The following is a 144,179-nucleotide window of genomic DNA, read 5'->3' on the forward strand; positions in this document are numbered from 1 at the left end:
ATAGGCTTCTCAACAGGCCACAGGCCAGGCTAGGTCTAATTATAGGCTAGGCTCAAGCCGAACTTAAGGCCTTTCACGGGCTGCAGGCCAAGCTCAGGCCAACAAGCTTCACCACAGGCCTGGCCTATTAAGGGTGAAGCCTGACCTGACCTGGCTTGTTTCTACCCCTATTAGTGGTCCTCGCATGAGATGTGAGAGAAATCACCGAGAACAATGTTGAGAATGCTACAGATGCCATAAGTTTGGACATATAACTCGTAATTGTCCAGAGACGCAGCAGCAAACTCTTAGTTTCAAATCTACAGTTCTAGGTAGAGTTTTTATTTTGACTAGAGAGAAGGTCGATACGTCTCCTAATCTGATTAGAGGTATTGTTTCTCTTCAAGGACATGATATACCTATGTTGTTCGATTCTAGTACCACTCATTCTTTTATTGTTATGGATTGTGCTTAGAAGTTTAAATTTCCAATACATGATTTGTCTTACTTGTTGAAAGTGTTAACTCCAGTAGGAGCTATTATGTTAACCACACAAGCTTGTTTAAGTCTCGTGCTTAAATTTTAGAATCGTGAGTCTATGATTGATTTGATTTGCCAACCTCTCAAGGGTATTGACGTGATTATTGGTATGGATTGGTTATCAGCAAATAATGCCATTTTGGATTGCAAAAGGAAGATGGTAACTCTTTCTTTGTGCACTACGACAGTTGAGGCTATTAATGGTCTTTTGTGGTTGTCTGCTGCTCAATCAACTAAGTGTATTCAGAAGGGTTTTCAAGCCTACGCTTTTTTCTTTTACATTAGTAAGGATAAAGAAGTTGGTATAGAGCAAATCGAGGTCGTAAAGGAGTTTCTTGAAGTATTTCCTATAGAAGTGTTCGGTTTACCCCCTAAGAGAGAAGTTGAGTTCTCCATTGAGTTAATGCCAGGGACAACTCCAATTTCGAAAGCACGGTACAGAATGTCACCTTCTGAATTAGTAGAGTTGAAAAAGCAAATGGAAGAGTTACTTCAAAAAGGATTTATTAGACCAAGTGTCTCACCATGGGGATCACCAGTACTATTTGTGAGAAAGAAGGATGGGAGCCTGAGATTGTATATAGATTATAGGAAGTTGAACAAAGTGACTATCAAGAACAAATATCCTTTGCCTAAGATTGATGACTTGCTAGATCAGCTAATGGGATCAACGATGTTTTCCAAAATTGACTTAAGGTTGGGATATCATCAACTAAGAGTCAAAGCGAAAGACGTCCCAAAGACGACATTTTGTACCAGATATGGGCACTACGAGTTTCTAGTGATACCTTTCAGTTTGACAAATGCTCCTACGGTGTTTATGGACTATATGAACAGGAGCTCAAAGCTGTACTTGGACAATATATGGGTTTTGAAAGAACAGTTGTCACATAAGGTGCCCACGCATGGCATACTCCACAGCAAGATATTCACTATTAATACTTTATAGTTTACCTAAATAAAAATATAGAAGTATTAGCATAAACAAATAAAACATATGTAAAACTATATAGCATACAAGAACATGGAAATTAAGTCATGGAGTTACATTGTCCTAGCTACACGAGTGCTTATATGCATCTTTTCATCATCATATAATTTGGCCAAACGAAAATCAGATATTTTAGGGACAAGCTCATGATCAAGTAGGATCTTACTAGCCTTTACATCGCAATGCACAATATGGAACCAATACTCTTCATGAAGATAATATGCCCATACAGATATCATAGCGTGTGGGCTAGTTGAGAGTTAAACAATTTCCTACAACACCCAAGTGACATACATGATGAGTTTAATCAACAGAAATAAAAGCAAAGGTAGAAAAGCTTTGCCATATACACAGGCTTCCAAAAATTCACATAGGAAGTAGAGAATGATCATGCCAAATAATGCTTGATCAAGACTCTTATTTTCTAGATACTCATAAACAAGAAGCTTTTTATTTCCTTCAATGCAACATCCACATAATTTAACAAGATTATGATATTGCACAGTAGATACAGTAACAATCTCAGCTATGAACTCGCTTTTCCTTGATGAGATCCTACAAATAATTGTTTCACAGCAGTTAATCTTTCATCATTCAATATTCCCTATAATTCAAAAGAGAAAGTGGTTATTCTCTTAAATAAATTCTAGGGCTTTGGTTTTAAGACTTCTATAAGCAAAAACTTTGTTCTTTAACAAAATAGAGCCCAAAAATTTTTTAGTTATATATCTATAACAGGTCTCCTCTGTAACGTTGCTAATGATGAGGTAGTGGCATGCGATGCAATTATCATTCCAAATCTTTTTACAGAATATTCACCTTATAAATAAGACCAAAACCTCCCTTGCCCAGCTTGTTGCCAGGATTGAAGTCATCTGTGGCATTTTTTAACTCAGAATAGCTAAAAGTGTATGGCTTAGTATCAATACCTAAGAGCTCTATAAATTAAACGTCAACAAGGTTATGGGTTGAAAATGAAACTGATAGAGTGTAATATGTTACTTTGAAGATGAACAATTACAGTTTAAAGAGTTCTGTGTATGTAAATAAAAGTGTTTTCTTTTTTTTTTTTGGTACCTTCATTGCCTTCTCCATGATGCTTTCTTCTCTGAATGATACAAAAAACCACAAGAAAAGATAGAAAGCTTACTACTCCAATACTAATAACAATTCCAACAACTAAACCAGTTCTATCCTTTTTATTGGTTAGAGGTCTGTTGCTAACCATGGGAAGGAAATCTATACAACACACAAGAATACTAAATCATAGTCACACATCAAAATTTTTTCTTTTAGAAAGTCAGTAACTAAACTTCTGGACTGCTGACTACAGTAAATTTTTGCCTGGTCTAGCTCCAATTACTGAAATCATAGGGCCATAACTACCTTGGGCTAGTATGCAACAAGTCCCTTTTCCAGCCTAAAAGAGATGGATCTCTAGATAGTTTTCTAACACACAAGCACAAAAATCCTTTCACACAGCTCTAAAAGAGGCCCCCCAGCTTTCCTTTTTATGTTAAAATCCTTGAAAATACGGTTTCCTTGGAATCAAACGAGAAAAATGAGAAAGAAGCAAATGGAGGCAAAAACAAAAGGGAACAGGAAAGAGTGGACATTTCAAATAGGAATCATGACAAAAATATTTAATGTCCAATATTCATATATCTTCTTATAAGAAGCTTAGCAATATTCCTTTAGAATTAAAAGATGCAATGCACTAATCAATAAGCCAAAAGTATAGGATTAGAATGTCCTGCAATAATTCAAGTATGTTGTGGCTTTGGAAAGGAAACTTCATGCATCATGCTTAGTACAATTTTTATTTAAAAAAATTAAAACTGTTTTCTAAAAGCCCTTGATATTACTCACACATTTTATTCATTATATTTACAATGTGTTGCTTAATGCAAATTTTAGATGAACCATCATTTTTGTAATTTTTTGAATGAACATTACAGATATCAATAGACAAAAGGAATAAGAATGGATTTCTAATCTTCTTATTATAGATTTCCTCAACCTCCTCCTAATGTTATTCAATAACATGTATTTCTTTACAAAATGTTCCATTGTCGCATATACCAAAATTTCAAGGCAAAACAAAATCTGTTCAATTATATGTATTCAATTGATGATTTGCAGGCAGGACTTTTCCCACACATATGAATCTTCTACTTGACCTAACCTATGGACAGATGGACAAGGAGATTCATTAAGAAATTTAGTGACTTCTATTTGGGCTATTACAGTCTAGTAATGCCTTTAAATAACATCATATATATCTAGATATAAATATCAAAAAATCATCTTCCTAGACTTTTCCATGTGGTAGTATCTACAATAAACATTTCTACAAAATAGAGAGAGATGTTGTAATCCCCATTTTTCAGGCCCAAGCCATAATATCTTAATGAAGAAGGAGAGATACTGGTAGTCTGAAAGAGCTCTGGGTCCAAAGTATTAGTGAACTAAGCACAGATCTGTTGTATAGAGGATTGTGTGAAGCAGTAAATAACCCAACATTGCTAGCTATCCATCTTTTAGTGTCAGTAACAAAATAAGTAGTAGTACCAATTGTCTCTTTGTCACTTTCAAATTTATTTCCATCTGATGTTGTAATTTGAGGACCGACACAATTAATCGCAAAGTCATAATCTGCATCAAAACATTTAAGATGGCTATTTTGATCAGTGAAAAAGAAAAGATATTAGTTAATTTAATTCCTAAGTGACATTATGGGAAAACTAAGCATATATAAAGCTCTAGTTTTCCACAATATGATAAAGGAAAATGAATTCTAAGGAAAATATGAAAAGAAATGACCAAACAAAGTCAAACACTCAGATAGTGTTGTGTGAGAATAGTCTTCCTTTGTAGTTTTAATTCCTACCATGGCAAACCAATCCTTAGAGTTACTTACATCTTCTAGGACCTTGAAAACAGGGAAAATCAAGATGTAAATATTCAAGTCCAGAAGGAAGGCCACTGCAAGAGAAAAGAGTCTATATCAAACCAGAAAACTGCATGTAAGTTCTAATTATCCATTGTTAGTTGTTACTTAAGTATGAACAAATTAAGGAATTGATTTTAAGTTTGTTTGATGAAAAAGAGCCATCTAGCCTTGTTTGGATGATTAGGAAGTATTAAACGTGAAAGTAAGACCTTTTTATAGTGTTTTATCCTTGTTATTATCGCTTAACAATGTGAAATGTCCATATTTTACCATTACATCTTAAGTAGGGGCATGAGAATCATTTTTATCTATAACATCCCTATTTTGTTCTCTTCCCCTTCCCTTCCCTTTTTGCCCCCCTCCTCATTTCTATACGCAATAATCCCCAGGTGAAAAGGCTTTAGTGGTACCACAAGTAAATTTATAAACTTCCCAAGCAGCATAAGAAATTGCGAGTCATAAAGAATATTTGATTTTTGATGCTTTTACTTGCCACCAAACCTAAAAATATATAACTAATCTCTTAAACTAACTCTTTTGATCTAAAGCCATATAGAGATACCCACGATTTTTTTCCTAAATTTATCATACCCCCTTAGATGAAAGATCCTTTAGCAAACAGGACATGTGTGTGTGTGTGTGTGTAAATATATATCATCATTGTCATTATTAAATAAAATGCATAATGATCACATGCTATATATATATATATATATGTAGATGTATATTGTCATTGTTATCATTAAATAAAAAGCATAACAATCACCTGCTATCTGAATAATTTATTGTCAAGTTGTTTGCAACCAAATTGCTGCATATGGTACCCCATAAAAATCACTATGTCAGTTTTACGGAACACACATATATACATGCATTGAGCAAACAAACATTAAAAATATCTGTGAGCTTAATCTTAGGAAGGGCATTATAGAATTTTTCTAAAAGCATGAAATCAACTTTAATTTTCTTTAGGAGTGATAAAAAGACATGAATGATTTTTATTGTATAAAAAAAATCATTGAGAGAGAATGCTATAGCCATAAAATTAGTCAGTATAAATACTAAAAAGATTATACGTTATAGAGCTTTGTAATTCTAAAGCCCCTCAGAGGGGCTGCTAGTTATAGAAAAGCAAGGAACTTTTGAAACCAACAAAAAAGGGAAAATAAGTGTTGGAAAGAGGAGGGTGAAATGATGATGATGGTAACAAACTACTTACACTTGTAAATTTGGTCGGTCTATCCAAGAAGGGAGAGCCCTGATAGACTGTTATAGGACAAGTCTCTGCAAGCATTCGTTCAAGTTAGTAAAGTAAGTACCTTATGAATGACATGTTATGCTTTGATCTTTTCGGCACCGTGACACCGAAGAGTTTAAATGTCAAGCATACTAACATATTGAGAAGAGATGAGCTTATCTGTATAGGGATAGTGCCACTAAGTTTGTTGTTCCTAAGAAATCTGAAATTGGAGAAGAAGTAAATGATGCTTAATTTAATCCAATCATGAAAGCATAAGAATAAATCCATAATTTAATACTTAGGCATGGCATATATATTACAAGTAAGCTAGTGAACGCAGATTGAAAAGTGATCCTGGAATCTGTCCCGTGATATTGTTGAAGCTCAAATCCCTAAAAGAACCAACATGCATATATAATTATCTGGGTTTGAAGCACAAATACAATTCAAGACCATTGATTATTAGTTGTAGACTTGTAATAGTAGTAGATATTATAATGATAACTGTATGAAGCATAAGATGGATAGCTACCTCAAACATTGTTCCACCATCTAAATTAGTGAACACAATGAACTAGCAAGTTTACCATGAGCTAGTGGAAAATATATCAAGTTCTAATCCCAAATCACTCAGCTTGATGAACATTTCATTTTGATGGAACTAGCACCAAAAATTTAGGGCTGTCCTTAATGTAATATCCTTTGATTATATTGTTTTCTGGTTGACAAATTGAAGAAAAATGGTAGCTATGCTTCTGCAATTTTGATTAAATAATTCAAAAATGCTATAGGCTGTTAATAGGGTACAGACCAGCTGTTAGAATTTCATAAACAAGAGCAATTAAAGAAATAAGCAGATAAAGAGACTCAGAGAGGGAATAATGGAAATAATATGTTGACTTGATTAAAACCATAAAGTTTAATCCCCTAATTTCTAGGACAGCAATGATAACAGCTAGCAGTAACCAGTCTATATCTCCAATGGAGATTTAAGTTATATGTATCTGTAAAGCCACATAAATAGGTAATACTCACAGTTGTATCAAACTCTAAAATTCACCAATGTCTGATGGAATTGAGTCAGAAATATTGTTATTTCTCAATACTCTACAAGATTTGTAACCAAATTGTTATGATACATTCTATAAGGGGGAAAAATACAATCATATCTATATAGTAGGCAGATCATAGATTACTGGGGGGCCATTGCCTTGAAACTTACAAGACATTCAAAGACTTTAGATTCCTTATAAATGCCAGTGAAGAGCTCCCATTAGATATTTCACTTATTCTCCTACATTTGAGTATCATATAATTAGTTCTTCTTACTCCACAAAAGGAATAGAAGAAAATAGTGATGGCACTCACAACTCTGTAAGAGAAGTCAAATTTCCAAATGATGATGGTATTGGTCCTTCGAAGGAGTTACCCTGAAGCCTCCTATCAAAATATATAGCAATTGAATTTAGTGAGTGCATACTTTTGGAACATAATATATAAGAATCAAAACAAGCATTCAGATTTCACATCACAAAGAATTTTGTGCATAAATTATTTCAAGTACTTTGATAGAATTTCATGATAAAAAGAAAAACAATTGATTGAACCCAATTGTTCTATTTTATTTCATATCATTTAAAGGGTTTTTATCATAGATTTTGGCTCCTTTTGATGATAATTGTGCTTAATTTAGATTAAGAGTTCTTGCTTTGAGTTAGTATCTTTTTTAGGGTGTAAAATTATCATAATTAGTTATTAATTGTATTCAATTGATTTCTAAGACATTTGATGCTTCAAATTGTTGCTTTTCATTGTAGGACACTTAAGAATTAGAGCCAAGATCAAGGACCAAAGGATGAAACAACACAAGATCAGAATATCAACACTGGAACACTTCGCTGCGGCAAAGAGAATTCTTCACCACGGTGCAACATGAAATTCTCATCAGTGATCTCTTGGGCAAAGTTCGCCATGGCCAACTTACAATTTTGCCACAGCGAAATCACAAAATTAGGCGAAGCTCCTCTTGGACATGCTTCGCTGCAGCAAAGGCAAGCCTTTGCCACGACAAAAGCTTCGTATCAACAATGCCAGATCGAATCAGAATGTAAAAATGGAGCCTCTAATCATATGATCCGACCCATTCCACCCCTTTACATGCTTTGAAACCCTATTTTTAAAAGATCACTCCATTCACCTCTAACACTCCATTCTCTTATCTTCTTGCCTCTCCACGTCCATCTTCTTCCCTATCCATTTCCTTTACCTTTTCTTCATTCCATCTCATTTTCTTCCACTCCCAACTGCCATGGCTAACGGATTCACTTTGGTTGGAGCTATTCTTGAAGCTATGGATGGCTAAGGTTTATCAACTCTTGAAGATGGTGAAGTGGCATGATTTTCTAGATTTCAAAAGGGAGTTTAGTTTTAGTCTTCAATTTTCTAGCTCTGAATTTATGATTTCCTACGTCTAGGACTTGTAAATTCTTAGTTAGACTCTTGAATTGATACTGTAATTATTGGTTAATGATTACATTTGTAGTTGGATTGATTAATGTAGAATTTTATGCTTAAATATATATGGTTACATATGTGCTTCTTTGTAACTCTCTTGATTCTCTCTCATCTTGCATGGTTGTGTTTTGATATTGAGTTGCTTGTGGGTTACATTGAACCAATTGCATTAATCATTCTTAAATTACACATCGGGGAAGCTTAACAATGTTTTTATTAATGAAGTTCATTGGTTTGAACATTGGACTCAATGAGTTATTGAGGTTGTTATTAAAAAAACCTAATGGATTTGTTAAAGTCCCAATATCTTAACTGAACTATGATTGCCATCAAAACCATTTTCAAGAGGTTTCCTATCATCTATTTTCATTCCATCATCATCTTATCAAAAATACCAAAAATACAGTAGCTTAGGTTTATTTTCATTGCATATAGTTTAGTTACATTTAATTTAATCTTAAAAACCCAAAAACCCCTTTTCATTGCATTACATGGCATTTAATCTAGCTTAGGTAATCAATAAAGGCTCCTAAAAGTGAACACGATCCGAGTTGCATCATTGTGCTACAATTCTTACAATTTGGTAAATTTCTTGCATTTGACCCTAAGGCATAACAACACGGTCAAATCAATAATACAATCACACATGTAGTCATCCCAAAGCCATATTTTAATACTAAAAACTCATAAGCTTAGAAGAGCTTCCAACCCCGTTGTAAATCCATCGGGGAAAACCCTGAAACTCACAAGGAGAAGAAACTTCTCATTGAAAACTTAAAGCTAGTAAACTTGCAGGTTAGCAATACATACTCAATACTCGTTGAAAATGTCGAATCAGAATGCATAGAAGATTCAACTTCTTAATTATTTTGAAACAAAAGGAAACTGATGATGTAGTCTTACAAGTCTATGAGCTTAGACCAACTTCCTATGAAGTCAGGTATCCTGCTAGTGAGTTCTATGTCTAAAGCTCAACTGGACAAACAGGAAAAATTTTTTCATCACCATGATTCAAGATATCCAAGAAAGAAAAGGAAAGATAAAAGAAAGAAAAATGTGATCTCTTACAATGTCTTTAGCTTTTTGAGATTGGCAAATGTAGGAGGAATCTAACCACTAGGTCCCGAACTAATTAAGTAGTTGCGAAGAAACGTTCAATTGAAATTTATATCATCTTTTTCTTTATAAAGAAATTTATGACATCTTTGATCTAATAAAAAATTGACAAATTGGTAATATAACGCATTTGTAAATAAAAGGACTTAATAATCGTTGACATAATCTGGCACCAACTCAAGAATTATAACTTTTAGACATATAAGAAGCGTCACTACACTGTTTAAACAAGATAATTGTCAACTCATGACTTTATCTAAGCATGACAGGCGATGTTGTCACTAAGGTAATTAACAATTGACAATCAACCAAAGGATTAAAATTTTTGGATATGAAACAACTTATTCTTCTATGCTCATTGAGGGGCTTATGCAATTTGGTCATAACAAAGAAAGTATATGCACATACTACAGTGGAACTTACAGTTGTTGCAATTTCACCATATTCCCTAGTTCATATGGGATAGAACCTAAGAAGCTGTTTGATGCAAGACTCCTGAATAGATAAAAATAATTAATTGGCTCCTGAATAATATTATCAGGATATATTTTTCACAAAAATCATAAATCTTGTAGAATAGAATGGCTGTTAAATTAAGCCGCATAGTTATTGCTTAATGTCATTCTTTATCAATTCTAGATGTTAACAAAACCCATTTGAAGGGAAAAGCAAAGAAAACAATATTACATCAAAGCAATATGACACAATGAGAATCTGCTGGAAAAACAAGCTGACATTTAAATTACTTGTAACAAAAAAAATATACAAGGGGGAGGAAATAGTTGCATGCGAGGGAAAGCAGAAAACGTACAATGATATTAACTCAATAAGATTTCCCAGTTCCTTCGGAATCTCCCTTGATAAAGAATTGATGCCAAAAGACCTAAATGATATTAAAGTGAGAGTTCCTAAGTATGTTCATCCAAGTATAACATGAAAGTCCAGAACTCTCCCTATTTGAGACACAGAAATGAGTCGTTTTGAATAAATTCATACCATTATATCAATATGAATGGTTTGAATTTGTTTCCCATTTAAATTTAAATTATTGTTTTTTCAAAATACTCCATCCAATCCTATATATAAGTAACAAAGTAACTACATAAATCAAAATATTGGTTAAAATTAGTTAAAACCATAGATGTGTGAGAGATGTATTTTTTTTAAAAAAAATATGCCCTCATTTATGAAGATGATGATTGAAAGAGATAATAAGTGGAAAAAGAGATGAGAAAAAGTGAGCAGAAGAAAGAGATGAAAAAAAGTATAATTTATTAAAAATAGAAATAGAAAATATGCAATAGATTTTTAGACAAACACAAATTGTTTATTTATATATTATTATATTATATAGGAGCAATAATGGCACATGAGAGAAATCTTACCTATATATATAGGGCCAAGGGAAGTATTAGTAACATATGAGTATAAACTATCCAAACCAACTCGAATTGATCGCCACGAGAAACATTTATATTAGCTAATAGGCCTCACAAGTACTGCATACGAGTCAGATTTCCAATGGCTAGAGGTAGAGAACCCGCCAAGAAATTCTGTTGGATGTCCCTGCTTGCAATTTGATGGAGGAAACTTTAGCATACTAAGAAATTAATACAGGAAAATCAACAAGAAAAATAACCCATTGATTTTTTTAACGAAAAGAAAAATCAAAACTCTTCCTCGGAATTTTTTTTTTTTTGCAAGAAAAACCCAGCTTGGAAAATTGAGGAGTTAAAAAGCATACAAATTGGTGAGGTGAGTCAGAGTCCATAGCTCTTCTGGGATTTCCTCAATGGTATCCAATGCATAGACCCCCCTGATACCATAAAAATGAAATAAACAAGCCATATATCAATAAATCAAGTTAAGAAAATTAAAACAGACATTGAACTTGGAAGTAAACTATCCACTATGAGCATTTAGAAGTTCTTTTAACTTGAAAATGTTTTTTTAAAAAAAAACAAGAGCAATATTCCTCTTTCTATGCCATTGGTTTTTTTGGAAAAAAAATAAACAACGATATTGCTCATCTCTTAAGACTTTTTCAAAGCGACATTGCTGAGCCCAAAAAAATTCTGAATACCCATCATTGCTTTGTGAATACTACCTTTAATTTAAATGAGACAAAAACCCTTAATTAATACTACTCTAATCCTTAATATAAAAGTTACTTTACTAATCAAGAATAATTTAAAAAATCAATTATAAATTTAGGAGACAAAATGAATTAAAATTTTATATTTTAAATAAAATATAATTCTCAACTAGCTCTTATATTAAGAATAAAAGATGTAGTAACAAAGAAAATAGTGAAGGCAGAGAGCATACAGTGCAGTAATGTGGCAGGTGGTGCTGCTAGAGCAGTTGAATTTGATGAATGGATTTAAGGCGCCAATGGTGGTGGTGTTGTTGACGACTCTTCCACTACATAGCTCACCTTCCACATATTTGCTAATGACAATATCCGCCATTTCTCGAATATTCTATTCACACTTCTCACTGCATAGATAACAGAACGTTCCAATTTTGAATATGCCACAAAAAAATTTTCTATTTACACTACTGCAAAAAAGAGCTTTCACAACGTTAATTTACAGCGGTCATCAGAAAAAGCGCTATAACAAATGACAGTAGTATTTTTATAATCATAAGGAAGTGAATTTTACTTTTCATAACGGTTATCCATAAAAACACTGTGAAAAGTTCTTTTTCAAATGGTTTTTTAAAAATTACCGTAAAAAAGACTTTTTACGATAGTTTTTTAAAAAACCGCCTTAAAAAATTTATTAAAATTTTAAAACCCTATCCATCATGTGATAGTTTTCACTTTTCACAGTCAGAGCCTATGGTTCTACATTACCATCCAACTTGATTTTCTCCCTCCTCCTACCTTTGCCAGCATTTATCCTTTGCTTCTATTGCCTCCACCATATTTTTCCATCACCGAAGCTATTGATGTCACCGTTACTGTCGCCATCGCGTCATCCTCTTCATTCAAATTTGTGAGTTTTTAGCTCTTTCTCCTCCATTCTTTCTGTAGGTTTCTTAGTTTTTATGGTTTTGATGTTTTCGTTGATTAAAAATATGATATTTTTCTGAATTTAAATAAATCTGATTTTTGTGCCTTTTCTTGTTTAAACATACGTTGATACTTGAATGGTTAAATGGATCTGATTTCTCTCTCCCTCATTTTGTATATCAGAGTTTGATAGCCTGACATTCATGAATTTTGTCAGATATGAGTCTTTGATTTTACCTTTATTAAATCTTAGTGGCTTCGATCTGATGGTTAAAGGCGAAGCTAAGTGGTGCCATTACGATAGGGAAAACATCTACATTTACTCCATCAGAATGCTTTTGACTGGTAACAGGTTATTAGTTAATTGATTTTCAAACCCCTTCCTTTGGGGCTTTGTTCTCCCGTTCCATCCTAATCAATAGGATGAAAGATAAACTTCAAAGGAAAAAAATTTTCACGGCGGTTATTTATATAACAACTGTGAAAAGTCACATACCACGCCAATTCTTAAACGACAGTGAAATCCTCTACATTTTACGTTGATAGCAAAGACGTTGCTTTTAAAACCGCCATGAAAAGCTCATTTTAACCGCTCTCAAATGTCTTTTTTGTAGTAATGTAAGCTTTGCATTCTTCTGAGCTCCAAGGAGCACGGTGATGAAAAGGTAAAGAGAATATATCGTTTAAATTAAATGCTAATTAACTTCAACTATAAATATTAAGGATTTTTAATTTTGTGGTTATTGGATAAAAAACATAATTATCATGAAATAATAAAAATAATGCAATCGATACTATATATCAATAATCTGCTTCTGTCTATCTATATATAGTAGCATAAGATAGACTAAACTGATCTTATAATTGGCACACTACTCATGGACTACATCACTTGGACGAGGGAGCTCAAACCCACACCATTAATTGTTAATAATTAATAATAATATCTTTACTAATAACACGTTAGACTTTTCATTGATGATGAGAAGGGTTAGATATTACTCATCCGATCTTTAATATAAGACTCATTTAACTAATTTAATTAGATTAAGGAAGTTAGGTAAGCTAGTTAATTATAAGAAAAGTGACACATTTTTCCTAACACGCCATAATCATCTTTTTTAATACCCTATCTCCCTCTTCTACTTGATTATAGTTGATGGAGCATCCATATGGGTAATTTAGAGAAAACTGATAAATATGAAAAATGAGTCTTATATTTAGAACCAAAATTAATTCAAGAATTGGGTCCTATATTAAAGACTGGAAGAGTATCATATTATTGGAAAGGGTTGTTGAGAGTTATGCAAATTCTTACAGTTTAGCATTTTTTTCCCAAAAAATAAAAATAAAAGTACTCATGAAATTTTTTTAAAAAAATTATAGTAATTTAAATCATCTTATCATCCAAACAGGTCACATAATAAGGTGGGGAAACTCCTGTTTAAAAAGCAGATTTTTCTGACAAATAAAAAACATATTCTAGGTATTGTCAAGACACAAAAACATATTATTTGATTTTTTTTTCCTTAACTGAAAAAGTTCAGCAGCAATCTGCAGCATCCTTCATCAGTATCTATCTCTAACAGTTATTCCTATATGAATGAATACTCACTTTGGAAGGATATCAGATCCAAAAACAGACGAGAGAGAGAGCGAGAGAGAGAGAGAGAGAGAGAGGCATAAATAATATATAATACCTTCAGAGGGATCGGTAGTAAGGTTTTGATCCTGTGAGGATGCAGCAACGAAGCAGCTGAAGAACACACAAACAGCAGAAGCAATTGCAAAGGCCATCACTGGCCAAGAAGAAGAAGAAGAAAGCATACGAAGCTGATCGATGATGCAAACGAAACTAAAAATGAATATGTGTACTGTGTGTGGCTTATTTCATGTAGGATTTTTGCAACATGCGGAGCCATACATGCATGTATGCAAGATATAAATATAATATATGCTATGCACATGCCATACTTAATATAGGATTTAATTATTGAGTTGATTTTGATCCTAAATACAAAATATATTTCTCATATTTAGAAACTCATTATTTGCAAAAGTTTATTTATTTTTCATTTCCTCCTCTCTCTTTTTGGCGTTAGGTACCGAACCTTACACTGGACTGATGCAAGGAGGGGCTGTTGACAGATTTGCATTGATGAGCATCCAATGCTCATCACATCTGGACGATCCAAATTTAATTTTAATTTTAATTTTATTTTTTAAAATAATTATTTTAATAGGTATAGAATAAAAAATAAAGATAATCTCTTAACTATCAGTTTTTTAAAATATAATTTTTTCTATTTTTAAATAATTATTTAAAAATATTAAATCTGAATTGTTTAGATTAGACATGGAAGGTCTAGATTGCTCATCAGGTGATGAGCACCGAGTACTCATCACCTGATGGGTACTGAATGCGGACGCAGCTGTTGACTTGAGACCGGAGACAATGCATTAGGGAAAGGTCGCGGTCGCCTGCCTCAGTGGGACTCACAAAAAAGTTGATGGCGAAGGCTTTAATTTGCCTTGCGGTGCTTTGACAATTTAAATGGCTTCTCTTCCACTTTACGTTGAATATCTCACTCAACTGTCATGCATACGTGTGTTTGGTCGTCATGGCTTTAAAAAATGTTTTGTATTTCCTAAAATTATTTCTAAATTTCCTTTTAAAATATAGAAATAAATTTCTTAAACTCTAAAATTATTTCTAAATTCTTAACTCAAACAAGGTGCTTTTGCAACCTAAGCACTGATTCATATTCACTCTCTTTTGCAGAAACATTCACAGGCTTTACATTAATCACACTTCCAGCGCACGCTTTCCTCTGGCCCTGGCCCTCGATCGATCTCTGTTTCTATTTGTAGCATCATCCTACCCTTTTAATTAGTACTTGGAAAGTTAGTTGTGAACTAAGATATTCCCGCCGTTTATTATTATATGAATTAATTTTTTGAACGGTTCTGTCCATTTTTATAAAATCCTTTTTCAATTTGTCTAAACATTTAATACATTATTACCTATTTTATCCTAAATTTAATATATTTGATATATTCTCTTTCTTCATTTATCTCACTATTACACTCTTATATTTATCTATTTATATATAGGGGTATATTTGAAAAAAAATTTACATTTACTACATATTAATTGCTTTTAACTAATTTTAACTATTTTTTTAAATTACGTAATTTAGTTAAAAAGATCTTAAAATAAGAGATGGAGAGGGTACATGTATATTTAGATGGTATATAAAGATTTGTGAGAAAGTCACTGTGTTTAAAGTTAATATACACATTAATTAAATACTTTTAAAAAAACAATTGTTAACAAATATTAAATTAGACATCTCTCTTAAATAATTGTTTTCGATGTATATACATATGTGCATAAACATATTTATATAAAATCTAGGAGAGGATTTAGTATAGGATACAAATAACAATTAGAAAACTTTTATAATTTTAGGGACTTATTTAAATTAGATATATTGAACATCTTATTTTAAAATATTTTTCTACATGCATTCAATATCTTAAAGTATTTTGTAGTGTGATTTTGCCTTGAAAGTATTTCTTAGGCATAATTTTATCTTTACTGTTAACTCCCCAAGAGTCCTCTAAGTGAAGGTACATCCAGCATAAGTATCTTTTTCAGTAGCACTCAAGGGTCAACAACCTAGAATACTTTTTAATGCAATTTTGTGCCTAAACTAATTTTTGAGTTAATTTTTTATCATTCACCTTTCATATTTTTATCATTTATCTTTGAGGTTCTCAATGATGAGGTTTTAATTTTTTTTAGTAATCGTCTTGGATATGTTCTAGATTTAGTTTTCAACCATTCTATTTAATTATTTTTAGTACTAAGTAAAAGCGAAGCTCAGGAAATTTTTTTTCCAGTTTTCTAAGAGTCATCTTAAATGTTTTTTATATTTATTTTCTTTTTTTCATGTTTTCAGCACTGAAAATAATTAAAAATTAGGATTAAAAACATGAAAAAGAACCAGATAATGTGTAAGATGATTAATGAGAAAAACTTAAAGCTGGTAATCGAAAGACGAAAATCTTAAAGATGAGTGCTAAAAATAGTAAAAATATGGAATATGAGTGATTTAAAAAAGCAAGATTAATTTAAATAAATGTAAAATACTTAATATTTGATTTTATGGGTATTAATTAAATATAAGAAAGGATCTTAAAAACCATTCGCAAACATATCAGTTTTAAGGTTCTTAATTATCAAAACCCGGGGGGGGGGGACTTGATGGGCAGATGACATGGCTTTTACTCGAGGGAAAATTTCATGAAAAACTTTTAAAATGCATAGGAGACATATCAGTATGGCTGGACCAATTTGGAATATTAAAATATTGGTTAAAAAACGCTATTGCTCTTAAAATATGAAAGTAAATGATAATAATTTTTCAGATATTACCTAAAATAAATAAGCTATCAACAAAAATTAATTCATCAATAATAAGTTTTCACTGACAATTCACACTCGGATAAAATTAAAGTTTTAAAACTTGAAAGTTGATGATAATAGTTTTTCAGATATTACTGAAAATAAATAAGCTATTTAACAAAAATTAATTCTTTAATAACAACTTTTATTAGTGGTTCACACTTTATTCACAGTTTATCTTCAAAAATTTGTGTTTGAAAATCTTGTCATTTTGCAAATCGGAGAAGCTTATCTATGGGGTCTTCCAATAACGTATGTCATTTTCCAATCACCAATGCCACATAGGGACGGCAGAATGGGCCACCGCATTGGCAAACCGTGGCTCCCAAAAGGGGACAGCTATAAATTCCATGACAAATAATTAAATACCTAGAAAGATAAGGAGACCAAGACCTTTGTTTTTCATTTTTGGATTTTTGATCCGAAATAAGTATTATCTCTTATCCTTAACAAAAAACTAATTGATTAATTTGAGTAAATTAAAAAAACTATTTAAGTTAGTTATTTGTAATAAATAGATATTATATTTTCTAAAATATTAGTTATTCGTAATAAATAGATATTATATTTTCTAAAATATTCTTACTAATCAAATGTATTGAGTAGAATTACTATTATTACAAGGACTACCTTAGAAAAATATATAAATGTGAGAAACAAAGTGAATTTGGGTCTTATATTTAAAATCAAAATAAATATTAAACGAACTCTTATATTAAAAATAGAAGGTAGTATAACAAAAGTCGTATGAGAACACTGTGCATCATTTACTCTAAAAATAATACTCTCATAATCCTTAATGGAAGTTCTAAGTAATTAATTTGAGTAGATTAAAAATATTAGTTAAATTAGTTAATGCATATGTTTTTTCCTAATTCTCTCCCTCCCTCCCTCCCTCTCTCCTATCTAATTATTATTGGAAGAATATTAATAGAGTTAATTTAGGAAAAAAAATTGATAAACACATGAAATGAGTTTTACATATAAAAGAAATATCAACTCCCCAGTATGATCCTACGTTAAAGAAATAATAACAACGATAAAATTAATTTTTCTTCCTGAAAAAACAAAAGAAGTAGACGGTAAACAGCATAAAAATACTGAGCTTTTGGATTCCTCATTTAGCAACCAGTGGAGGGTGGAATATTATAGAGTTATGATGAGATGCTAACTCCATACTAAGTAACTGAATAGACAACGTCCTTTTTCTTTCAATTGTTTTAACTAGGAGTGAATAAACACTTAATATTTATTAAAAAAAATCATATATATATAATACATATAACATTAAAAATAAATTAATGAATTTATCTATTGAAATGCACATAACTAATTGATAATTGCAAAGCAGGTCCATCAGTCTCAATCTTTCATTTCATTTTTTTTTAATAATAATTGTCTATTAACTAATTGATCCCAAAATGTTGAAGGTAAGAAAAGAAAATGGCAAAGACTTTATTCCCGTAGTCAAAGTATATATTATCATTAAAAAAGAATTGCAATGAAATATCAAAAAAAATTATTAATAAGTCTTAATAACAGTGAGTAATTATTATTTACTATCATACAACTTGTCATTATAAACTGTTTTGTTGTTATTAAAACTTTTTAATAATTATACTTCTTACTTAGGACCTCATAACAAATTTTTCCTATCATTGATCCATTACCAAAGCAAGAAACCAGAAGCAGAATCCACAAATCTACGGCAGCCAAACAAATAACCAACAAGAACAATACACAAACTGAACATCAACCAAAACCTAACTAAGAACAAAAGTTGTATTCCCTCGAACGTCTGAGCAGGGCAAAGCGAGGGACAAAAATAACGCTCAATCTCAGCCTAACTTCTAAAACCCTCCCGAGGAAGAAGAGGAAGCATGTTCTACGGTTATTTCCTGAATGCACCCTTTTTATTTATTTATTTATTATTTGTTTTTTTTTTTTGCCGCCATTTTACTTTTCTTTTCCTTTGGTGTTCCTCGATTTTATTTTCACAGCCCAAATCTAACAAATATCTGGGTTAGGTCTAGATGATTTGAGGCCCAAAACAAAATAAAATGGTTTATGATATTGGGTCAACAAATGGGTTTTAATCTATTCAATAAATGACTGGGCTTTGGTTTATCCTCACACAATTCGGCCTCTCTACTCCTTGAAGCTCTAAGAAGAACAAAAGCCCACTAACTTTTAGTAGTTCTTGTGTGTGGAAATATCTTTTTTTGGTTAATATATTCCAGGAGGGAACGAGATGAATATCAGATAATAAAAAAAAAGCCCCACAAATTTCAATATCGAAAGTAGTACAAAATTAAAAGCCAAATCATTCCAAGTATAGTTCAAAATGTGTTTGTGATTATTATGACTGCATGATAAATTGACGAGGTCTGTTATTTTTGGGGTGCCGAATGAGATATTTTCAGGCAAAGACATAGAAAAGTTTGTATCACGACCTTTTCTCCACAGTTTAATTAATTTACATGACGCAATTTATATATTTTAGTGGGAAACAACTTTCAACTCTTTTATATTCACAAGTCATAGTCAATTTAATTTAGGATTAAAGTTTGCCCAGCACTCTGAACTATTTTTTCATGTGCGCCTAATGTCCTAAAGTAATTTTCGGTGCATCCAGTGTCTCAAACTAATTAAAATGATGCATTCATATCCTGAACTAATAGAAAAATTAAGTTTGACATTTACCTTATTGACTCAACCGAAAGTTGACCGAAAAATCCTACGTGGCGGACACACAAGCCTCTGATGTGTATTATTTTGACAAGTTACGGTGCGCCTAGCATCCCGAACTATTTTCCTAAGTGTGCCTAATGTCTTAAAGTAATTTTTGGTACATCCAGTGTCCCAAACTAATTAAAATAGTGCGTCCACATCCCAAGCTAATAGAAAAGTCTCATTTGACCGTTACCTTGCGTATTCAGCTGAAGGTTGACTGAAAAATCCTACATGACAAACACGCAGGTGTCTGATGTATATTATTTTGACTGAAAATTCAATTTATTTTCTCTTCTTCTAACAGTTATCTTATGCCGGCTTTTAAACTTAAAAAAAAAAAAAAAGACTACCAATCCACCCTCTTAAATCCTAGTACATATACCACCCATTCAATCCCATCCTCATCTTTAACATTTTATCCTATTTCTTCCACCACTCCGAATTGAAACCGCAACTGCCGTCATAGCATACTTCCATCTCCGTCTCTATCAACTCTTCATCTGACTCGCATTTGCTTTCTTCCTCATAGAACACGATAAACTTCCCCTGGTCACTCCGTCGACATCACCGTCACCTCCAGAGAAAACACCCGTCGCTGCCAGGCTTATCTTGGGAGCTTTAGTCAAAATAATACACATCAGACGCCTGTGTGTCCGTCATATAGGATTTTTCAGTCAACCTTCAGCTGAGTCAGCAAGGTAATAGTCAAATAAGACTTTTCTATTAGTTTGAGATATGAACGCATCATTTTAATTAATTTAACGCTCGATGCACCAAAAATTACTTTAGAACACTAGGCGCACTTAGAAAATAGTTCAGATACTGAGCGTACCTTAACTCGTCAAAATAATACACATCAGACACCTGTGTGTCCTCCACATAGAATTTTTCAGTCAACATTCAACTGAGTTAGCAAGCTAACAGTCAAACTTAACTTTTCTTTTAGCCCAGGATATGGATGCACCGTTTTAATTAGTTTGAGATACTAGATGCAATAAAAATTACTTTAAGACACTGGGCGCACCCGGAAAAATAGTTCAGAGTGTTAGGCGCACCTTAACCCTTTAATTTATTCTAATTTTATAAAATGAATATCAAACTTATACTATCTTGGTCGACAGTGACAATGTGACATGACGTTTATATATGCAAGAATACATTTCAAGGTGCAAGGAAGATGATAATTGCTTTTTTTTCAATGAAACAACATTCTCAGTTTTCTTTTAGCATGTGTTCTTAGAGTTACATAATATTCAACCTTCTTCTTCCCTCTTAACCTCCATTACCTGCATTTCTCCTTCTTTTGCAATATTCTAATTGGATCAATGGCCGCAAAAGAGGAAAAAGTAACTTTCAAGAGCATATTGGTAAAGAATATCTCAAAAATATCATATCATTGATTAGTGCTATATTTTCAATCATCAGCAAAAATTTCAAATTAACAACCAAACTAATTATTGGATGGGTTTGACAAGAGGAGAAAGCACTTTTAGCTATTATACTAACGTGGAAGAAGCTTGAAGCTGAGAAGTGTGTAACGGAATTTTCTCCAGTAAGTAAAACAGTAGAGAGTGAACCTAAGCTACCCAGCTGGATGGACACGTCCATATGCACTCCTCATGAGAGGTATTAAAAGAGGTCATATATAAGTAATTATAAATAATAATATAGAGGTTCTAACACAAACAGCACATATCTAACTGCCAGTTATCATAATGTCAACGCCACTACCCACCTACCATGCTTGGACGAGGACTCAGGTTCAAGCCAACATTGACATGTTTGTATATTTGCATGTGTTTAATTGTGTTAAATTTTAAAAAAAAAAGATACAGATTTTGAAATCAAAATATCAGAAAGGATAATATTGTTCCCTTGTGTATACCATCTACATGGGCTACCAAGAAATACCATAGTTCTTATCTATCTTCACTAAGAATGTGACGAAGCATGGGTTTAGAAGCATGTATAGGTGATCAGTTTGCAGTTGAAGCAGTGACAATGGTCATAGTTGTGGATGAGTTATACTGACTCGTCTCTGATCCCTTTGTGGCCAAGCCAGTCATGAAGCTATACTCATCATCAAATTTCCAGTCCGCCAAGTAACCAGGCCTTGAACTTACAGTGCTCACTTCCATATCCCCAGAAAGCATTGCCACAACTCGGGACATTGCGGGTCGTGCTAGTGGTGAAGTTTGAGTGCACAGAAGAGATATCCCTACAACTCTTTTAACTTCTTCCTCATTGAAATCTGATGATAGTTTAGGATCTACCAGTTCAACTATACAGTTATTTTCATGCAGCTGCCAAGCCTGTCGACTCAAACATCATTAAAATTAGTTCAGAAATATTGGATGAAGCAGAGAAATCATAATTAAGAATGATGACACATCATAACTCTTCAGATAAAATGAGATATTCACAACCTGAATATATTCAATGGTTTCTTCAAAACATGGAAAATCTAATAAACTACAAAACTCTTGTGCTATTTATAATCATTAACATCATAATAATCTAAGTAAGTTAAACCTAAAATATATGCTTCTATAAGATGATAATATTCAAACTAACTTAAAACTAAATACAATAAGATAAAATAACTAAATTCTAGGCTTTCCCATGCCCAGGACAAACCTTTCATTCTCCGTTAGTATACCCAACGCTATAACACTCATCAATAGAGGGGAAAATTCTTTTTTTTTTTAAGAGATTTTCAGCATTTTTGCTAAATGACTGGTGCCATTTGTAAGCAAGTGTTACGGTCATTTCTGCCAAAGGTTTTTATTGTTAGAAAGCAAAAAAAAAACTTGCTGAAAGCTTTTTTACGGTCACTTATGTCAATTTACAGTCAATTTTTTAACTAAACAGAACAACATATTTTTTATGTAAAGAATACTTGCAGGTTGAAATAGGGAGTGGAAATAAAAAAAAATTTATAAACCAAATGCATCTTACTCTTAGGAAGCAAAGAGGTAGCACATACCCATTCTAGTAGATAGATCTTCTCCCCTTCCAAGTTTGAATCAGAATTCGGCCTTCCACTAACTATCTCAAGGGCCAAAACACCAAAGGAAAACAAATCTGCTTTCTCTGTAAGGTGCCCACGCATGGCATACTCCGGAGCAAGATATCCACTAATAATAGTTTATAGTTTATCAAAATAAAAATATGAAAGTATTAGCATAAACAAATAAAACATATGTAAAATTGTATAGCATAAAAGAACATGGAAATTAAGTCATGGAGTTACATTGTCCCAGCTACACGAGTGCTTATATGCGTCTTTTTATCGTCGTATAATTTGGCCAAACCAAAATCAGATATTTTAGGGACAAGCTCGTGATCAAGCAAGATATTACTAGCCTTTACATCGCGATGCACAATGCGGAGCCGAGACTCTTCATGAAGATAAGCCAAACCTCTTGCTATGCCCATGCAGATATCATAGCGTGTGGGCCAGTTGAGAGTTAAACAATTTTCTGCAGCATGCAGGTGACATACATGCTGAGTTTAATTGACATGAATAAAAGCAAAGGCCAAAAACCTTTGCTATATATACAGGCTTCCAAAATCATGTAGTAAGTAGAGAATGATCATACCAAATAATGCTTGATCAAGACTCTTATTTTCTAGATACTCATAAACAAGAAGTCTTTTATTTCCTTCAATGCAACATCCATATAATTTAACAAGATTACGATGTTGCACAGCAGATATAGTAGCGATCTCAGCTATGAACTGGCTTTTTCCTTGATGAGATCCTATAGATAATTGTTTCACGGCAGTTATTCTTCCATCATTGAGTGTTCCCTGGAATTCAAAAGGGAAAATGATTATTCTCTTAAATAAATTCTATGGCTTTGGTTTTAGGACTTCTCTAAGTAAAGACTTTATTCTTCAACTAAGTAGAGCCTTAAACTTTTTTATTTATACATCTGTCACAAGTCTCATCAGTAATGTTGATAATGATGAGACAGTAGCATGCGATGTAGTTGTCATTCCAAATCGTTTTACAGAATATTCACCTTATAAACAGTACCAAAACCTCCCTCGCCTAACTTGTTGCCAAGATTGAAGTCATCTGTAGCATTCTTTAACTCAGAATAGCTGAAAGTGTATGGCTTCGTATCAATACCTAAAAGCTCTGCAAATTAAGCATGAAAAAGGTTATGGGTTGAAAAAAAAACCAATAGAGTGTAATCTGTTACTTTGAATATGAACAGTTACAGTTTAACGAGTTATGTGTGTGTAAACAAAAGTGTTTTTTTCCCTTTTTCTTTTTATACCTTCATTGCCATCTCCATGATACTTTCTTCTCTGAATGATATAGAAAACCACGAGAAAAGACAGAAAGCTTACTACTCCAATACCAACAACAATTCCCACAATCAAACCAGTTCTGTCCTTTTTATTGGTTGGAGGTCTATTGCTGACCGTGGGAATGAAATCTGTACAACACACAAGCAAACCAAATCATAGTCACACATCAAAAACTTTTGTCTTAGAAAGTTAGTAACTAAACTCCTGGACTACTGACTATAGTAAATTTTTACCTGGGCTAGCTCTGATAGCTGAAATCATAGGGCCATAAGTACCTTGGTCTGGTATACAGCACGTCCCTTTTCCAGCCCAAAAGAGATGGATCTCTAGATAGTTTTCTAACACACGAGCACGAAAATCCTTTCGGACAGCTCTAAAAGAGGCCCCCCCAGCTTCCTTTTTTATGTTAAAATCCTTCCAAACATGATTCCCCTGGAATCAAATGAGAAAAATGAGAAAGAAGCAAATGGAGGCAAAAACAAAGGGGAATAAGAAAGAGTGGACATTTCAAACAGGAATCATGACAAAAAGTTTGAATGTCAAATATTCGTATATCTTCCTATAAAAAGTTTAGCAATATTCCTCTAGAATTAAAAGATGCAATGCATTAATTAGTAAGCCAAAAGTATAGGATTAGAATGTGCTCAATAATTCAAGTAATGTGCTGCAATAATTCAAGTATGCAATGGCTTTGGAAAGGAAACGTCATGCATCACACTTAGTACAATTTTGATTGAAAAAACATAAAATGTTATCTAAAACCCCTTGATACTACTCACGCATTTTGTTCATTATATTTACGATGTATTACTTAATGCAAATTTTAGATGAAATGTCACTTTTGTAATTTTTTGAATGAACATCATAGATGTCAACAGACAAAAGGAATAGCATTGGATTTCTAATCTTCTTATTGTAGGTTTCCTCAACCTCCTCCGAATGTTATTCAAAAACATGTATTTCTTTACACGATGTTGCATTGTTGCATATACCAGAATTTCAAGGCAAAACAAAATCTACCCAATTATGTGTATTTAATTGATGATTTCTGGGCAGGACCTTTCCTACACATACTAATCTTCTGCTTGACCTAACCTATAGATAGATTATAATCTAATAATGCCTTTAAATAACATTATATATACCTGGATATAAATATCAAAAAATCGTCTTCCTAAACTTTTCCACGTAGTAGTATCTAGAATAGACATTTCTGCAAAGTAGATGGAGATGTTGTAATCCCCATTTTCGAGGCCCAGGCCATAATATCTTAATGAAGAAGGAGAGATCCTAGCAGTCTGGAAGAGCTCTGGGTCTAAAGTATTAGTGAACTGACTAAGTACAGATCTGTTGTATAGAGGATTGTGTGAACCAGTAAATAACCCAACATTGCTAACTGCCCATCTTCTTGTATCAGTGACAAAATAAGTAGCAGCACCAAGTGTCTCCTTCTCACTTTCAAATTTAGTTCCATCTAATGTTGTAATTTGAGGACCAGCACACTTGATAGCAAAGTCATAATCTGCATTGAAACATTTAAAATGGCTATTCCGATCAGTTAAAAAAAAAAGAAATTAGTTAATTTAATTCCTGAGTGACATAATAGGAAAACTGTGCATCTCTAGAGCTTTAGTTTTCCACAAAATGATAAAGGAAAATGAATGTTGAGAAAAATATGAGAAGAAACGACCAAACAAAGTCAAAGATTCACAGATGGTGTTGTGTGAAAATGCTCTTCCTCTACAACTTTAATTCCTACCATGGCAAACCAATCCTTAGAGTTACTTACATCTTCCTGGACCGCGAAAACAGGGAAAATTACGCTGCAAACATTCAAGCCCAGAGGGAAGGCCACTGCAAGAGAAAAGAGTCTATATCAAACAAGAAAATTGCATGTAATCTCCAATTATCTATGGCTAGTTGTTATTTAACTATGATCAAGTTAAGGAATTGATTTTAAGTTTGTTTAATGAAAAAGAACTCTCTAAGCCCTGTTTGGATGATTAGGAAATGTTAAATGTGAAAGTAATGCCTTTTTATAGTGTTTATTATAGGAAAAATCATAAGAAAAAGACCGTCAAAATAGAAAAATTGCAAATAGGGACCAGTTACAACATTAGCATGTGTTTTCACAATAATAGTATGGATTTTAACAATTTTTGTAAATGGGTCCTTGTGTGTAATTTTTCAAATCCAGCAGTCTTTTTTTGTAATTTTTCCTATATTATATCCTTGTTATTATCACTTAACAATGTGAAATGTCCATATTTTACTATTACATCTTAAGTAGAGGCTCGAGAATCATTTCTATCTATAAGATCCCTATTTCGTTCTCTTTCCCTTTCATTTTCTTTTTCCCCCTCATTTTCTATACACAATAATCCCCAAGTAAAAAGACAGTGGTGGTACCACAAGTGAATTTATGAACTTCCCAAGTAGCATAAGAAATTGGGAGTCATAAAGAATATTTGATTCCTGATGCTTTTACTCACCACCAAACCTGAAAATATATGATAAACCTCTAAAATTACCTATTTTGATATGAAGCCTTATGGAGATACCCAGGATTTTTTTTTTAATTTATCATACCCCCTTACTTGAAAGACCCTTCAGCAAACAGGACATGTGTGTGTGGATATATATTGTCACTGCCATCATTAAATAAAAAGCATAACGATCACCTACTATATATATATTTGTAGATATATATATATCATCATTGTCATCATTAAATAAAAAGTATAATGATCACCTGCTATCTGAGTAATTTATTGCCAAGTTGTTTGCAACCAAATTACTGCATACCATACCCCATAAAAATCACTATGTCAGTTTCACTAGACATACATACATACGTGCGTTGAGCAAACAAACCTTGAAAATATATGAGAGCTTAACCTTACTAAAGATATTATAGAATTTTTCATGAAAGCATGAACTCAACTTTAATTTGCTTTAGCAATGATAAAAAGACATGACTGATTTTTATTGTATCATAAAAAATCACTAAGAGAGAATACTATGGCCATAAAATTAGTAAGTGTAGATACCGAAGAGATTATATGTTATCAAGCTTTGTAATTCTAGCCCCCCGCCTTGGCTTGTGTGGGGGAGCCTTTCCAATTATAGTAGAGCAGGAAAATTTTGAAACCAATAGAAAATGGAAAATAAGTGATGAAAAAAGGGTGGGGTTGGGAAGGAAATGATCATGGTGGTACCAAACAACTTACACTTGTAAATTTGGTTGGTTCGCCCAAAAAGGAAGGCCCCCTGATAGACTGTTATAGGACAAGTCTCTGTAAGCATTCATGCAAGTTAGTTAAGTAAGTACATTGTGAATGACATATTATGCTCTGATCTTTTTTGCACTATGATGCTGGAGAATTCAAATGTCAAGCATACTAACATATTGAGAAGAGACAAGCTTATCTGTGGAGGGATAGTGCCATTAAGTTTGTTGTTTCCAAGAAATCTGAATTTGGAGAAGAAGCAAATGTAATGTAATCCAATCATGAAAGCATGAGAAGAAATCTCTAATTTAATTACTTAGGCATGGCATATATATTACAAGTAAGCTAGTGAATGCAGATTGAAAAGTGATCCTAGAATCTGTCCCATGATATTGTTGAAGCTCAAATCCCTGAAAGAACCAACATGCATAATATAATTATCTAGGTTGAAACACAAATACAATTCAAGACCATTGATTATCAGTTGTAGACTTGTAGTAGTAGTGGATATTATAATGACAACTGTATGAAGCATAAGATGGATAGCTGCCTAAAACCATGTACCACCATCTAAATTAGTGAAGAACACTGGTGAACTAGCAAGTTTACCCTAAGCTTGTAGCAAAGATTTCAAGTTCTAATCCTAAATCACTCAACTTGATGAACATTTCATTTTGACAGAATTTGCACTAAAAATTGAGGGTTGTCCTTAGTTGAATATCCTCTGATTATATTGTTTTCTAGCTAACAAATTAAAGAAAAACAGTAGCTATGCTTCTGCAATTTTGAGTACATAATTCACAAATGCTATAAGCCATTAATAGGGACGATGGCTACAGACCAGATGCTAAATTTCATAAAATGAGCAATTACAGAAATAAGTAGATCAAGACAGCAACAATAATGGCTAGTAGTAACCAGCCTGTATCTCCAATAGAGATTTAAGTTTATGGATAGTTTATACATATCTATAGAGCCACAAAAACGAGTGATACTCACAGCTGTGTCAAATTCTGAAATTCACTAATGTATGATGGAATTGAATCAGAAATATTGTTATTTCTCAATACTCTGCAAGATTTGTAACCAAATTGTTATGATACATTCTAGAAGGGAAAAAATATAGGAGACAGATTCTAGATTACTGGGGGAGCCATTGCCTTGAAACTTACAAGATATTCAAAGACTTCAGATTCCTTATAAATGACAGTGAGGAGCTCCCATTAGATATTTCACTTATTCTCCTACATTTGAGTATCATATAATTAGCTCTTGTTAATCCACAGAAGGAATATAAGAAAATAGTGATGGCACTCACAACTCTGTAAGAGAAGTCAGATTTCCCAATGATGATGGTATTGGTCCTTTAAAGGAATTACCCTGAAGCCTCCTATTAAAATATACAGTAACTGAATTTAGTGAGTGCAAAATTCTAGAATAGAATGCATCAACTATTTCAAGTACTTTCATAGAATTCCATGATAAAAAGGAAAACAATACAATTACACAAGTAGTCACCCCAAAGCCATATTTTAATACTAAAAACTTGTTAGCTTAGAAGAGCTTCCAACTCCTTTGTAAATCCCCTGAAACTCTGAAACTTTTGATTGAAACCTTAAAGCTAGTAAACTTGCAGGTTAGTAATACATACTCAATGCTTGACGAAAATGTTGCTTCACAATGCATAAAAAATTCAACTTCTTAATTATTTTGAAACAAAAGCAAACTGATGATGTAGTCTTACAAGCCTCTGAGCTTAGACCAACTTCCTATGAAGTCAGGTATGTTGCCAGTGAGTTCCATATCTGAAGCCCAGCTGGACAAACAGGAAACATTTTTTCATCACCATGATTCATGATATCCAAGAAAGAAAAGGAAAGATAAAAGAAAGCAAAAATGTGATCTCTTACAATGTCTGTAGATTTTTGAGATTAGCAAATGTAGGAGGAATCTGACCACTAAGTCCCGAACTAATTAAAAAGCTGCAAAAAAATGTTCAATTTAAATTGATATCATCTTTTCTTTATAAAGAAATTTATAACATCTCCTAATCTAACAAAAAATTGAAAAATGGGTAATATAATGCATTTATAAATAAAAGGACTTAATGGTTGACATAATCTGGTACCAACTCAAGAATTGTAACTTTTAGGCAAATAAGAAGCATCACTACACTATTTAAACAAGATAGTTGTGAATAGCAGGTGATGTTGTCACTGGGGTAATTAGCTGTTGATAGTCAAATAAAGGATTAAAATTCATGGATATGAAACAACTTATTCCTTTATGCTCATTGAGGGGCTTATGCAATTTGGTTATAACTAAAAAGGAGATGCACATACTGCAGTGGAACTTACAGTTGTTCCAATTTCACCAGATTCCCTAGCTCGGAAGGAATAGAACCTGAGAAGCTGTTTGATGCAAGACTCCTGGATAGTTAGCAATAATTAATTGGCTCCTGAACAGTATTAGTAGGATATATTTTTCACAAAAATCATAAATCTTTGAGAAGAGAATGGCTGTTAAATTAAGCTGCATAATTAATGATTAATATTCTTCTCTATCAATTCCAAATGTTAACAAAACCCAATTGAAAGGAAAAGCAAAGAAGAAAACAAGATTAGATCAGAGCAATATGACACAATGAGAATCTGTTGGGGAAAAAAAGCTGACATTTAAATTGCTTGTAACAAAAAAAAATATACGGGGGGGAGGAAATAGCTGCATGCAAGGGAAAGCGGAATACGTACAATGATATTAACTCGGTAAGATTTCCCAATTCCTTTGGAATCTCCCCTGATAAAGAATTGATGCCAAAAGACCTAAATGATATTAAAGTGAGAGTTCCTGAGTCTGTTCATTCAAGTATAACAAGCAAGTTCAGAATTCTCCCTATTTGAGAAACAGAAATGAGTCAAATAAATGCATATCATTATATCAATATGAGTGGTTTGATTTTTTTTCCCATTTAAATTTAAATTATTGTTTTTTTAAATACTCTCTCCAATCCTATATATAAGTAACAAAGTAACTACATAAATCAAAACCAATAGATGTGCAAGAGATGTGATTTTTTCAAATACGCCTTTATTCATGAAGATGATGATTGAAAGAGACAATAAGTGGAAAAAGAGATGATAAATAGTTAATAGAGAAAAGAGATGAAAAAAATATAATTTATTGGAAATAAAAATAGAAAATATGCATTAGATTTTTATACAAACACAAATTGTTTATTTATATATTATTATAATATATAGGAGCTATAATAGTACATGAGAGAAGCCAGGGGAATTATTAGTAACATATGAGTATAAACTATTCAAAACAACTGAACAACATAAATTTGTTCGAATTGATCATTACAAGAAGCATTTATATTAACTAATAGGCCTTACATGTACTGCATACTAGTTAGATTTCCAATGGCTGGAGGTAGAGAACCCGTCAAGTAATTCTGCCGGATGTCCCTGCGTGCAATTTAATGGAGGAAACTTTAGCATTCTAAGAAATTAATACAGGAAAATTAATCCATTGATTTAAAAAAAAACAAAAAGAAGAATCAAAACCCTTTTCTAGGATTTTTTTTTTGAGGAAAAACCCAGCTTGGAAAATTGAGTAGTAAACAAGCATAGCATACAAATTGGTGAGGTGAGTCAGAGTCCATAGCTCTTCTGGGATTTCCCCAACAACATCCAATGCATAAACCCTCCTGATGCCAAAAAAAATGAAAGAACCAAGCTCTTTATCAATAAATCAAGTTAAAAAAGTTAAAACAGAGATTAAACTTGGAAGTAAAGTATCCGCTAGTATTTAGAAGTTCTTTTAACTTGAAAATGTTAAAAAAAAAAAAAAAGAGTAATATCTCTCTGTTTGGACCATTAGTTTTTTAAAAAAAAGTTAAATAATGATATTACTCATTTCTTAACACTTTTTCAAAGCAATATTGCCGAGCCGGAAACAATATTCTGAATACCCATCATTGCTTTGTGAATACTACCTTTAACTGAGACAAAAACTTCATTAGATCGTTAATATAAAAACCAGATTTAAAAAGTTTGTTAAGTTAGTTATTTGTAACAAATATGAGTTGAATTCTATTCTTTTAATCCTGAATACTCATGGATCGAAGCCCTTTTAATATGTATAATCGATAAGGATATTATAGAGAATAAATTATAAATTGAGAAGACAATAAATTAAGATTTAATATCCAGAACCAAATACAATTTCCAACTAGCTTTTTATATTAAGAGTACGAAAGGGGGAGTAATAAAGAAAACAATGAAGGTAGAGAGTTTACAGTGCAGTAATGTGGCAGGTGGTGCCGCCGGAGCAGTCGCATTTGATGAATGGATTTAAGGAGTCAATGGTGGTGGTGCTGTCGACGGCTCTTCCGCTGCACAGCTCACCGCTGATATTCCACACATTTGCTAATGCCGATATGCCCCATTTCTCAAATATTCTATTCACACTTCTCGCTGCATATATTATAATAATAATAATAATAATAATAATAATAATAATAGAATGTTCCAATTTTGAATATGCCACACAAAAATTTCCTATTAAGTTTCGCATTCTTCCGAGCTCCAAAGAGCACAGTGATGAAAAGGTAAAGAGAATCTACCGTTTTAATTTAGTGCTAATTAACTTCAACTATAAATATTAATGATTTTTAGTTATGTGCTTATGGGATAAAAAACATAATTATCATGAAATAATAAAAATAATACAATCGATACTATATATCAATGATCTGCTTCTATCTGTACATAGTAGTATAAGATAGATAAAACTGATCTTACAATTGGCACACTACTCATGCTCATGCATCACTTGGACGAGGGTGTTCAAATCCACACCATTAATTGTTAATGATTAGACTTTTCATTGATGATGAGAAGGCCTAGATATTATCATATCGTTGGAAAGGTTTGTTGAGAGTTATGCAAATTCTTACAGTTTAATATTTTTCCCAAAAAAAAATAAAAATAAAAGTACTTATATGAAATTTTTTAAGAAAAATTATAGTAATTTAAATCATCTGATCATGCAAACAAGTAACATAATAGAGGAAAAAATCCTTTTTAAAAATCAAATTTTTCTGACAAATAAAAAAAATCATTCTGGGTATTGTTAGACAAAAACATATTACTTGATTTTTTTTTTTTTCCTTAACTGAAAAAGTTCAGCGGCAATCTGCAGCATCCTTCATCAGCATCTATCTCTAACAGTTATTCCTATATCAATGAATACTCACTTTGTGGGGATATCAGATCCACAGATATGTGAGAGAGAGAGAGGCATAAATATATATAGTACCTTCCAAAGGATCGGTGGTAAGGTTTTGATCTTGTGATAATACAGCAACGAAGCAGAACACACAAACGGCAGAAGCAATTGCAAAGGCCATCACTGGCCAAGAAGAAGAAGAAGCCATATGAAGCCGAAGGGAAATCGGTGATAGTGAAGCAGAAGAAATTAACTAAAAATGTGTGTGTGTGTGTGTGTGGTTGAGGATTTTGCAGTGTGCAGAGCCATACATGGATGTATAAAAGTACAAAACGCTACATCATGTAAGATACATTTATTATATGATATTGGGTTGGTTGATTTCATTTGATTTTTATTTTGCTCTTAAATATAACACCCCAATTCACTTTGTTTCTTATATTTATGTATTTTTTTCAAGTTAATCCTTCTAATAATGTTAGTTCTAGCCAATATAATTTATTAGTAAGGATATTTTAAGAAAAACAACACATACTTATTACAAATAACCAACTTAACTTAGTTTCTTAATATCCTTAAATTAGTCAACTAACTATTATAATTAAGACTAGAGCTAGTATTTAATTAGATGGTTCAAAGAGTTTATGAGAAGTCGCAGCTATACATATTTCGCAGAAATTTTGTATTTGATTACAATTAAAAAAGGTGATTATTATTTTATTATTTTTAAATTTTATTACATCTTTCTTATGTCGGTAATTTTATATTTTTCATTTACAGCATCTGATTGTTTTTTGAAGCCACTTAAAGTGACTTCTCAAATAATCAGGCATACGCCTCCTATTTTTCAAATTCTAATTATTTTCAAAAATTTGGACATACTTTTTATTTCCTTATCTTTGGCAAAAATAATTAAATATTGACATCTATTTAAAATTTAAAACTATAGTAAATAAAATTTCTCTCCACGCATCCGGTTTTGTATAAATTGAAATTAAAAGGAATATAACTTTTTGATGATATATGATGAGAAGTGAAAGGGACATAGCTCAATAAATGCTTGACGAGTTTTTTAATAATTGTTTTGACAATTTTCAAATGTGAATGATGTATTGAGCCAGAAGAAAAAAGCGATGCTACATGTTTTAAATTTGAAGGCGATTATATTTAAGAAAAGACAAAATGGAAAATTAATCATTTAATTCACTTCAGTCGCTACACTTTAAAATCTTATTATTATCTCCTTTGTGGGGTCAGCATCCAGAAATTAAAAGTCAATGAGAGGTTTCGGTCCAGAGATCGTCATCTGCCTGCCCAAAGTTGAGACTCTCAAATAAAAATTTAAAAGTTCGACAATTGAAATGGCTTTTGTTTTGACTTTCTCAATGATAACTTTAAATTTAGTTGACTAATCAAAATAAATTAAAAAAATTAGTCAAGTTAATTATTTATAATAAATAGTTGTTGTCTTCGCTAAAATATCCTTGTTAATTATATATATTAGCTAGAATTATCATTTAATAAAGCATATAAGATACGCAACTACTAAAAAGACTACCTTAAAAAATAGATAAATATGACAAACAAAATAGATTATGATCTTATATTTAGGATCAAATTAAATATTAAATTAACTCTTATATTAAAAATAGAAGATAGTGTGTACATATATATCATAGTCCAATGTCCTATTCATGCATTATGCATACGTGATGTTTACGTAGTCATTGCTTAATAAACAAGAATCAGGATAAACTACAAATTAATAAAAACAGTTTCAATATTTCACCCTCCCTGTGTGTGTGTGTAGACAAGCGTACACACGCACGTACGTACGTGAGTTGTTTCCTTGATAATTTAGTATTCGTCTTCAAAAATTTACAAGCCCGCCAAACTAACCTTCATCATAGTTTCAAAGCATAGCTTCCACAGCCGTACAGGCTGAATCTTTTCTATTATTTTCTTCTTTATTTTCAATTTTGGGGTTTTTTTTATCTCAGATAAAATAAGTGTAAGAAAAGTCATATGAGAACAGTGTGTATTTTTTACTTTAAAAATAATTATAATTGTGAAATTAATCTCATCTTCCTGAAAAAACAAAGGAAAGAAAAGGTAGACACTAAACAAGATAAAACTACGGTAGAGTTCTTCTGAGATACTAATTCCATAATATATATATATATATATATGTTTATAAATTATAATTGAATAGACCAAGCCCTTTTTTACTTTCATCTTTTAATAATTAAAATATATGTTTATAAGAGTGAATGAACATTTACTATTTAAAAAAAATTAATATACCAAAATAAATACAGTCTATACATAACATTAAAAATAAATTAATCTAGCGATTCAATCATTTATTATGGAATTAATATATGAACTGTTTTGAGAGCTATGGCTCTGCTAATCTGGTGGACATAACTAATTGGTAATTGCAAAGTAGGTACATCATAGTCTAATTACAAGGATCTGATAAATTTTTGTACATAAAAGGCATTAGTACTTTGTAAATTTTGTAATCAGACTTTAATTTATGTTCTTCTCACTAGTAATATTTTCAATGGAAGACTTTTGTCAATTTTGTAGCTTTAATTTTGGGTTTTTGATCCCTAAGGTCTTTGGGTCAAAAAGCAAGCCAAGATTAGAATAGTTAACAAGCATTATCACTGGATGGATGATGGATTGACAAATAAACATCCTGCTAACTTGATTTCCAAGCACTTTAGAATACTCAGCCCCCTACACATTGAATTATGTTGGAGGAATTTAAAAATACTGTCAAAGTTCAGGATAGCTACGATCAAATTTTAAAAGAATGTAATATATTTTTTAATTCAATGATTATCTTTTAACATTTTTTTTTACAAATTTGAATAGTAATTTAAACATTATGAAATTTATCTCTCCATTTCAATTCTAATCCCTGCAATTTTTATTATAAGATACAAATATTACAATCAATTTTAAAGGTAGTATACATGTAAAAATATAATTTATTTTTCAAAAATGGGTTTTTTATGGAGGGGGGAGCCCAAGAGAGAAAAGAAATAAAATAGTTAGTTAATGCAGTGAGACTGACCAATAATTAATGGGAACAAAAATTAAAAATTGGCGTTAAAAATTTTAGCCCTACTTAGTTTAATTAGAATGTTATCTCCGAAAAAAAAAAATCCTATATATAAGACTTGAGGCAGTATTATTTTATATTTCTGGTCTTGTTTAAAAGTTGTTGTTTTAGGGTTTCAATGATCAATTTATTTTTTTTCCAACTATTTCTTAAATTAAAAATATCTTTTCATTTTTTTCGTGTAATGAAATAGAAATGTCTTTATCAAGATTTAATTGCCAAGGAGTGTGAAAAGATTGAAATTCTACCAACATGACTTTTAAACATGGGGGATATTCACTCTCCCTTTGTGTTTTAATTAAAGACAAAATTATGTTCGAGAATTCATATATATAACACATGATTTTAAAAGTCGTAATTATCTTTAAGAATCATTTACTATTAAATATTAAAATATTTAAGATTAGAACTTAAGAAAACCAGTATTAAATTTTAAAAAAGTTATAGTTATAAATAGCTAACTTAAAAAATTAGTAAAATGTGGGGAAATGGAAACCAATTCCCATGAATATATCGTACAAATTATAATAACATGATAAATAAATAATTGAATTAATGAGGTCTTTTCATGTAATGAAATAGAAATGTTTTTATCAAGACTAGTTTAATTGACAAGAAGGGTGAAAAGACTGACTATGAAAGCCTCCTAGCTTGATTTACAAGCCCTTGGCCACATACCATATTTAATTTTTAATATAAGAACTAGTTGATTCATTTAGGTAGATTAAAAAAATTAGTTATATTAGTTATTTGTAATAAATAAGTATTTTTTAAAAAATATTATTGCTAATCAAATATATTGATTAGAACTATTTTTTTTGTGAATAAAAGTTTAGATAGTTGTGTCCAAGATGCTTACTAGGGCCACCAACAAAATCTTCATATTAGCAACAAGATTCAAACTCATAACTTTGTGGATTATGAACTGACTCGTTACTAACCAGACCAACTCTTATTAGTGACTAGAACTATTATTATTACAAGGACTAACTTAAATAAAAAAACTAGATAAATATAAAAGATAAAATGAATTAGGATCTTATATTTAGAATTAAAATAAAAATTAAATGAATTCTTATTTTAAAAATCAAAAGAATGTTAGTGAAAGGATTCTAGCTTTAGCATTCTTGATTCCGTCAAACGTTGGAGGGAATAGTTGGGGATTCTTGAAAGTACGATGAAATATCAAATATCTAAAGTGCTTTTTGGATTTTGGTCAAAGCATATAAATATTATGTTATAATCTAAAAACATTGTAAATATACTGTATTGTTAGAATAAACTATTCTTATAAATTAAGAAAGTTCAAATTGAAAATATTTGACTTTAACAACAATTTATACTAATGTAATGAATTTACATGATGAGATGGTATTTTAAAGAGGGAAGAAACCTAAAAAAATTTCATCTTTGTTTAGTCAACGTCAATTTGATTTATTCTTATGTTAAAAAATCGTTAATTTCTCCGTCAACAGTGATATTTATGTAGAATTTTAAGGTGTAAGAAGAAACATAATTGCTTTGCGAAATGAATCTTGTTTTTCTTTGGCATGTGATCTGAATTATAATTTTCAACTTATCATCCGCACCTCCAGCCTCTTGTTTTGTTTTCTCTGGAAGAATGATGGCCATTGGTCATGTTTTTCAACAAAAGGCATGTAATTTATTGATTAATATACTACCTCTAATCCTAATTATAAGACATCATTTGTAATTTATAAATAAAGTCTTATAATTAGAACCGAAAATAGTAATAATTACATCTATACTTTAAATACAGTAATAACTAAAATACATATACAATAATATATAGATACAGCATGGGAGGGAGAGGATGATATGCAAACATTGATGAAGCAAATAGCAAGATGAACTAATGAGATGAGACATATAAATAGGATTCGCCAATAGCCTTGTAATTTAATACCATGAAAGATCAATTGTAAATTGAAGGTTACAAGTTCAATTTCACTTCTAATCATCTATCCTTTTAATTTTTTGGTTTTTTTTGGGGGGGGGGGGGGTAGGTTTGCAAATTCTTTTAGATATAAGAATATTGTAGTCAAGACAGGACAAAAATATACTCTACCATCCAATACCCATTTGACCGAAGGGTTAGCTTGCTAGAAAATTTTACTAACCAGGTAAAAGGAAGGGAGCAATATCCCTTTCATTCTCTCCCTTCCATTTTTCTTGTACTTAACTGTGTGTTAAGGTTTTTGTTTGTTTGTAACTCTTAGATGCATCACGTTGGGAAAACATCAGCGAAGCCTTAGCGTCTCTTTAATGTTAATGAAATGCTCTTGCACAAGTATAAACTTCCATTATATAGATCTTGGTCCATAAAAGATTAAAGAGTCTGCCTCCCGCAAACAGTAACACACAAAACAAACCTGAGCAGTAATTGGACCAACAGCTCCAAAAAAGTCAAAGTTTTTTCAGAGAGACGGAGCCTCAAAAACATATTAGTTAAGAATATCTCAGTCATATCACATCGCTAATGCATAATTCAATCTAATTATAAGAAATCAAATTATGAATCGAACTAGCTAAACCAGTATGGAATATGGAAAGCTACTTTTCACTTAATTTTAGCCATTATACTAGTATGGAAGTAGGTTGCAAGAATGACCTATCAGAACTTTCTCCCAAACGCAATACAATAGATTGAACAAAGCATTAGTTTTAGCTATTATACTAGTATGGAAATAGGTTGCAAGAAGGATTTATCAGAACTTTCTCCCAAAAGCAATACATTAGATTGAACAAAGCAATTGTTACTTAAGGGCTTGAGGCTAAAATTAAAAGGAGGTGAAAGATACAGGGCTTCATATCTGGTACAAAATTGGATGGCCGCTTGTGCACTCCTCATGAGAGGCATTTGAGTCTTGCAAATGTCAAATAGCCTGTGTGACCTCTTGCTTCACCATTAGGCCTGGCCATAACAGTAGAAACACTACTGCTACTGCTAAGCACATTGCCTCCATCAGAACATTGCCTTCTCTTGCAGGGAAGAGAACCATTGGCAACGTTCCCTTCTCCTGCAATCTCATCCATTCTCTCTTCCCGAATTTCATATGTGCGTAGGAGCACCTCAAATGTCCTTATATCTATGCATGTGCCAAAAGAATGCATACCAGTTAAAGAGATTCTTTTACACTCACACTCACAAAAAGAAGGAAAGAAAGAAAGAACACAAAGGTACCTGTGAAGCTGGTTTGAAGTGTTTCGCATGATCGTTGTACTTGTTCAATACATGGGGAGAATGAGCACAGGGTTCCATCCTGTTTTAACACGTTTGCAGCTGAAGGAATGGCTAGCCAAGGTTGGGGTAGATCGAGAAATACAGCATCAGCTAAACCAGCGAATTCACCAGGAAATCCCTCGCCCTGGGTGTCTCTCACATTCACACTGATCAAGCTGCTTAGACCTGTCCTCTCGAAATCTTCCCTAAAATAAGATCAGGATCCAAGTGAACAAATGAACCAAAATTGTAAATTTATCACAATCTAAACCGTATAAAACAATGAATAGTAATGTAAATTCTCCCTCCGTCTCGCCCACACTCACAGACAGACTCGCTCGGTAAACCACCAAATGCTTCTTAAAATCGTGTTGGGAGTTCTCACAGAAGCGAGTGCCGTTAAAATAACAGAGTTGCTCGATCAACTAGCAGAGAGGCATATAATTGTTTGTTTCAAGAAACATACCACATAGCTAAGGTAATAAAGCAAACAAGTGGACCTGTAAAAGATAAGAACATATACGCCAAGTATCCAATAAAATGAGAGCAATTTCTGAATTAAGAATCTGAATATTATCTTTTTGGTTACCTAGCTGAGGCAGCTCTTTGTTCATGGAAATCAAACGTATAGACATGTCCTGTAGGAGCAGCGGCCCTGGCAAGAGAAGTGGTCAAAGATCCACTTCCAGTTCCAGATTCCATAACCAAGCAACCAGGAACAATCTCCAAGTACATGATCACAAAGCTAATATCAGCAATATAGAGAATCTGAGTCCTATGGTTTAATACAAGAGTCCATAGCTCTGGAGTAGGAGCCAACAAGTATACAAAACCACCCTTGTTACTGAACACCTTGGAACCAAAAGGCTTTCCTATCCAGTCGGAATGTTTGAAAACTCCGAAACGATTCTGGAGGACAGAATTTTCAGACACCGTCACAGGCTTCATGGTGTCATGCCTCTCATAAACAATAACCAAATCGCCATTACTAATGAATCGATTGAAAGATAGCTTGTTAGCAGGATTACAAGCCAACATATTAGAATTCTTCAAATTCTTCAGCGAGGTCCCAAAAGAATAAATCGGCTGTCAGAAAATAAACAACAGAGGAAACCAATGAAATAACTGATTTGTGATGTAGAATATAATCTCCAAAGTTATGTGGAATTCCGACGAAGGCACGAAGCGATTCGGAGAACGAAGAAGCAGAACGAAGAGGGGTATAGAAGAAATCCTTGATAGGAGAAATTTATTTTGAATAAGTTAAAGAGTGCTCTGCATTCCCTTGAAAGTCTAAGTAGGGCAAAGCAAGGAACAATAATAACGGTCACTCCAACTTCTAAACCCTAGCACCATTAAACTCCGGAGTCCAGAGGAAGAAGAGGAAGCATGTTCTGACTTCTGCGGTTATCTCCTAAACGCACCGTTACTCTTTCCTCGATTTTATTTTCACGGCCCAACTCGACAAATATCTGGGCTAGATTAGATGCTTTGGCCCAAAATAAAAAGGCTTGTTATTTTGGGCCTCTGTAAGTCAACAGAGGGTTCATACATGTTTGGGCTTCCATGGCCTCATCTCAAACAAATGAGCTTTAATCCATGAAGTAGCTGGGCTTTTGTTTATTCTTGAGCAATTGGGCTTCGCGTCTCCTTTAACCTTTTAGAAGAACAATAACTCCCTGATTGTTTTTGTATTTCTCGTGTGGGGAAATATCTTCTTTTGTTACTAGATTTCACTATTTCATGATGGGACGAGGAGAATATCAGATAATAAAATACCCACAAATTTCAGTACTAAAACTAGTACAAAATTAAAAGGCAAATAAGTGACAGCATTAAAAAAGAAATATAAGGCATAATGGAGCATCCTGTCCTGCCTCGTCATCATTCCATTCCAAATATGGTTAAAAATTTCTGGGTGGGCTTTTATTCCTTTTTTTTTGTTGGGGGGGGGGGGGGATGCAAAAGCAGTATTTGAATCTCCTTAATTGAGCTTTTTAATTGCCCACTACAACAAATATTTTCGCCTTGATGTGCAGCCACAGTTTTACTCTTAGAGACTGATTGTTATATGATTTTATCTCTCAAGTTATGGGAGGCTTTGATTGTGCCTCAGGTTATTATGTTTTGTCTTGTGAACTTTTTCATAAATTGGTGTCTGGTGTGTGCTGTTATCTTATGTATGATCATCTATATCTATACTTTATTTTTTCATATAATATAATAGACCTTTTATTAAAAAAAATTTTGAGCTTCTCAAATTAAGGTTCAATTGAAAGTTATTAGTCATTATGATTGTAATCCAACGGTGTCGAAGGAGGAGTTAAAATTAAAGACTTGTTTTTTTTTAAAAAAAACAAAACAAAGCCAAATACCCATTTAATTCCCTTATATCGAGAAAACCTCAATTTCAAATATTCAAATTCAAAAAGTGAAAGTTTCAACTTTCAAGGAACGGTGTGTGAAAAAACAGTGCATTCCGATCGATCTTCTCTACTTCTCCAACATTGAGAGACGCCACAAATTTCAAAGATTGCCCAGGAAATTATGGAGGGAAGGGTCAAAAAGAAAGTGCATTATTTTTGTACCAAAACAAGAAAGTGCATTTTGATATTGTCCAACAAATTAAAGAGATACACCATAATTTTCAAAGATTGCCCTACAAATCATCCAAGTTTGCCTCTCTTCACTTTTTGGTTGTCTCGAGTATACAAGGGTGCTTCGTACAAAACTATCATGGTGTCCAATAAGGCTTTCTGCAACATTTGTCAAACATTCCACCACTTCTCCTTCATCATCATTCTAGCTTATATATTCATAGGTTTTCTTTTTCAAACTGTAAAACGGATTTCGTTTCAGGCCCTTTTCCCACTTTTGTTATGATCTCATTATTAAGGTTTCAACATGCATCATTGCAGCACGTCGTACATTGAGAAGTTTGCTTTAAAAAAAACAGGGGTGTTAAAATTCAAATTTACTCTAGAAGTTTTCATTTGGGAGTGGTGGGCACCTGAAATTTTTCTTTTTTTGGTGTACAAATTTATTCTAAAAGTTTAAAATCATTATAATATTGTCATCCTATCATTTAAAAAACTAACATTGACTGTTAAATTAGTAACGTTAATCATTAATATTTTTAAGGATAAGAAGCATTACTGATAAAATTTTAAACTTTTGAGATAAGTTTGCACCTAAAAAAAACTTCTCAGTGCCACCACTCATAAATAAAACCTTCCTAGACAAATTTACACCTTAACCCAAAAAACAATTCTAGAAATTTAATTTGGCTTCCTATCTCTCTGATATGTTGATATCAAGCCCCAACCGCCCTAACTTACAACTCTTGGTAGTATTTTGCAACTAAAAAAAAATTGCAAATCACTTAGGTAGGAAAATTAATTACCAACAGAAATGCTGACACGATGAGGGAGGGGGAGAGAGAGGGAGGGAGGGAGGGAGATAGAGAGCCAATGAATTTGAGGGAGTATTCATTCATGATAGGAAATAGTATATTCTCTATCTTATTTTTCTTTTAAATGATGACGGATAAGTTATTAACATTGAGAATATTTTTCAACCACTTATAAAATTCTAATCAAATAAAACATCTTGAATTTCGACAACATCAAAATTTCAAACATGATCTTTAATTTAGTTTTAAAAAAAATTTAATTGGCATTAGATTAAATACTAATCAATATAATATTAATTATTTAATTCAATCATATATATATATAGTTTCATTACATATCTCGATCCAAAAACGGATGATCTGAAATTCAACATATGCAATTCAATAATTGAACGATGGAGATGATTTAAATGCAATGTCGCAGTGTGAAAAGATGAACTTGCATTATATTGTAAAGCCTCCCTGGTTTTATTATTGTTGATAGAAAGCAGCATGGACAAGATGTATAGTACTACCTCCGGTCCTTAATATAAAATCCTATTTGATTTTTATTTTGGTTCTAAATATAAGACCCCAATCCGTTTTGTCTCCAATATTTAATTAATTTTTTTAAGATAGTCCTTCTAATAATTATAGTTCTAGTCAATACACTTGATTAATAAGAATATTGTAGGAAAGACAACACTTATTTAGAACAAATAACCAACTCAACTTACTTCCTTAATCTTCTCAAATTAGTCAACTGGCTCTTATAATTAAGACCAGAAATACTAATAGGAACGAAAAGGACAATGGAAATAACAAACGAGGAAGGAACATAATCAATTCTAAGTGTTGAATATTTGAATGGATTCATTAATTTCCCGGAAAGTTGAACGAAGAAACTGGAAACTGATGTGCGCATGTGTATATGAATGAACGTGGTATTGATTTCTACTTTCCTGGAAATGGCTCAGGCATACCATTTCATGTGCATCAATTATCAGTATTCCAATTTCCAAGTCTGCTTAGACTTTGACCAAATTCTATTTTATTCTCCCTCACACTGCTCTATCATCATTTTTAATTATCTTACACGAAACCACTTTCAATACACACACCTACCTGCACCTGGCTTGAATTTTCTTTTCTTTTTGTTTTATTTTCTTGAAGGCCAGAAAATAATTATATTGACAAAACCTCTCAGCAATATATAATGGCATGTTTCACACGGCAAGTCAGTCACGTATGGACATTTAAGAAAACTATTTTTACTCAACATCAAAGCGCAATTATAAATGCTAATAAATTATAATGACCACGGACACTGAAAAATAAAGTTTATTTTTAAAAAAATTAAAATGTTTCAAATCTTAACAACATTATTAGCTGACTCCTTATTTCCACTCTAGGCATCAGGAGATTTTTATTATGTTTTTAAAATCTAAACAAAATAGTTGGGTTGTTATAAAAATGAGAGAGTTAAAGAGTAGAAAGAGAATAGCAAGACAAGAATTGAGAGAGAAAACAAGGAGTATTTCTCATATACATATATGGGTACAAATGCCTTGTATGTGGCTTCTATTTATAGGCCCCCAACCATAGAAGTCTAATCCAAGAGTTACAAAGAAATGAATAAGGGAATAATGACAATAAATATGAAAAACTCCTCTAAAGTCATTCATTGGGGGGTTATGGGTTTAAGACATTCAAAGATCAAGAATCCTATGAAGAATCCTAAGAGTTGGGGGTTATGGACATCCACATATATACAATATTTATAACACTCCCCCTTGGATGTTCATAACAAATATTGTGCCTCATTAAAACCTTACTAGAAAAAATCCAGTGGGACAAAAACCTAGTGAAGGAAAAAGAGTACACAATATATATTAAGGCTGCCTCATTAAAAATCTCAACCAGGAAAACCCTGTGGGACAAAACCTTGGTTAAGGGAAAGAGAACATCATGATCTTTGCTCCCCCTGTCAACAGCATAACTCTATATCATTTTATCATAATAAAATATACTAGTTTCTCAAGTCGTCCAATGCTTTTTCAAGCATATCTTCTTTTTAGTCGAACTATGCATAGTATATCATCATCAGCTTATATTGAAATGTATTCCTCTAACATATCTTCTAGATATGTGGAATTATCAATATATTCTTCACTTGCACTAAGAAAACTGCAAAGAAAGGTTATTCTAAAAAAGCACCATAATATATCTTGCATCAGCATGATTAATTTAATTTGAACAAAATGATACCATATAATAGTTTTATAGAACTATATATCCAATCTTAATTTCGTTATTTACATGCATACCTGCAGAAACTTATTTTTACCAATAAAATTATAACACGTAACATTGACAATATATGTAAATATTATTATAGAATAAATATATGGGACTTCTAGTCTATTTAGTTGAATATATTTTGCAGACAAAATTATCATAACAAAATCAATCATTTTGCAATCATTGATGCATTCAATAACTTGATTTATGGGTCAAGTAAGATACAAAATTATTTATTTTCGAATACATTTTTTTAAGCTAGATATGTATACTCAGATTATCTTATTCAACATAATATTTTAAATATTGGATGATTTTCTTCTATATAAATGCTTCTGGCATTTTAAATCCCTCAAGAATTCTCATGTAAACCTCATTATTTAGTGAGTCACATGCATAGGCTATAACGATATCTAACAGACGCATATTTTGTTTTTGATATACTGCTAGACTAGTAATATATGCAAAAATTATTGCATCCACCACAAAATACTATGCCTAATCATAATCACTAGACCTTTATGAAATTCTTTTTTTTCACAAAAATATTCATATGTCACATAATAACTTTGTATTTGATGTGTTCGGACTACAGGTCCATAATTTTCACATGTTAAAATAATAATTATATTTCCATTGCATCTTTTCTCTTTTCCTTTTACTTTTGGCCAAATTTCTATTTTCATATAAGATCTTCTTTAAAATCACGTGATATTGTTATCAAAAACGTTGTCGACAATTTTATCTTTTTGGTTCCATTTTTCCCCTTGTGACATAATTTATTGAGATCTCTTCATTACTTTTCAGGTACCTGAACCTCTTCTGGGGCTTTTTTTTCAACTAGTTATGTCTCAGTACTCTTCTAGAGCACATGCCTCCTTAATATAACTTTTAAATTTCATGCTCCTTTTTGTTCAATATAATTATATTGGAACCAATTCATCTCTCATGCTTCAGGCATGTCTCACTTTTATTTATACTAATTGGAGCATTTTCAGCTGGAATATGAGATTTAGTAATACTCATTTAGGTCAGTAATAGCATCTGGCACATATTTTGTAATATCTCATGGATGCATTCTTTGATGAACTTCTAGTTCATACTATCATATATCTGAGGATCTATACTTGATAATAATAATGCATTCTATATGTTATCTTTTCCAGCTACTCAATTTCTCCCCCTCATGTTGGAAAAATTTTATCGAATGACAATCAATTAATCATGTAGTATGAGTCTCCTCAATTCATTTGCTTCTTTTAGAAACATCCCTTTTGTTTCTTTTAGATACAAACAAGAAGAAGGAGGTTCTTACCCAACATTCATTCCAATTTTTTTTATATCCATCTATATGTATATTGTGGTGGATCAATAGACATAAGCATTGCATATTCAAACTTTTAAGATAGAAAGTATTTGGCTCCTGACCAAAAGCCAATTTCATTGGGAGAATTTTATTGGCTTGATTTGCATAAATGTTGCAACATATCAAACTAAACAAGCCAACCCTGAGATGAAAATCTTGTTCTCAAAAGTGTTGATCTAGCCATTCATGGAGGCTAATAATTCTACTAGATCGTTCTGTTAAGTAGACTTTTCAATTATTTTTCTAACAAATGCATGTTGATCACTGAAATTTTGGGATATAAATTCACAATCTTTTTCAATAGAAATTTTCTGGATCTCATAGTCTGGAACTTGTGCACTCAACGTAATGATTACTCATATAATTTTGCAAACTTCAGGTTGCAAATTAATAATAATACATGTAACCATCTTATAGATGCATCTATCAAATTTATTAAATACTTGTATGGTTTACATGCTATTGGTATGTGCCCATATATCTGAATTTGATATATTTCCAGAAATGTAGAGATCCATTTTACATCATAACTAGTGATATCAATGCAATCAATTTCTCATTGAGAATAAGCAGCATATGAATTCTTGGATCATATAATATGTTGGCTATTCATGAAGAATCTTCTGGTTCTTCAATGAATGTCGATACATAATCATCAATAATTTGTTACATCATATATATTACTTATGATAATCAGACAAGCCACCCCAACTATACATTAATTGGGTGAGTAAACTTCTGGTTTACTGTAACAAGTTTCAAGTAAAACTCTATCTAACATCAACTCACACTTGTATTTCAACAGTCTCCACCTCAAGTGTGAATCATAAAAACATGTTTTCCTTATTCATGTATTTCAAAAAACAGTAACTAGCATATAATAGGCTAATAACCTCTATCATAAATAGTTATAAGTATCATAAGTTTAACTTATAATATATATAAAATTTACACATACTGCAAAGATGATTTTGTCTAACCAATCGAAATTAATATCAACTATAAATTTTCTCATAAAGTTAAATAAATTTCCATTTTCTCAATTCAAATGTAACATAAATATATGATTTTTTTTTCAAATGTCACAGTAAAAACTGTCACAGTAAAAACTAATTTAATTGTAGATATACAATTTTCTTTTATACTTTTTCAAAATGTATGAATTTAAAGAATTAAATAATGTTTGAATTAATCCAATAATCATAATTTTTTTAAACTATAATTATCATTTGCACATGCTTAATTTATTCTCATAAACAAACTCATATAATTAAAAAGAACACAAATATAGAATATCTTTTAAAATAAACTTTCTGAGAATAAATGTAAAATTGAACTTATTGTCAAAACTTCTTAACATTAATATATATTATTTATTTAATTTGTAATACTCAAAATATATCTTTTGAAAAATTACTTACACATTGTATGAATACTTAACTTTTCTTTCTCAACTGATTTCTTGTTTAGTTAAATTCAAAACAATTTCAAATGCTCACAATAAAATTTATTGTCAATAAATCACAATAAATCATTCAAACTAAGATCATACAAATAGCATATAAATAAACAAAATATAAACAATATATCATCTCTTTAATTTGCGCACAAATAGCACAATAAAGTACCAATATCATAATATGGCCATTTTTTTTTGGCTATTCTATTGATATGAAAAATAAATTATATTCACAATTCATATTCATAAATATGCAAGTAAATTGGCACAATAAATTAACATTTCAAAGTGACCAATAACTACTCTTAATGTTTATCAATATCTTAATATCAAATACTTATAATAATATATTTCTACCAATCAATCACAAGAAATTTAAAATAATATTATATAACCTTTTGGATATAGCCTCCTGGGCTAATGATTATATTTTTAACTTTGAACATATTTCTCTATAAGACATTACCTTGGGTATTATAACTACATTTTCATACTTTTCATAATATCTCTTGATCTTTTGATTTCATAACCAATTTTAACATTTACTTTCAATAAATTGGTACATATATTTGTCTATATGACTTCTGGTCATATTATGATATTTACTCATAATTGTTTTTGACTATAGAGGTATCAATATCTCCTCAATTATGGTTTAATAGCTAAAACCAAATATTATTGCCCTTTAATTATTAATTCCAACGGTACAATGTGGGCATGCTCTTTATCACTCTCATAGACATGTTCCTTACTTTCAGTAGCACATAATCAATTTATTCAAATATTAGTCTTCAGGACTATAGTAAAAATCTTTCAAATAAAGCTCTTTTATGCCATTTGATGTTTGAACTATTAGCCTTCAGGGCTTTGATACTTGTCACAATGTAGCCTTCAGGGCTTCAATACTTGTCACCATGTAGCTTTCAGGGCTTTGATATTTGTCACTATCAAATCGTCAAAGTGCTATAGATTTTTCTTGTCATTCCATTTAAAAGCATCCATATTGTTGTTTCACAAAAGAACAATTGCAAAAGTGATATGACTTTTGGTCATCTAATCACATATGGCTTCTAGCCATTTAATAAAATGAAATTAAATAATATTGTAATGAAATAAATTAAATAAATTAAAATTCATAATCAAGTATAAATAACATTATATAATCACATATATATAATACTGCGATAGATATAAAATGACATAATATAAACCAAACAGATATACGTAAACAAACAATAGAACAAGAAGTATGGAAAAATAAATAAAATAAATAACACAATATCACAATGGGGAGATAATAAAATTAAAATGTATAAAAAGAATAAATTAATAAATAACATAAAAGAACAACATAATATATAGCAAATATATAGAAAATTAAAATTAGACGTGACAATAAGATAAAAAGAATAATTGGGTAAGGAGAAGTTAGTAGAAAATATTATCATATACTATAAGAATATATTAATTTATAAAAGGCTCATACCTCAAATCTTCAGAGCAAACTCGTGCTGATAACGTGTTATAAAAATGAGAGAGTTAGAGAGTAGAAAGAGGATAGCAAGACAAGAATTGAGAGAGAAAACAAGGAGTATTTCTCATATACATATATGGGTACAAATGCCTTGTATATGGCTTCTATTTATAAGCCCCAACCATAAAAGTCTAATCCAAAAGTTACAAAGAAATGAATAAGGGAATAATGACAATAAACATGAAAAACTCCTCTAAAGTCATTCATTGGGGGGTTATGGGTTTAAGACATTCAAAGATCAAGAATCCTATGAAGAATCCTAAGAGTTGGGGTTATGGACATCCACATATATACAATATTTATAACATGGGTGTTGTTGTTGTTGATGGTAGTTTTTATGAGTAAAACCAACCATTGCGTGGCCGGGAAAACGGGCCGAGCCCGTCGGGCCGGCCCTTTTAGGCCCTGAAATTATGAGGGTCGGGTTTGATATTTTCTCTTAAAATGATAAATAAGCCTTGGAAGGCTGGCCCTGGAGGGCCGAGGGCTTAAAAGGGCCGGCCCTAGAGGGCTGCGGGCCGGCCCTTTTAAGCCCTTTTATAATTTTTTTTTTTTTTAAATTTTTTATATAATATTAATGTTATTAATTTTTTACATTGTTAATAATATTTCAAATATTTAGTTATTATTATCATTTTAAAATTAAATTTAGTTTAGACAATAATTTATCCAATTAAATTTTTAAAAATGGGTTAATTTGGACTTTAATAATGATTTGATTTATATTATATGCGTTAATATTTTTAAACTATATATATTTGATAATAGAATATTTTTATACTTATATAACTTGTGATTCTATAATTTGAATTAGAAATTCATGAGTTTCAACAACAATGTTTCTCACATTAAAGTAAAATAATAGTTAGATTGCAAAATTTAAAAATAAAATTCTTATAAAGAAGAAAAACTTGATATTTTTGTTACGAAAGAAAAGCATACTTATGAAGAAAAATAATTAATTATAGTGATGATGAAGTTTCAAAGATTAATGATAGTGTTTATTTATTGCACAATTGTATTATAGATAAAACTTTTAGATGTTGTTATCTTGTTAATGAATGTTTTAGATGTTATTAGATGTTGATGAATATTTATATATGACAATATTTTATATTTGTGACTTAATTTTATTCATATTTATGTCTTTTATTAATAATTTTATTGGTTTATTTTTATATTTTTATAAAAAAATATGATAAATATAAAAAAATAGTATTTTTTCTTAAACGGACCAAAAGCCCGCTGACCGGCCCTGACCCTGTAGTTTAAGGACCGGGCCTGGCAAATTGGGGTATTTTTAAAATTTCAGCCCTGGAGGGCCGGCCTTTTTAAGCCCGCTAACCCTGAAGGGCCGGCCCTGAAGGGCCGGCCCTGGAGGGCCGGGCCGGCCCTGATTCCCGGCTCTATGCGTGGCATTAAATGGGCAAGTGGTGGGGAGGACCATAGAGTTATAAATGAAATCGAATTCGCTACCTGTCACATGTAAAAAAGTTTTTATGCCATTATATTATAAGGATATTAATATAGATCTTTTCTTTTTAAATGATGGTAATTAATTTCCTTTTAATTTGTATCACATGATTTATTTATTTGAGAACTTAATTTAAATGACTTTTTTTTTTCACTCCACTCCATCTAAACACCGCAGAAACCATAAATTCAGTAAAATAAACAGATGATTTGTCCTCTTGTCCCTAAATGAATATATAAAATAAGAAGAGACATTTACTTTTAAATACTTATTTATATTTTCAAACTACTACTCCTCTGATCATTAATATAAAACATATTTAACTAATTTAATTAGATTAAAGAAGTTAAGTAAATTAGTTAATTATAAAAAAAATATGACATAGTTTTTCTAAAATATCATAATCATCTTCCTTAACATCCTCCCTCCCTCATATATTTGATTATAGTTAAGGGAAATCCCTAGAGGTATTTAGGAAAAATTGATAAATATAAAAAATAAGTTTTATATTTAAGATTAAAATTAACTTAATAATTAGGTTCTATATTGAGAACCAGAGGAATACTATATTAGGCCTGGAAGGAGAATTGAACAAGGATATTCCATAGTTCAAACCAAGCAGGGCATGGATGGGGGAGGTGTTTGGAATTTTTTCTTTGTGTGGGGGTATTAGAGTACATTAACTAAAGTTTAGGTGCTGTTAGTGTAATATACTCCTCAAAAAATAATAAAATAATTAATTTTTTTAGAAAATATATTAAAATCGTCGTCCATAAGCTTATTAAAAGATGAAGATGCAGTTAACCACATGGGAAGAACCGGAAATTCAATGGTGGGTCATACATGTACGTACGGTTGGACGATTCAAGTCACAACTTGGACTTAATCGTTTCTTCTGTTTTATCCTTTTTAGCCCTTTTATTTTTTTTAAAATAAATATATTATACGCCAGATTAATCTTTGATATATTTGGATTTTTCTCCTCTCATTTAATGGTGGACATCTTTGATTTTGACTATGAAAGTGACATGAGAGGATTATTATTATTATTACAATTATTTCATGTGAAAACGTAATTATATATTAATATTCTGTGCTTATCCCGCATTACCTGCTCATCCATCTTTTATTTAATTCAATTCCATTAATTATGTTTAAGTATACCTTTTTTTTTTTACTCAATATTTCTTTCTAGAACGCGCGCATTTCATCATTTCATGATGATCGTTTACCGCATTTAAGTCAAATCACAATTAAGAATATTTTGGTAATCCATCAACGGACATCTTTTATTAAGGAAAATCTGTCTAAAAGGTCCGTCAAAGGTGAAATTTGAACATAAAATAAAATAGGATTTATGTGATCAATCTTATTTGAAAAAAACCGTATTTGTAAGTGTAATTACTAAGGTGCATTGTAAGGACAAATAGTTTTTCCCCAAAAACATCTAATTAATGTAAGGTAATTTTATAATTTTTAGTTGAATTATTTATTATTATGCACACAATCACCATTTCATATTAGAAAATTCGTGATTTTTTGCTAAAAAAGAATGAATATAAATATCAATCTTCACGTTCGTTAATGTTTTATATTAATATCTGATATTTAGCATTATTAAGTCAAATTCAAATATTATCAAATTTAATTGAGAATAACTACCAACAAAATAATTAATAAAAAATACAACTATATCTTTTTATGAAATAGAAAAATATATTTAATAGTGATAATTGTTATCATTTATTGGCGTTAATCCCAAAAAATTAGCTATAACAACTTAGAGACAACGTTTCAAATTGTAATGAATGTTAATATTATCAATGAAAGGTTAAATAATGCTTGAATTTGATTCAATAGTTTTATATATCAGGTAGTTACATTAAAAAATAATGCTCACATTTAGTGTTTCAGTATAAAAAAATTGTGCGCAGAAAAAAAAAAAATACCAGCAATTATTAGGGGAAACCTGAATAATAAACTATTTATATAATACTCCTCTTAGTCCTATTCATAAGACATGTTTAGCATGTTTCATAGAGGTCAAGAAAAACCTTAAACTTCATTAATTTTTATTTAAAATTTAATAACTTTTATTTTTATCCTTATTTAATACATATTATACTTCATGTAAATAAAGTTAACACAATAATAAATTAGAAGTAAAATTATGCATCATTATAAAAAAATTTTCTAAATATCTTATAAATAGAATTAAAAAACATCTTTTCTATCTGTCCCGTAAATAGAACCAGAAGAGTACAGTACAACTAGCATTTGACAACCGTGATACCTTGTGTTTTATATTTAAAGGAGGCGGCTTGAGGAGGAATGGGGAGTAGAATGCCGTGTCAGGAAGTGGGTGGGTCGGTGTGGACGTCCTCTGTTCGGCCACGACCGTACGGCACTACGGAATTCAGGACAGCTCATTTTCCCTCCACTCTCGGCCTGCCTCACGCGCATCGCTTCCTTCAACTCATAACTGAAATTAAATCCCTCCTTCAAGGATCTCAAATGCATATTTATATTTGTCTAAAATCATTTATATTATACAAAAGAACTTTAAATTTACTCATATACGAGCATGTTTTTATTTTAAAACAAGCGCAATTTTATGGGGAAAAAATTACAAGGGTAGTTCTGTAATTGTGAGATTAAATTTAAATATACTTTACACCTAGATATTTTTTTTTATTTGCTTATATTTTTCATTGTATTTTCTTCTTGTTTCCTTTCTTTTGGCCATTTCATTTCGTTCAACTAATCCATTTTTCTTTTTTGTGATGGTGTCTGCATTTAACAATTTATCAAAATGAGCCGTCACATGTATATTATGATTTTTTTGACCGAAACATCCATGCTTGCATGATGGATGAAGAATAGTATAATTATGATGATAACGAAATGTGGACATACAAATATACAGATAAATTTTGGCCAATTCTTGAAGGCATGAAAACGAATAAATTAAAAATTATTGGATTAAAAAAAAAGAATTGAATGAAAAAGCAAAGGCAACAGAAAGCATTGAAGCCGTTTGCCAATAAAACCCAATTAATACAAATTTATGTCTCACAAGAAAACAATTCCTGTTGTTTTCTCCATCGCTTTACCTTATTAAACTCTTATTAAATATCAAACTATGATACTGCCTTATTTTCTTTTATTTGCCTTTTTTTTTTTCAATGCATGTGTGTGGGAATATTTTCGGCATCTTCCGTAGGGCCTTCTTTAATATGCTGTTTCAATTTCACCCTTTCTGTTTAAAAATTCAGAAACCACGCTGAAAATAAATAAAGTTTAAAGAGGAAACTAAAATTGAAAGTGGAGGTGGGCCGTGGGGGGACCGGAAATTTATTTTTTGTCAGGCGGGAACAAATACCTCATTAAATTAGAAAGGTCTAAGTTCAATTGTGCCTGCGGAACATTCTTTCCATACGGGAAAGGATCTCTCCTCTTTTTTTCTTCCCATATCTTATTTTCTCCGGTTTTTTTAATGATAAGATTAATATTTGAATGTTTTAGATTTTATTTTTTTAGTTCAGTTTTAAACTATTCATCTCAAATTGTAGCAGTTTGAATTTATTTATTTATTTTTTGTTTTATAATTTTTTACGTAGATAATAATTTTATATAAGATCAGATTTGGATCTAATGATTTAAAAATTAGAAGGGGAGGAAACAAGATGGGAGGAGGAGGGGAGTAGGCAGCCTAAAATCAAGGGTAGCATAATGTGTTTTCTCATGTATCGAAAATTATTCTGTTACCAATGAGGATCAGGTTTAGTGAAAAGAATTAGTCTCTTACAATTTGACGAACTAAAATACAAATTTTTATTAAGAGATGTATTTATATTTAGTGCCTCCAATAAGATGATATTACTTGTGCCTAGCCAAAAAAAAAATATTCCTCATTATGGTCATTTAATCTTCTTTCTTTTCTGTATCTTATCATTATCAACCTACCGAACATAAATTTTCTCATAAAAAAATTTATTGCATACTCTCTCCAATCTCCATCCCTTTTTATAAGAAACAATCACCACCTCTATCTTGTCCCAATTTATAAGAAATATTTGCAAAATGTCTTAAATTTTCTTGATTAGTTTCTTATTTTACTCTCATTAGTTATTTATTTTAATACTCAATATATTTATTATCTTATTTTTTGAGACATTATTTTTATTTTAATAAGTTTATATTCTCTCTCTTATAATCTCTCACCCCATAAATAAGGGTGTTTTTAAGAAATAACTTATAATTTTTTTATATTTATCATTTTTAGCTAATATTTTGATGTGGTTTGGCAAATATTTTTTATTAAAAAAAAAGTAGGAGGGAGCACTGAAAATTTGAGGGGTCATAATTTTTCTCTGGCCTTTTCCTTCTTACCATCAAAATTCATTCTTCACAGATCACAACAAACAGGCCCTAAGGGAAGGAGGTAAGAAGACGTGGCAAACATGCGAGTAGCCGTTTGGAGCGTAAACGATGTTCCGTGAAGAGACACAAATTCCGTTGTAATGCGGGCGACGCCTCTCATCGCCAACTCGCCTCCTTCCTTTCAGAATCATATTCATGCATTTAAGATCATCCATCAATTTTATATATATTACTCCTCCGGTACTATTTATAAGATAAAAAAAAATATATTTTTTTAATTCTATTTATAAAATATTAAGAAAAATTTTTTGTATGGATCTTTAATTTTTTTCTTTATTTGTTATTGTGTTAACATTATTTATATGAGGTACAACGTATACTCCTTCGGTTCTCAATATAATATCTTTATATTAGTTTATATAAAAGTCTTATATTTAGTACCGAAAGAGTATTAAATAAGCATAAAATTAAAAAATATTAAATTTTAAATGATAATTAATGAATTTTAAGATTTTTTTAAATCTGTATAAAATATATTAAAAATAACTTATAAATACAATGAGAGGAGTATTTATTTCCCTCAGTATACTTTATTAATCTCACAAAAGCACTCCAATTTTTCTCTCTCTCTTAGTGTGAAGCAACCGTGGCAACGAAGGCGTTTGCCTTTATTTAAAATAAGATTATGTTACAATTAGGGAGGCATCCAAGTTGGAGAGGCAAATGGCGGTGCCGCCTATGAATCGCTCACCTCTGCTCCTCACTGCCAATGCCAAGACATCACTCTCCCACTTCATTTTTTCCTCTTTCTAATCGAATTTTATTCTATTATTTTATTTTTAATATTCACAAATGAGTGGTGTATCTGATAATTTGTACAGTTGTATCTTATGCTCGTTGCTTATTACTCGAGTATTTCCAGCACAATAAACAAAGGCATGCACTATTAATTATTATACGCGTTCGTGTCCTCATGATTTGAGATGGAAATGATTAGGAAGTTATGCTCGAATTTTATATAATTATACCTCATAATAATTATTTTTTTTAATGAAAAGAAACGCTGAAGTAAATTAACAAAATTTTATGAGAATGTCCTACCAAAAGATATCAATCAACCTTAGCATAGAGGAAATAAATTAATACTCCTTTGGTCCTTAATATAAGACTCATTTAACTAATTTGATTAGATTAAAAAAGTTATGTAAGTTAGTTAATTATAAGAAATGTGATGCGTTTTTTCTAAAATACCATAATCATCTTTCTTAATACCTCATTTTCCTCTTTTACTTGATTATAGTTGAGGAAGTATCCGTATGAGTAATTTAGAGAAAATTGATAAATATGATAAGTGAGTCTTATATTAGGCGCAAAATTAACTCAATAATTAGGTCTTATATTAAGAACCGGAGAAGTAATAAATAGTTGCATGAATGTACTAATCCTAGCAGAAGGGATTTGGCTGCTTAAAGATGAGATCTTGAAAGAGAGTTCAGGTAAATGCACAAAGAGCTACATTTAATTGAGCATCATAATACACGAATCTAGCACGATTAAATAGCTATATTAAAAAATAATTGTATGAACTTGTTCATAAATATTTGTTAATATTGTGTAAATATTTTGGGTTAATACAAAACTTAGTTCTTCAAGTTTACTCTCATTTTAGTTTTGGTTCCTCAAGTTTCAAACCATGAATTTTGTTCTATTAAATTTCTCTTTATTTAAAATATTAGTTTCTATAATCCAATAAAAACCTGGACACCAAAACCTATTATTTGAAACTTGAAGGATCAAAACTAAAATGAGAAAAAACAAGAGGGGTTGGGTCTAGCGGAAGGGGCTAGTTCCTCACAACGTGACGAACCAAGGTTCAAATCTTTACTGGGAGAGGTGCCCATATTTAGTACCCGATAGTGCCTCAAATAGGATTGCTTCTAATAGGAGGATACCTATGCTTTAGCAAAAAAAAAAAACTAAAATGAGAGCAAACTTGAGACACCAAAGATTATATTAATCCAAATATTTTTATCATTTTCAAAGTTAACAACAAATTCTTAACAAATAAAAAACGTAAACTTACACGAATCATTTCTATATATGTTTTGCTAAATTTCACGAAAAGTATTTTTATATTATGAAAATAAATTAAATTTTGTATTATTTAAAAAAAATTCTAAAAGTTTACATTATGAAAATGGATTATGAATCTCTATACATTAAAGAGGGTTCAGAGGTCAATAGTTGGATGTATTTGTCAATTCCACATGATTGGATATTTTGAACTTGGAAATTTCAATCAGTCCGTGACAAACTTAAAATATACTTCAGCAAAATTCTTTGAAGTGAAAGAGAAGGAAATTTGTTACGAGAAGCATCCAAATACATTGGATATAGATCGTCTAAATCTGATCTAAACAATCTAAAAAGGTGTTTGGATATTATTAAAAATACTTTTTAAAATTACTTTTTATAAATCAACATAAATTTCTTGACATATTTATTTTATATATTATAAAATTATTTTTAAAATTATAATTTGATTTTTATAAGCACTCTCTTCTAAATGTTACCAGCACTCTCTTCTAAATGTTACCTTCTCTGAATTTTGCGGAATGAGATGCTGTGAGGATGGGATGAAGGGCGCGTGAAAGTTACGGGGGAAGGTGAAAGAAGCTAAAAAGAGGGACAGGAAGTGGGTTTGGGTGGGAGAGAAAAGGACAAGGGAAAGCGAGCTGAGGAAATCTGAAACGGACATCCTCGCTCACTGTCACGGAACTGTACTGCAACGGACTACGGACTTTTATACTTCTATGCCTTTTCCACCCCCTTATTCCCCTTCTTCTCTTTTATTACCTTTTTTTCAATTTCTTCAATCATTCTTTTTAATTGTTTTCCTTATTTTGTGCAAAACAAATTATATACTATCTCCAATCTTAATTATAAGATCTAATTGACTAATTTGAGGAGATTAAAAAAATAAGTTAAGTTAGTTATTTGTAATGAATAGGTATTGTCTTTCCTAAAATATTCTTGCTAATCAACTATATTGGGTAGAACTACATTTATGAGAAAGATTACTTTAAAAAAAATTACATAAATATGAGAGACAAAGTGGATTGAATTTTTATATTTATGACCAAAATAAAAGTCAAACGAAATCTTATATTAAAGAACGAAAGTAGTATTTTTTATAAACCGATGCAGCCGAAGTAATGCCCCACTTTCTATGTACTTATTTATTTGTCTTAAAAATAAACACTAATAAAAAAAAGATGAAATATTGGTGTTGGAACAGCTTTTGTTTAGAGATCTCTTAACTGAAAAAGGGATTCGGATTCTCTTTTTATCTTTTCTTTTTCTCTTCGTTACAACCTTATCATTGAATTAAAAAATATGAATGGGTTGAGATTTAATATTTTATACAACTATTATATTTTCCCCCTATTTTTAGATAATTTATAGTTATTGACTGTTTAGGTTAAATTTTTAAAAATTAAATTTATTTATCTTTCTATTATCTAATTTTATAATCATGGTTCTATAAATTATTACTACCTCCGGTCCTAATTATAAGAGCCAGTTGACTAATTTGAGGAGATTAAGGAAGTAAGTTGAGTTAGTTATTTGTCCTAAATAGGTGTTGTCTTTCCTAAAATATCCTTGCTAATCAAGTGTATTAACTAGAACTCTTATTATTAGAAGGGTTACTTTAGAAAAAATGTATAAATATGAGAGACAAAGTGGATTGGGATATTATATTTAGTACCAAAATAAAAGTCAAACAGGGTCTTATATTAAGGACCGGAAGTAGTATATCTCAATCATTCATGTGGTAATCCAATAATAATGATGGAATAAGGAGAAAGAAAAAGGGAAAAAAGACAAAGAAGTGATCCAAATCCCTGAAAAAACAAAGGCTTAGCACATAGTTTAGCTAATATGACAATGATTATTTGCGTGCCTCATGATAAGGAAAAAAAACTTATACTACTAATTTGATTTGCAATTCATTGTTCCGGAATGCATTAATTTATTTGGAAGCTTGCCCCTCTCCATTTATTTTTCACTACATTTTCCCCCATAAATTTCAACCATTGGATTAAATTTTATATGATATGAATTTAATATTTTACAAAATTATTATTAAAATGTAAATAAATAAATTTAAATTTCTTTTAACTTATACATTCCCTTTGGTCTTCAAGTTACTCCCTTCTAAAAAAATTGATTGTCCATTTTATAAGCCATTTTATACGAAAATATGAATTACTAGTTACTTTTTTTTTCAATTTTATCCTTTTAACATTTTTCTATAATTAGGATAAGAGATTGCATATTAAAGAAATGAGCGTTTTTGAAAATGAAACATTGAGACAGAATAAATTGATAAATTTATTGTTTTTAAAACAATATTATCAATTTAATTGCACCTTTTTTTTTTGGTATATTACTCTTTAATTTTATCAGAAGTATCTTAGAAGCATATAGGACCCGAGAGAGAATATTTGTGTGTGCACGCCCGCTTATTAAATCAAAGCTTGATGATATTCAAAATTCAAAGCGAAAGCGATTAATAAGGTAATAAAATGATATAGTATTTATAAAAAATATTGTTTTATGAAATGTGTAGATGTTAGATTGCAATGTGAACGCTAAAATTATATAGGATCAATTTGTGAATGGAAAGTCAACTTAATACGTAGGATTAACATATTTATTTAACAAATTTACATGGCTTATCAAGCAACGAATGATGATTAATTGCTAAAATTATGTTATTAATCAACCAAAAGAGAAGGACAATAACATATATATTAGTAATTCATCAGCATTGCTGATCCTTGGATTTCTAAATGTTGACACGAAACATAGATTTCTTTCTTTAAAAAACTTAATTTGGGCCAATACTGTAAGAATTAATTAATCTGCCTCCTAATGATAATTTGACCTAATCAAACATCTAGATGGTTTCATTTTCCCATTCAAGATTGATAAAATGAAAAAGAAAATCCTAAATGCAATGTTGTTGTATTTGATGTGATTCTAAACATATATCACTAAATGGCTTTTACCATAACGGGAAGACATAATTAAATTTGATGTAATTCCGAAAATTGGAAAATTATCCCTCTTTTTTTTTTTTTTGCCATCAAAAAATATTAGAGCATCTAACAGACACCAACCAAGTTCAAACTAAATCAATAAATATTTCGCAGCATTTCTATCAAAATAAATTTTATATTAATAAATAAAATACATGTATACTCTAGCATTGTGTATGGAAAAGTCTCATGACTAGCACTAAAATCTTTTCAAAAAATCTACGGTGTAAGAGGATTAGTTACTGCTACCGATAGTAATGAGGTTCAACAAAAAAAAATGTATACTTTTCGAATATAATTTTTGCATTTTTATTATTTGAGAAAAGATAACAATTAAATGTATACTAAATGTATGCTCTAGAGGTGTATGTGAAGAGTGTCTTGTGATCAGCACTAAAACTTCTTTCAAAAGTTTACAGTTTAAGGAAATTAATTACCGTGACCAGTAATGGATACTCCGAGTCCAACCAAAAAAACTTTTTGAATATAATTTTTATATTTTTATTATTTGAGAGAAGATAACAGCTTAGTTACAAGAAAGGGACAATATTTGTGAGGCATAACAAATGTTGTAGAGTTAATTGGACCGTGAAAAGGGGTTGAAGGAGAGCATGCCACCTATATAATATCTTTGATTTTATCCAAAATTTTCCTTTAAATTGAAAAAAATATTACTAATATTTGAACGGTGATAAATGTTCTGACAGTTACATATCTCCCACTCACACATTTCAAGAGTAACTTCCAAAACCTCCATGTAAAGCCAGCAACAAACAAAGCCAAAATAAAATAATGTTATACTACCTCCGGTCTTAATTATAAGACTCAATTGACTTATTTGAGGAGATTAAGGAAGTAAGTTAAATTAGTTGTTTGTAATAAATAAGTGTTGTCATTCCTAAAATATCCTTACTAATTAAGTGTATTAGCTAGAACTATTATTATTAGAAGAACTATCTAGGAAAAAAATGTATAAATATGAGAGACAAAATGGATTGGGGTCTTATAATTAGGACCAAACAAAAAGTTAAAGAGGGTCTTATATTAAGGACCGGAGGTAGTATTTAATAGCAAAATATAACATTGACAAGTGGATTGAAGTCTTCGGCCGCGGTAGTGCTGTCAATAGCTTGTCTACTGCTTTGTTCATCGCTTATATTCCAAACATTTTCTGATGCCGATATTTTCCATTTATTAAAGATTGAAATCAACATTCTCGTTACATAAAAGTTTAGATTTTGAAGAAATTGCATGAGACGCAATAGAATTTCCCAGAGTTTTCCATTCTTCCAAGGAAAAGCGTCGTGAAAAGAAAATCGAATCCCACAGATTAACTAGTACTGTTTTTTTTTTTTTTTGGGTCAAAGAACTAGCACTGTTAGTTGCAGAAGAATTAACTAATTAACTGAACGGCCGTTGGGAGGATTAAAATGATAAGGAAGATACTCCTCCGGTCTTAATAAGACTTATTTAATTAATCTAATTCGATTAATAAAATTAGGTAAGTTAGTTAATTATAAGAAATATGATATGTTTTTCTTGAAACACCATAATCATCTTACTTAATATCCCCTCTCCCCCTCTTCTACTTGATTATAGTTGGGAAAATATCCATAAGTTTAATTTAGAGAAAACTGATAAATATGAGAAATAGGTCTTATATTTAGGATCAAAATCAGCTCAATAATTAGGTTTTATATTAAGGACTAGAAGAGTATAATTTTTTTAAAAAACAAATCTTTTTCCCTCTTTCAAAATTACTACCTCCGCTTGTAAATATAATATAAGAGTTAGTTGACATTTAATTTTGTCTTTAATACTACCTCCGGTCCTAATTATAAGACATCATTTATAAATTATAAACAAGGCCTTATAATTAGACCGAAGGTAATATAAGATTTTAATCTATTTTGTCTATCATATTTATTTATTTTTTAAAGTAATTCTTGTAGTGTTTGCACATAGTCTATCAGATGGTAGTTCTAGTTCATACACATGATTAGCAAAAATATTATAATGAAGATAACAACTATTTATTATAAATAACTAACTTAACAACTTTTCTTAATCTACTTAAATTAGTTAACTGACACTTATATTAAAGACCGAGGGTAGTATAAAGTATTTTTTTGAAATATCATGTTTAAAATTATTAATTTTTTTTGTCTTTTAAGTTGTAATTAATAAGATTTTTCGAAAGACAATTTTTACACAAAAACTCCATAACAACATAACGTCACATTTGACTACAGTTTATATGCATGAGTCATCATTTGACTGTTGCAGTATGGCTTCAATTACTTAATGGGGTTGTTGTTGGTCGCCAAAACAAAAATATCCGAGTTGCCATGTTGGAGCCTCCCTTATCAACTTGTATGAATAAAGTAAAATTTTATAAATGTCTCTTATGATTTTATTATCTTTACTTAACACGTTTTATTTTTATTATTTTGAAGAAAAGTACTACAAGATATATTCTTGTTGGAAGGAATTATTAACCCCTTCTTGGAGGCTAATCGATAAAAGGGGCAACTATTATAAATTGCGATTTGTTTCAGTGGTTCATCAAGTTGATTGCTTTCATAAATCACAAGATACTTTTATGTTAGTTCTTTATTCATTTGTAATAATTATTTTTTGGGGACAATGTTAGAATTATTATACTCCTCCGGTCCTTAATATAAGACCCATTTAACTAATTTGATTAGATTAAGGAAGTTAGTTAAGTTAGTTAATTATAATAAAAGTGACGCATTTTTCCCAAAACACCATAATCATCTTTCTTAATACTCCATCTTTCTTTTTTACTTGATTATGGTTAAGGAAGTATCCATAGGGGTAATTTAGAGAAAATTAATAAATATGAGAAATGGTTCTTATATTTAGGACCAAAACCAACTCAAGAATTGGGTCCTATATTAAGGACCGGAGGAGTATTAATTATGCTAGAAAACATATGATCCCCTTCAAATGATACCCGGCCTTTATTCTCAATCTCCTATATAAATCCATATAAATATGTTATATTTCTCAAAGGAATGGGATTTGTTTTGATAGCTTTTTGACATTCTTGTTGTGAATGATGTGAAGTTTGATAGCGATGAATGTTTAAATCGTTATTTAATGAGAGGGACCATATAAATTTGTATATATGTCTTGACAAATTGTCGTTGACTCGTAAAAGTTGGTGGCAATCGAGGCCTATGCTTATTGCCATGCAAAGTTGACCATTCATGTGGCCTCTCATTTTATTTAATACTACTTCCAGTTCTAATTATAAGAGCCAGTTGACTAATTTGAAGAGATTAAGGAAGTAAGTTGAGTTAGTTATTAGTCCTAAATAGGTGTTGTCTTTCCTAAAATATCCTTGCTAATCAAGTGTATTGACTAGAACTATCATTGTTAAAAGGGTTATTTTGGAAAAAAATATATAAATATGAGAGAAAAAGTGGATTGGGGTCTTATATTTAAAACCAAACTAAAAATTAAATAGGGTCTTATATTAAAGACCGGAGCTAGTAATTTATTAGTTAGTTTCAACCACTTTGTTAGAGTTCTTTTGAAATGCTTTATCGGAGCAGAACGTCTCCTTTTCCTTTCTATCCTCTTGTCATCCTCTTCTCTAATCCTCACCTTTCATTTTATCTACGGTCAAAAACACACACTTAACACAGCTATGCGTTTTGCTAAGAGACGCGGGTTTCCAGTCTCTCCCCTTTTGGCGGCAATATCATAGAAATAAAAATAGAATGCTACTGACATTGCTCTGGACATGCTCAGAGCTTGAACCCGGTATTCTTTCACCGTAAGCACCCAATCCACCTTTAATGAGACCTGAACCAGTTACATGAATTGTATTCCCAAAAGATTAGACTATGATCCTGTTGGAGGTTGAGGTACCACAGTTTGTGATCCCATATTAGCGTAATTCTTGTTACCATCACGAAAGGCATAAATCATTACTAGATGCATAGAATGTAGAGGAAGACGTGCTCATTTCTCACACTCCCACACATAATACAGATAAGGAAGCTCAACCGATAAGAAGCTATTTCACTAAACTATATCAGCTCAAATTATAATGTGATTCATGCCAAGAATTTTACAGTGGCCCCACCCCTGTTTACTTGTAGACTATAATTTGCAATATTCACAAAGGCATAGAATAAACAATTCAATCAATCAATAACAAGATGATCGTAACTCGTAAGGATAGGAATGCTTCACATGTTGAAGAATAAACAATTTCTGATCCAAATTGATTCAGCAGAAGAAAATAAAAGCAAAACAAGACTTACGCAGAAACGCTAGTTCCACTGCTGAAATAACTCAGCTGTGGTCAGCATTCACAGCTATGTTATTGCCGCCAAAAGGGGAGAGGGAGGAAACCCGCGTCTCTTAGCAAAACGCATAGCTGTGTTAAGTGTGTGTTTTTGACCGTAGATAAAATGAAAGGTGAGGATTAGAGAAGAGGATGACAAGAGGATGGAAAGGAAAAGGGGACGTTCCGCTCCCATATGAGGGAGGGTATACAAGGAATGTGAGTTTTTTTTTTTTTTTTGTAATTTTCTCTCCATATGTGAAGAGAAAAGTTGAAGAGAAAATGACATGGGCCCGTATCCTATTTTCTCTCTCTCTTTTTTTCCTTCCACTTTTCTCTCATCATCCAAATAAGGAAAACTTATTTCTCTTCTTATTCTCCTCTCTAGTTTTCTTTCCTCCTTCATTTTCTCTCCATCCAAACAAGGGGTAAAAAAAGAGTCTGAAAGGATCTTAATAGTTGATGACAATGTTGCAGTAAACTCTTCAATCGTATACATATTTGTATTGTTATGATTGTCCAATTGCTTTTAGTGCACACATGTTAACATTGCTCAGAAGGATTTGGATCCTCCCATTTAGGACACCTTACTTTGATGAATTAAACACAATATAATTTTAAATTTTCGTATTTTAGTTTGTTGAAAGGGCAAACCTTTTTGCATTTCTAAATACTTTTTCTCAATTTTAATTTAGTACTTGTGTGATTTTTGTAATTAAATTCTTTAATTTTACTCCGTAGCACGGTTAGTTTCTATAATTTTGCTGACTTATGCACAGGAGTTGGTGTAAAATTATATCAAATTAAAAATTGAAGAAAAGTATATATAGTTATAAAATGATTTTTCCTTTTAAAAATAAACATAATAAATAATAAAAATAGTCTTTTATAATAATTAACCTTTCAAATTATGATTTTTTATTTAAAAAATTGAAAGCTAAAATTTATATTTGTATGCTTCAAGCAAGTGCTCATTGAAACCTGACTTGAGAATTATTTCTATTAGGCTTTAAGCTCATTGAAAATCAAAAACCTGACTGGCCATTGCAGCAGACTCCTTGACGTGCTTGACTTGATATAATAAAAAGATAGTTGTCATCAAATAATGATCAGAGTCAAAGATATAATAGACATTTGGCATCTCTAATTTCCTACTGAAAAAGGATTCCTTGATGTGTAGGATTATCACTGTTTTGTTAAAGTAACCAATGACCCTGAAAAATTCTGCGCCTTTAATTTAATCAATCCCAGTCATATTAGGATATTTACATTTAATAAACTAGTAGTATTTTGTAATCCAACGTTAAACTTTTAGCTGATAAAATTAATAAAAGTTCATCCCATTTCTTTTGTTGAAAAATTTTTGATGACTCCACTTTCCTCCCTCTCCTTCAAAAATGGGGGCCTCAGAGAATATATTTCTAATTAAATATTTTTAATATTATCCTTGTAATAAAGTTAAATTCTCAAATTATCCTTGATATCTTCCACCTCCCTTCCCCTTTGATTAAACCAACTAAAAGATCCTCTCCTCCTCTCTATTAAGCCAAATTAAGTATCTCCAAAGAGAGATATTCACATTTGCTACAAAATCGTAAAATGTCATTGCAATTTCAAGAGAGATATTGACACTTGTCACAAAATGCTAAAATGTCTCCCATAAAAAACTCTCACCCCTTCTATTGAACCAAATATATCATAAATCTCAAATTTGTTCAAGAAAATTACCCTTCCTTTGGTTGAATTTACAACCCCTCTCAAATTCTATTTTTGCCTGTTTTTTTTTTCCCTGGTAGTTTTGCGTGATATTTTTTTATTCTGATAAAATGATATTTTATCCACTCAACACATTTCAAAATTTAAGTGATTGTTAATCATAATAATTTTTTTCCAGATAAAAGCATATATATTGCAGAGTTTTCACGTTATTATTACATAACAACATGTTGGTTCATACATTTTAAAAAATAAAATTATTTCATAAAGTTTGGAAACTCTTTTAAATTACTAAAACTATAGGCAATGATATGATCTAAAGTTCAAAGACTAAGTCACTATTAGATCACAAGTATAAGGATCAAATAATAAACTTTTCTTTTTTTATATAATATTAGATGCATTAAGAAAATAAGATTAGAATAATGAAAATACACCTGAAAAATAAAATCAAGGTGCACCATTATCTCTTTTCTTCTTCCCTTTATTATTTATATCATACCCTCGACTTTGGAATGTATCATCAGCATGTTTAGTCTCTTTATTTGTGACTTCATCCCTTGTTTGTGGGTAAATAAAAAATTTTCATTGATTAATATCGATATAAAGTTTTTAACAGTGCTGGATGTACTGAATATAAGATTACGGTGCTTGATGTAATAAAAAAGAAAAAGATTAGGATGTTTGATGCAACAAGGAAAAAAAAAAAGATCAAGATGTTCCTGGCAAATAATATCATGGTACTACCTGATACACTTTTATCCAAAAAGAAGATTGAAGACGGAATGTAGGAGCACAACCTCATTCTCTTCATCTCTTGTGGATATTATTCATAGGAATTGGGAACCAAAATGAGAACACGCATGATCAATCAATTCTCATCTACCTTCACCAAAAATGCGATGAAGGATGGGCTTAGAAGCATCTCCAGGTGATTTGGTTGCACCACTGACTGTGCTGCTAGTTGGGGATGAGTTATATTGACTTGTACTTGATGTTGATCCCTTTGTGGCCCCGCCAGTCACGAAGCTGCTCACATCATCAAATTTTCAGTCTGTCAAGTATCCAGGTTTTGCAGTTACAGTGCTCACTTCGATATCTCCAAACAGCATTGCTATGACACGGGACATTGCTGGCCTTAACGATGGTGATGCTTGAGTGCACAGAAGAGATATCCCTACAATCCTTTTTACTTCTTCCTCGTTGAAATCTTTTGATAGTCTAGGATCCACCAGTCCAATTATACAGTTGTTCTCATGCAGCTGCCAAGTCTGTCGACCCAGAAATAACTAAAACTAGTTAAGCCAAGGCCCATAAATCATTGGAACAGACAAGTAGAATGCTTTTTCCTTTAAGCTATTAATTAAGGATAGAGTTCTCAAAAAATGGAAAGCTGATAATCAAACGATGTCCTAACTTGTCAGCACTTTGAGCTGGAGATTGGATAAGATTCTCTATGTCAAGTGTCACTGCTAAGGAATATGGAATGAAGTGAAGGAAGGGTAATTTGACGATGAGAACACATCATAACTCTTATAGAATAAAAGGAGCAATTCACAATCACCATCAAGTGAGTTAAGTATTACTCAATTGATATCATTGGCATTTAGACATGTTCCACTTAGTTGTCCAAGAATGTTTCACAATAAAGTATGACAACTGAAAATGTTTCCAGAAATCGAATGGATCCAATTACTAAGAGGAAACAGAGAGGTAGTACATACCCATTCAAGGAGATACATCTTCTCCCCTTCCAGGCTTGAATCAGAATTTGGCCTCCTACTAACTATCTCTAGGGCCAAAACACCAAAGGAAAATACATCTGCTTTCTCTGTAAGGTGCCCACGCATAGCATACTCAGGAGCAAGATATCCACTATTAAGAGTTTATCAAAACAAAAATATGCAAGTATTAGAGTAAATGGCAAAAAGGAAAAAAAATACATAACATTTATCTAACCTAAAAGAGAAAGGAGTGTTGAGGACTTACATTATCCCAGCCACACGAGTGCTTATATGGGTCATTTTATCATCATATAATTTGACCAAACCAAAATCAGATATTTTAGGGGTAAGCTCATGATCAAGCAGAATATTACTGGCCTTTACATCACGATGCACAATGCGGAGCTGAGACTCTTCATGAAGATAAGTTAAACCTCTAGCTACACCCATGCAGATATCATAGCGTGCGGGCCAGTTGAGATTTAAACAATTTCCTACAGTATGCAAGTGACATCCATACTAAAAATGATAAACAGCAAAAAGTAAAGGCAACTAACTAAGCATTGAGACACATAAGCACCTGAACAAACACAAGCAGTAGGAAAAGGTAACATCATACCAAATAATGCTTGATCAAGACTCTTGTTTTCTAGATATTCATAGACAAGTAGTCTTTTATTTCCTTCAAGGCAACATCCGTATAATTTAACAAGATTACGATGTTGCACAGCAGATATAGTTGCAATCTCAGCTATGAACTGGCTCTTTCCTTGATGAGATGCTACAGATAGTTGTTTCACAGCAATTACTCTTCCATCATTAATTGCTCCCTGATATAAATAGGGAAAGCAGTTGTTCTATTGAATAAAGGCTTGTGTTATGCTCTGATATCATAAATAAAAACTTTTTTCTTTGCCATAACAAAGCCCTATAAGTTTTTATTTATATAACCCTATAAATCCTATCAGTAACGAACATAATGAAGAGGCATACTACATGCAATTTATTGTCATCCCAAATCCCATCACAAAATATTCACCTTATAAATAGGTCCAAAACCTCCCTCTCCCAATTTGTTTCTAGGATTGAAGTCATCTGTAGCATTCTTTAACTCAGAATAGCTGAAAGTGTATGGCTTTATATCAATACCTAAAAGCTCTGCAAATTAAACATGAACAAGGTCATAAACAAAAGGAGAAACTGATAGGGTGTAATATGTTGCTATCCACATGTTCCAATAAATTTAGTAGATAAATTCGCACTACCAATTCACCCCCTGGGGGGTCTGCACTACTATGCCTACTTTTCCACCAATTAAAATGCAAGAGAAGAAATACTGAAACAGAAACTCTATACTTGAACTTTGAAGTTGAATTGAACTCATGTTTTTTTCTAATCATATGGCTATATTTAGTTGCAAAACCCACACAATGATAGAAAAATGCTTTGCTAAAAAACTGGCAAGTGTCCTATATTGAGGACAAACACAAATTAAGGTCTACCTAATCAGTTAATGGATTGCTGCATCAACAATCAATTACTACAATCTGAAATAATATTCACGAAATGAACAATTGCAATTTAAATATTCAGGTATACACACCAGCTTTTTTACCTTCTTCAGCATCGCCTTGACGCTTTATTCTCTGGATGATACAGAAAACCACTAGAACAGATAGTAAGCTTACGACTCCAACACCAACAACAACTCCCACAATCAGACCGTTCTTGTTCTTTGTGTTGCCTGGTAGTTTGTTACTGACTGTGGGAATAAAATCTATTCAACCCATAACGAGACCGTTTCAAGGTCATATATCAACACTTTTCATTTTGGCAAGTTAATACTTGAACTTCTAGACTATTGAGTATTTTGTAGAGTTTTACCTGGGGTAGCACTGATTGCTGAAATTAGAGGACCATAAGTCCCTTGAACGGGTATGCAGCAAGTCCCTTTTCCTGCTCAAAAGAGATGGATCTCAATAAAGTTTTCTGTCACATTAACCCGAAAATCTTTTTGTGCAGCTCTGAAAGAGACATTCCCGGCTTCCCTTTTTATGTCAAAATCCTTCAAAACATGTTTCCCCTGGAATGGGACAACAAAAAACGAAACAAATGAAGGAGGAATAAATAAGGGGGGAAAGGAAAGAGCAGGGAATTGAAATAGCAACCATGATGAAAGTTTGTATTTCTGAATATTCAAATATCTTCCCCTTATTAAAACCACCAAGATTCCTCTAAAATTAAAAAATATGATACATCATACATCACTCCCCCCCACCAAAAAAGAAGAAGATAAAAATACATTAACTGATGAGCCAAGGGTCTAAGATTGCATGGTGGCACAATAATTCATGAATGGAGTTGCTCTGGAACGAAAAATGTCAAGCATAATGAGACGGACCATTTCAAAGCAAAAGTTTAAGCTATTTTATGAATGTCTTGTTATTACTTAGATTTATGGTGTGTTAGTTAAGGAACATTTTAAATGAAGCATAACTTTTGTAATTTATTGTTTGAGTATTATAAAATGGACAGACAAAACAAATAAGGTTAGATTTCTATACTTCCTATTGTAGATTTGTTCATCCTCCTTCAAGAACATATGCTTTTTACGCATGATGTCAGATTGTCATTTATTCCAAAAGTTCAAGACAAAAGAAGATTAGTCCAATTATGTGTATGCAACAAATGCAGTTTATATGAGAATAGTTTTAGTGTGCAAACTAGGTTAAAACCAGTCAGCTAATGATCAGTGGGTGGGGCTTGCACTACATATACTAATCCTTCAACTTGACCTAACGTATAAATAGACAGATGGGGTGCTTCTCTTAGAAAGATAGTGACTCGCATTTACGTTGTTATGTTATAACATTTAGCATTGCCTTTAGATAAAATCATATGCACCTGGATATATATCAAAGACCCGTCTTCCAAGACTTTTCCATGTAGTAGTGCTATCAAGAATAGAAGTTTCTGCAAAATAGAGAGAAATGTTATAATCCCCATTTTCCAGCCCCAGGCCATAATATCTTAACGAAGAAGCCGATAGTCGTGCTGTTTGGTAGAGCTCTGAGTCTAGAGTACCAGTGAACTGATTTGATACCCGACTTGTGTATAGAGGCTTGGGTATCCCAGTAAAAAACCCAACATTGCTAACTGCCCATCTTCTTGTATCAGTCACAAAATAAGTTGCAGGCTCAAGCGTCTCATTATCTCTTTCATAAGAAATTCTTTTTGATGATGTAATTGGAGGACCACCACACTTGATTGCAAAGTTATAATCTGAATAGAAACATTAAGGAGGGCTATTTCAATCAACGAATAAAATAATTAGCTTGACCTAATAGGCTTTAGATAGAGTTTGAAGGTTTCTTGCATGTTTTACAGAAGAGTAAAAAAACTTTCATGTGTCAATGAAATCTAATAAATGTGATGCTGAATTGGGATCTAGTAATTTAAATTTGGTCAACCAGTGATGTGAAAAATTATTTGTCATTCTTGAAAGCATAGATTGTACCAAATATAAATCACACCCTGAAGTCCTGCACACATCATATTGGCCCAAACTTGAAAAGGAGTTTTCAAATTTGGATAAATAGAAGACTTGAAAAACATATTTACGGAGGTTTCAAGTCGATTAAAGAAAAGATAACAATTTAGAAGTTGGTCTTATTGAAGTTTTAAAGGAGAAAATGGCTTGGCCTACACTTGATAATAACAATAATACTATTCATAAAGACTAGATAGTTTACTTGAGAGATGCACAAAATATGAGGAATGAGAAAGCGTTATTTATAACGTGGGAATATTACATTTTCCAATAGATTTTATAGGTGATATATTGATGCCAGCAATAGTAAACTAGAGCTAAACTTACATATTCCAGTACCACGATAACAAGGAAAATTTTGCTACAAACATCTGAGTCCAGAAGGAAGGCCACTGCAAGAGAAACACATTTATTTAAATATGTACATATTAAGGAAATTAACTTCAAATTTGTTTGATGAAAAGAAGCTCTTCAATGCCCCCATTAGCATGACACTTCCCGATTTCTCGCTGTTTCCCTACATACTCATACTCATCCCTCCTGCATATATCTATGTACAGTTTAATCGAATAAGCACAAGTATTCGAATCACCAAAAGCTACAATATCTTAAAAATGGTATTTATATCACACCCCCAAAAATGAAGGCCCTTGGGTAGCATGGATGAACTAAAAGCCCACCATACTGTGTGCTAAAATTATTTAATCAAAAAATATGAAGGCAGCTAGCAAGGGTTGAACTCTTGATTATTTCGTAATAAAGCCCAATATTAATAGCTTTCATAGTATCTCTAACAATTTTATATACATACACAACCATGATTGAGTAATAACAAAATCATGGCTTTCAGTAACCAGTTACTGGCTTAATGCTTGAAGAATAAATGTTTCGGATGGTAAAGAAGCTTATCATAATCTTCAAAACAACATACAACCGACCTACATAACTCTTGATTCACAACAGCCAGTAAAAGGATAAATATGAATCAAGAGGGAGTCACGTTATTGTGCAAAAGAGAAAAATGATATCCAGTAAGTTTCAACTGGCCAAATGTGCCCTTGCTTTTGTGTATCATCACATGATAAAAGGCATAAGTTTCACCTGCTATTTGAACCTTCTATTGTCAGGTTGTTAGCAACCGAATTTCTGCATTCCAGACAGCATAAAAATAACTCTGTCAATTTCACCATAATATATAAGTAAGCAAATATTTAAAATGTATATTAATTTATGCACCATGGAAAGATGATGAGCCGGTAACATGAAAGCTTCAGCTGAACTTTAATGTGCTTTAGCGTTGATAGTTATACATGGCAATTTTAGTATGTTAGGGGGAAAAATTGCAAAGCGAACGAAACTCACTATAACTATAAAGTTAATGAGTGTAGATACTAAAGATATTATATGATAATAACTCACTAACCTAACTTGGATTTTGCTTGACTATTACGTCTTTCAAAATGTAAATCTAATACAGACAATCCGCATTTCATCTCACATATTAGTAATGTAAAATTATGCGCAAATGCACATATTAAACTGTCGCATGGTTTAGTGACTTAGTTTGCCTCATGCTAAATTCCCTTTATGTGTGTCATTATTTTGTTTTCACATCATGCTTTATTTTCAAGCATACATTTTCCTTATTTGGCAGCATTGCAATAATAAGCCTTATCCTACTAAATGAGGTTAGCTAAATGGATCATATAATATCATTTTGTTCTGCTAGTAACTAACTTTTCTGCTATATCTTTTTATGGGCCTTCTTTGGACAAGACAATACATAATTTTCTACAATTCTCCTTAATAAAATTCCTGAAGGGGGGCATAATTAATTTCAATATTTTTTTACAAATAAAAATAAGCATATTTACGAGAAAATATTACAGCATTTTGGGGTTGGGATCCCTACTTGCCCCCAGCAAGCGTCATTAGTTATTAGGCATATCTATTTTAACATCCTTATCTTTGCAACCCTAATTTTTTGCTCTTATCCCTTCAAACCCCAACATCCGTTACCATGTAACATCATTGATCTAGTAAAAATTTAGTAAAACTACTGCTTAAGCTTAGTAGGTGTGCATGCAGGGAAGAAGATTTTGTTTCTTGTATTTCTAAGTAGGAAGCGTACAAAAATGTACACACCTAATGGCTTGAGCAAGGGACTTCTAAAGCTATCAAAAAATGACAAAAAGAGGTGGGAAAAGAAGAGATAATAACAATACCAAGTTACTTTCAGTTGTAAATTTTGTTGCTTTACCCAAGAGGGGAGGTTCCCTGACAGATTGTTGTAGGACAAGTCTCTGTAAGCATTCATTCAAGTTGTTCAAGTAAATACCATATAGATAACGGACAATACATCGAAGAAATAAGCCTTTAATCACAATTATAGTATCAGCAGCGCAAGTTTAAAATTGGCATGATTTCCACCAACTTCTATGTCTACAATCACCAATGTAATGAACTAGTAGTCTTATAGTTATATGGATACAGAATTAGGATATTAGATTGTGGGCGCCCTAGGAGATACACAACCACTCCCTATCTATGAAAAAAACTAATAATGCTTGAATTTAGAAATACATCCGAGGTATAAGATCTATCAAGCATATGTAATAATATTCACACTGCTGCAGATAAACATATAAATAATATATATTATACTCCATTCTTAATGTATTATGATGATGTAGGATCCAAATATGCCAAGAATACTCACATATTAACAAGAGTTGGGCTTATTTGATTACGGATTGCACCACTAAGTTTGTTGTTTCCAAGAAACCTGAAATTGGAAAAAGACAAATCATGCTTTAATCCAATCATGAAAGCATGTCAAGAAATCCATAATTCAATTACTTAGGCACATAATATATATTACAAGTGTGTTAATGAACTCAGACTAAAAAGTGATCCTGGAATTTGTCCTCTGATGTTATTGAAGCTCAGATCCCTGCAAGAATCAACATATATAATTATCTGGATTAGGAGCACAAACACAACACAAGACCTCCCCATTGAAAATAATAATGATGTGTATCAAAAATGAGATGGATAGTTGACTCCAACCATGATTGATAATAATAATAATAATGTGTATGAAAGATGAGATGGATAGTTGACTCAAACCATGTTATGCTACATAAAGCACATATATTGAAGAGAAGAAAAGAGGAGTGGATTATGGAAAATTAGTGAAGAACCCTGGTTAACACTGTTAATCTGGAGCCAGTTGCCAGCAGCAAAGACATCGAGGTCTAATCACAAACCACTCAGCTTGATGAACATTTCCATTTGAATGAATTAGCATTAAGGGCTATCCTATAGTTAAGCAGTATAACTATGGTCCAAGTAGTATCTATTCAAGGTGGAGATATCCAATGGAAACCACCGTCTGATCCCCCCCTTTGCCCTGAGGAACAAACTAAAGAAAGATCACAGTCTGTGCTTTTCTTTTATTTTTATTGCATTATTGCCACAAGCCATTAGTTGAGATTGTGGCTACATACCAGCCATTGGAATCCTATGAAACCGGGGCGTTAAGAAAAATAAATTTTTATAGAAGTGCAACATGATTAAGAAACTAAGAAATGCTGATTCAAAAAAAAGAGAGAGAAAGAAAGAAACTAAGAAATGAAGTAATAGGTTGACTTGACCCCTTGAAATTCCAACTCTGATTTCAAGGGAAGCAAGGCCAACTACTAGTATTGACTAGCGTATATCTCCAACACAAATTAAGATATATGGATAGTCTATACATATCTGAAAAATTACATGAACATGAAACACTCACAGCTGGGTCAATTTTACAAATCCATCGATATTGGATGGAATTGAATCGGAAATATTGTTATTTCTCAGTACTCTGCAAGATTTTTAACCAAATTGTTATGCAACGTTCTAGGGAAAACAAAAGGAAAAGAAAATAAAGAGAAATGTATCTCTATAGCAGTAGCCTATGAATTATCAGTCAAGATGTTGCCTTCCAACTTACAAGACACCCAACGACGTCATATTCCTTATAAATGCCAGTGAGGAGCTCCCATTAGATAATTCACTTATTCTCCTACATTAGAATTATAATTAGCTCCTGTCAATTTGTAGAAATGCATGCAATTAAATAGTTATGGTACTTACAACTCTGAAAGAGAAGTCAGATTGCTAAATGATGATGGTATTGGGCCTTCAAAGGAATTACCCTGAAACCTCCTATCAAAAAATACAGCAATTCTATTTAGTGAGCACAAAATTCTGGAACAAAATATACCAAGCATCAAAATAAGTATTTATATTTCACATTTGAAAGAATTTTTTGGCACAACAGTTTTTATAAGGAAAGATTTAGCAACCTGTTATAAAGAAGAAAGGAGTTCATGGATGAGAAAAGAAATCAATCCTCAATCCATTAACACAAATAGTCGTAGAGAAATCATATTTCAACTAAAGACATGTTAACTGCTTTTCCCCTTTTATAAACCCATTCGGGGAAAAGCCTAACATTGATCAGAAGGAGACTGTAGAGTAATTATCTCCAAAGACAAGACAATAGATACTTCTGATTAAAGCTTGTCAAATTTCATTCTAATCAAAGTCCTTCGCATTTTTTTTTCACCGCCTGGGGGTTGGGGGAGCCAGTGTTGGTAATATTGTCTTACAAAGTTGTGAGCTTAGACCAATTTCCTATGAAGTCAAGTATCCTGCCCGTGAGTTCCATGTCTGACGGCCATCTGGACAAACAGGAGAACTTTTATAAGTTATTTCAATATTAATATTGAAACTATCAAATGACAGATAAGGAAAAGTAACAACTTACAATGTCACCATGTTTTTAAGATCAGCAAAAGTCGGAGGAATCTGGCCACTGAGTCCCGAACTATCTATATAGCTGTATAGAAATTTTCATTGAAATTTATATCATCCGCTGATCACCCAAAAATCAATAAAATAATATAATCCAGAGCAAAGTGAAGAATTAACTTTTTCAGCATATAAGGAGCCTCACTACACTAACATGAAACAAGATTGTCTGGAATTTTGCCAAAAATAAATGGCTAATGCTACCATCAAATAAATTTGAAATGTTGTCTATGAATTCCAAACATGGAAAGAAGGATTCATTATTTTATTATTAAAAACAATTAATAATACGATAAAATAAACAGTTGGGAAGCAAAATATAATCCAAGTTGTTCATGCCCATTAGTTTTGCTACAACCTCTCAGACATGATGAATTCTTTGGTCATAAGTATTTCTAGAAAATTGCCAGCAAAATAGCCGCCATCACGCAGCTAGATATATTCTATAGAATAATCAAACATGAATTAAACACAAACATGTCATCTCAAAGATTAAAATTCATAGAGTTGAGACAACGTATTTCTTGTAAGCCCATCATTAGCAATAGAATCTCATACTTCCCATGCGGGACTCTTTCAATTTGGTTATAATGAAAACTATAGATGCAGAGAACAGTGGAGTTTACATTTGCTCCAGTTTCTCAAGTTTCCCCAGTTCAGATGGGATAGAACCATAGAAGTTGTTGGATCCAAGAGCCCTGCAGAGCCAACAAATAATTAAGAGGATCGATCGTATCATATAAATATATGTCTCAGAAAATCATAATTCTAATAAAACAGAATGGTCTTTAATTAATAGTTATTCAGTGTCCTTCATTACCAATTCCATGTATCAAAAAGCCTATTAAAAACAAAAAGAAAAGAGAAGAAATATCATTTCTGACTACTATGATACAATCAAAATACTAGGTAAGATTTTAAAGTCAATTAGATCACTTACAACAACAAATGGGATAAATCCCATTAGGTGGAGTAAGTTGCAGGAATCTTATGATGTCATTAAATTCCATTAACAACTAAATCATTAGATAACTTATTAACCAAGTGGTCATGCTCAATAATCTTATTGAGTATTATACTCGGTCTTCCTCTACCTTTTTTCGCAAGACTCCAAACTGCTTAATTTTACCCTCCTTACCGAGGCATCCAATAACCTTTCCTGTATATATCCAAACCATTTCAAACAATTTTCTATTGCTTTCTTATTAATAGATGCCACTCCAACTCTTTCTCATTTATAGTCATTGCAAATTTTATCTTTTACTATGTAGCACACATCTATCCTAACATCCTTATCTCAACTACCTCTACTTTATACTCATGTTGTCTCTTTAATGCTCAACATTTACTACCATAAAGCTTTGCTAATGGAATTGGCAATATAATAAAACTTTCTTTTACCTTCTTGGCTACTTTTTAATTATGAGTAATTCTGGTAGGCTTTCTCCACTTAAACCACCCAATTTGAATTTTATGATTAACTTTTTTTTTTATCAATTACACCATTTTTTTAAATTGATCCCAAATATCTAAACTTTACCACTTGTGGTAAGATTTGATCTTCGATTTTAACCTCCAACTCCTCCAAATCACCTCTAACTTTTTTCCTCTTATCATTACCACAAAAATAGAGAAACAAAATACTCTTCTAGTCCTATTTATAAGGCACTTTCAGTATATTTTACACAGACCAAACAAAACCTTAAAATGCATTAACTCTCTATTAAAATATAACAATTTTTTAACTTTACCCCTATTTAATATATACATCTTTGGAAAAAGATAATTATCTACACTATGATAAATGAAGGATGAAATAGTACATTCATGAGAAAAATTTAATGAGCTTGATTTAAAAAATTGAAGAAGTTGGATTAAAAGTTTTTAATTAAATTTTCTTCATCTTTCTATCTTGCATATTCTTTTTATCAAAATTTCAGAATCTCACTTCTTTAATTTTTTAAATCAAGCTTATTAGAATGTTTTCTTCCCTTCCTTTCCCTCGTACCGAATATAGGATAAGGCTAAAAATGAAGGTTAAAAAAGAAGTGATTTTTAGATAATTGAGAGAATTTATGAAAAATAATTTATTTTATAAAGGTTTCATTAAAACTAGACATTATTGCATATTTGATCACTGTCCATATTCTTGTTAAGGAGATGGTAGGTGATAGAAGCCCCCTTCACCTTATATTAAAATCTAAACGATTATTGACGCTGGATTACCAAGTGTTCAGTCATGCCAATAAAAGTCTTTTGTTTTTTTCAATGAGCACGGGCTATTGACTTGAGATAGAAGACAATGCACTGTCGATGTCCCCGAGAGATCGCCGTCGACTGACCGTCGTCTGCCTCAGTGGGACTCACAAGAAAGTTAATGGCGAAGGCTTTAATTTGCCTTCCACTTTGACAATTCAAATGGCTTCTCTTCCACTTTCTTACTTCTAACATCAACCAAATATCTTACTTAAATGTCATGCACTAGGTGAGATGTTTACGTATAGTCATGAGCATGGCTTTAATTTTTTTTTTTTTGGAAAAAAAAATATTGGTAACTACAGATTACTCAAAACTGTTTCTATATTTCATTTTGGTCCATGATAATATACTTGTTATAAAATAAAGATCTATATAATTTATTCCCTAATTTTAAAAAAAAGTTATGCAGGTATTGCAATTACAAAGAATACATATAATTGTAACCAAAATTTAGGAAAAATTCATTTTATTTACTTACTGTTTTTTCCCTAAAAAAAAACTCATTGTGAAAAGGTTGAGAGGCACAAAACATTCCTTAAGTTTGAATCATGTGTAAACGACCCCTTTAATCTTTTAAAACTTAATAATAATTCTTCTTGATTCTTTTTGGTATATGTGCTGATAATCTTCAACAATCAATCAATTCTATACATTAAACGTTATTTTTATATAGCTTCCGAACTTTGAGTTTGTAACCTCTCTAAATTTTAAGCTATGTGCGTATGAATAATAAAAAATAATCATAAGAGAGTTATTTGCATAATATAGGAGTTTATGGAATTTTATTGTAATTTCAAAGGTTATATAAAGATTATCTATAAATGACATAGAGTTCATAGGGGCTATACGCTAGTAGAAAAAAACTTTTTTTAAAAGCGGATAACCTTTTACACTAGTTGTAGCAGGGGTGGCATCGAAAATGTGAATAGCGGAAATTTTTGGGACTTCAGAAGTTAGTTGTGACATATACTTGAAAAGAAATATAAGGATTCGTGAGGAAGTCATTGTGTTTAAAATAATGAAATATTTTTCTGAAAAAAAAAACAACTGTAAACGGATATTAAATAAGATGTCTCCTAAAATAATTGTTTTATGTAAACACACGCATGTATATAAACATATTTATATAAAATTTAGAAGTATAATAAGTAATATTATAATGTATAAATAATAACAAAACTTTTAAATTATAAATCTTATTGGGTTAAGGTGTATTACCAATTTGAAATATTTGTCAAGATATATTTACCACGGTAAAATATTCTATAGTGCATTTAATACCTTAAATACAAATAAAGGTTGTAACTTGCCAACCCGAGGAAAAAAGAATAAAAGGTTAAAGTTGACTAAAAATTGACGAGTCTTTTTAACTCACACTAAATTTAGTAGGGCTAGCCTACAAGTTGACAAGTTAACTCGCATTTTTTAACTTATTTTGAGCTATTTTTGTTTGCTTATTTCATTGGCAAAAATAGTGTTTCAACTTGCCAGTGTTTTCTCATTGTTGTACTTTAGTTGTTTGAAAAATCATATATTTTAGCTGTATTAATCTTTTGAATATTTAATATTTTGTATAATTTTTAGTGTTTTAATTCGTTATTTATAATTTAATATTTAATTTTAATTAAAAAATAAATACTTTAAATACGTTATCAATAAATTACAAATAAAATAATATTTTAATCAAATGGAAAACAATTAAACAAAGGTTTCAACATACAATTAGGAAAAAAATAAAAAACAAATTAATATGACAGATTAGAGTTGGCTGAAAGCAGCCTGTCGAATGAGATTTTTTGGTCCACACCACTTAACACAAACACACCATATGTCAGCCCGCAACTCGAAAACTGACCTCTGTTATCAACCCTAAATTTAGGAATCTAGTCGCGGATTGGCCCTTATTGCCGACACTAAATTTAAGAATAGGAAAACTTAGGGCCTGTTTGTTTTTTTTTTGTTTTTTGTTCTCAAAACAATTTTATAAAATTGTTTCTTAAAACTATTTTTGAAAACAAAAAAACAAAAGAATTTGTTTGGATAATTTTAAAAAAATCATGTTTGAAAGAAAAAACCATAAAAAAAACCGCACTTGGTAGATGATAGTTGTTGCTAGTAATAATAAGTAATTGATAATAGGTGAGAAGAGAAGAAGATTTCTCAAAATGTTTCAAAATAAAAAATAAAAAACACAAAAATAAAAACAAGAAAACATGTAAAAATTGTTTTGGTTTTTTAGTTTTTAAAAACATGTTATTGTTTTTTCGTTTTTTAAAACAATCAACTAAAAACAAATTACCAAACAAATTTTTTTGTTTTTCTGTTTTTAAAAACAAATTTTTTTTTCCAAAACAAGAAACCAAACAAGCCCTTCATCTTTTTGTTTTTCAAGTTTTAATTCATTTATAACTCAATCCTTTAATTATGACTTAATGTAACTTGGTTCTTGAATTTTTAACTCACTTGTAACTCATCCTTTATATTTTCACATTTAATAATTTAATCATTATCAAACGTTATTTATTTTTAACTTGTTTATAATTCAATCACATAGGACAATTATATGATAATTAAAAATAAATTATGATTGATAAGGATTAATTGAGTTATAAGTGAGTTAAAAGTTAATACACAAATAATGAATGGTAGTTGACTCGATAAATTATTCCAAATAAATTTTTTTTTATAACTTTACTTATATTAAATGAGATTGTGAAAGAGAAAAAATACAAATAGTTATGTTTAAATATTAATTGTAAGAAAAAAATTAATAAATAAACATTAAATATTTTTTAAGTAATTTATATTTTAAATCAAGCCACTTTCTATAAGCGATCTACATTGCAACTAAGGAGGCATTTGGCCTCCTTTCTTCTCTCGCCTCCAGCGAATGTATGTTCCCTGACTCTCTCTCTCTCTTCCTTGCCTCTCTCTCCCCACATCAAATTCACACATTGCCGGCCACGTTCCTCCTATCTTCATCAACTTTGGTGAACCATCCTCGTCTTCTTTTGTCCTTTCCTTCCACTATTTAACAAGTTCTTTCTGCAAGGTAATTTTCAGATATAACTTTTTTTTACCAAAATTTCTTAGATATATATAACTAACTTTCGATTTTAATATAAAATACTTTTGATCCACAGTAGATAATATGTAAATATAATATGGAATTTAAAATTTAGATTAGGAATTGAATTTTAGAAGTCAGTTTTAAGGCTCTAGAATAATTTTAAACTAACCCTTAAGTGATCTTGAGTAAGGTATTAATATTTATTTATATGTATAATCTTGTAGACTCTTATTGAGAGTTTGAAACTTTGATAATTATCTGTAAGCTGATGCATAACAAGTAACTTAGAAAATTTTTCCATATGTGTGAACTATGTTTTTCATTGTATTTTGTTGACCATTTCATAAATTAATTATGCAAGGCAATTGAAGAAGTATTTATTATATATCCGAAATTTTTATTGGTGCTTCAATTTAATTTCATTTTTATTTTGATTCTTGTATGATTCATATTATTAATTTAACACAATAATTAATAATAATACAATTTAAATTTGTTGCTAATTAGAATGATTTATACTCTTTCTGTCTCTTTATTATAAGAAATAACCATCGCCTTTATCTTGTCCCTATTCATAAGAAACATTTATAGGATATCTCAAATTTTCTTCTAAATTTTCTGTTTTGCTTCTATTAATTACTTATTTTAATCCTTAATATATTCACTATCTCTTTTTTTAAAACATCATTCATTTATATGTTTTCGTCACACATTCTCGCTCTTCTATAATATTTTTTGTACTATCTCTATTGTGCTTTCCTCTCTCATAAATAAGGATATTTTTAATAAAAAATTACAATTTTTCTATATTTATTATCTTTAATTAATTTTAATTAAATTTTTGATTCACATGATTTAGTCAAATATTTCTTATAAAAAGTTTGGCCAAAAAAATATTTCTTATAAAAAGTGATGGAGAGAATAACATTATAATAATTCGTTCGATTAATCTTAACCTTCTCTGTGCATGTGGTTGTGAGTTGGATCAAAACTGCATGTGTAAGGTTTAACTTATTTAAATTTTTCGGTTGGCGAAAAAAAATTATTTAAACTTTGATTCATGCCCGTGGCCATACATTATGATAATAAAATATGAATTGTTGGGAAGCCTATTCATTTTAAGCATGATTGTTTGCCAATTAATGTTGTAAAATCCCATTGTAGTTTAATTAGCTTGTTCGTGACTTATTTATCGGCTAGCTGTGGTGTATATTGTTCATTCTATATTTTTCAACCTTAAAAATATTAGGATAGAGAATAAACAAATTTTTCTTTTTAAAAACATTTTCTTGCCGGCCGTGACATTAACTGGTGTAGAAAGTTTATTTTCTACACTGGTTGGAGAGAATCTTCTTTATTTGCCATAAAAAAAGGCATTTTTACACGGTGTATGTATACTTTTGTCTTTTGAAAACTATAACAAAATTTCAATGTAAATAATTTGCTTCAGTATAATTAGAATTAATGATTATATCTTCATATCTTTTGAGAAAGGAAAGGAAAAGGAGACATTATATAGAAAGTTGTTTGCTTAATAATTTACAATTATCTTAAAAAATTTATGACTCAATTGTTTAATATGTATACATTTCAAAATTTGTAACTAATCTCCCACCAATTAAACATTTTTGTCCTTTTTGTTGTTCTGATATCTTGCAATTTATACGTCATTTTGCAAATTTGAAAAGTTTATCTATTGGGTCTTCTTTTAATAACACGTGTCATCTTCCAATTATAAAAAATGTCACTGTTTGCTGTCAAGCGGGATAGCTATTAATTTCATGATAAACATACGAGTAGACCAAGACCAAGTCTCCCCCTTTCTTTGATTTTAATTTTCTTCTTATTTTTAATTTTGGGTTTTCGATCTAAAATAAGTATAACAAAAGTTATAGAAGAATAATGTGCATCATTTACTTTAAAAATAACTATAATAAGAGAAAATTAGAGAGAATGACCCAGAAAAAATAATATTGATTAAAAAATTTTAAAACTTATAATTATTTATAAGGACAGAATAATAAAATACAAATTTAGAAATACTAGGTTATCCTAATTAAATTCCTGTGTTTTCTCTTATTATAACCTTCAATTGAGTAGATTTTTCTATAATATCTTTAATTTATACTAAAAAATTTTATAATCTTTTTCGCATCAATATTTCCAATAAAATTTATCAAAATCACATCAAAATCATTTGTTATTAAATAAAAATATCTTATATATCTAAATCTAAATACAGAATGAAATGAAATTACTAGTCTACATTAACACTGCATGTAACAGTTAATTTTTATCTTAGTCTTTTTTCGAGTTCCAATTGATTTTTTTGTGTTTTTATAAATATCCCTTTCTTTGCTTTTTTATAAACTATTTTACTGTATATATTTTTTTATAAATATATTTGAATTTAAATAAACATATTTTAGTTGGTTTGGTTAAATATAACTAAAACTTTTATAAATATTTTTATTAATTTCAATTTTTTAAATAATAAATAATTTAATAAATAACATTATTCACATTTTTTTATATCTAAAATTTTCCATTCTCTGAATTTTAATATATTTATTTTTTTATTGTTATTCACTTTAATATACACATTAAAATCAAGAAAAAATGAATAAGACATCAAATTTTAATGATAGTTTTCGAACAGTTACCATCAAATTTTAATGATAGTTTTTAACTTTTTTTAAACAAATTTTTATATATTAATCTCAACACATATAAAACTACTCTCTCCATTTCAATTCTATTTTTATTTTATATTTTTGGTCTTGCTTAAAAATGGTTGCTTTTAATATATTGCGTCAATGATGATTACATGATGAACAAATAAATTAATGATGAGGTCTTTTCATGTAATGAGACAGAAATGTTTTCGTCAAGACTTGTTCAATTGACAAGGACTTTGAAAGTGATTGACCGTGAAAGCCTCCTGCCTTCATGGCGATGGATGTTTGGTTAGTCAGAAATGTTCACTATTCATGTAGGGAATATGAACGAGAATTCCTCACCACGTGTTTTCCATATGCCGTGAGAGTTCAAGAGCTTTAGCATTCTTGATTCCGTCAAATATTGGAGGGAAATGCTTGGGGATTCTTGGAATGACGATGAATATCCCAAATTCACTTCTTCTTTTTTCTGTCAAGGCATATAATGCTGCCTTTGGTCTTAAATACAAAATCTAGATAATTAATTTGTAAATATTAAAAAAAATTTGTCAAGTTAGTTATTTATAATAAATGAGTACTGTCTTTTCTAAAATATCCTGGATAATCATCGTCATTAAAATGAAACATCTTTAACATGTGTAATCATCATGAGAATCACTTTAAGGAAAAATAAATAAATATAGGAGAGAAATTTAATTTGGATCTTATATTTAGAATCAAATTTAATCTTCAACTAACTCTTATATTTAAGAAAGAAGGTAATATGATTAAACAAGTTAAAAAATAATACACACAATATACTGATATGCATCTCACCTGGCTAAGACAATTTTATTCTAAACATTATTATACATTCATATTAAAAATTTTTCTGAGTGTCTTATAAATAGCACCAAAAAATATTTTCTCTCTCTACTTTATAAATAAGACCAGAGGATTAATTATATGATGAACAATTTGAATTAATGACGAGGTCTTTTCATGTAATGAGACAGAATATTTTCATCAAGACTTGTTCAATTTACAAGGACTGTGAGAGTGATTGACCGTGAAAGCCTCCTGACCCCATGGGGATGGCATGTTTGGTTGGTCAGAAATGTCCACTATTCATGTGGGGAATAGGAATGAGAACTCTTCACCGCGTGTTTTCCAAATGCCGTGAGAGTTCAAGAGCTTTAGCATTATTGATTCTGTTAAATAGCGGAGGGAAATGCTAGGGGATTCTTGGAATGATGATGAATATCCCAAACACCTTTTTTTTTTTGTCAAAGCATATAATATTACTTTGATCTTCAATATAAAATCTAGATAATTAATTTGTAAATATTAAGAAAATTAGTTTAGTTAATTATTTGTAATAAATGAATGATGTCTTTCTTAAAATGTTTTTGTTAATCATATTCATTAAAACGAAACCTCTTTAATTTGTGTAATCATCATGAGAATTACTCTGAGAAAAAATAAATAAATATAGGAGAGAAACTAAATTTGGACTTTTGATTTAGAATCAAATTGAATCTTTAACTAGCTCTTATATTTAAAAACAAAAGTAGTATAATCAAACAAGTTTAAAAAATAATACACACAATATACTCATGTGCATTTCAAGTGGCTAAGACAATTTTATTCAAAACATAGTTGATTATCTTTTTATTTTAACAAGAATTCAAACCTTAATTTATTATATTTTGATATACTAACAATCACAAGACCTTTTAAATACACTATATTACTCCTCCGGTTCTAAATATAAGACTTTTATACTAATGTGTATAAGGATCTTATATTTAGAATCAGAGGAGTATTAGAATAAACTATTCTTTTTTTTAATTAAGAAAATTGAAATTTAAAAGTTTCACTTTAACAAAAATCTGTACAAGGGCTATGAAGTTACATGATGCAATCGTATTTTAAAGAGGGGAAAAAACTTAAAAATTTTCAGCTTTTTTAAGTAAACGTCAATTTAATTTATTCTTATTCTAAAAATCATTAATTTCTTGGTCAACAGTGACATTTATGTAGAATAGGAAATTTGGTTTTTTCTTTAGCATGTGTTCTGAATTATGATCACTCAATACAAAAGTACAAATCCACTTGTGAGATATTTTGCCATACACATGAAAAGAAAAAAAACACCCATAAATGATCTTCCCCTCCTCTCTATTAAACCAAATATAAGTGTCCGGAAGAGGGATGCTGGCACTTACCAAGAAAAGGTAAAATGTCATTGTAATATCAAGAGAGATATAGACACTTATCAGACAAAAATAGTAAAATGTCTCCCATAAAAATCTATCTCCCCTCCTATTGAACCAAATATAGCATAAATCTTAGGGGGTTGTTTAATAGAAAGAATTGATTAGAAAGGAAAAGAATAAGAAAAACATGGAAAGGAAGAGAATGAAAAATTTCCGCCTAAGGGCTTGTTTGGCAGGCACTCAAATAAAAAATGAGTTGATGAAAAATTTTATGTTTTGTTGGATGAAAATAGGTTGAAAAATTAAAGTATGTAACCATATTACCTTTAATGAAAGAATTTAATATTATTAAATTAAAAAAGCTTTTATCCTTACAAAATAATAATATTATTATTAAAAATTCAATAATTCAAAATAATAAATAAATAAAGCATTATAAAAAATTATATTTTAAATAAATAAATATAAATATTCAATAGAAATATAAAAATCACTGTATAGATATTAAATGATTAAAAAAAATCAATTCTAATAACTATAGATAACCTTCTCAATCTGAGTTTAACTTGGGTAAATAACTTATCATTAAAAAGCTCTTTAAATCCAATTTCTAATGCAACTTGACTGATTTTAAATTTTTTTAATTTTTAAAGTTCTGATCAAAACAGTGAGTAAAGGTTATAAATTTTTTCTCACCAGATTTCAAAAATCATATCTGTTTCAAATAAAGATTTTTTTTATTAAAATAGATGTCATTAAAAACCTTGTCGAGTTTATTCTTATAAATGAAACAAGTTTCACTTCAAAAATATTTATAATTTATAAGATACTAGAATAATATTGTTAGACTGAAAGAGCTTTTTGATAATAGGTTATTTACTATGGATTTAAATTGTGAAAGTTATATCTAGTAGAATTTAAGCTTTAATATGACCACACAAAAAAAAGCTTTTGAATTTAATGTATCATATCTGAATTTGATTTGAATCAAGTAAATTTGAATTTCATGCATTATATTCAAATCTACTCATCAAATCTGTTCATTTACGGCACTGGAAATCTGCTCAGAACTATTTTAAAGCATTTTTAACAGTAACTTCTCATGGCCACCAAGAATTTTTATTTTTCATGGACTTTCTGTAGTTGATATTAAAATTAATTATTAGAACCACCTTCTCTTGGAATAACAATTGCTAATCGGTAATTTTTGTTTGCTATCGTTTTATTTGTAGTGACCGGCATCACAGCAACGAGAACAGAGTCGTCAAAAATATCCAAAGTATGCACTCCGCAATATTCTTCTCAGCCTTACATGATTTGCATTATTTTGAGTTCCATTTCATGCTTCTGGGGCGGAATTATCGGTGATGAAGTGGCTTACCTAAATTAACGACTTAAAACTTCCTCTCTTCCCCGTATGTTTTCTTTGTGTCTGATACCATATTTGTCTCTGTTTTTGAAGTGGCTGAACAGAGCAAATCAACAATCTGTTTATAACTAGAACTATGGTTAAGTATGCAGCCAAAATTCACGTAAATAAAAAAAAAAACTTTAAACTTCTTTAATTTTTATTCAAAATTCAACAATTTTTTAACTTTATCCCTATTTAATATATATTATATCTCATATAAAGAAAATCAACATAATAGTAAATGAGGGATAAAATTGCACATTCATATAAAAAATTTCTCTAAGTGTCTTATAAATAAGATCCAAAAATATCTTATCTCTCTGCCTTATAAATAAGGTAAGAGGAGTAATTATATGATGAACAGTTGAATTAATGATGAGATCTTTTCATGTAATGAGACAGAAATGTTTTCATCAAGACTCGTTCTTCTTGTTTTTTTTTCTCCCAGCATCAAGACTGGCTCAATTTACAAGGACTGTGAGACTAATTGACCGTGAAAGCCTCCTGACCTTGTGGGGATGGCATGTTTGGTTGGTCAGAAATGTCCACTATTCATGTGAAGAATAGGAACGGGAATTCTTCACGACGTGTATTCCAATTGCCGTGAGAGTTCAAGAGATTTTGCATTCTTGATTCTGTCAAATATTGGAGGGAAATGCTTGGGGATTCTTGGAATGACGATGAATATCCCAAATACATTTTGTTTTTTTTTTCCTTCTGTTTTTTGTCAAGGCATATAATACTACCTTTAGTTCTAAATATAAAATCTAGATAATTAATTTATAAATATTAAAAAAATTAGTTAAATTAATTATTTATAATAAATAAATATTTTAGTTATTTATAATAAATGAGTGTTATCTTTTCTAAAATATTCTTATTAATCATGGTCATTAAAATGAAACATCTTTAACATGTGCAATTATCATGAGAATCATTTTAAGAAAAAATGAATAAATATAGGAGAAAAATTAAATTTGGATCTTATATTTAGAATCAAATTAAATTTTTAACTAGTTCTTATCTTTAAGGACGAAAGTAATATAATCAAACAAGTTAAAAAATAATACACACAATATACTCATGTACATTTCACCTGGCTAAGACAATTTTATTCAAAACATGATTGATTATCTTTTTATTTTAGCAAGGATTCAAACCTTAATTCATTATATTTTGATATACTAATAATCACAAGACATTTTAAATGTACTATATTATTAGAATAAACTATTCTTTTTTTTAATTAAGAAAATTGAAATTGAAAATATTTCACTTTAACAAAAATCTGTACAAAGGTGATGAAGTTACATGATGCAATCGCATTTTAAAGAGGGGAAAAAAGCTTTAGGGAAAATGACAACAAAATACCACCTGAATTTCAAAAAGACAAATAAGGCACCTGAATAAGCAAAATGACATATAAGGGACTGGGTACCAATCTGGAATTCAGATTTTTGGCCAAAAGACCAAAATACCCTATCTGAAGGTGAGAGAAAGGAGAGAGGAAGACCGACGCTGATGAAATACGGGAAGAAGGAAAGAAGAATGTTGGAAATGCTATTATCTTACTCCTCCGCATCACCATTCTGTAGATATTGTTGATTTGGTGGGTTTTGGTTGTGGGAAAGAGGATTTGTAGTAATAAAGGGAGTGAACGTGTGGGAAAGAAGTTGATGATAGGATTTGGATTATTCATTTTTGTGGCTTCTTCATGGTGAAATAGGAACAGGATTATTGCATTTGAGGGTTTATATTTAGTATTCGGTGAATGATGAAGCAGAAATCAGAAAACAATAGCAAGCAATTACGTAACGTAACTGCTGTCATATGCCTGCTAGTTTTTGGTAAATCTCATTACGTGAATGGTAAATTTTACTATACATGTAGTTAATTATGAAAGTTAATACATTGCCCTATCTGAAAGAACTCGTACTCCCTGAGATTGTCGTCGTCGAAGAGGTCGCTGAAGTAACATCATACACAAGTAGGAGGCTTAAATATTATTCTTCATAGAGCATTTTCGATGGGTTCCCACAGCTTAAAATGTTATTGCCTAGCATTCTCTTTTTGGTTCTGTCTCTGTTCTTCGCATAAAACCTTCAGAGAATGTGAAGCTGTCTGGTTTTCTAGTATTATTAAACCATTTGTCCTGAATATTACAAAATACATATTGTGATTTACAACTTTTGTAGTAAAAGTGACTACTTTGTTAATGGGTTTTGCAACCTGTTTTCAAGAGATAAACAACTTGTTTGTAAAAACTAATAAAATTCCACGCTAAATTTGACAAAACGTATAGTGGGATTTACAACTTCCATAGTAAAAATGACCACTTATTCAATGGGTTTTGCAACTTTTTTTTAGGGGATGGGCAACTTGTTTCTAAAAACTAATAAAATTTCATACTAAATTTGACAAAACACATAGTGAGATTTACAACTTTCATAGTGAAAATGATCACTTCTTCAATGGGTTTTGTAACATGTTTTCAAGGGATTGGCAACTTGTTTCTAAAAACCAATAAAATTCCATACTGAATTTTACAAAACATATAGTGATATTTATAACTTTTGTAGTGAAAATTACCACTTCTTAAATGGGTTTTGCAACCTCTTTTCAGGGGATGAGCAACTTGTTTCTAAAAAATCAATAAAATTTCACGCTGAATTTTACAAAACACACAGTGAGATTTACAACTTTTATAGTGAAAATGACCACTTCTTAAATGGCTTTTGCAACCAGTTTTTAGGGGATGGGCAACTTGTTTCTAAAAACCAATAAAATTTCACGTTGAATTTTACAACATATACTGGGATTTACAACTTTTGTAGTAAAAGTGACCACTTTGTTAATAGGTTTTGCAACATATTTTTGGAGGATGAGTAACTTACTTTTCACCACTAATAAAATTTCATACTAAATTTTACAAAACACATAACGTGATTCACAACTTTTATAGTGAAAGTGACTACTTCTTCAATGGGTTTTGTAAACCTGTTTTCGCCGGAAAGGCAACTTATAAGCATAAATAAATCATTCAGTGAACGTGCACCTGAAGTACGTCACAATAAACACTGAACTATTAACTTTCATAATTAACTACATGTATAATAAAATTTACCATTCACGTAATGGGATTTACCAAAAACCAGTAGGCATATGACAGCAGTTACATTACGTAATTGCTTGCCATTGTTTTCTGATTTTTGCTTCATCATTCACCGAATACTAAATATAAACCCTCAAATGCAATAATCCTATTCCTATTTCACCATGAAGCAGCCACAAAAATGAATAATCCAAATCCCGCCATCAACTTCTTTCCCACACGTTCACTCCCTCTCTTACTACAAATCCTCTTTCCCACAACCAAAACCCACCAAATCAACAATATCTACAGAATGGTGATGCGGAGGAGTAAGATAATAGCATTTCCAACATTCTTCTTTCCTTCTTCCCGTATTTCATCAGTGTCAGTCTTCCTCTCTCCTTTCTCTCACTTTCAGACAGGGCATTTTGGTCTTTTGGCCAAAAATCTGAATTCCAGATTGGTACCCAGTCCCCTATATGTCATTTTGCTTATTCAGATGCCTTATTTGTCTTTTTGAAATTCAGGTGGTATTTTGTTGTCATTTTCCCTTTAATTTATTCTTACTCTAAAAATAATTAATTTCTTGGTCAACAGTGACATTTATGCAGAATTTTCAGGTGTAAGAAAAATATAATTGCTTTGCGTAAGGAAACTTGTTTTTTTTTTTCTCTTTAGCATGTGGTTTGAATTATGATCACTCAATATAAAAGTACAAATCTACTTATGAGATATTTTGTCATACACACAAAAAGAAAAAAAAAGGGCACACATAAAGGATCTTCCCCTTCTCTCTATTAAACCAAATATAAGCATCCAGGAAGGGGGATAATGACACTCACCACGAAATGATAAAATGTCATTGCAGTATCAAGAGAGATAATGACACTTATCAGAGAAAAATAGTAAAATGTCTCCCATAAAAATCTATCTCCCCTCCTATTGAACCAAATATAGCATAAACCTTAGGGGCTTGTTTGATAGAAAGAATTGATTAGAAAGGAAAAGATTAAAAAAAAAATTAGAAAGGAAGAGAATGAAAAATTTCCACCTAAGGACTTGTTTGGTAGGCACTCAAATGAAAAACGAGTTGATGAAAAATTTTATGTTTTGTTGGATCAAAATATGTTAAACAATTAAGCTATGTAACCATATTACCTTTAATGAAAGAATTTAATATTATTAAATAAAAAAGCTTTTAGCCTTACGAAATAATATTATTTTTATTAAAAATTCAATAATTCAAAACAATGAATAAATAAAGCATTATAATAAATTATAATTTAAATAAATAAATATAAATATTCAATAGAAATATAAAAATCAATGTATAGATATTAAATGATTAAAAAATCATTTCTAATAACTATAGATAACTTTCTCAATCTAAGTTTAAATGAAGTAAATGACTTATCATTGAAAAACTTTTTAAATCCAATTTCTAATACAATATGACTCATTTTTTAAAAAAATATTTTTAAAGTTATGATCAAAATAGTGAGTAAAGATTATATATTTTTTTCTCACCAGATTTTAAACCACATTTTAAAAATCATATATGTTTCATATAAAATATTTTTTTATTAAAATAGATGTTATTAGAAACCTTGTCGAGTTTATTCTTATAAATGAAACAAGTTTCACTTCAAAAATATTTATAATTTATAATGTTAGATTTAAGGTTTTGATGATAACAAATTAAGGAATCTATGTTTTAGTAAATTGATCGATCAGATGATCGATCAAGGGTTTATCGATCACATGATAGATAGAGTTCTTGTGTAAACAAATAACTTAGTAGAAATGTTGATTGATAACTTGATAGATAAATTAATTTGAATATGTTGTTCGATCAATTGATCGATCATTGTTGACACTGTTTTGTATAGAAGTCTGTAGAAAATTATCGATCAATTGATCGATAATCTAATGTTCGAACAACTAACAGATAATGGGACACAATTTATAGTAAGTATTTATCGATCACATGATTGATAAATAAGTCATCGATGAAGAGACAGATAAATGGTAAAGCTTCCTTCTCTCATTGTATTTTGTTTTAATCATCATTGATCAATCGCTTTATCGATCACAGTTTTATCGATAACTTGTTCTGTCATTATATAATAACTTACCTGTTTATCGATATTTCTCTTAATGATTAAGTGTTTTGAAAAGCTTTTTATCAATCACTTTATTGATCAACGGTCTATCAATCAAATAATTGATTGTTACCTTTTTACTGGATTAAACTGTGTTAAAGGATTTCTTCGATCACTTGATCGATTATTGATTTATCGATAAAATGATCAATCATCCATTCTTCTGAATGTTCTTTTTTCACAAAATGTGATTGATCAAACATTTTTCTTGGTATTTCAAAAACTATGATTCTCAACTATATTTTTATCGATCACTTGATCGATCACTTAATCGATCATTTTAGGACTTGTGCTCTTTGTGAAAATCTTTGTTAAACCTCTTTTTATCGATCAAATTTTCTGTCATCCTTTTGTCGATAAAGTATTCGATCAATGTATCTTGAAAATCAAATTGTCTCTTGCTTATCTTTATCGATAACCTGATCAATCAAACATTTTTCAATCACTTATTCGATCAATGATCCAGTTCTTTCAATAACAAAAAGCTACGGTAAAATCCAAAAATCTTTTGAATATTTCTTTTCAAGCTTTTCTCAACTTTATTGTTTATCTTAATTCTCTATTTTGAGGGATTCAAAATCATAAGTGACCTTGAGCCTTTTCTCTAGATCTTTCTCAAGTCACTCTTTTCATTTATTGATTACCTGATGGATCATGTGTTAATCCATAATTTGATCGATAAATATAGTTATCTATTTCAAAATCTTTCATCTTAATTAATCGATAACGTAATCGACAAACCAGTTATCGATCATGACTTCAATTAAGGATGTTCAGTTCATAGTTATTGGATCTCATGTTTGATTGATTCCCTTCTCATCTACTATATGAATATTATTATCATTTGATCAGTTATCTTCTTGAGTTTCATTCTGAATGAAAAACTTATTAGATTGAAGTATTGATACAGAATACGAAGCAAGCTCAACGGTTATTTAAGTAGCTTGTAACCTACTATGTCAGAAGCATTAAAGGCGAATACCGTTGTAACTAGGAAAACACGTAACTGAACTTTCAACGGCTAGAAGCTCTTTAGTCTAACGGTTATTAAACTTTTGCAACTATAAAAGGCGCGAAGAAACATTGAATGCAAGATTGAATACGCGAGTTACCTTTTGCAAGAATTTTTACTGTTGCATTCAATACTCTGTTTTTCTCTTTAATGAGCTTCGGTGTTTCACATTCATTTACTCTGTGAGAGAGACTGAAACATCATCTTTAATCACTTTCTGAGTGTAACTCAAGAGTGTGGACTCTTGAGTGGGATTGTAACCTTACAGGTAGTAAGAGGGAGTGATTGAAAAAAATCAATTGCTGTACTGAGGCATCAAGAGCCTGGTTAATCTTGGACCATAGTGAAAATCTCAGAAGTGTTCTGAGGACTGGACGTAGGTCATGTGGTAAAACCAAATCAGTATAAATCCAGTGCCTTTGATCTGCGGTTAAATCCTTTTAACTCTAAGCTCTCTGTTTTTATTAAGTTCTTTGTTTAAATTTGGTTAAAATTTTTTATAAGTCATCCAATTCACTCCCTCTTGAATGAGACTGTCACTAACATGTAAGATACTAGAATAATATTATTAGACTCAAAGCTTTCTAATAATGGGTTATTTACTATGGATTTAAATTGTGAAAGTTATATCCAGTAGAATCTAATGTGACGCAAAAAAAAGTGCTTTTGAATGTAACATATCATATTCGAATTTGATTTGATTCAAGTAAATTTGAATTTCATGCATTATATTCAACTCTACTCATCAAGTCTGTTCATTTACGGCACTGGAAATCTGCTCAGAACTATTTTAAAGCATTTTTAACAGTAACTTGTCATGCTTTTTTTCATGGACTTTCCGCAGTTGATATTAAAATTAATTATTAGAATCACCTTCTCTTGGAATAACAACTGCTAATCGGTAATTTTTGTTTGTCATGGTTTTATTTGTAGTGACCGGCATCACAGCAACGAGAACAGAGTTGTCAAAAATATCCAAAGTATGCACTCCGCGATATTCTTCTCCGGCTTCCATGATTTGCATTATTTTGAGTTCCATTTCATGCTTCTTGGACGAAATTATTGGTCATGAAGTGGCTGACTTAAATTAACGACTTAAAACTCTCTCTCTTGCCCGTATGTTTTCTTTGCGTCTGATACCATATTTGCCTCTGTTTTTGAAGTGGCTGGACAGAGCAAATCAACAATCTGCTTATAACTAGAACTATGGTTAGGTACTCAGCCAAAATTTCAGCCCATCAATATGCATAAAAAGCATAGTAAGCAGCCTGGCATTAAACGCTTAGGGGGCAAAAAAAAAAAAAAAAAGACACCACTTTACAGAGATTAAACCAGACAAATCCACCAGTGAAGTGACGATAACACACTATTGGATGTTGCTGGAGGTCACACTTTCATAACATAGGCCTTCGACTAGCTTTCTGCTCTAATGCAATTGTGAGTCTTCAAGCTTTGTAAGCTTCAAGCTCGTCATGGGTGCAGAGAATTTATTCTTGTTAATTTATTCTTAAAGTTATTTCCTGGGACTAATGTTTTGAATTTAAAGTTGGAAAAATAGCAAATAAAAACCCTTAAATATATAAAATAGCAAAATAGGTACTTGAATTGATGAAATTGCTGTCAGAAACCGGGTTTTAAATTAAAATTATAAAATTAAGTAGGGAGAATCACAAATAAAGACCCTCCAATATGCAAAATGACAGATAGGTCACTTGAATAAGTGAAATTACTCATAAGGACCGGTCTCAAATTGCCATTATAAAATCATGGTCAAATTACCAAAATACCCCCTTTAATTTTTTTTTAAAAAAAGAAAGCCATTGCCTCACCGGAACCCCAGCCGCTTCCGGCCACTGCCGGCGGCCTTCCTTTTTTTTTTTACAACTATTTTTTTTTAAATAGTGGGGGAAGTGAGGTTGGGGGGATTTGATCCCCCAACCTAATGCTTCCCAAAATAAGGAATGACCATTGAGCCAGCAAATTTTTATTAACATTATAATGCAAAAAAAAAAAATAAGTTAATTCATTTACTCTTGTTCCAGGTGTTAACAACAATACATTTGGAAATAACAAGTTCTGATTATAAAATAACAAGTCTAGGATTAAAATTTAACAACACGTTTTTTTATAACAACACACTTTGTTTCAGGTGATAATATCAATACATTTGAAAATAACAAGTTCTGATTATAAAATAACAAGTCTGGAATTAAAATTTAACAGCACCTTTTTTTATAACAGTTAATTATTTTATACTTTTGAAAAATAAATTATTTATAACTTATAAAAAGTACTTGTAATCTATTAATTTGCTAAAAAAATAATTTTTATCTCCAATTTATAATCAGAACTTGAAGTATAATTTATTATAGATTAAAAATACTTTTTATTGTTTAAATTTATAAATAAAATTTAGGAAAAATGGCAACACACTTTTTTAATTTTTTTAAAAAAATTTTAATCTATATATCTATACAACTCATTATAAATCAAACTACTTTTTATAAATTATAAATAGTACAATTTATTGTGGATTAAAAATACTTTTTGACTGCTTAAATTTATAAATGAAATTTATCTCTAAGTTATAATTAAAAATACTATTTCATTCTTTAAATATAAAAACTATTTTTAATATTTAAAGAATGAAATAATAAATTATACTATAATATTTAAATACTTAATAATAAATTTTAATATTTAAAGAATGAAATAATATAAAAATTTATACTATGATTTATAGATTAAAAATACTTAATTATAAATACTTTATAATTTATAAGAAGTAGTTTGATTTATAATGAGTTGTATAGATATATAGATTAAAAAGTATTTTTTAGAGAAATAAATATATTAAAAATATTTTTTATAAGTTATAAATAATTTATTTTTTAAAAGTATAAAATAATTAATTGTTATAAAAAAATGTTGTTAAATTTTAATCCCAAACTTGTTATTTTATAATTAGAACTTGTTATTTTCCAATATATTGTTGTTATCACTTAAAACAAAGTGTGTTGTTATAAAACAACGTGTTGTTAAATTTTAATCCAAGACTTGTTATTTTCAAATGCATTGTTGTTATCACTCGAAATAAAGTGTGTTGTTATAAAAAAAAACGTGTTGTTAAATTTTAATCCTAGACTTGTTATTTTATAACCAGAACTTGTTATTTTCAAATGTATTGTTGTTATTACCTGCACCAAAATTTGTTGTTATTAAAAAAAGTTATTATTAAATTTTCATTCCAGACGTGTTATTTTACAATCAGAACTTGTTATTTTCAAATGTATTGTTGTTATCACCTGAAACAAAATGTGTTGTTATAAAAAAACGTGTTGTTAAATTTTACTCCCAGACTTGTTATTTTATAATCAGAACTTGTTATTTTCAAATGTATTGTTGTTATTACCTGCAACAAAATTTGTTGCTAAAAAAACATATTGTTAAATTTTCATTCCATACGTGTTATTTTACAATCAGAACTTGTTATTTCCAAATGTATTGTTGTTATCACCTGAAACAAAGTGTGTTATTATAAAAAAAAACATGTTATTAAATTTTAATCCCAGACTTGTTATTTTATAATCAGAACTTGTTATTTCCAAATGTATTGTTGTTATCACCTGAAATAAGAGTAAATGAGTTACTTATATTTTTTTTTGCATTATAATGTTAACAAAAATTTACTGGCTCAATGGTTATTCTTTATTTTGGAAAGCATTAGGTTGGGGGATCAAATCCCCCAACCTCACTTCCCCCACTATTTAAAAAAAAAACAGTTGCAAAAAAAGGAAGGCCGCCAGCAGTGGCCGGAAGCGGCCGCCAGCATCGGAGCTCCGACGGCCGGACGCCGGGGTTCAGCCGCCGGAGCTCCGACGCCGGCAGCCGGATTTCGGTGAGGCAGTGGCTTTCTTTTTTTGGAAAAAAAATTAAAGAGGGGTATTTTGGTAATTTGACCATGATTTCATAATGACAATTTGAGACCCAGTCCTTGTGAGTAATTTCACTTATTTAGGTAACCTATCTGTCATTTTGCATATTAGAGGGTCTTTATTTGTGATTCTCCCAATTAAGTTCACAAGACCAAAAAAACCCTTCTTATTTTCTTTCTTCCGTGTCATCTTCCGTTTCTGTTCTTTTTTTGGAGGTCGCACTTGAAGTTAACAGAAGAGACAAAGCCACCGGACGGGGGAGAGGACACAGATTTCATTTGGTTTTGTTGTTGCTTGCCGCTTTAACCTCATTTCCAACCATCACCTCTTCTTCGACCTTGGTGGGCATGAGATTGGTTACCTGACTCTGGGACGTTCTTGAAGGTGCTGTGCAAAGCATACAACAATGGTTAAATAGTAGATGGGTGACTTGATTGTAGAGTTGGTAATATGGGTTCAACCCGTCAACCCGCTAAAAATAACGGGTTAGGGTTGGCTAAAAGTCAACCCGCCAATAAACAAATCTTTCCAACCTGTACCGCCAGGCCCGCAACCCGCCGCGGGTTAGCCCACCAACCCGCGGGCTAACCAGCATATTTTTTTTATTTTTAAAATTTTTAAAAATTATTATAATTGTATTATTATATATGATATTATATCTAAAAAATTAAAAAAATACCTATATAATTTATTTGGTATTTCTAATCAAATATTTCAAGAAAAAAATAAAAATATTATTATATTTTTTAAATATTGAATAAAAAAATAATATTAAAAGATTATTAAAAAATAATATTAAAAGAAAAAAATTAAAAAATTAAAAAAAAAAGTAAATAATGTTGGCGGATTAGCGTGCCAACCCACCTTAGCGGGTTAGGGTTGGCTAAAAGTCAACCTGCCTTCAAACGACGCTTTTCAACCCGACCCATATGGGTTGAACCCGCCACGGGCCAACTCGCAACCCGCGGGTTGGCCCATATTACGACCCCTACTTGATTGCGCATGGTGGATGACGACATTTAAGTTGACGGGCTCAAATCTTCAAAAACAATGGTAGATTCTTTTCGCATTTGGGGTATTCTTTGCCGCTTTTTTTCTGTGTTCGACTTTCTTGATATATATTCGATATGTTTCTGACACTTTCCTTCTCTCTGAAATCAAAGAAGCCATTTTTATTTACTATCCATTTCCTATCCCTCACTAATCTCTAGTATGTTTTTGTAGCTATGATTCTTGACATCTCAGTTTGATGTGCTATGCTTTATCTTATTGTTTCTTGGAAATTGTCTACTTCTTAATCATGAATTCCTTATCCTGCTAGCCTTATTATTCTTGCTCTTAACTGGTTTATCGATTTGATACGAGTTGTTTTCCTGTGCTGTGAGCCTGTGAGTATAGTACTGTTGTGATGTAATTTAATACTTAGCTTGTTATATATTATATTTAAGTTGTGATTTTCTAAATTCGACTTGTTATTTGCAATATTTAAGTTGTTATTTAATATACTTAACTTGTTATTTGTTATACTTAACTTGTAGGAGTTGATAAAGGACGGAAGACCAAAAGAAGAATGAAGTCTCTATAGATAGTTTCAATAGAAAAATGTAGATAAATTATACATACGGTTACTGCATTTAAGATAGGTTTAATATATTTTATTTTGTTGATGTGTAGCCATTGTTATGAACTATTAATGATAGTTATGTATGAAAACCTTATCAGGACTTGTCACTGGTCTTACTTAACTTGTCATTGGTCTAACTAAACTTGTCATAAATCCTATATCAGAAGTACTTGTTGTCAAAGAAATATGCAAATTCTCATTTCAACAGAGAAATTTAAAATTATATGAAAACTTTATTGGAACTTGTCGTTGGCCTAACTGAACTTGTCATAAATCCTATATTAGAAGTGCTTGCTATCAAAAAAATTTGCAAATTTTCATTTCAATAGAAAAATTTAAAATTGTATGAAAACCTTATTTAACTTGTCATTGGCCTTATTTAACTTGTCATTTCGTAAATAAATGTGAAAATTCAGTCATTTTAACAGAGAATCTCAAATTTGTATGAGTAGGTTATCGAAAGTTGTTATTGGTCTTGCTTAATTTATTATTGGCCTTACCGAACTTGTCATTTCGTAAATAAATGTGAAAATTCATCCATTTTAACAGAGAATTTTAAATTTGTATGAGGAGCTTAGCAGAAATTGTCATTGGCCTTATTTAACTTGTCATTTTGTAAATAAATGTAAAAATTCAGTCATTTTAACAGAGAATCTCAAATTTGTATGAAAAACTTATCAAATGTTGTCATTCATCCTATTAAAGTTGTCATTTGACTAATTGAACTTGTCATTACATAAAGAAATATGAAAATTCTTGCATTTTAACAGTTTAAGCTCAAATTTGTATGAGTAGATTATCAGAAGTTGTCATTCCACTTACCAAAATTGTTATTGGCCTTACTGAAGTTGTCATTCGTCTAGGAATTGTAGAAATTGTCATTTTAATGCACAAACTTAAATTCTTATCAAATGCTTATTGGAGCTTATCACGTGCGTTACTAAACTTGTCATTCACCTTAGTAAACTTGTCATTGGCCTGACAATTGTGGAAATTATCATTTGAAATGTAAGTACTGTTATAGCATCAATCCAACCATATCATAACTATTACATAATTTTAAATTATATTAAGTAAGGCCAATGACAAGTTAAATAAGGTTTTCATACAATTTTTTTAAAATTTTTTTGTTGAAATGCGAATTTATAGATTTCTTTGACAGTAAGTTCTTCTGATATAGGATTCAAGACAAGTTTAGTTAGACTAATGACAAGTTAAGTAAGACCAATGACAAATTTTGATAAGATTCTTATATAGTTTTAAATTTCTCTGTTGTGATTTGTTATCCTTGATTTATTATTTACAACAATGAATTTGTTATTTTCATATTTAGTGTTATTATTTGGCAGTGAAATGTGAAAATAATAACGATTTTTCATGAAACTTAATTTTATTAGAAACCCAGTCATAGACTTATTATTTTGCTTACCACACTTGTTATTTGGCATACCATTTTTTTTCATTTGGCTATATAATGTAAAAATAATGGCAACTCGTCATGAAGCTTCTGATAAGCAATTCATAAGAATTTAAAATTCTGTGTTAAATTGACAATTTTTAGGATTCCTTAGCGAATGACAAGTTTAATAAGATGAATGACAATTTCTAATAAGCAATTCATAGAAATTTAAGATTCTGTGTTAAAATGACAATTTGCATAATTCCTTAACGAATGATAAGTTTAGTAAGGCAAATGACAACTTCTATAAGCAATTCATACAACTTTAATTTTCTCTTTTCAAATGACAATTTCCACATTTATTTAACAGATGACAAGTTCTGATAAGCAATTCATAACAAGTTTAGATGGATGAATAACAAGTTTAGTAAAGCGAATAACAACTTCTAATAAGCAATTCATTCAAATATAATTTCCTATTTTCAAATGACAGAAATTTTAGATTTCTTTAGTAGATAACAAGTTTAGTAATACAAATGACAGAATTTCTATGTTTTTGTCACACGTTTCTGATTAAGTGGACAACATCTTGTTACAATATAAAACTGATTAATAGAAAATGTTAACATTCCTCTATGCAATATAAAAAGACTATCATTATCAGATTTGAGCTTGCTTTTATCAAACATCAATACACAAGTACTGTGCCTTTCTTCATGAATACTCAAATTGTTCTGTGCCTTTCTCTAACCTTTCTATTCTACGGTACCATATAATATATATGTATATTCCTTTTGTACCAAACACGAGCTCGAACAATCCAGCTGCTTTAACGAAGGGCATGAAAAATTTCATGTCTCCAACTATACATATAATGAAGTTCTATTAGAGTCAAATGAATTTGTACTCAAAATGTATTTGCCTATAATTTTCATATGATGTGAGTTAATTTGAAGATAATGCCAATTAAACCTTCAGCCTCCTAAATGCTAAAATATGTGCTTTAAGTACATGCAACTGCTGTTTGGTAAATCCAGATCGTTGCTGAGGTATCTGAGTTGGTGGTCCAAGGAGTTTGACATGATTTCCTGAAGTCCCTTCATTTGGCCGGGGAACTATTCCTCCATTCCTTAATATAAGACTTATTTAACTAATTTGATTAGATTAATGAAGTTAGGTAAGCTAGTTAATTATAGGAAATGTGACACGTTTTTCTTAAAACACCATGATCATCTTTCTTAATACCTCCTCTCCCTCTTCTACTTGATTATGGTTGAGAGAGTATCCATAACGGTAATTTAGAGAAATTGATAAATATGAGAAATGGGTCTTACACTTAGGATCAAAATCAACTCAACAATTGGGTCTTATATTAAGGACCGGAGGAGTAGTAGTCTAAGCAGAAGATTGATATTCCTTCATGATTGAATTTACTTCATCCTTGCTCTGACTTTCTGAAGGCAAACTTTCGCCCAAGCTATCAATCTCGCCATCTCTCCTCGAGGCTTCTGCACGGTCATTATTTTCTACAGTGGAAGCTGACCCAAAACCAGAATCAACTATAAGAGAATGCCAATTCAAGTAAACCAAATGATAAATAAAGTCACGTCCAAGATAAGTTTTCTATAGGGAGATTCTTACTTGAGTGGAATGATAACAAAAACCCAAATAAGTGAAAAGCTTTGGCATTCAGAATGGCAAAAATCTTCCACTACCCCTTAAAGATATCAATTGAAGATATCACCATTTCAACTACTAGCAAAACGTGTCCAGCAGAGCTTCTTCTCATCATATTCATGGCGGGCACGAGGGGCTCTGGCAAGGAAAAAGTAGATGAGTCAAGGAACCAAGGAAGAAGGGGGATGAGTAGGGGAGAGAAAATCGAACCCGTAACTTTTGGCTTGCTGCTGTTTACCTAAGAAAGGAAGAGGAGACGGGTCAAAGAGAAGAGTGAAGAAAGATGAACTTAGGGCACAAAGGACTGTGAAAAGCAAAAGGGCATTTTTGTCTTTTAACTGACACTTCATAATTTCTATTTGGGATCGGATCTCTGACAGAAATTATATAAATTCAAAAACCCAAATCATAATTCTGTTTACTCGAAGGTCTTTATTTGTAATTTTTCCTTTAAATTTTAAAACCAGTCAAAATTATAGGATCAAATACTCAATTTTTCCTTTTTTATATTATATTACGCAACATGAGAATTAATATATTTTGTTGGGATAAGTGTCATTAAATGTCTGAAGGAGAATGTTTATATTAGCTTTTCAGAGAATAGGTTCCAGTTGGGGGGGGAGGACAAAAGTAATTTTCGAAAATAAATTTCAAGTAGAATACATTTTATTTAAAAAAAAAGTGACTGATAAATTAAGTGCTTAGATGGTTGATATCAAAATTATTTTTTTTCATATGCAAATTACTAAAAAAATATAAAAAAAATAAATAATGTATATATGCGGGACCGATTTATTATTTATCTAATTAACTAATAATTAATATGCATAAATATATTGATAGAACCTTGGTTTTCCACTCAAAAAGTAGGAAAAAAATTGGCTTTCATGAAAAACTATGATTTTAGCCTTGAAACTATAGTTTTAACATGGTTAATCAATTATTGGATGTTATGATGTGTTTAGATGGTTTTTTTTTTTCCCCAAGACTATAATTTTAAGAAATATCCAAACATCTTCTGATTCTATCATCACCAGAAATAAGTTTCACTTAAAAAATGTTCATAATTTGTGAGATATTGTAAGAGCATAGATCAAAGATCATAGCTGTTAGCTGAATTGTTTTTTTTAATTTATTTATCTGTGCTCACTATTTCGACACATCATTCTGACAACAAATAAAATCTAAATTCATTTAAAAAAGTTATGTCCACTAAAAATTAATCTTAAAAATCATGTTTTGCAAGCCTTACAAATTTAATCTTGCACTAAAATCAATTTCATGCCTTAATAAAAGCTTCGTTCAGATTCCCGATTGGAGGGTACGAAGTGGCTTTCGAAGGGCATAAACGTGTTTGATATTTTTTGAGCTATTTAAATTAGCCTTTACCCATCTTGTTCATGGGCTAAAAATTACTTTTTTAAGCATAATTGTAAAAATACTTGAAATCTGCATATGACTTATGTAAGAGTTAGTCCTGTTAGTAAGGATTAGCTCACAACCCACAAGGTTGTGAGTTTTAAATCCTGCTGTCGATATGAAGATATTGTTTGTGAGTAATTTGTACGTACTTCTATAAACGTTTTTCGAGTCTGAAGGCATATCTTGGTTTGGATAAAGCCTCAGGGTTCAATTCACTTAAACTTTTTTCGTATAAAATTTTTTTTAAATCAAAAAATTTTTTTCCTTTATATTTATGTTCCTAATACTTCATATTTCTTATACTTCCCAACCAGCTTTTAATTATTTATTTTTAAAGCTTTCTCAAATAAAAATAATTTTTAAATCTTTGTAATTTCTAATATTATTTTTCATTTCATATTTATATAAATTATGTAAAATATATTATCCAGTTAATTATATAACATTATTTAGTATCTTTTATTCATTAAATATAACTCAATAATTTAAAATTATTATACTGCGTAAATTTATAATTTTTTTATTATTTAATAAAAGTGCTACACTTTTTAATCATTTTACAACTAAACTTGCTTTTTAAATAATAATCCAAATAATTTCTACTTTTACAAATTTAAATAAAAGTAATCTAAAGATAAATCATATTATTCAATCTAACTTTTACCCAATTTTTTAAAATAATAAATAATTTAATAAATAACATTATTCACATTTTTTAATATCTAAAATTTTCCATTCTCTGAATTTTAATAATTTTTATTTTTTAGTGTTATTCACTTTAATACACATATTAAAATCAAGAAAAAACGAAAATAACCGTGAAAATTGGTAGCAGGTAGGAAATAATATGGAGAAAAATTAAAGCTATGAAGAATTTTATGAGTGCTGTTTTTTAATTTGATTTTTACTTTATTTTCATCCCGCCCTACGCCTATATTAAAATAATATGAAATCATTGTTGGTTTATGTGAAATTGATAAATTTTTACTTTTAATTCAATATCGTTAGACTATGAAATATGCTGTTGCGTAGCATGGGAGTTGATCCCAAAACATGGAGCATACGTAAAATATGATCAGAGGAAATTTATTTATAAAAAAATTAATAAATTAAATTAAATATAATACTATACAACATTAAAAATAAATTAATTTATCTATTCAATCATTTATTATGGCATTAATATCTGAGCTGTTTTGAGAGGCATGGCTATGCTAATTTGGGGGACATAACTGATTGGCAGTTGCACAGTACGTTCACCGTGCCAGTCTCAATCTCTCATTTCATTTTTTTCTAATAATCTTCTTATTGGATGAGTCCTATATTGACTTGGAATAAATGAAGTCTTCTCCATTTATTTCTCTTATCACTTTCAATTTTGGGCTTTTGATCTCAAAGGTCGTTGGGTCATAAGGCATTGCTGAATGGATAATGCAGTAGGCTGCTCACTTGGATGCCAAGCGGTCAGGCATCCTATGTAGTGTTATTGTTGAGTCTAATAAAAAAAATTAATTTCTCACAAGCTGTTAAATCAAAGTTTAAATTTTTGTTAAAAGAACTGTTTATATTTAGTGTTTAACAATATCTCAAACAGAAATATTTTAATAGGAGGATACTTGTGTTTATAAAAAAAAAAAAGCATCCTACATATTGCTTTACGTTAGGAAGTTTAAAAATCACAATTTGTCTTATTTTATTAGACGTACTATCTATCGTATTTTAGAATAGTTACCATCAAATTTTAATGATAGCTTTTAATATCTTTTTTAAAAAATTTTAATATATTAATCTCAACATATATAAAACTACTCTCTCCATTTCAATTCTATTTTTATTTTATATTTTTGGTCTTGTTTAAAAATGGTTGCTTTTAGAATTTTGAAGCTCTTGTAAAATAATAAATAATTAAATTAGTGCTTCTCATCTTAAAATTGATACTCTTCAACTAATTAAGCATGCGTCATTAGTATATTGCATCAATCATACTTCTCTTGTTCTATTTATAAATAACTTTCAAAATGTTTCGCACAGATCAAAAAAAACCTTAAACTTTATTAACTCTCATTCAAAATTTAACAATTTTCTAACGTTATTCCTATTTAATATACATTATATCTCATATACAAAAATCACTATAATAATAAATGAGGGATAAAATTATATATCCATACAAAAAATTTCTGTAAATGCCTTATAATAAGACCCAAAAAATCCTTTCTCTCTACTTTATAAATATGTCCAGAGGAGTAATTATGTGATGAACAATTGAATTAATGATGAGGTCTTTTCATGTAATGAGACAGAAATGTTTTCATCAAGACTTGTTCAGTTCACACAGACTGTGAGAGTGATTGAGCGCGAAAGCCACCTCAGTGCGTGGAGATGGCATGTTTGGTTGGTGGGAAATGTTCACTATTCATGTTGGGAATGGCAATGATTGTTACAATATTTTATCCACAAACAAGGGATGAAGTCACAAATAAAGAGACTAAACATTCTTACGATACATTCCAAAGTAGAAGGTATGATATAAATAATAAAGGGAAGGAGAAAATGGGTAATGGCGTACCTTGAATTTATTTTTCAGGTGTATTTCCAGTATTCTAATTTCATTTTCTCGATGCGTCTAGTATTTTGATGTGGTTTTTTTTGGTAGTTACATCTAACACCCTAATCTCTAGAGTAATTGATGCACTAAATATAAGATTAAGATGCTTAAAGAAACAAAAAAAGAAAAAGATTAGGATGTTTGATGCAACAAGAAAAAAAAAACAGATCAGGATGCTCTTGGCAAATAATATCATGGTACTACCCAATACACTTTTATCCAAAAAGAAGATTGAAGAAAGAATGTAGGAGCACAACCTCATTCTCTTTATCTCTTGTGGATATTATTCATAGGAATTGGGAACCAAAATGAGAACATGCATGATCAATAAATTCTCATCCACCTTCACCAAAAATGCCACTAAGAATGGGCTTAGAAGCATCTCCAGGCGATTTGGCTGCACTGCTAACTGTGCTCTTACTTGGGGACGAGTTATATTGACTTGTACCTGATGCTGATCCCTTTGTGGCCCACCCAGTGATGAAGCTGCTCACATCATCAAATTTCCAGTCTGTCAAGTATCCAGGCTTTGTAGTTACAGTGCTTACTTCGATATCTCCAGACAGCATTGCCACGATACGAGACATCGTCGGCCTTAACGATGGCGATGCTTGAGTGCACAGAAGAGATATCCCTATGATCCTTTTTACTTCTTCCTCGTTGAAATCTTTTAATAGTTTAGGATCCAACAGTCCAAGTATACAATTTTTCTCGTGCAGCTGCCAAGTCTGTCAACCCAAAAGTAATTGAAACTAGTTAAGCTAAGGCCCATAAACCATTAGAACAAAAAAGCAAAATTCTTTTTCCTTTAAGCTGTTGAGGATAGAGTTTTCAAAAAATGGAAGGCTGGGAATCAAATGATGTCCTTACTTGTTAGCTAGAGGTTGGACAAGATTCTCTATGTCAAGTGTCACTGCTAAAGAATATGGAATAAAGTGAAGGAAGGGTAATTTGACGATGAGAGCACATTAGAACTCTTACTAAATAAAGGGAGCAATTCACAATCCCCATCAAAGTGACTTAAGTATTACTCAATTGATATCAGAGGCATTTAGACATGTTGCACTTAGTTGTCCAGGAATGTTTCACAATAGAGCATGACAACTGAAAATGTGTCCAGAAACTGAATGGATCCTAATACTAAGAGGAAACAGAGAGGTAGTACTTACCCATTCAAGGAGATACATCTTCTCCCCTTCTAGGCTTGAATCAGAATTTGGCCTCCCACTAACTATCTCTAGGGCCAAAATGCCAAAGGAAAACACATCTACTTTCTCAGTAAGGTGCCCACGCATAGCATACTCAGGAGCAAGATATCCACTATTAAGATTTTATCAAAACAAAAATATGCAAGTATTAAAGTAAACAGCAAAAGGGAAAAAAACATGCATAAAATTTATCTAACCTAAAAGAACAAAAAGTCTTGATGACTTACATTGTCCCAGCCACACGAGTACTTATATGGGTCATTTTATCATCATATAATTTGGCCAAACCAAAATCAGATATTTTAGGGGTAAGCTCATGATCAAGCAGAATATTACTGGCCTTTACATCACGATGCACAATGCGGAGCCGAGACTCTTCATGAAGATAAGTTAAACCTCTAGCTACACCTATGCAGATATCATAGCGCGCAGGCCAGTTGAGATTTAAACAATTTCCTGTAGCATGCAAGTGACATCCATACTAAAAATGATAAACAACAAAAGTAAAGGCAACTAAGCATTGAGACACACAAGCACCTAAAACACAAGTAGCAGGAAAAGGTAACATCATACCAAATAATGCTTGATCAAGACTCTTGTTTTCTAGATATTCATAGACAAGTAGTCTTTTCTTTCCTTCAAGGCAACATCCATATAATTTAACAAGATTACGATGTTGCACAGCAGATATAGTTGCAATCTCAGCTATGAACTGGCTCTCTCCTTGATGAGATGCTATGGATAGTTGTTTCACAGCAATTATTGTTCCATCATTAATTGTTCCCTGATATAAAAAGGGAAAGCACTTATTCTGTTGAATAAAGGCCTGTGTTGTGCTCTGATATCATAAACAAAAACTTTTTTCTTTACCCTAACAAATCCCTATAAGTTTTTATTTATACAACCCTATAAATCCTATCAGAAACGTATATAATAAAGAGGCATATTACATTCAATTTATTGTCATCCCAAATCCTATCACAAAATATTCACCTTATAAACAGGTCCGAAACCTCCCTCTCCCAGTTTGTTTCCAGGATTGAAGTCACCTGTAGCATTCTTTAACTTAGAATAGCTGAAAGTGTATGGCTTTGTATCAATACCTAAAAGCTCTGCAAATTAAACACAAACAAGGTCATGAATAGAAAGAGAAACTGATAGGGTTTAATATGTTGCTATCCATATTTTCCAATAAATTTAGTAGATAGATTCGCACTACCAATTCACCAAGGGGGAAAAATTTTTGCACTACCATACCTACTTCGCCACAAATTAAAATGCAAGAGAAGAAATACGGTAATGGGAACTCTACACTTGAACTTTCAAGTTGAATTGAACTCATGTTTTTTTCAATCATATGGCTATGTTTAGCTGAAAACCCAAACAATGACGGAAAAACGCTTTCCTGAAAAACTGGCAAGTGTCATGTATTGGGGACAAACACAAATTAAGGTATGCCCAATCAGTTAATGGATTGCTGCATCAACAATCAATGACTACAATCTGAAATAATGTTCATGAAAATGAAAGATTACAATTTAAATATTCAAGTATATACAGCAGCTTTTTTACCTTCTGCAGCATTTCCTTGACGCTTTATTCTCTGGATGATATAGAAAACCACTAGAGCAGACAGTAAGCTTACGACTCCAACACCAACAACAACTCCCACAATCAGACCATTCCTATTCTTTGTGCTGTGTGGTAGTTTGTTACTGACTATGGGAATAAAATCTATTCAACCCATAACGAGACCATGTCAAGGTCATACATCAACATTTTTTATTTTGGTAAATTAATACCTAAACCTCTAGACTACTGAGTATTTCGTAGAGTTTTACCTGGGGTAGCGCTGATTGCTGAAATCAGAGGACCATAAGTCCCTTGAGCAGGTATGCAGCAAGTCCCTTTTCCTGCCCAAAAGAGATGGATCTCGACGAAGTTTTCTGTCACATTAACCCTAAAATCTTTCCGTACAGCTCTGAAAGAGACATTCCCAGCTTCCCTTTTTATGTCAAAATCCTTCAAAACATGTTTTCCCTGGAATGGGACAACAAAAACAAAACAAATGAAGGAGGAATAAATGGGGAAAAGGAAACAGTAGGGACATTCCCTGCTTCCCTTTTTATGTCAAAATCCTTCAAAACATGATCAAAGTTTGTATTTCTGAATATTCAAATATCTTCCTCTTATAAAAACCACCAAGATTCCTCCAAAATTAAAAAATATGATACATCATACATCACTTCCCCACACAAAAGAAAGAAGATAAAAATACATTAACTGATGATAAGCCAAGGGTCTAAGATTGCATGGTGGCACAATAATTTATGAATGGAGTCACTCTGGAACAAAAAATGTCATGCATCATTGCACAGACCATTTCAAAGCAAAAGTTTAAGCTGTTTTATGAATGTCCTGTTATTTCTTAGATTTATGGTGTGTTAGTTAAGAAAAATTTTAAATGAAGCATAACTTTTGTAATTTTTGTTTGAATATTATAAAATGGACAGACAAAACAAATAAGGTTAGATTTCTATACTTCTTATTGTAGATTTGCTCACCCTCCTCCAAATGTTATTCAAGAACATATGCTTTTTACACATGATGTTAGATTGTCGTTCATTACAAAAGTTCAAGATAAGAGAAGATGAGTCCAACTATGTGCATGCGACAAATATAGTTTATGTACAATTACTTTTAGTGGGCAAACTACGTTAAAACCAGTCAGCTAATGATCAGTGGGCAGGGCTTTCCCTACATATAATAATCCTTCAACTTGACCTAATGTGTAAATAGACAGATAGGGTGCTTCTCTTAGATAGTGACTCCCATTTATGTTGTTATGTTATAACATCTAGCATTTCCTTTAGATAAAATCATATGCACCTGGATATATATATCAAAGACCCGTCTTCCAAGACTTTTCCATGTAGCAGTTCTATCAAGAATAGATGTTTCAGCGAAATAAAGGGAAATGTTATAAGCCCCATTTTCCAGTCCTAGGCCATAATATCTTAATGAAGAAGCCGATAACCGTGCTGTCTCGTAGAGCTCTGAGTTCAAAGTACCAATGAACTGATTAGATACCCAACTTGTGTATGGAGCCTCGTATATCCCAGTAAAAACCCCAACATTGCTAACGGCCCATCTTGTTGTATCAGTTACAAAATAAGTTGCAGGACCAAGCACCGCATCATCTCTTTCATAAGAAATTCTTTTTGATAACGTAATTGGAGGACCGCCACACTTGATTGCAAAGTTATAATCTGAATAGAAACATTAACGAGGGCTATTTCAATCAATGAATAAAATAATTAGCTTGACCTTATAAACTTCAGATAGAGTTTGAAGGTTTCTTGCATGTTTTACAGAAGAGAAACAAACTTTCATGTGTCAATGAAGTCTAATAAATGTGATACTGAATTGGTATCTAGTAAATAAAATTTGGTCAACCAGTGATGTGAAAAATTATTTGTCATCCTTGAATGCATAGATTGTACCAAATATAAATCACTCCCTGAAGTCCTGCACACATCATATTAGCCCAAACTTGAAAAGGAGTTTCCGATTTGGATAAATGGAAGACTTGAAAAAGATATTTGCGGAGGTTTCAAGTCAATTAAAGAAAATATAATGATTTAGAAGTTTGTTTTATTAAAGTTTCAAAGGAGAAAATGTCTTGGCCTACATTTGATAATAATAGTGATACTATTCATAAAGGCTATGTGAGATTAATTTTCCCTTTGTGTTAACTAGACTAGATAGTTTACTTGAGAGATGCACAAAATATGATGAATGAAAAAGCGTTATTTATAACTTGTGAATATTACATTTTCCAATAGATTTTATAGCTGATATATTGATGCCAGCAATGGTAAACTAGAGTTAAACTTACATATTCCAGTACCACGATGACAAGGAAAATTTTGCTGCAAACATCTGAGTCCAGAATGAAGGCCACTGCAAGAGAAAAGTGCATTTATGTAAATATGTACATATTAAGGAAATTAACTTCAAATTTGTTTGATGAAAAGAAGCTCTTCAATGCCCCCGTTAGCATGACACTTCATGATTTCTCATTGTTTCCCTACATACTCATTCTCATCCCTCCTGCATATATCTATGTACAGTTTAATCGAATAAGCACAAGTATTCTAATCACCAGAATCTATAATATCCTAGGAATGGTATTTATATCACACATCCAAAAAGAAGGCCCTTGGGTAGCATGGATGAATAAAAGCCCACCATACCATGTGCTAAAATTATTTAATTAAAAAAAAAAGGCAGCTAGCAAGGGCTGAACTCTTGATTATTTCGTAATAAAGCCTAATAATAACTTTCATAGTATCTCTAACAATTTTATATACATACACAACCAGGATTGAGTAATAACAAAATCATGGCTTTCAGCAACTGGTTACTGGCTTTATGCTTGAAGAATAAATGTTTCAGATGGTAAAGAAGCTTATCAAAATCTTCAAAACAACATGCAGCCAACTTATATGACTCTTCATTCACAACAGCTAGTAAAAGGACAAATATGAATTGAGATAGAGTCACATTATTGTGCAAAAAGTAAAATATATCCAGTAAGTTTCAACTAGCCAAATGTGCCCGTGTTTTTGTGTGTCATCACATGATAAAAGGCATAAGTTTCACCTGCTATTTGAACCTTCTATTGTCAAGTTGTTAGCAACCAAATTTCTGTATTTGAAACAGCATAAAAATAACTCTGTTAATTTCACCATAATATATAAGCAAGAAAATATTTAAAATGTATATTAATTTATGCAGCATAGAAAGATGATGAGTCGATAACATGAAAGCATCAACTGAACTTTAATTTGCTTTAGCGTTGATAGTGAGACATGGCGATTTTAGGATGTTAGGTAAAAAAAAAATTGTGGAGCGAATGAAACTTACTATTACTATAAAGTTAACGAGGGTGGATACCAAAGGTATTATATGATAAAAAAATTACTAACCTAACTCGGATTTTTGCTTAACTATTACGTCTTTCAAATTGAAAATCTAATACACACAATCCACATTTCATCTCACATATTAGTAATGTAAAATTATGCCCGCACATGCACATATTAAATAGTCGCACGGTTTAGTGACTTTCTTTGCCTCATGCTAAATTCCCTTTATGTGTGCCATTATTTTGTTTTGATATCATGCTTTATTTTCAAGCATATATTTTCCTTATTTGGCAGCATTGCAATAACAAACCTTATTCTACTAAATGAGGTCAGCTACATGGATCATATAATGTCATTTTTTCCTATTAATAACCAGCTCTTCCACTATATCTTTTTATCAGCCTTCTTTGGACAAGACAATAAATAGTTTTCTACAATTCTCCTTGATAAAATTCATGAAAGGGGGCATAATTGATTTCAACATTTTTTTACAAATAAATAAGCATATTTACGAGAAAATATTATAGCATTTTGGGGTGGGGATCCCTACTTCCCCCAGCATGCGTGATTAGTTATTAGGCATATCTATTTTAACATCTTTATCTTTGCAACTCTAATTTTTTGCTCTTACCCCTTCAAACCCCAACGTCCATTACTATGTGACATCATTGATCTTATAAAAATTCAGTAAAACTACTGCTTAATCTTAGTCGGTGTGCAAGTGGGGAAGAAGATTTTATTTCTCGTATTTCTAAGTAGGAAGCATACAAAAATGTATACACCTAATGGTTTGAGCAAGGGACTTCTAAAACTATCAGAAAATGACAAAAAGGGGTGGAAAAAGATGAGAGAATAACAATATCAAGTTACTTACAGTTGTAAATTTGGTTGGTTTGCCCAATAGGGGAGATTCCCTAATAGATTGTTGTAGGACAAGTCTCTGTAAGCATTCATTGAAGTTGTTCAAGTAACTAACATATAGATGACAAATAATACATTGAACAAATAAGCCTTTAATTACAATTAGAGTAGTATCAGTAGCGTAAGTTTAAAATTGGCATGATTTCCACCAACTTCTATGCTCACAAGAGCCATGGTAATGAACCAGTAGTTCTTAATCTTATAGATATATGTATACAGAATTAGGATATTAGATTGCGGGTGCCCCGGAAGATACACAGCCACCCTCTAAGTATGAAAAAATAATAATGCTTGAATTTATAATTGTATCTGGGGTATAAGATCTGTCAATCATATGTAATAATATTCATACGGCTGCAGATAAATATATAAATAATATACACTATAACACTCCATTCTTAACGCATTACGATGCTGTAGAGTCCAAATATGTCAAGAATACTCACATATTGAGAAGATTTGGGCTTTTCAGACTAGGTATTGCACCACTGAGTTTGTTATTTCCAAGAAACCTGAAATTGGAAAAAGACAAATCATGCTTTAATCCAATATGAAAGCATGTTAGGAAATCCATAATTCAATTACTTAGGCACAGCATATATGTTACAAGTGTGTTAATAAATTCAGATTGAAAAGTGATCCTGGAATATGTCCTCTGATGTTATTGAAGCTCAGATCCCTGCAAGAATCAGTATATATAATTATCTGGATGAGGAACGCAAACACAACTCAAGACCTCCCCATTGAAAATACTACTAATGTGTATGAAAGATAAGTTGGACAGTTGACTCCAACCATTTTCTGCTACATAAAGCATAGATATTGCAGAGAATAAAAGAGAAGTGGATTGTGAAAAATTAGTGAAGAACCCTGGCTAACGCTGTAAATCTGGAGCCAGTTGCCAACAGCAAAGACATTGAGTTCTAATCACAAACCATTGGGCTTGATGAACATTTTCATTTGAATGAATTAGCAGTAAGGGCTGTCCTATAGTTAAGCAGCATAACCATAGTCCAAAAAGTATCTATTCATGGTGGAGATATCCGATGGAAACCATTATCTGATTTGCCTTTCTTTCTTTTTTTGTTTTGCCCTGGGGAACAAGTTGAAGAAAAATGATAGTCTGTGCTTCTTTTTTTTATTACATTATTGCCATAAGCCATTATTTGAGACCTTGGCTACATTCGAGCCACTGGAATCCCATGAAACCAGGGCATTAAGACAACTAATTTTTTTATGGAAGTGCAATATGATTAAGAAACACTGATTAAAAAAAACAGAGAGAACTAAGAAATGAGGTAATAGTTTGACTGGACCCCTTGAAATTCCACCTCTAATTTCGAGGGAAACAAGGCCAACTACTAGTATTGACTAGCTTATATCCCAACATAAATTAAGATATATGGATAGTTTATATATATCTGAAAAATTACATGAACATGAAATACTCACAGCTGGGTCAATTTTACAAATACACCGATATTGGATGGAATGGAATCAGAAATATTGTTATTTCTCAGTACTCTGCAAGATTTTTAACCAAATTGTTATGCAACATTCTAGGGAAAACAAAAGGAAGAGAAAATAGAGAGAAATGTATCTCTACAGCCTATGAATTATTAGTCGAGACGTTGCCTTCCAACTTACAAGACACTCAAAGACGTCATATTCCTTATAAATGCCAGTGAGGAGCTCCGTTTAGATAATTCGCTTATTCTCCTGCATTAGAATTATACTTAGCTCCCATCAGTCTGCAGAAATACATGCAATTAAATGCTTATGGTACTTACAACTCTGAAAGAGAAGTCAGATTGCTAAATGATGATGGTATTGAGCCTTCAAAGGAATTACCCTGAAACCTCCTATCAAAAAATACAGCAATTCTATTCAATGAGCACAAAATTCTAGAACAAAATATACCGAGCATCAAATTAAGTATTTATATTTCACATTTGAAAGAATTGTTTTGCACAAAAGTTTTTATAGGAAAAGATTTAACAACCTTTTATAAAGAAGAAAGGAGTTCATGGATGAGAAAAGAAATCAATCGTCAATCCATTAACACAAATAGTCATAGAGAAACCATATTTCAACTGGAGACATGCTAACTGGTTTCCCCCTTTATAAACCCATTAGGGGAAAAGCCTGAAATTGATCACAAGAAGACTGTAGAGTAATTATCTCCAAAGACCAGACAGTATATACTTCTAATTAAAGCTTCTCAAATTTCATTCTAATCAAAGTACTTGGTGTTTTTTTTCTTTTTCTTTTTTTTTGGTTTTTGCCTCTTGAGGGTTGGGGGTAGTATTGGTAATATTGTCTTACAGAGTTGTGAGCTTAGACCAATTTCCTATAAAGTCAGGTATCCTGCCCGTGAGTTCCATGTCTGAAGCCCATCTGGACAAACAGGAAAACTTTTATAAGTTATTCCATTTTTAATATTAAAACTATCATGTGACAAGTAAGGAAAAGTAACAAAATCTTACACTGTCACCAGGTTTTTAAGATTAGCAAAAGTGGGAGGAATCTGGCCACTGAGTCCTGAACTATCTATGTAGCTATATAGAAAATTTCATTGAAATTTATATCATCAACTGATCACCCAAAAATCAATAAACTGACATAATCCAAAGCAAAGTGAAGAATTAACTTTTTTGGCATATAAGGAGCCTCACTACACTAACATGAAACAGGATTGTCAAGAATTTTACCAAAAATAAATTGCTAATGCTACCATCAAATAAATTTGAAATGTTGTATATGAATTCTAGACATGGGAAGAAGGAGTCATTATTCTATTATTAAAAATAATATGATAAAATACATATTTGGGAAGCAAAATATAATGCAAGTTGTTTATGTCCATTAGTTTTACTATAACCTCTCAGACATGAATTCTTTGGTCATAAGTATTTCCAGAAAATTGACAGCAAACTAGATATATTCTATAGAATAATCAAACATGAATTAAACACAATCATGTCATCTCGAAGATTAAAATTTATGGAGTTGAGACAATGTATTTCTTGTAAGCCCATCATTAGAAATAGAATCTCATACTTCCCATGTGGGACTCTTTCAATTTGGTCGTAAAAAATAAAAAAAAACTATAGATGCAGAGTGCAGTGGAGCTTACATTTGCTCCAATTTCTCGAGTTTCCCTAGTTCAGATGGGATAGAACCATAGAAGTTGTTGGATCCAAGACCCCTGCAAAACCAACAACTAATTAATAGGATCGATGGTATCATATAAATACGTCTCAGAAAATCATAATTCTAATAAAACAGAATGGTCTTTAATTAATAATTATTCAATGTCCTTCATTATCAATTCCATACATCAAAAAGCCCATTCAAAACAAAAGAGAAAAGAGAAGAAATATCAATTCTGAATACTATGATACAATCAAAATACTGAGTAAGATTTCAAAGTCAATTAGATCACTTGCAACAACAAGTAAAATGCTTTATTTCACTAGGTGGAGTAAGTTACATGGATCTCATGATGTCATGGAATTCTACTAACAACTAAATCATTAGATAAATTGTTAACCAAGAAGTCATGCTCAATAATCTTATTGGGTGTTCTCTTTAGTCTTTCTCTACTTTTTTTCACAGGACTCCAAACTCCTTAATTTACCCTCCTTACTAGGGCATCCAATAACGTTCCTTGTACTTGTTCAAACCATTTCCAATAGTTTTCTACTGCTTTCTATTTAATAGATGCCAGTCCAACTCTTTCTCATCAATCATCATTAGAAATTTTTTTTTTTTTTACTGAATGGCACACATCCGTCCTAGCATCCTCTTCTCAACTACCTCCACTTTATGCTCATGTTGTCTCTTTAATACCCAACATTTACTCTCATAAAGCATTGCTAATGGAATAGCAATATGATAAAACTTTTTTTTATCTTGTTAGGTACTTTATAGTTATGAGTAATTTTGGTAGACCTTCTCTCCTTAAACCACCCAATTTGAATTCTGTGATTAACTTCTTTATCAATTTCATCCCCTTTATGCTCATGTTGTCTCTTTAATGACTAACATTGCTAATGGAATGGCAATATTATGAAACTTTCTTTTACCTTATTAGGTACTTTTTAATTATGAGTAATTTTGATAGACTTTCTCCACATAAACCAACCAATTTGACTTATGTTATTAACTTCTTTATCAATTACACCATTCTTTTGTAAAATTGATACTAGATATCTAAACTCTGCCACTTGTGATAAGATTTGATCTTCCATTTTAACCTCTAACACCTCCCAATCACTTCTAACTTTTTTCTCTTTCATTATTGAAAAAACGAAGAAACGAAATATAAAAAGAGAGGGTAAAGAGAATTGCTTCAAGGGGAAGTGGATGACTTACAATAATATTAACTCGGTAAGATTTCCCAATTCCTTGGGAAGCTCCCCTGATAAGGCATTGGTGCCGAAGCTCCTAATTAAGACGAATTTCTGATAAAGTGAGTTCCTGAGTATTTATCATAAGACACAACAAGCAAATCTAAATTCTCTACATGAAGATGGAAAAAATTAGTCATTCCGAATAAATCCTACCATCATATCAATCAGAACCTTTTTTTTTTCCCATTTAGAATGAAGAAAACTATTGCTAACATATTTGAACTATCCAAATCAACTGAGCAGTATAAATTTGTTCGAAATGACCATCTTTTTCCCAAAAGAAGTTGAGAGAATCCTCAATTAAAAGAAGCATTTGTAACTTCTAGCTAATCAGCCTTACAGGTATTGCATACGAGTGAGATTTCCAATGGCTAGAGGTAGAGAACCCGTCAAGTAATTCTGGTCGAGTTTCCTACTTGCAATTTGAGGAAACTTTAGCATGCTAGGAAAGACAGGAAAATTAACAAGAAAAAGAATCCATTGAATTAAAAAAAAAAAATCAAAATGCTTTGGAGGATTTTTTGCAAGAAATTTCAGTAAAACCCAGCGCGGAAAATTGAGGAGTTAAAAAGCATACAAATAGGTGAGGTGAGTCAGAGTCCATAGGTCTTTTGGGATTTCCCCAACAACATCCAATGCATAGACCATCCTGCCATAAAAAGTGCCAGAAACAGACGGGAACAGTGCAAGATCAATATCAACAATCCATATAATAGAGCAATCAATAAATCAAGCTCAGAGAAGATAGAGACTATACAGTGCAGTAATGTGGCAAATGCCATTGGAACAGTCACATTTGATAAATGGATTGAAGGCTTGGATATCGATAGCGCTGTCAATGGCTTGTCCGCTGCATACTTCACCACTTATATTCCATGCATCTTGTACTGCCGATATTCCCCATTTGTTGAAGATTGAATTCAAAGTTCTCGCTGCATAAATGTTCAAATTTTGAAGAAATTATTACGGGAGATACATTAGAATTTCCCGCTAGGTTTTCCACTCTTCCGAAGAGCACCGTGAAAAGAAAATCGAATCCCACCAATGAACTATTACTATTACTGTCAATCACAGACTCGTTAACTAACTAACTGACAAGCCACTGAGGAGTGAGAAAATGATTGGGTTGAGGATTATTTCTTTTCTGAAAAGTATCTAGGAAGAAGTTGCCGCCTCGTCGCATAACTGTTAAAAATAAAATAAAATTTGAAATTTGAAACTTCAAAAAGTTATGCAGTGGTTGATGCTCTACACGCCACTACATCTTAATCTTATCATGCGAACAAAGCACATAAAAATAAACTTCTTTTGTTTAATAATCAGGTTCAAACTAGATATTGTCAAGACACTACCATATTTTTATTTTTATTTTTTGCCTTTTTTAATCTTTAACTGAGAAACTACATCAGCCAAACAGCATTCTTCGTTTGAGTTGAATATAAAGAATTATTTATCAGCATCTGTGACATTTAATCCCATAAGAATACTCGATCATTTTGCAGGGAAAACTTTCTATACATCAGATCAACAAAGAGACGAGAGAGAGAGAGAGGCATAAATATGATACCTTCAGAAGGATCGGTAGTAATGTTCTGATCTTGTGAGGATACAGTAACCAAGCAGCTGAAGAACACACAAACAGCCGAAGCAATTGCTAAGGCCATCACTGGCCAAGAAGAAGAAGCAGCCATATGAAGCTGATCGATGATGCAAATGAAACTAAAAATGAATGTGTGTGCGTGTGTTCATGGGCCAATAAAAGTCTTTCGCTTTCTTCATTGACTACGGGCTATTGACTTGAAATAGAAGACAATGCACTGTCAATGTCCCCAAGAGGTCGCCGTCGTCTGCCTCAGGGGAACTCATAATAAAGTTGATGGCGAAGGCTTTAATTTGCCTTCCACTTTGACAATTCAAATGGCTTCCCTTCCACTTTCTTACTTCTAACATCAATCACATATCTTCTTAAATGTCAGGCACTACGTGAGATTACTCAAAACTAATTTTAATTAACTTTTTGATTCACATGATTTAGTCAAATATTTCTTATAAAAAGTGATGGAGAGAATAAAATTATAATAATTCGTACTATTAATCTTAACCTTCTCTGTGTGTGTGGTTATGGGTTGGATCAAAACTGCATGTGTAAGGTTTAACTTATTTAAATTTTCCTGTTGGCACAAAAAAAAACCTTATTTAAATTTTGATTGATGCTCGTGGCCATACATTATGGTATATAAAATATGAATTGTTGGGAAGGCTATTCCTTTTTAAGAATGATTGTTTGCCAATTAATGTTGTAAAATCCCATTGTAGTTTAATTAGCTTGTTTGCGACTTGTTTATCAGCTAGCTGTGGTGTATATTGTTCAGTCTATATTTTTCAACTTTAAAAACATTAGGATAGAGAATAAGCAAATTTTTCTTTTTTAAAAAAATTTCTTGCCGGCTGTGACATTAACCCATGTAGAAAGTTTATTTTCTACACTGGTTGGAGAGAATCTTTTTTATTTGCTATAAAAAAAAACAAGGCATTTTTACACGGTGTATGTATACTTTTGCCTTTTGAAAGTACTATAACAAAATTTCTATGTAAATTTTTTGCTTCAATATAATTAGAATTAATGATTATATCTTCATATCTTTTAAGAAAAGAAAGGAAAAGGAGACATTATATAGAAAGTTTGCTTGATAATTTACAATTTATCTTCAAAAATTTATGACTCAATTGTTTGATATGTATACATTTCAAAATTTGTAACTAATCTCCTACCAACTAAACATTTTTGTCCTTTTTTGTTCTTTTGATACCTCGCGATTTATGCGTCATTTTGCAAACTTGCGAAGTTCATCTATTGGGTACTATTCCGGTCAAAAAAAAAATCTTTTGGGTCTTCTTTCAATAACACGTGTCATCTTCCAATTATCAAAAGTTTCACCGTCAAGGGGATAGCTATAAATTCTATGATAAACATATGAGGAGACCAAGACCTGGTGAAAAAAAAAAAAGACCAGGACTAGGACCAAGACCAAGTCTCCCCTTTTTTAATTTTAATTTTCTTCTTATTTTTACTTTTGGGTTTTTGATCGGAAACAAGTACTCTTCCAGTCCTAAATATAAGATCTATTTTGTAGTATAAATGGGTCTTATATTTAAGACCAGAGGAATATAACAAAAGCCATAGAAGAACAATGTGCATCATTTACTTTAAAAATAACTATAATAAGCGAAAATCAGAGAGAATGACCCAGAAAAAAATATTTATTAAAAAATTTTTAAAACTTATAATTATTTATAAGGACAGAATAATAAAATATAAATTTAGAAATACTAAGTTATCCTAACTAAATTCCTGTGTTTTCTCTCATTATCAACTTCAATTGAATAGATTTTTCTATAACCTCTTTAATTTATACTAAAAATTTTATAATCTTTTTCGCATCAATATTTCCAATAAAATTTATCAAAATCACATCAAAATCATTTATTATTAAATCAAATTATCTTATATATCTATATCTAAATACACAATGAAATGAAATTACTAGCCTACATTAACACTGCATGTAACAGTTAATTTTTATCTTTGTCTTTTTTCGAGTTCCAATTGAAATTTTTTTGTCTTTACAAATATCCCTTTCTTCACTTTTTTATAAACTATTTTAATGTATATATTTTTTATAAATACATTTGAATTTAAATAAACATATTTTAGTTGGTTTGGTTAAATATAATTAAAAATTTTATAAATATTTTTATTAATTTCAATTTTTTAAAATAATAAATAATTTAATAAATAACATTAGTCACATTTTTTTATATCTAAAATTTTCCATTCTCTGAATTTTAATATTTTTTATTTTTTTTATTGTGATTCATTTTAATACACACGTTAAAATCAAGAAAAAACGAAAATAACCATGAAAATTGGTAGCAGATGGGGAATAATATGGAGAAAAATTAAAGCTATGAAAAATTTTATGAATGTTCTTGATTAATTTGATTTGTACCTTAATTTCATCCCGCCCTATGCCTCCCTTAAAATAATATGAAACCATTGTTGGTTTATGTGAAAGTGCTAAATTTTTACTTTTAATTCAATGCCGTTAAAATATGAAATATGATGTTTTGTATCATAGGAGTTGATCCCAAAACATGGAGCATACGTAAAATATGATCAGAGGAAATTTATTTATAAAAAATTAATAAATTAAATTAAATATAATACTATACAACATTAAAAATAAATTAATTTATCTATTCAATCATTTATTATGGCATTAATATCTGAGCTGTTTTGAGAGGCATGGCTATGCTAATTTGGGGAACATAACTGATTGGCAGTTGCACAGTACGTCCACCGTGCCAGTCTCAATCTTTCATTTCATTTTTTCTAATAATCTTATTATTGGATGAGTCCTACATTGACTTGGAATAAATGAAGTCTTCTCCGTTAATTTCTCTTATCACTTTGAATTTTGGGCTTTTGGTCTCAAAGGTCGTTGGGTCATAAGGCATTGCACCCCGCAATATTCAAATATATTTTATAAATATATTTGAATTTAAATAACAAGTCCTAAAAGAATTGACATCATGATGAGAATAAAACAACATAAGAAAAAAAATCATATTCGTATTTTAAAAGTATTTAAAGAAGATCAAGTAATATTTATTACAATTAAGTAATTCATCTAATTTTTTTAAATTTAGCCAATTTAATGAAGTAATTTTTGATATTTAAATACAGGAGGAAGATCTCATTGTATCCTATTCAAGTTGCGTACACAAAGTTGTCCGCTGTGCCCTGCCCATTTCCATGCTTGCTTGACTAAGGCGTATTGAAAACAAAGAAAGTTTCACTAATCATCTCTACAAAATCTCTTCCTTTTAAGGAAATATATTGTGCCATTAAATTAAGAAGTTATTGACTTGTCTGGAACCCTAGGTCTGCATGGTTTGTTGGAATCACATCTCAAATTATTGAAATAAAAAGAAAAAGAGTAAAAAGGCATCTAATATCATGATGTTATTTTTTACACACATCTAACACCATATAATCTCATTTAGGGTTCATTTAGTGCTCTTCTGATCCTTAATGTATGACCTAATTATGGAGTTGATTTTGGTTTTAAATGTAAGACTTATTTTTCATATTTATCATTTTTTTAAATTACTCTTATTGACACTTTCTCATCTATAATCAAGAAGAAGAGGGAATTATGGAGGATATTAAAGAAGATGATTAGGGTATTCTAAATTAGTTAGATAGGTGCTATGCAGCCATCAATTGCATTTAAGTTTTTGTGGCCGAAGAACATCTTCCTATGATAGAATTACCTCCTTAAGCACCAAACTTCCACAACATGTTCTGCTTCTCCTTTCCTTGTTCAAAGTTCAAACCATCAATTCTAGTTAACAGTTGTCCCTAGCGTTTACGCACAAGTCCTCAGTCTTCCTTGGTCCACTTGATTACTACTGGTAGCAAATGAATCTATCAACATTTTCTTTCCAACCGTCCTCCTTACTCCAGGACTCCACGTTTCCCTGATAAATAAATCATTCAAAACCATAATGGATCAGGGGACCCATGATGTCACAAACCGATCGAAAAGGACATCAAACATCCGTTATTATTGTAATAGTTTGGTCCATTGAGAAAGCAATTGTTTTGATTAGAGAGCAGTAAATTTTTTCTACGTAAATGTCGCTGTTCACCTATGAATTAACGTTTCAAGTTCTATAAAATTAGAATAAGTTGAGTTTGTCATTGAGAAGATTCCATGCTAATTATTTTAGCATCTTATATCTAAATATCACAAACTTCAATAATAACATGGATTCTTAAAAATAATTTCGAGTCAACATACAAATTCTTGGACATACTATTGATTCTTACAATAATTACGACTTAACATTCAAATTCTTTAATATGCTTTTCGTTTAGTCAATATAAAGGGAGCATGAATTAATATTCCAAGTGATTATAAATCAAGTTCGGTTGGGAGGTTATCACGGTCAATCTCTTCGGCCTCTGGCTCTTGGTAAAAATATTTCCATTTCCTTAAATGAAAATTTAGTCCAATCATTTACCATGTATTTACTATCCACACCATTTATTGAATATTGAAACACTTAAGACAATTTTTTTTGTCCAAAAAATACTTAAGACAGTTAATTGTGTGATTTTTAATTATTGACAAAATTGTAACTAGTTTAAAATATTAAAATTATTATAAATTTTACAGAAATTTGATAGATATATTATTATACAAATAATGAAAAATAAAAATATATTTCAATCACTCGTAACTATTCTATATTTTGATGGTCAAACTTATAAATATGGGTAGTTAATAAATTTGAAACTTAAAAAAAAAAAAGAGTTAATTCAGAAGCCATCTGAATGTCAATTTTTAAGGGGAAAAAGACACTCAAACACCCTCAAAAATACTAAATAACAAATGAGAGTATCTGAATTTCAAAATACCAATTCAAACCCAAGGTACTTTTTTGGGAATTTTTAAATCTTGTAAAATTACACAAATATCCTTTACTATTTTTTTATCATTTTTTAAATACTGCCACCTCAGCAATTCTTGCCGCCAGAGTTCAGACGCTGACGACCCTGTCGATGACCAACCATAGGAGCTCTGGCAACCAACCATCGGAACTCCGGTGACCTGTCACCGGAGCTCCGTTGACTACTCTTTCTTATGTATTAACTACTTTTTTTTAGCTATTGACTACATTTATTTTTAAACTCTAATGACATGTTACCGGAACTCCGGTGACTACTCTTTTTTATATATTAGCTACTCTTTTTTAGTTATTAACTACATTTACTTTTAAACTTTGATGACTACTCTTGTTAAACTATTGACTATTCTTAACATACGACCTAATTATGGAATTGATTTTGGTTTTAAATGTAAGACTTATTTATCCTATTTATCATTTTTTTAAATTACTCTTGTTGATTTTTTTTCATAAACAAATTACTCTTATTGATACTTTCTCATCTATAATCAACTAGAAGAGAGAATTATGGAGAATATTAAAGAAGATTATTAGAGTATTCTAAAAAGAACATGTAATATATTTATTATAATTAATTAACTTCTTAAGTTTCTTAATATAATCAAATTAGTTAAACAGGTACTATGCAGCCATCAAATTGCATTTAAGTTTTTGTGACGAAGATCTTCCTATGATAGAATTACCTCCTTAAGCACCAAACTTTCACAACATGTTCTGCTTCTCCTTTCCTTGTTCAAAGTTCAAACCATCAATTCTAGTTAACAGCTGTCCCTAGCGTTTACCCACAAGTCCCCAGTCTTCCTTGGTCCACTTGATTACTACTGGTAGCAAGTGAATCTATCAACACTTTCTTTCCAACCGTCCTCCTTACTCCATGTTTCTCTGATGAATAAATCATTCAAAGCCATAATGGATCAGGGGACCCATGATGTCACAAACCGATCGAAGAGGTCATAAAACTTCCGTTAGAAATAATTACGACCTAACATTCAAATTTTTCAATATGCTTTCCCTTTAATCAATACAAAGGAAGCATGAATTAATATTCCAAGTGATTATAAATCAAGTTGGGTTGGGAGGTTATCACGGTCATTATCTTCGGTCTCTGTCTCTTGGTACAAATATTTCCATTTCCTTAAATGAAAATTTAGTCCAATCATTTACCATGTAATTACTATGCACACCATTTATTGAATATTGACACACTTAAGACAATTAATTGTGCGATTTTTAATTATTGACAAAATTGTAACTAGTTTAAAATATTAAAATTACTATAAATTTTACGGAAATTTGATAGATATATTATTATGCAAATGATTAAAAATAAAAAATATATTTAAATTGATCGTAATTATTCTAAATTTTGATGGTAAAACTTATAAACATGAGCAGCTAATAAATTTGAAACTAAAAAAAAAAAGATTAATTCAGAAGCCATCTGAATGTCGATTTTTAAGTCCCAAAATCTGTCTTTGACCCAAAGAAAAAAGTGGCACAATCTGTCTACACGTAAGCATTGAATGTTCCCCTCAGACCCTCTTATACGTTTATGAATGATTTTCAAATTTGAAACTTGAGTTTCACCTTTTTGGATCAAATTTAACACCATTAACATTTATAACTCGTAATATCTTTCACCGAGAGTTTAATTACTTTATCGGAGGACTTGAGTTCACATTTTAACTATATACTTCCTCATATTTTTATTATAAGTCCCATCTAATTACCTAATAGAATTAAGAAAAGGTGATTCACTTGTTAACTTTGTCTGATATGAATTTTTTCCCTTTGACTCATATTTAGGAGCATAGAAAAACACGCCATTAGACTTCAGACTTCAGGAGGTTGCCCGTTGATGATCCTGCCAGTATATGGTGTTGTAGTATTCCATGTGGCTTTTGTGCTTTTGAGAATGTGGTCAGAGACTTAGCTCTGGGTCTGTGTATATATACTTATACACGTGTATGAATATATAGATATTCTGCAAAATCCTCGGAGCAATCCCCGTATGTATATCCATTTTGATATCTATGAATCTCTATTAGTTTCTTGTGCTTCTGAATTATAACAAGCTACACATCCTACTATCGCATATACACACACACACACACACACATCCATGTCTCTGTCGTCTCCTTCTCCTTCTTCTGCTTCTCTGGTCTTGGTTTTTGCAATTGCTTCCGCTTTTTGTGTGCTTGGCTGGGGTAGCACAAGCTCAAATCCTTCCCACAGATCCTTCCGAAGGTATCTACGTACTTTCACTGATAGATTCTTCTCTCTTAATAATCTGTCTCCTATATATCCAATGGACGATGAATTATTATTAACATTTAATTAATAATTTCGGTAGTGAAAGCTTTGAATCCAATCTTCAACAAATGGAATACATCGGCAACAGAAAATGTATGGAATATAAGCGGCAAGATATGCAGTGGACAAGCCGTCGACGACACTGCCGACATTGAAGCCTACCCTCGATTTATCAAATGCAACTGTTCCAGTGGCATCACTTGCCACATTTATAAACTGTCCGTATAATCTGATGTCTCTCTACTTAGCTTGATTTTTCTTCATCATGTTGTTAATTACTTATTGTCTTATATACATATTGTTGATCTTGTTCTGGCAGGTGTATTTATCAACAGGATGTTGTTGGCCAAATCCCACCAGAGCTGTGGACTCTCACTCACCTCACCTATTTGTATGCTTTTTAATTATCTTAGTCTCACTGGCTTCTCCATAAACTTAAAAGCATCCATATGCTTCATATTTTTTATTTTTTTTAATACATGCTTCATGTTTATTCTAATATTTCATCAAATTAAATTGCTATCATCAGGAGCCTAAACTTCAATTACTTGACGGGTTCTGTAGCTCCAGCCATCGGAAATCTAAGTCAGCTGCAGTACTTGTAAGGCCGATTGATCAGAAAGTTATAATGCTTCTTGTGCCTAGGGATCCTCTCAGTTTCTTTTGGGGAAAAGATGGTCATTTTGAGGAAATTTATTAATGCTCAGTGAATTTGGATATACCTACAGTTTTAATGTGTTGATAATATTAAATTAAAAAATTAAATCAAATAATTCCTATAATTTTGAGTCAGTTATCAAATTTTAATTGTAACTAACTTCCTTATAATTTTAACTCAATTAAAACTTAATTTATGGACTTTGATTTGGTGCAGAAGGGTTAGATATTATCATATTATTGGAAAGGTTTGTTGAGAGTTATGCAAATTCTTACAGTTTAGCGTTTTTCCCAAAAATAAAAATAAAAGTACTTATATGATTTTTTTTTAAAAAAATTGTAGTAATTTAAATGATCTTATCATCCAAACAAGTCATATAATAAGAAAAAACTCCTGTTTAAAAATCAGATTTTTTCTGACAAATAAAAAAAAATCATTCTGGGTATTGTCAAGACACAATAACATATTATTTGATTTTTTTTTTCTTAACTGAAAAAGTTCAGCAGCAATCTGCAGCATCCTTCATTAGCATATATCTCTAACAGTTATTCCTATATGAATGAATACTCACTTTGTAGGGATATCAGATCCACAAACAGATGAGAGAGAGAGAGAGAGAGAGAGAGAGAGGCATAAATATAAAATATCTGCAGAGGGATCGGTAGTAAGGTTTTAATCTTGTGATGATACAGCAACCAGGCAGCTGAAGAACACACAAACAGCAGAAGCAATCGCAAAGACTATCACTGGCCAAGAAGGAGGAGAAGAAGAAGCCATATGAAGCTGATGGAATATCGATGATGCTGAAGCAGAAGAGACTAACTAAAGATGACTATATATATAAATATATAGGGCTTTCTTTGAGGATTTTGCTGTATGCATGCATGTATAAAAGTTTAAAACGCTACATAATGTAAGGTACATTTATTATATGATATTGGGCTTGTTTGACTTGAGAAGATATGTGATATTTAATTAGACGGTTCAAAGAGTTTATGAGAAGTCACAGCTATACATACTTCGCGGAAATTTTGTATTTGATTACAATTAAAAAAGGTGATTATTATTTTATTATTTTTAAATTTTATTACATCTTTCTTATGTCGGTAATTTTATATTTTTCATTTACAGCATCTGATTATTTTTTGAAGCCACTTAAAGTAACTTCTCAAATAATCAGGCATACGCCTGCTATTTTTCAAATTCTAATTATTTTCAAAATTTTGAACATACTTTTTATTTCTTTATCTTTGGCAAAAATAATTAAATATTGACATCTATTTAAATTTTAAAACTATAGTAAATAAAATTTCTCCCCACGCATCCAGTCTTGTATAAATTGAAATTGAAAGGAATATAACTTTTTTGATAATATATGATGAGAAGTGAAAGGGACATAGCTCAATAAATGCTTGACGAGTTTTTTAATAATTGTTTTTACAATTTTCAAATGTGAATGATGTATTGAGCCAGAAGAAAAAAGTGATGCTACATTTTTTAAATTTGAAATTGATTATATTTAAGAAAAGACAAAATGGAAAATTAATCATTTAATTCACTTCAGTCGCTACATTTTAAAATTTTATTATTATCTCCTTTGTGGGGTCAGCATCCAAAAGTTAAAAGTCAACGAGAGGTTGCCGACCAGGGACCGTCATGTGCCTACCCGAGAGTTAAGACTCTCAAATAAAAATTTAAAAGTTTGACAATTCAAATGGCTTATGTTTCGACTTTCTCAATGATAACTTTAAGTACATACTACAATCTTTAATATATAAAAATTAATTAACTAATCTAAATAAATATAAAAACTTAGTTAAATTACTTATTTGTAATAAATAAGTGTTATCTTACTTAAAATATTCTTACTAATTATGTATATTAGCTAGAATTATCATTTAATAAAACATATAACATGTGTAACTACTACAAATACTACTTTGAAAAAATAGATAAACATAAGTGATAAAGTAGATTAAAGTCTTACATTTAAGATCAAATTAAATATCAAATTAACTCTTATGCTTAGAAAACAAGGAAAAAAAAGAACTAGGATAAACTACAAATTAATAAAAACAGTTTCAATATTTCACCCTATATATATAGAGACACACACGTACGTGCGTACGTACGTGAGTTGTTTCCTTGATAATTTAGTATTCGTCTTCAAAAATCTATAAGCCCGCCAAACCAAACTTCTTCGTATTATCAAAGCATAGCTTTCGCAGCCGTACAGGCCGAATCTTTTCTATTATTTTCTTCTTTATTTTCAATTTTGGGTTTCTTTGATCTCAGATAAAATAAGTATAAGAAAAGTCATATGAGAACAGTGTGTATTATTTACTTTAAAAATAATTATAATTGTGAAATTAATCTCATCTTCCAGAAAAAACAAAGGAAAGAAAATTAGACACTAAACAAGATAAAACTACGATAGAGTTCTTCTGAGATACTAATTCCATAATATATATATATATATGTTTATAAATTATAATTGAATAGACCAAGTCCTTTTTTACTTTCATCTTGTAATATTAAAATATATGTTTATAAAAGTGAATGAACATTTACTATTTAAAAAAATTAATATATCAAAATAAATATAACATTAAAAATAAATTAATTTACCGATTCAATCATTTATCATGGAATTAATAGATGAACTGTTTTGAGAGCTATGGCTCTGCTAATCTGGCGGACATAACTAATTGGTAATTCCAAAGTAGGTGTATCATAGTCTAATTACAAGGATCTGATAAATTTTTACACATAAAAGGTATTAGTACTTTGTAAATTTTGTAATCAGACTTTAATTTATATCCTTCTCACTAGTAATATTTTCAATGGAAGACTTTTGTCAATTTTTTTAGCTTTAATTTTGGGTTTTTGATCCCTAAGGTCTTTGGGTCAAAAGGCAAACCAAGATTAGAATAGTTAACAAGCATTATCACTGGATGGATGATGGATTGACAAATAAATATCCTGCTAACTTGATTTCCAAGCACTTTAGAAAACTCAGCCCCCTACACATTGAATTATATATGTTGGAGAAATTTAAAGATACTATCAAAGTTTAGGATAGTTACGATCAAATTTTAAAAGAATGTAATATATTTCTTTTAACATTTTTTACAAATTTTAATATTAATTTAAACATTATAAAATTTATCTCTCCATTTCAATTCTAATCCCTACAATTTTTATTATAAGATACAAATATTACAATCAATCTTAAAGGTGGTATACATGTAAAAATATAATTTATTTTTCAAAAATGCCCTTTTTATGGAGAGGGGAAGCCTAAGAGAGAAAATGAATAAAATAGTTAATTAATGCAGTGAGACTGACCAGTAATTAATGGGAACAAAAATTAAAAATTGATGTTAAAAATTTTAGCCGTACTTAGTTTCTCTTCTAAATTAGAATGTTATTTCTGAAAAAAAATCATATATATAAGACTTGAGGGAGTATTATTTTGTATTTCTGGTCTTGTTTAAAATTTGTTGTTTTAGGGTTTCAATGATCAATTTATTGTTTTTCCAACTATTTCTGAAATTAAAAATATCTTTTTATTTTTTTTCATGTAATGAAATAGAAATGTTTTTATCAAGATTTAATTGACAAGGAGTGTGAAAAGATTGAAATTCTACCAACATGACTTTTAACCATCGGGGATATTCATGCCCAATTTGTGTTTTAATTAAAGAGAAAATTATGTTCGAGAATTCATATCATATGACATACGATTTTAAAAGTCGCAATTATCTTTAAGAATCATTTACTATTAAATATTAAAATATTTAACATTAGATCTTAAGAAAACCAGTATTAAATTTTAAAAAAGTTATAGTTCTAAATAGCTAACTTAAAAAATTAGTAAAATGTGGGGAAATGGAAACCAATTCCCATGAATATATCGTACAAATTATAATAACATGATAAATAAAAATTGAATTAATGAGGTCTTTTCATGTAATGAAATAGAAATGTTTTTATCAAGACTAGTTTAATTGACAAGAAGGGGAAAAGACTGACCGTGAAAGCCTCCTAACTTGATTTATAAGCCCTTGACCATCTTATATCTCTAGTCTTTAACATAAAAACTAGTTGACTCATTTGAATAGATTAAAAAAATTAGTTATGTTAGTTATTTGTAATAAATGGATGTTCTTTTTTCAAAAATATTATTGCTAATTAAATATATTGATCAGAACTATATATTTTTTTTTTGTGAATAAAAGTTTAGATGGTTGGGTCCCGGGTGCTTACTAAGGCCACCAACAAAGTCTTCATATTGGCAACAAGATTCAAACTCATGATTTTATGGATTATGAGCCGACCCATTACCAACCGAACCAACTCGTATTGGTGACTAGAACTATCATTATTACAAGGACTACCTTAAATAAAAAAAAACTGGATAAATATGAAAGATAAAATGAATTAAGCTATTATATTTAGAATCAAAATAAAAATTAAACAAGTTCTTATTTTAAAAAATCAAAAGAATGTCAGTGAAAGGATTCTGGCTTTAGCATTCTTGATTCCACCAAATGTTGGAGGGAATAGTTGGGAATTCTTGAAAGTGTGATGAAATATCAAATATCTAAAGTGCCCTTTGGATTTTGGTCAAAGCACATAAATATTATGTTATAATCTAAAAACATTTTAAATGTAGTGTATTGTTAGAATAAACTATTCTTATAAATTAAGAAAGTTCAAATTGAAAATATTTGACTTTAACAACAATTTATACTAATGTAATGAATTTACATGATGAGATCGTATTTTAAAGAGGGAAGAAACTTTAAAAACTTTCATCTTTGTTTAGTCAACGTCTATTTGATTTATTCTTATTTTAAAAATCATTAATTTCTTTGTCAACAGTGATATTTATGTAGAATTTTAAGGTGTAAGGAGAAACAAAATTGCTTTGTGAAATGAATCTTGTTTTTCTTTGGCATGTGATCTGAATTATAATTTTCAACTTATCTTCCGCACCTCCAACTTCTTGCTTTGTTTTCTTTGGAAGAATGATGGCCATTGGTCATGTTTTTCAACAGAAGGCATGTAATTTATTGATTAATATACTACTTCTGGTTCTAATTATAAGACATCATTTGTAATCGACGAACGAGATTTTACAATTAGAACCGGAGGTGGTAATATTTACATCTATACTTTAAATACAGTAATAACTAAAATACATGTACAATAATATATAGATACAGCATGAGAGGGAGAGGATGAGATGCAAACATTGATGAAGCAAATAGCAAGAAGAACTAATGAGATGAGACATATAAATAGGATTCGCCAATAGCCTTGTAATTTAATACCATGAAAGATCTATAGTAAATTGAAGGTTACAAGTTCAATTTCACTTGTAATCATCTATCCCTTTAATTTTTTGGTTTGGGGGAAAAAAGATAGGTTTGCAAATTCTGTTAGATACAAGAATATTCTAGTCAAGACAGGACAAAAATATACCCTGCCATCCAATACCCATTTGACCGAACGGTTAGCTTCCTAGAAAATTTTACTAACCAGGTAAAAGGAAGAGAGCAATATCCCTTTCATTCTCTCCCTTCCATTTTTCTTGTACTTATCAGCGTGTTAAGCTTTTTGTTTGTTTGTAACTCTTAGATGCATCACGTAGGAAAAACATCAGCGAACGAGAATTCCTTCAACTTAGGTGTACACAGGCTCTTGCTTATATTCCATATTCCAATTTTGACCTGGGACTTTAAGCCTGGGAATCAGTGAATGGCATTGACGTCTCTTTAATGTTAATGAAATGCTCTTTCACAAGTATAAACTTCCATTATACAGATCTTGGTCCATAAAAGATTAAAGAGTTTGCCTACAGCAAAAACTAACACAGAAAACAAACCTGAGCAGTAATTGGACCAACAGCTCCAAAAAGGTCAAAGTTTTTTCAGAGAGGGGAGGCCTCAAAAACATATTAGTCAAGAATATCTCAGTCATATCACATCGCTAATGTACAATTCAATCAATTAGAAGAAATTAAATTACGAATCGAACTAGCTAAACCAGTATGGCATATGGAAAGCTAATTTTCACTTAACTTTAGCTATTATACTAGGAAGGAAGTAGGTTGCAAGAAGGACCTATCAGAACTTTCTCCCAAAAGCAATAAATCAGATTGAACAAAGCATTAGTTTTAGCCATTATACTAGTATGGAAGTAGGATGCAAGAAGGATCTATCAGAACTTTCTACCAAAAGCAATACATTAGATTGAACAAAGCATTGTTATTTGAGGGCCTGAGGCTAAAATTAAAAGGAGGTCAAAGATACAGGGCTTCATATCTGGTATAAAATAGGATGGCCGCTTGTGCACTCCTCATGAGAGGCATTGAGTCTTGCAAATGTCAAATAGCCTGTGTGACCTCTTGCTTCACCTTTAGGCCTGGCCATAACAGTAGAAACACTACTGCTACTGCTAAGCACATTGCTTCCATGAGAACATTGCCTTCTCTTGCAGGGAAGAGAACCATTGGCAACGTTCCCTTCTCCTGCAATCCCATCCATTCTCTCTTCCCGAATTTCATATGTGCGTAGGAGCACCTCAAATGTCCTTTTATCTATGCATGTGCCAAAAGAATGCACGCCAGTTAAATAGATTCTTTTACACTCCACAAAAAGAAGGAAAGAAAGAACACAAAGGTACCTGTGAAGCTGGTTTGAAGTGTTTCGCATGATCGTTGTACTTGTTCAATACATGGGGAGAATGAGCACAGAGTTCCATCCTGTTTTAACATTTTTGCAGCTGAAGGAATGGCTAGCCAAGGTTGGGGTAGATCGAGAAATAGAGCATCAGCTAAACCAGCGAATTCACCAGGAAATCCCTCGCCCTGGATGTCTCTCACATTCACACTGATCAAGCTGCTTAGACCTGTCCTCTCAAAATCTTCCCTAAAATGAGATCAGGACCAAGTTAACAAAAGACCCAAAATTGTAAATTTATCACAATCTAAACCGTACAAAACAAAAGATAGTATTGTAAACTTCTTCCCTTCTCTCACCCACACTCACAGACAGACTCGCTCTGTAACCATCAAATGCTTTTTAAAATCGTGTTGTGGAGTTCTCGCAGAAGCAAGTGCCGTTAAAATAACAGAGCTGCTCGATCAACTAGCATAGAAGCATATAATTGTTTGTTTCAAGAAGTACAACACATAGCTAAGGTAATAAAGCAAACAAGTCGACCTGTAAAAGATAAGAACAAATATACCAGGTATCCAATAAAATGAGATAGAAATTTCTGATGTAAGAATCTGAATATTATCTTTTTGGTTACCTAGCTGAGGCAGCTCTTTGTTCATGGAAATCAAACGTATAGACATGTCCTGTAGGAGCAACGGCCGTGGCAAGAGAAGTGGTCAAAGATCCACTTCCAGTTCCAGATTCCATAACCAAGCAACCAGGAACAACTCCAAGTACATGATCACAAAGCTAATATCAGCAATATAGAGAATCTGAGTCCTATGGCTTAACACAAGAGTCCATAGCTCTGGAGTAGGAGCCAACAAGTATACAAAACCACCCTTGTTACTGAACACCTTGGAACCAAATGGCTTTCCGATCCAGTCGGAATGTTTGAAAACTCCGAAACGATTCTGGAGGACACAATTTTCAGACACCGTCACAGGCTTCATGGTATCATGCCTCTCATAAACAATAACCAAATCGCCATTACTGATGAATCGATTGAACGATAACTTGTTAGCAGGATTACAGGCCAGCATATTAGAATTCTTCAAATTCTTCAGCGAAGTACCAAAAGAATAAATCGGCTGTCAGAAAATAAACAACAGAGGAAACCAATGAAATAACTGATTTGTGATGTAGAATATAATCTCCAAAGTTATGTGGAATTCCGACAAAGGCACGAAGCGATTCGAAGAACGAAGAAGCAGAACGAAGAGGGGTATAGAAGAAATCCTTGATAGGAGAAATTTATTTTGAATAAGTTAGAGAGTGCTCTGCATTCCCTTGAAAGTCTATGTAAGGCAAAGCAAGGAACAATAACGGTCACTCCAACTTCTAAACCCTAGCACCATTAAACTCCGGAGTCCCGCGGAAGAAAAGGAAGCATGTTCTGCGGTTGTCTCCCAAACGCACCGTTACTTTTTCCTCAATTTTATTTTCACGGCCCAAATGGCCAGATATCTGGGCTGGATTGGATGCTCTGGCCCAAAATAAAAAGCTTGGCATTTTGGGCCTCTTTGAAGTGAACAAAAGGGTTAATATGTGTTTGGGTTTCCATGGCCTCATCACCAACAAATGAGCTTTGCCTTTAATCCATTCAATAACCGGGGTTTTGTTTATTCTTGAGCAATTGGGCTTCGCTGCTCCTTTGACCTTGCAGAAGAATAACAACATCTACTTTTGTTACTATATTTCATATTTCACTATTTCATGATGGGACGAGGAGAATATCAGAGAATAAAATACCCACAAATTTCAGTACTAAAACTAGTACAAAATTAAAAGGAAAATAAGTGACAAAATTAAAAACAGAATATGAGGCATAATGGAGCATCCTATCCTGCCTCTTTATCATTCCATTCCACATATAGTTAAAAATTTGAGGGTGGGGTTTTATTCCCTTTTTTTTTTGGGGGGGGGGGTGGCGCATGAATGCAAAAGCAGTATTTGAATCTCCTTAATTGAGCTTTTCAATTGCCCACTGCGACAAATCTTTTCGTCTTCATGTGTAGCCACAGTTTTACTCTTGGAGACTGATTCTTATATGCTTTTTATCTCTATAGTTATTGGAGGCTTTGATTTGGTTGTTGCTTAGAGGGTTTGCAGAACTTGTGCATCAGGCTGTTGTGTTTTGTCTTGTGAACTTTTTCATAAATTAGCGTCTGGTGTGTGCTGTTATCTTATGTATGATCATCTATCTATACTTCTATTTTTTTCCGAATAATATAATTGACTTTTTATTTTTTAAAAAAAATTGAGCTCTTGAAATTAAGCTTCCGTTGAAAGTTATTAGTCATTATGATTGTAGTCCAACGGTGTTGAAGGAGGAGCTAAATTAAAGACTTGTTTACAAGAGGAAAAGAAAAAGGTGAATCCCCATTTAATCCCCTTATTAGATCGCATCTAATGCCTAATATTAGTATACCTTAATTTGTTTTGTGGGGGGGGGGGGGGGCGGGGACTAGTATACCTTAATTTAACACTTAATCGAGAAAGCCTCAATTTGAAATATTCAAATTCAAAAGTAAAAGCTTTCAACTTTCAAGGAACGGTGTTAAAAAAAAAAAAAACAGTGCATCTTGATCGATGTTCTCCAACATTGAAAGATGCCACAACTTTCAAAGATTGCCGAAGAAATTATGAAGGGAAGGGTCAAAAAGAAAGTGCATCATTTTTGTACCAAAACAAGAAAGTGCATTTTGATATTGTCCAACAAATTAAAGAGATGCACCATAATTTTCAAAGATTGCCCTACAAATCATCCAAGTTTGCCTCTCATCACTTTTTGGTTGTCTCGAGCATACAAGGGTGCTTCGTACAAAGCTGTCATGGTGTCCAATAAGGCTTTCTGCAACATTTGTCAAACATTCCACCACTTCTCCTTCGTCATCATTCCAGCTTATATATTCATAGGCTTTCTTTTTCAAACTGTAAAACGGATTTCGTTTCAGGCCCTTTTCCCGCTTTTGTTATGATCTCATTATTAAGGTTTCAACATTCATCATTGCAGCACGTCGTACAATGAGAAATTTGCTTTAAAAAAAACAGGGGCGTCAAAATTCAAATTTACTTTAGAAGTTTTCCCTTGGAAGTGGTGGGCACCTGAAATTTTTTTTTTTTGTGTGCAAATTTATTCTGAAAGTTTAAAATCGTTATAATATTGTCATCCCATCATTTAAGGAATTAACGTTGATTGCTAAAATAGTAATGTTAATCATTACTATTTTTAAGAATAAGAAGTAATATTGATACGATTTTAAACTTTTAAGATAAGTTTGTACCCAAAAAAAAAAAAACTTCCCAATGCCCACCACTCATAAATAAATTTACACCCTTAACCCAAAAAACAACTCTAGAAATTTAATTTGGCTTCCTATCTCTTGATATGTGGATATCAAGCCCCAACCGCCCTAATTTACAACTCTTCGTAGTATTTTGCAAATCACTTAGGTAGGAAAGTTAATTACCAACAGAAATGCTAACACGATGAGAAAACTTTCCTCTCAAGTTGCAATTACTTGATACATTGATTCTAATCCAATACTACTTTTATTTATAATTATAAAATCTTGTTTATAATCTATAAATGAAATTTTATAATTAAGACTGAAATTAGTATGATGAGTTGTTTAATTGTGACATTCAAACCAGTTTTCTCTTATTTTTATTATCTAATGATTAAGTAAATTGGATTGGGATGGCATTGAAAAAAGAAAAAAAGAAGAAGAGGTTAATTGGACTGGGGAAACAAACGTGGGAAAAAGAGATATTGAAGAGTCTATTCAAATATTGGCTCAAAAAATATTTCATTTATTCAAAATCTTAATGGATGGCAAAAAAAAAAAAACAGAGAACAGTCTTAATGATGTAAACTTCAAGTGAAAAACTATTGCTAATTCTATCTTAAAACTAGCACATTTCTGCCCCTCTAGAACAGTAGACCAAAATATTTTTTATTTATTCTGTTTAGGCATAACTGATCCACCTCACAAGAGTGAGAATATGGGGGAAAAAACAGGGGGGGGGGGAGAGAGAGAGAGAGAGCCAATGTATTTGAGGGAGTATTCATTCATGATATGAAATAGTAGCAGTATATTCTCTATCTTATTTTTCTTTTAAATGATGACGGATAAGTTATTAACATTGAGAATATTTTTTCAACCACTTATAAAATTTTAATCAAACAAAACATCTTGAATTTGGACAGCATCAAAATTTCAAACTTGATCTTTTATTTAGTTAAAAAAAAGATTAAATACTAATCAATATAATATTAATTATTTAATTCAATCAAATATATATATAGTTTCATTACATATCTCGATCCAAAAACGGATGATCTGAAATTCAACACATGCAATTCAATAATTGAACGATGGAGATGATTTAAATGCAATGTCGTAGTGTGAAAAGATGAACTTGCATTATAATTGTAAAGCCTCCCTGGTTTTATTATTGTTGGTAGAAAGCAGCATGGACAAGATGTATAGTACTATCTCCGGTTCTTAATATAAAATCTTGTTTGATTTTTATTTTGGTCCTAAATATAAAACTTCAATACACTTTGTCTCTAATATTTAATTAATTTTTTTTAAGATAGTCCTTCTAATAATTATAGTTCTAGTCAATACACTTGATTAGTAAGGATATTTTAGGAAAGACAACACCTATTTAGAACAAATAACCAACTCAACTTATTTTCTTAATCTCCTCAAATTAGTCAACTGGTTCTTATAATTAGGACTGAAAGTAGTAATAGGAACGAAAAGGACAATGGAAATAACAAACGAGGAAGGAACATAATCAATTCTAAGTGTTGAATATTTGAATGGATTCATTAATTTCCCGGAAAGTTGAACGAAGAAACTGGAAACTGATGTGCGCATGTGTATATGAATGAACGTGGTATTGATTTCTGCTTTCCTGGAAATGGCTCAGGCATACCATTTCTTGTACATCAATTATCAGTATTCCAATTTCCAAGTCAATGCTTAGACTTTGACCAAATTCTATTTTATTTTCTTTTTGTTTTATTTTCTTGGAGGCTGGAAAATAATTGACAAAACCTCTCAGCCATATATAATGGCATGTTTTACACGGCAAGTGAGTCACGTATGGACATTTAAGAAAACTATTTTTAGTCAACATCGTAGCGCAATTATAAATGCTAATCAATTATAATGACCACATACACTGAAAAATAAATTTTTTTTTAAAAAAAAAATTAAAATGTTTCAAATCTTAACAACATTATTAGCTGACTCCTTATTTCCACTCTAGGCATCAGGAGATTTTTATTATGTTTTTAAAATCTAAACAAAATAGTTGGGTGTTGTTGTTGTTGATGGTAGTTTTTATGAGTAAAACCAACCATTGCATGGCATTAAATGGGCAAGTGGTGGGGAGGACCATAGAATTATAAATGAAATAGAATTCGCTACCTGTCACATGTAAAAAAGTTTTTATGCCATTATATTATAAGGATATTAATATAGATCTTTTCTTTTTAAATGATGGTAATTAATTTCCTTTTAATTTGTATCACATGATTTATTTATTTGAGAACTTAATTTAAATGACTTTTTTTTTTCACTCCACTCCATCTAAACACCGCAGAAACCATAAATTCAGTAAAATAAACAGATGATTTGTCCTCTTGTCCCTAAATGAATATATAAAATAAGAAGAGACATTTACTTTTAAATACTTATTTATATTTTCAAACTACTACTCCTCCAATCCTTAATATAAAACATATTTAACTAATTTAATTAGATTAAAGAACTTAGGTAAATTAGTTAATTATAAAAAAATGATATATTTTTTCTAAAATATCGTAATAATCTTCCTTAACATCCTCCCTCCCTTACATATTTGATTATAGTTGAGGGAAATTCCTGAAGGTAATTTAGAAAAAATTAATAAATATAAGAAATAGGCTTTATATTTAAGACTAAAATTAACTTAACAATTAGGTCTTATATTGAGGACCAAAGGAATACTATATTAGGCCTGGAAGGAGAATTGAAAAAGGATATTCCATAGTTCAAACCAAACAGGGCATGGATGGGGGAAGTGTTTGGAATTTTTTCTTGGTGTGGGGGTATTAGAGTACATTAACTAAAGTTTAGGTGCGTTAGTGTAATATACTCCTCATAAAATAATAAAATAATAAATTTTTTTAGAAAATATATTAAAATCGTCGTCCATAAGCTTATTAAAAGATGAAGAAGTAGTTAACCACATGGGAAGAACCGGAAATTCAATGGTGGGTCATACATGTACGTACGGTTGGACGATTCAAGTCACAACTTGGACTTAATCGTTTCTTCTGTTTTATCTTTTTTAGCCCTTTTATTTTTTTTAAAAAAAATATATATTACACGCCAAATTAATCTTTGATATATTTGGATTTTTCTCCTCTCATTTAATGGTGGACATCTTTGATTTTGACTATGAAAGTGACATGAGAGGATTATTATAATTATTACAATTATTTCATGTGAAAACGTAATTATATAATAATATTCTGTGCTTATCCCCGCATTACCTGCTCATCCATCTTTTATTTAATTTAATTCCATTAATTATGTTTAAGCATATTTTGGCTTACATCAATGGACCCCTTTTTTTTTTTCTCCTCAATATTTCTTTCTAGAACGCACGCATTTCATCATGAAATGATGATCTTTTACCCCATTCAAGTCACATCACAATTAAGAATATTTTGGGATCCATCAACGGACATCTTTTATTAAGGACGAAAATCTGTCTAAAAGGTCCGTCAAAGGTGAAATTTGAACATAAAATAAAATAAGATTTATGTGATCAAACTTATTTGAAAAGAACTGTATTTGTAAGTGTAATTACTAAGGCGCATTGTAAGGACAAATAGTTTTTCCCCAAAAAAATCTAATTAATGTAAGTAATTTTAGAATTTTTAGTTGAATTATTTGTTATTATGCACACAATCATCATTTCATATTAGAAAATTCGTGATTTTTTGCTCAAAAAGAATGAATATAAATATCAATCTTCACGTTCGTTAATTTTTTATATCAATATGTGATATATAGTATTATTAAGTCAAATTCAAATATTATCATATTTAATTGAGAATAACTAACAACAAAACAATTAATAAAAATACAACTATATCTTTTTATCAAATAGAAAAATATATTTAATAGTGATAATTGTTATGATTTATTGGCGTTAATCCCAAAAAATTAGCTATAACAGCTTAGAGACAACGTTTCAAATTGTAATGAATGTTAAAATTATCAGTGAAAGGTTAAATAATGCTTGAATTTGATTCAATGGTTTTATATATCAGGTGGTTATATTAAAAAATAATGCTCACATTTAGTGTTTCAGTACAAAAATAATTGTGCGCAGAAAAAAAATAATACTCTTCCGGTCTTTAATATATGACCTAATTATTGAGTTGATTTTAGTTCTAAATATAAGACCCATTTATTATATTTATCAATTTTTTTAAATTACCCCTGTGGATACTCCTTCAACCATAATCAAGTAGAAAAAAGAGAGGAGATATTAAGAAAGATGATTATGATGTTTTAGGAAAAACATACCATATTTCTTATAATTAAATAACTTATCTAATTTTTTTAATCTAATTAAATTAGTTAAATGGGTCTTATATTAAGGATCGAAAGAGTAACAATTACTAGGAGAAACCTGGATAATAAAATATTTGTATAATACTCTTATGGTCCTATTTATAAGGCACTTTCAGTATGTTTCGTATAAGCCAAGAAAAACCTTAAACTTTATTAACTCTTATTTAAAATTTAATAACTTTTCAATTTTATCCCTATTTAGTATACATTATACTTCATGTAAAAAAAATCATCACAATAATAAATTAAAGATAAAATTATACATCATTATAAAAAATTTCTCTAAGCAGGACTAAAAAATATTTTCTCTGGTCATATAATTGAACTAAAAAATATATTTTCTATCTGTACTATAAATAGCTCGAGAGGAGTACAGTACAACTGGCATTTGGCAACGGTTATATCTTATGTTTTATATTTAAACTAGGTGGCGTGAGGAGGAATGGGAAGCGGAATGCCGTGTCAGGAGGTCGGTGGGTCGGTGTGGATGTCCTCTGTACGGCCACGACCGTACGGCACTACGGAATTCACGACAGCTCATTTTCCCGCCACTCTCGCCCTGCCCCAGGCGCATCGCTTCCTCCAAGTCATAACTGAAATTAAATCCCTCCTTCGAGGATCTTAAATGCATATTTATATTTGTCGAAAATCATTTATATTATACAAAAGAACTTTAAATTTACTCATATACGAGTATGTTTTTATTTTTAAAAAAGAGCAATTTTATGGGGGAAAAAAATTACAAGGGTAGTTCTGTAATTGTGAGATTAAATGTAAATATATTTTACACCCAGATATTTTTTATTTGCTTATATTTTTCATTGTATTTTCTTCTTGTTTCCTTTCGTTTGGCCATTTCATTTCGTTCAACTAATCCATTTTTCTTTTTTGTGATGGTATCAGCATTTGATAATTTATCAAAATGAGCCGTCACATATATATTATGATTTTTTTGACCGAAACATCCATGCTTGCATGATGGATGAAGCATAATATAATTATGATGATAATGAAATGTGGACATACAAATATATGGACAAGTTTTGGCCAATTCTTGAAGGCGTGAAAAACGAATAAATTAAAAATTATTGGATTAAAAAAAAAGAATTGAATGAAAAAGCAAAGGCAACAGAAAGCATTGAAGCCGCTTGCCAATAAAACCCAATTAATAAAATTTATGTCTCACAAGAAAACAATTCCCGTTGCTTTCTCCATGGCTTTACCTATTAAACTCTTACTACCTCCGGCCCTTAATATAAAATCTTATTTGAGTTTTATTTTTATTCTAAATATAAGATTCTAATCTATTTTGTCTCTTATATTTATATATTTTTTTTCTAAAATAGTCATTCTAACAATGGTAATTCTAACCAATACACTTGATTAGTAAGGATATTTTAAGAAAAACACCACCTATTTATTACAAATAACTAACTCAACTTACTTCCTTATTATAAGAGCTAGTTGACTAATTTAGGAGATTAATAAGGAAGTAAGTTGAGTTAGTTATTTGTAATAAATAGGTGGTGTTTTTCCTAAAATATTCTTACTAATCAAGTGCATTGATTAGAACTACCATTGTTAGAATGACTACCTTAGAAAAAAATTTATAAATATGAGAGACAAAATGGATTAGGGTCTTATATTTAGGACAAAAATAAAAATAAAAAAGTCTTATATTAAGGATTGGAGGTAGTATCAAACGGTGATACTGCTTTATTTGCTTTTATGTGCCCTTTTTTTTTCAACGCATGTATGTGGGAATATTTTCGGCATCTTCCGTAGGGCCTTCTTTTAATATGTTGTTTCAATTCGACCCTTTCTTTTTAAAAATTCAGAAACCATGCTGAAAATAAATAAAGTTTAAAGATGAAACTAAAATTGAAAGTGGAGGTTTTTTTTTGGGGGGGGGGGGGCTGGAAATTTATTTTTGTCAGGTGGGACCAAATACCTCATTAAATTAGAAAGGTCTAGGTTCAATTATGCCCGCCGAACATTTATTTCCATACGGGAAAGGATCTCTACCCATCTTCTTCTCTCCGGTTTTTTTCCGTTAATGATAAGATTAATATTTGAATGGTTTAGATTTTATTTTTTTAATCCAATTTTAAACTATTCATCTCAAATTTTAGCAGTTTGAATTTATTTTTTTTTTTATAATTTTTTTATGTAGATAATAATTTTATATAAGATCAGATTTGGATCTAATGATTTAAAAATTAGAAGGGGAGGAAACAAGATGGGAAGAGGAGGAGAGCAGGCAGCCTAAAATAAAGGGTAGCATAATGTGTTCCCTTATGCATCAAAAATTACTCTGTTACTAATGAGGATTGGGTTTAGTGAAAAAAAAACTAGTTTCTTACAACTTAAT

The 144,179-nt window shown here is 30.9% G+C and overlaps 3 protein-coding genes and 4 pseudogenes across 3 annotated transcripts; 1 reads left to right on the forward strand and 6 right to left on the reverse strand.

Moving 5' to 3' along the window:
* The first annotated feature begins 577 nt into the window (after positions 1-577).
* LOC114712139 (uncharacterized) lies at positions 578-1,209 on the forward strand. Its single transcript, XM_028896608.1, has 2 exons — positions 578-1,095; positions 1,173-1,209. The coding sequence occupies exons 1-2, from the start codon at positions 578-580 to the stop codon at positions 1,207-1,209; spliced, it is 555 nt and encodes a 184-aa protein (XP_028752441.1).
* Positions 1,210-1,405: 196 nt separating this feature from the next.
* LOC114712140 (probable LRR receptor-like serine/threonine-protein kinase At1g56140) lies at positions 1,406-11,804 on the reverse strand (annotated as a pseudogene).
* Positions 11,805-21,266: 9,462 nt separating this feature from the next.
* On the reverse strand, positions 21,267-32,552 carry LOC114712141 (probable LRR receptor-like serine/threonine-protein kinase At1g56140; annotated as a pseudogene).
* A 5,592-nt stretch (positions 32,553-38,144) lies between these two features.
* LOC114712155 (tRNA (adenine(58)-N(1))-methyltransferase catalytic subunit TRMT61A-like) lies at positions 38,145-47,855 on the reverse strand. Its single transcript, XM_028896620.1, has 4 exons — positions 47,845-47,855; positions 39,311-39,994; positions 38,683-38,927; positions 38,145-38,587 (listed from the first exon to the last, which is right to left on the reverse strand). The coding sequence occupies exons 2-4, from the start codon at positions 39,757-39,759 to the stop codon at positions 38,346-38,348; spliced, it is 936 nt and encodes a 311-aa protein (XP_028752453.1). The 5' UTR covers positions 39,760-39,994; positions 47,845-47,855; the 3' UTR covers positions 38,145-38,345.
* Positions 47,856-69,781: 21,926 nt separating this feature from the next.
* On the reverse strand, positions 69,782-77,048 carry LOC114712142 (probable LRR receptor-like serine/threonine-protein kinase At1g56140; annotated as a pseudogene).
* A 29,587-nt stretch (positions 77,049-106,635) lies between these two features.
* On the reverse strand, positions 106,636-119,662 carry LOC114712151 (probable LRR receptor-like serine/threonine-protein kinase At1g56130). The gene is made up of 24 exons (XM_028896616.1): positions 119,491-119,662; positions 118,681-118,855; positions 118,501-118,572; positions 118,264-118,335; positions 117,886-117,957; positions 116,645-116,716; positions 115,995-116,066; positions 115,834-115,905; positions 115,299-115,370; positions 115,156-115,227; positions 114,961-115,032; positions 114,116-114,187; positions 113,955-114,020; positions 113,462-113,527; positions 112,322-112,366; positions 111,555-111,619; positions 110,546-110,925; positions 109,498-109,696; positions 109,229-109,390; positions 108,650-108,768; positions 108,230-108,440; positions 107,884-108,112; positions 107,618-107,768; positions 106,636-107,176 (listed from the first exon to the last, which is right to left on the reverse strand). The coding sequence occupies exons 1-24, from the start codon at positions 119,612-119,614 to the stop codon at positions 106,784-106,786; spliced, it is 3,105 nt and encodes a 1,034-aa protein (XP_028752449.1). The 5' UTR covers positions 119,615-119,662; the 3' UTR covers positions 106,636-106,783.
* A 14,095-nt stretch (positions 119,663-133,757) lies between these two features.
* Positions 133,758-135,449, reverse strand: LOC114712144 (tRNA (adenine(58)-N(1))-methyltransferase catalytic subunit TRMT61A pseudogene; annotated as a pseudogene).
* Positions 135,450-144,179: the final 8,730 nt, after the last annotated feature.

This window comes from Neltuma alba, unplaced genomic scaffold, assembly GCF_004799145.2.
Source record: "Neltuma alba isolate B1F8T4 unplaced genomic scaffold, ASM479914v2 tig00011337_pilon, whole genome shotgun sequence".
NCBI lineage: Eukaryota > Viridiplantae > Streptophyta > Magnoliopsida > Fabales > Fabaceae > Neltuma > Neltuma alba.

Bases quoted from the DNA above. Each gene is read 5' to 3' on its own strand.
- LOC114712139 (XM_028896608.1), top strand. From the start codon at position 578: ATGATTGATTTGATTTGCCAACCTCTCAAGGGTATTGACGTGATTATT. The intron at 1,096-1,172 runs GTATATAGATTA...ATGACTTGCTAG, and splicing joins AAGGATGGGAGCCTGAGATT to ATCAGCTAATGGGATCAACG.
- LOC114712155 (XM_028896620.1), bottom strand. From the start codon at position 39,759: ATGTTGGCTTGTAATCCTGCTAACAAGCTATCTTTCAATCGATTCATT. The intron at 38,928-39,310 runs GTAACCAAAAAG...ATCTTATTTTAG, and splicing joins CAAAGAGCTGCCTCAGCTAG to GGAAGATTTCGAGAGGACAG. The intron at 38,588-38,682 runs GTACCTTTGTGT...GCACATGCATAG, and splicing joins ACTTCAAACCAGCTTCACAG to ATATAAGGACATTTGAGGTG.
- LOC114712151 (XM_028896616.1), bottom strand. From the start codon at position 119,614: ATGGCTGCTTCTTCTTCTTGGCCAGTGATGGCCTTAGCAATTGCTTCG. The intron at 112,367-113,461 runs GTAAGTAACTTG...TTTCAAATACAG, and splicing joins AACCAACCAAATTTACAACT to AAATTTGGTTGCTAACAACT. The intron at 108,769-109,228 runs GTAAAAAAGCTG...TTTAATTTGCAG, and splicing joins TCAAGGAAATGCTGCAGAAG to AGCTTTTAGGTATTGATACA.